At 44.7% G+C, this 143191-nt stretch overlaps 6 protein-coding genes across 7 annotated transcripts; 3 read left to right on the plus strand and 3 right to left on the minus strand.

Annotated features, from left to right (window-relative positions):
* Window positions 1–7409: 7409 nt before the first annotated feature.
* On the minus strand, window positions 7410–11589 carry LOC139914946 (spastin-like). The gene is made up of 16 exons (XM_071903383.2): window positions 11272–11589; window positions 11034–11117; window positions 10869–10952; window positions 10544–10710; window positions 10301–10434; window positions 10105–10198; window positions 9924–9998; window positions 9702–9773; window positions 9542–9617; window positions 9312–9403; window positions 9095–9174; window positions 8955–8997; window positions 8729–8808; window positions 8563–8633; window positions 8415–8455; window positions 7410–8296 (listed from the first exon to the last, which is right to left on the minus strand). The coding sequence occupies exons 1-16, from the start codon at window positions 11387–11389 to the stop codon at window positions 8171–8173; spliced, it is 1437 nt and encodes a 478-aa protein (XP_071759484.2). The 5' UTR covers window positions 11390–11589; the 3' UTR covers window positions 7410–8170.
* A 913-nt stretch (window positions 11590–12502) lies between these two features.
* memo1 (mediator of cell motility 1) lies at window positions 12503–20734 on the plus strand. 2 transcript variants are annotated; one of them, XM_071903376.2, is made up of 9 exons: window positions 12503–12956; window positions 14704–14785; window positions 14896–14964; window positions 15129–15241; window positions 15824–15935; window positions 16493–16635; window positions 16788–16864; window positions 17517–17621; window positions 17855–20734. In XM_071903376.2, the coding sequence occupies exons 1-9, from the start codon at window positions 12896–12898 to the stop codon at window positions 17984–17986; spliced, it is 894 nt and encodes a 297-aa protein (XP_071759477.1). In that variant the 5' UTR covers window positions 12503–12895; the 3' UTR covers window positions 17987–20734. The 2 variants fall into 2 exon arrangements, with proteins under 2 accessions (XP_071759477.1, XP_071759478.1); XM_071903377.2 differs by lacking the exon at window positions 12503–12956 and adding an exon at window positions 14490–14567.
* A 3003-nt stretch (window positions 20735–23737) lies between these two features.
* On the plus strand, window positions 23738–26456 carry srd5a2b (steroid-5-alpha-reductase, alpha polypeptide 2b). The gene is made up of 5 exons (XM_071903413.2): window positions 23738–24012; window positions 24928–25091; window positions 25271–25372; window positions 25455–25605; window positions 25777–26456. Exons 1-5 carry the CDS (start codon window positions 23738–23740, stop codon window positions 25841–25843), a joined length of 759 nt encoding a protein of 252 aa, XP_071759514.2. The 3' UTR covers window positions 25844–26456.
* Window positions 26457–26785: 329 nt separating this feature from the next.
* mkks (MKKS centrosomal shuttling protein) lies at window positions 26786–29350 on the minus strand. The gene is made up of 4 exons (XM_071903415.2): window positions 28366–29350; window positions 28021–28202; window positions 27605–27715; window positions 26786–27278 (listed from the first exon to the last, which is right to left on the minus strand). The coding sequence occupies exons 1-4, from the start codon at window positions 29348–29350 to the stop codon at window positions 26850–26852; spliced, it is 1707 nt and encodes a 568-aa protein (XP_071759516.2). The 3' UTR covers window positions 26786–26849.
* A 740-nt stretch (window positions 29351–30090) lies between these two features.
* slx4ip (SLX4 interacting protein) lies at window positions 30091–61475 on the plus strand. The gene is made up of 8 exons (XM_078288596.1): window positions 30091–30125; window positions 30972–31017; window positions 38160–38249; window positions 38692–38818; window positions 49613–49690; window positions 50832–50920; window positions 59932–60038; window positions 60134–61475. The coding sequence occupies exons 2-8, from the start codon at window positions 30991–30993 to the stop codon at window positions 60963–60965; spliced, it is 1350 nt and encodes a 449-aa protein (XP_078144722.1). The 5' UTR covers window positions 30091–30125; window positions 30972–30990; the 3' UTR covers window positions 60966–61475.
* A 483-nt stretch (window positions 61476–61958) lies between these two features.
* On the minus strand, window positions 61959–91531 carry jag1b (jagged canonical Notch ligand 1b). The gene is made up of 26 exons (XM_071903375.2): window positions 91222–91531; window positions 90585–90890; window positions 83154–83205; window positions 80249–80506; window positions 79665–79725; window positions 77199–77329; window positions 76966–77085; window positions 75114–75227; window positions 74909–75022; window positions 74694–74807; window positions 74176–74222; window positions 73488–73661; window positions 72898–73048; window positions 71932–72096; window positions 71682–71795; window positions 71403–71516; window positions 71109–71222; window positions 70547–70663; window positions 69693–69720; window positions 69085–69170; window positions 68347–68460; window positions 68131–68240; window positions 66650–66889; window positions 65860–65991; window positions 65423–65573; window positions 61959–64791 (listed from the first exon to the last, which is right to left on the minus strand). The coding sequence occupies exons 1-26, from the start codon at window positions 91276–91278 to the stop codon at window positions 64313–64315; spliced, it is 3663 nt and encodes a 1220-aa protein (XP_071759476.1). The 5' UTR covers window positions 91279–91531; the 3' UTR covers window positions 61959–64312.
* Between the last annotated feature and the right edge of the window lie 51660 nt (window positions 91532–143191).

Below are 143191 nucleotides of genomic sequence, written 5' to 3' on the forward strand. Positions count from 1 at the left end.
CCATGCCACAAAATCCAGGTTTCTCAGAGAATTATCATTAAAAATGCAGTAACAGATTTGGAAAACAACATCCTCAGAGTGACCCCGTTCCCCTGTCCCATCCCCCAGTAGACTGCACCTCGTGGTCTGATGCTCTGGATAACGAGACCTCTGTTTAACAGGTCATGTGATAGGGGTCAAGGTCTACTCCTTGACTGTGCGCTGCTAGACAACAGGAGAAGGGAGAAACAGGTCCTGATTGGAGGTACAGGCTCCGTCTCAAAGCTTGATCCAGACCCAGACTCTTGTGTCTCTGCCCTGTTCTGAGATTATGGCAAGTAAAAAGAGTCTTGTCAAATGAGAAGTTTAAGCTTAAAGTGTTAATCTCTGTAAACTTTTTTGCTTTTTCATTTTTTTTTTTTTTTCCACCCCACTCCTTTCTTTGTCTGTTCAGCCATGGTGGTTATCACTGGTAATCCTAACTACAGAGTTATTCTTCTGTTCATTCCAAGCAAACCGCTGTTGTTGTTGTCAAAAATGTAAATCACAACACTTCCTATGCGCCAATGGATATTCCCTAGGTTCGATCACTGTTGTGTTATATTAGCTGGTGATAGAGTGTAGCAAAATTGACATTTATTTATATGAAAAATACACAGATTCTCACTGATCCCCACAAAGTATCAAAAGTGTACCACAACGTACCACAAAGAACCACAAAATACCACAAAGCCTACCACAAAGTACCACAGAGAAGCATAGTGTACTACAAAGTATCACAAACTACCACAAAGAACCACAAAGCACACCATAAAGTATCATAAAATACCACAAAGTACTACAAAGAATCACAAACTACCATAAGGTGTACCACAAAGAAGAGTGTGTGTGTATGTGAGGCTGTATGTGTCTACTGTTCATCCACATGTGTATGGAGTTACTTTTCTCTCTTTTATTTTGAAAGTGGACAAAAAAGATTTGAAAGTGAAAAAAGGTTCTTTGTGGTACATTTGTGGTTCTTTGTGGTACTTTGCAGTACTTTGCAGTACTTTGCAGTACTTTGCGATACTTTGCGGTATTTTGCTTAGTGTTTTTTTGTGGGACTGTTTGATACTTTGTGGTAGGCTTTGCAGTACTTTGGGGTCTCTATGGTACTTTGTGATTCTTTGTGGTCTTTGTGGTACTTTGTGATTCTTTGTGGTCTTTGTGGTGCATTTTGTGGTACTTTATGATACACTTTCTTTGTGCTACTTTGTGGCGATTAATAGGACTAGGATTGAGATATTGCTGTGTGTGTGTGTGTGTTCTGTGTCATGTGGTCATTTCACAGCGGTGCTGTGAGACACAGTGAGATGCTGTAAGACACAGAGAGATGAAAGGGTTCCAGGCCTGTTCCTGGGCACGTGGCCAAGACGGCCTGCTTCCAAACATCCTGATGGAACCCAGCTTCACCATAGGCTTGTTTCACCGTGACGTCTTCTATAGGCTTTGATATCCCGTGCAAACGGGCGCAAACATGTTCGTCTTCACACAGGTTCCCCAAATGCTCCAGAACACATATGTTGCGTGCAACATGATAAAAAGGTAGGCAGTGAGATCCGTGGAGCATGAAATCTGCCGTGACAGAAAATTAATGAATTTCTGGTTGGATTGGTCCACCCAATGCATGCTGGGTAGGCTCCAGCCCCCACCTGGCCCTGAATACGAGTAAGCAGGTATGGAAAATGGATGGATGGATGTCAAAGGTTTAAGCTGAGTAAATCAGTTTTGAATGCAGATTCAAGGCCACTTTTGATCACTGTTATTAATTAATGCTCTTTAACATGATATAATGGGTCATGACTTCAACACCAAGGTAAAATTTGGGTCCAAACACACACAACCAGTTGAGAACCACTGCTTTAAACTACTTTCTGAGTTGAGGCTCTAAAGAAAGGATTTCCAGGGGCTCCAGTCCCAAGGTGAACATTTTGCCTCCAGTGGGAGAAGGATAACTCGTTGGGTTGCTTTGCCAAACATTTTATTCAATCTGAGATCCTGAAGGAGGCTTGTAGTGTACAAGCTGGCAGCACTGCAGGTGGAGCATGCCAACGTGTTCAGATCTGCTAGGCTCTGCAAACAGCTTCAGTCCTTTTGGGTCTATTGTTAATGTCAAACTGGAATGAGTGTTTTCTTTAACTCTCTCAGTACTTGCTAGAAAAAGTCATTTTTAATTGTTTTAATCTTTGTACATATTTATTCTGCACACAAAAGAGTGTTTGGACAAGAACAACAGTGTGTGCTTTGTGATCCAGATTTTGAAGACTAAGAAAGAGGCTTAAGAAATAGTTTTATTAAGATGAAGAACTTAGTTCATTATTGGTAAACCTTTAAGCCAAGAAGACTCGCTGGCATCAGGTCCAGTTTTTTTTTTTCATGACTGACTTTGGTATGATTAGCTGAGGATAAAGCTCCAAACTTCACAATATCAGCCCAGAACTCCTAGTCACTTGATCTGGTCTTTATTTCTGCCTGGAGATGGGTGTCACCCAAGCATGCTGAGGAGATTAGTTACATTGTCTTGTGTGGGTTCCCTAACAGAGCACCTGAAGTTCATCATCACTGTCGTTTGAAGACTACAACATATGATTTCCATCACGTAAAAATTTTGTTTAACACCTGGGAAAAGTCACATATGGGCATTGCTAACGGGGGTTAGTTATGATATATGATATTCCGCTTGGTGAAAAGCGGAAGCAAGAGTTGATGAATGGATCCAGTTCATTAGCTGTCTTTAATCCTGGACCTGGAGGGCAGGGCCCAAGCTGACCAGGCGGTGCGAGATGGGAACGGGGTGGTAGGCTAATTGCGGCACGGTGAACCTGGCCGGGGTCAGAGGTGGAGGTGAACCAGCCGCTCCTGTCCTCACATGAATGACCGGGGGGAGAGGCAACAAAGAGATAAAAGCGGGGAGGACGAGGGGAGAGAGAGAAGCCCAGTGACAGACAGACGGAGCATTACTCTTGTGAAAACACACACTCTTCGCTGCACTTTCACTTTTCATCAAGTGTTTTGGCTGCGCACGGGCTGCAGGAATGCACCGCGGGGCAGCCTGCAGCTCACCCTGACACTGCACCCCTCCCTCCCCGCGTCCCAGCCCACGTCTCGACACGTCCGCCCCGGTCCCATACGCATCCTGAGCATCATCTGGCCGGGATACTTGTCCAAGGAGGGAGGGGACACAAAGGGAAGCCAGCATGATGGGGACGCTCACTTACCCAGCCGCTGTATTGATGATTTTGGCATGAGCATTTAGCTTAAGACATGGTATCCCATTTGATATTTTAACATTAATGGCTTTGACCGGCCTGATGCGACACTGAAAACATTTTTAGCGATTTGTCAGACACAGCTGCACCAGGTCGCGTCAAGTCTGTCTGACACATTGCCACAGTGTCGGTGAAGTCAAAGGCAAAGGGTTTGGCCTCTCATCGCCTCACACAGGTTATTGAGATTAATGCCTGTACAGGTCATGTGTGGGCATGACGGAGAGTTCGCTTCCCCTCTGTCCACTCCAGTCATTTATAGCTTTGTGGCTGCAGGCTGCAGTCAAAGAGAAAACACATGTCAACTTAGCTTGGTGCAGTCCAAGGCATGCAGACATGGAATAGATTCACCCTGAGACCCCTCCTGCGTTGCTTTGTGGGGTTTCTAAAAGCATTTCACACAGCCTCTTATCCAAAATCCCCCGTGGGCAGAAACAATCCCCTCCCTGCCTTGATCAAGCACCTACATACACGCTATAACCCAAAAAAAAAAAGTTGTAAAAGTCTTGTAAAAAGGTGGTTGCTTCCCAAATTAGATAGTGAGGTAGTAAGACCTGCTATTACTGACCTCACCACAGACCTATCACTGCCAGAGTGAAGATGAAGAAATGACACACAGTCAGGTGGTTTGTTTCAACTGATTCCCAAGTGCAAGGCATGTACAAATCAGCCAGCAAAGACAAAACCCCCTCAGGCTCCTGGAGAGCTGGGGATTTAGACCTACATAGCTCTCTTTAAACATATGTGAAATATAGCTGATTGTCATCTGATAGCATGCATGTGTCTCATTTCAGCTTTGTTATGATGAGCTCTTGAACTGAGAGTGGGTGGTATGGTTTCCAAGGTGTTGGCCTAGTTTAATTTCAGTGTGTGGTGTGGCAAAATGAAATACTGTGTCAGTTATCCCCACAAGAAGATTATACTGTCATGTTAAAGTCTGCAATTCCACAGCAAAATCTCATTGTTTCCTGTCTGCCTACTCCTGATGAAACACCCTTATGTGATAGATAGTGTCCAGCTGCATGGCAAGTTGACAGTAGTTTGTATGGGTTATGATATTCCATCCAAATGAAAATGAATACGAATACGAATATGGATATGGATACAAAACTTTATTGTCTACAATGTGGAAATTTGCCTTTGGCTTCACCATAAAAAAAGACATGACATAAAACATTATACATACATACATACATCCCACTTCACCTGTTAGTGTTTTTGTATCATTTAGCTCAATTGAAACCAATTTAAATGCTCATGTTTTGCCATTTGAATTTACAAATACACAGTGTCAGCTCAGCCTAGGTAACTGGTTAGGTAAATAAAAAGTCAATATATAAAAGGTGAAAATCTGGCCCCAAATCATGCCGAACCATGCAGTGCTACTATTATATATTGATATAAAGAGAATTAAATGCATTTTTAGTAATTAAATTCTGCTACTTCCTATATGAAGCTACTGATAATATTTATGACTTTAGTTTTAGAGATCAAAATATTTGAATCTTTTTAAAGTGTAAACTTCACATGTAAGAACTAGATACCCATAACACTTCTAAAAACCTAGGGCTGACAGAAAATATCACAGACCAACCCATGTTCACATATACACATATGTGCATATCCATGTACCAACACCCCATTTTTCCACTCTCACACACACAGAGACACCTATAGACACACACACACACCATAAATAAATAGCGAGTAAGAAAAATAAATTTGCTCATAAAAGACAGATGTTGCCATTGGATACAAGATTAGATTTGGCTTCTTGCCTCCCGTGAGAGAGAAAGATAATACTCCCATGGTAAATGAAGTTATATATTGGTTGTGCAGGCCAGTGGAACAGTAGCAGCCAGTGCTGGAAAGTGGACACACTCAGTCCTGAACGCTCTCCACTGTGTAAGCCCTGAAACACACCTCTAAACCAGGGGTGATAAAAGGGAAGGAAATCCCTTGCCACCAGCTGAACAATTTACAATCAGGCTTTTCTTAAAAATAGTGCAGTTCACAGCCACGCTCTGCACACACTTGGTGTCTTTCTTTTAGCCTCTCAGTGTCTAATGGACTGTACTGTAAGTCCAGGTTATTCACAAATGATGTCAAGTTTGCAATTAATACCTCCACGAACTCAAAGAACGACTCCCCGCAGCTCCAGTAGCCTCAAAGTGAGACGCGGCATAACAAAACCCTCCCATCCACACACTGTTTTGATAACGGGCCACTTGAAGAAACACTCATGCTCTGTTTGCTCAGTTGGTGAGTGGTCCTCACTGTGTTGACTATTATTCTACTCACTACAGGGTGGGCTATTTCAGTGGAGGTGTCAAATGATCACCTATTCTGTTTTCCCCTGAGTGGATGTAGTGGTCAGACCATCAATGAGCCACTGTGGAGGCGGACGGCTCTGACACGCAACTGAAGAGGGAAAGCTGTCAATCACCGGCATGTTTGAATCTACCTCAGTAATGCTTTGTCTTCTGCAGGTTGGGATTTGACGTGTATTCATTTCAAAGCACAAACTGATTATGAGATTGTAATGATAGACCCTCGTTAAAATAATTGCTTGTAAGAAGGTAATTCAGCAAAAAGCCTGGTAAATGCTCCCTAAGCTTACCACCTGTAGGCAGCCCGCTTAGTCTCAGACACGTAAAAAAAAAAAAAAAAGAAAAGCTGGGAGAATGTAGTCAGTAAGGAAATAATGAGGCTTAATCGTTTTGCGACTTGTAATAGTCCGCCATAAAGCCCATTTGTTTCATGTGCAGGATGCTCTCAGCGAAGAGTAAATAAAATAATACAGTGATGACTAATCTACAACCCCTAACACTCTGCACTCCAGCCTGCAGCCATGAAAGAAGCTCTTCAGTCATGACACGCAATAAAAACACCCCATCCAACATCTCTCCCCTGGGGGAAAGAGAGTAGTCCTAGGTGTGGTTGGGACTCTGTGTGTGTGTGTGTGTGTGTGTGTGTGTTGAACACGTCTGACTGTTCATTTGTGTGCTTTTTCATTCCTTCTCACGGGCGGAAGATGACTTTGAGCAGTGCAGAAATGAAGGTCTAAAGACAGATTTCTGAGGTGAAATTAATTGCCAAAAGCAGGTTTGCATTTACTGGACCTGTAAACATCTGCAGGAACAGACAGTGCAGCTGGAAGCCCACAGAAGCCACAGGCAACGCCGCTAGCTGACCAAGGGAAGGGCCTTTGGGAGAGAGGTTAAATTTCGATGGCATTTCCAGTGAAAAAGTTTTGGCGCGGACTGAAACGAAGATTGAGGTCTACGCCTGACCGCAAACCGAGCCAGAGTCGGCTCGCTGCATGTCCTGACAGCTGATGACCCCTCTGCCTGCTCAGTCACTTGGCATGTTATTAGGTGCTGGCTAGTTACGGGGTCTTGGCCACAGAAAGCTGTATAACATGACTTCAGTCATCAACACTGGGGCCTCTCTCTGGAGCACTTGCACCCACATGTATGTGCAAGATCGACTATCTGGCATACTCAAGCCTTCACACTCCATCCAGCGCTTCACTCAGCCTGACAACAAAATCACCACACTAGAAAACATAATTTGTTTTCATGAACAGTGGTTTACTGCATTCCACATATCTGGATTGTGGGCAAATATCATGTTCGGTCTAGATGTGGCTTGAGGCCGCGAAAAGGACAAACGTAGAACTGTGGCGCCATCTATCCAGAAGAGCAAAGCATGTGAACCATCTGTGCAGTTGCTTAAAGCAGTGGTTCTGAACGTGGGGTCTGGGGACCACCAGGGGTCCTTGAGGGGGTTCCAGGGGGTCCCCAGCAAATTGATGATGTGTTAAACTTCACCATTATTTAATTCACAAGAAGTTAACACAATTAGAGAATGTAAAAGAATTATGTTTTGATCATAGTTTCTCTGTTATCTCTCTACCTACAATACAGATAGTCATGGAATTCTGGACAAAATCATATCTAACAATAAAAATATTCTCAGATTTGAGTCTGAGAGACTAAATCTCATCAAATGGGGTCTGTGGCCCTAATGTGTACTAAATTAGGGTCCTTAATATGAAAAAGGTTGTGAATCAGTGGCTTAAAATATCTCTTTTTAAAGAAAAGGGAAAAAAACACTGCAAAGTAACTGCTTAAACATTTGTTTATTGTCGCATAAGGGAAGTGGCAACCATGACACGACTCCTCTCAAAGAAATGCTAATGCTAAATCCACAAAATGTGTCAAAACTCATAGAATGAAAAAAAAAATTCAACAGTTCAACAGAAAAAAAAAGCAGCCCAACCAAATCATTAGGTTTCCTGCTTTCAAACCAAAGTCATGTATTTGTGTCTGTGACTGTGTATGAAAAACTCTCCACAACACTCCCACAATTAATGGTTAGGATGGAAATTTTAAAGGGTTAAATTTGGCAGATCATTTTCCTATGATTATCACTCTGGTCTTGTAATGAGTAGAAGTACACAGCGCACTTACTGATCAATACCATCTACATGTCAATAAATCAGCTAACCAATGAATGATCATCAATAGAAATGTCAGCCATGCTCTGCCTTGTTTTACAGAAATGTGCTGCCCTCCTGAGGCAGCAGACAGACCTGTTCTGGTTTAGGAGTAGTTGAGAATAAATATGTTTTATCTTGCAGCAAGACCGCGTTTGAGGAGTGCATTTACTTAATACTGAAAAGAAACTCATAAAAATCTCAATAATTAGCTAAGCATTCCCATAAAACAGGAAGCTATGCTTGTCGCATGTCTATGTACAAGGATTTTATAAACACATTAAGATTAATTGCATTCCTCAATTTCAATTTGAACCTGCAAGAGCAAAGCAAAACAGAACAATCAGACTGTTTTTCTTTTTTTTGTGAACAACTTTTGTGAAGTTCAAAAAGCTGTTGTATCGCCAAAGTCCTTGTTCCACTGGGTATACAGATCAAGAGTCTGTGGGCTGACACTGGGCTTTATACGCTTCAGGGAATCCTCAAAGTCTTTACACTTGATGTTCCGCATCTGCAAACACACACAAGAGTATATTTACAGGTAAAGGTTATTACAAAATGATTGTTAGAGCCATAAACAAAATATTTAGTAATAGTAATATTTGAAACATGATAAGGTTTTATCTCACCTCGCTAGCAGCCATACTCCTGACCTGTTCTGGTCCCAATTCTGCATGAAAGAGCATTTTCTAATTGAAGAACAAGCTGATCAAGCACATCATGAAAGCCAAAACATGAATACATCAACTTGAGGCTAATGTGAGGAACCAGTCTTACCCCTAATTGGCCCAAGTGCAGCATCTTTGGCTAATGAAGTGAGATCGCTTCCTGAGTATCCTGCGGTCACTCTGCCAAGATACATATCCAGGCATTAATGCAAGTTAAAAAAAAATAATAATATAGTATGATGGATAAATACGGACATGATAAATATGGAACTCACTTTGCTAGACGAGACAAATCCTTTTGGTTCAGTGGGTTCCCATGCTTTCCCAACAGATTTCTGAGCAGCTTCAATCTTGTCTGGGGGTATGAGAGTCACATCATATGACTAACTGAAACCAAACAATCTTGCACCATTCACTTTTCAAAGACACACAGTGTAATAAACTGAGATAATGTGTTTTTTCAATACTATCACAAGACACAAAATGGTCTCCAGTACATACCTCCTCATTTGGCAATGCCACATACACCCTTTTTGCAAAGCGTCTGTAAGATAAAAACAAGAGAAAAATGACAGTCACCTTGCACAAAAACCCCCCCAAAAAAAACAAACACATTGTACCACAGATAGAGCTGCATGTACCTGAGCACTGCTTCATCAAGCTCCTGAGGCCTGTTGGTAGCTCCCATGACCAGCACTCTGTCATCCCCTCGTGACTGCACCTGAAAACAACAAGCGCTCTTGTGAAAATAACATCAACACTCACAGATAGAGATAACAGCGGCTAGAATCGAGTGCTGTAAAGACAGTTCTAGTCAAAGCTTCAAAGGCCTGAGTGTGACCGTGCTGCTGCTCTTACCCCATCGAACTCGATGAGGAACTCCGTTTTCAATCGACGACTGGCATCGTGTTCCCCTTCCCTCCTTTCACAAAGCAGGCTGTCGATTTCATCTGAGTAAGAATGTCAGGTAGAAATAAGAAATAATAGAAACAACTTCAGATAACACAAAGAGACGCTTATCATGGGCTGTTTTGGGCTGAAATGTGTTTGTAGCAGTTCTGTTAGTCTTTATAGAGATGGCTACAAACCTATGAAGATGATAGATGGCTGTAATTCTCTGGAGACTGCGAACAACGCCCGGACAAGCTTCTCGCCCTCTCCCACCTGTGATGGAGATAAGAGGAAAGCTCAAAGAATAATGACCATGGAGTCCAACACCCCAAGAGCGCATGATCAGTGCCCACTTACATATTTAGAGGTCAGACTGGCAGCACTGATGTTGAAGAATGTAGCGTTTGACTCCATGGCGACTGCTTTGGCCTGGTAAGAGGAAATGTAAAGGCGATTCAACTGATGATGACTGAACAAGAGTTTGATATGGATTCACCTAGGGAGAGGCATCACTATTATCATCCATATGCAGACAGTACAGTCAGATCTGCATGAATTATTTACATTTTCTCAACTCACCAACATGGTTTTTCCATTTCCAGGAGGCCCAAATAGAAGCAAACCACGTGCTGGAGATCTCAGGCCAGTGAAGAGCTAAATGGCAAAATGTGAAATAGCATAAACTGTATGAGCCTCAGAATCCGAATGATGGTGAGAGTGAGACAATGACACCGAAAACATTGTTTTTTCAAGTGGTCACCTCTGGTCTTAAGGCAGGAAGGATGACAATCTCTTGAAGTGCTTGCTTGGCCAGATCCTGTCCAGCGATGTCTTCGAAGGATACGGTCGTTCCACTGCAATGAACGCAGAAAGCTACTACAACTGCAGCTTATTTCAATTTGCAGTTCACTGTCAGTGACATCAGTAAGTGTGGTAAGAGCCTCCCTTCTCCATACCTGTCAATGATTTCATTCAGAATCAAGCTGGCCAGTTTGCTGTCCACATTCTTGAAGTTTTTCATATCCCTCTTTTGGGGCAGCTTCGAAGCTGCAGGTTTTCCATTTTGGCCTCTCCCCACCCGCGGGGTAACCTTAGACGGGGAAAAAAACATGCTGAAAACACCAGTCACATTACGAGAAGCAGACAGTTTGAAATGAATGTACAACTACATAACTGATGGCTTTAAAAAAAAAAATTACCTTTACATCGTTGGACCTGGGACCGGGTCTGACAGCGGTGGAGGGCCTGATGAGACTGGACACACCGCCCGCTCCAGACTGGCTTTTGGGAACGGGCTTCAGCTGGGGGAGAACATGATTTGAGGCCTTCGGGGGATCACTTTTCCTCTGAGATGCCAATTTAGCCTCTGTGAAACAAGATCAGTATTGATCGAGTAGTGATACCCTTTCGGTAAACCTACTAAACAAAATCCAGGTCATGACTCAAGGCTATCACATGACAGCCTGGGTCATTTCTTCTTTGAGCCAGACCTAAGGCCATCAGACTAGCAAAATGCACACTTACCTAAAAGTGCAAGCCTGTCTTTTACCATGTTGAGATTAGTGACCATTTTATCTTGAAGTCTCTTTGCCCGGTCATACTGCTCTCCTGAAAACAACAAACAAGGAGTAAGGCCACAGCATGTACACACACAATTATGTACACCTCCTTTGATGAGTCAGGCATCACCTTGTCCTGTGATCTCAACTGCAATACCCCTTTGAAGCTCAACAATGCCTTTCTTGTACCACTGAACTGCCTCCTCCTTTACACCTGCCATCAGAGAAAGAGAGAGACAGAGAGAGAGAGAGAGAGAGAGAGAGAGGGGGGGGGGGGAGAGAGAGAGGGAGAGGGCGTGGGGTGATATAGCAAGCTGCCATACACACCACAACACATGAATAACTCATGAATAACACAATAAGCAAACCTTTATCGTCTTCATCGATCCTTAATGCCAGAGATGTGTATTCAAACGCCTGCTTATGGTGGCCTTTAACAACTTCGGTGTTGTCTTTGCTCTTAGGGACGCTTATTTTGGCCGACATGATTCTGTCGCGTTACTCGCAGTTGTAACGAAACTAAGTTAGTGTTAGCTACTTATGACACATGAAACGGCTAAATGTATCTTTTAAAGCGTATTTATAACCGGGTCAATCCGCAGTCCGGCAGCTCATAGACAAGTTTTTTTGCTAAAAAGATACCAGTGACTCTGAAGCCTCATCTTGACACAAACAGCTCCACGCTAGTTTCCGGTTTGCTGTCGAAGAGTATATAACGCTTGAGAGGAGAATCGCCATAAAGTCGAGCTTACTTCCGTATTTACTCTTTCGCACCAGACCGCCTCTGTATAGTCGATGTCAGTTGTGATGCATTTTTGTTTCAAATGAGAAAGGGCAGTCCGTTTTTGATGTATCTCACGCCCTTGTGTTTATGTGCGCAAGTGCAAAATCATACTTTCTAGCGGAGACGTTTCGGGACGCGTTGGAATAGATGGCTTTAAAATTGGTCATTTTTAACATCTTTGATAACAACGTCACTGGTAGACTGTTTCTCAGCCAATCAAATCGCTCGATCAAGACGACCTGGCCTACTAGACAGTTGTTTTTAGATATTTGTAGCAAGACACTTGACACTTACTACACCCTTTGCACTTTCAATTTTGCCCAGATTTTAACATGGGCTTTTGTTTGATCATGAGTGTTCATATTCATTTGCTTAAAATACATTTTTTTTAATCCTGTAAACGAAAGTAGAGAGAAGAGTGACACTGGACTACACATGAAATAAACTGTGGTGATTGGAAAGTGATCTCTGGTAGTAGGAAGGCACAAGGCCATTGTACTCTTCATATTTCAATTTTTAAATTGACCCCGAGCTAAAGGTATTGTATTTGAAAATACAATATGACATGTTGTATTTCCCCACTCAAACTGCTGCTTTTACACACCGTACCCGCTCAACTGGCGGCCGGGCTGTGCAATCAGGAAAACGAGCGTACATCTTAGTAAATACCACGCCTACACGATTTTTCTACGAATCACTTTACGTTTGGTGATCAAGTAACCAATCAACATACACTTGCGTCATGCTGACAAGCGTTTCAGACACGCCCCTTACCTGCTTCGATAGCCCTACGGACCAGTAATCCACAGATCCTGACTTGTGACAGTTCTTGGTTTTGTTATTGCTTTTCTGGCAGGCTACTACAAACCAGCTAGATCTGCCGTCAATCGTTCGACAGTGAAAGATCAAAGATCTTGTCTTCTGTGCCTCTCTAAAGTTGCTATATATTATTGCTAGACTGGCTAACTAGCTGCTCTCTCCGGCTAACTTGGTATTATACCGGTAACAGCACAACGGCGAGCTGACGGTACAGCAAGCTTGCTAGCCAGCTAGCCCAGCTCTCTGGTTGAACTGCCCTTTGTCTCTACTCAAGAAGCAAGTTAGCAAGCAGGCGTTATTTGCTCTTTGGGTTTAACACCGGTTTTTAAGATTTTATTTTTCGCCTGACAAGAGTTAAGTGAACCAAGATAGGCGGCTTGGGAACCAAGATGTCGAACCGAGTGGTGTGCAGAGAAGCAAGTCACGCCGGCAGCTGGTACTCTGCTTCGGGTAACTGTCAACAGAGCACCGGCAGCGTTAGCACACCATATGCTAGCTAGCTATTGTTTTCTTTTCGCATGGCAGCGTGTTTTGATCGGTTTGTTGGCTTTTCATTTTTCATAACGTTTATTAACTTTAGATCTAACGTTAACAACTGTCGGATTCATGATTTCACAAATCAGAAATCGAAGGGCTGTGATCCAGCTAATGAAAACTAGGCTAGCTAGCTGATATTGACTCTGTCTTATCTCTGTTATCTCAGTCGGTGCATGGTTGTTTTGAGCTTATTCAGCACTTTCTCCCCGGATGGCCGATAGAAATTTTAAAAACAAAGGGACGTCTGCAAGTCTGCTTTTTTTTGTCAAGCAACCTAAGCTAACGTCAGCATCAACTTAAGAATAGCTAACTTGGCTAACATTACAGAACTCCCTGGCCTATACCAGCTAGGTGGCTAGATAAGACATTTTCTCGAGCCAGCCTGCCAGCAACCGTTTAAGCTGCTAGTATTTTATTTTGTGGTCTTGCTGGTTTCTGACCCCGACTCGCTTAAGTTAAGTGCAGAATTGTCCCTGCCTTGGAACAAAGGACTGGGTAGGGCAGGGCAGCAAATTGAAGGTTCATGTTGCACCGACTACCCCCTCCCCCATTTTACAAGCTAGCTGCTAGTTCCCTTTTATTAAGCCCAGCAAGCTTGCTTGTTTATCCCTCTTAAGCCAGTCCTACTGCAATGTTAGTAATACCCCTCCCCCTTTCCTCTGAACATGTAGCTAAACACCCTACACTAGCCTATAGGTACACTACCCTTTGTGTTAACTGCATATGCACAATAAAAGTATCCATAAGCTAGTTGTATAGGCATTAGACCCTCAGACTAGCAAAATTGTCATGATAGGTTCTATACAAAGGAGTCTAGATTTGTCTATTTTCTACACACTTAATTATGTAGTCATTGATTGCTGTTGGATCAGCTGTGGACGCTGGTGAAGATGGTGTCATTTCTAACACCCAGTTATCTCTATGCTTTCCAGTATAGTCAAGCATAGTTAGCAAGTTGATTTGCCATGAAGCTGGTTAAAAATGAAATGGGATTTAGTTAAAAATGTAGATCACTTTTAAGGTTTAGATCAGAACAGTTATAGACTGGTTTGCTCTAGATTGATTGTGAAGGCTGAGTTTCACTCAAAGGTCAGGCATCTGAGAGCTTGGCAAGAGCGGTATTAGGTGACATCAGAGGTGGGATTTTGGCTGTACAGCATTTGGGGAGGATATGTTGAAGCTCATTCTAGTTCATTTGCATACCACACTCAATATAGCATACTCTTACAGAACAGGCTAAATTAATCTCTAAAACAACTTTGATCTTTCTTTGCAAGACCATCACTTGAAGCTTTCATGTGTCCATTGAATCTTATCCGTATTGAACATATTGAACATATCCCTATTGTTTCTTTTTATTGTCATTTGCTAGTGCTGACCCACTATGACATTCTTGGGCATGTAAGTCAGGGACATGGAGAGAGCAGTAACAGTTCATACCTTGTGGATGGAGTGAGTAGCCTGCTCCACTTTATTCCACTGATCAGAGATCAAATTCAGTAATGAGAAGTCCTGAGGTTGCAGGTATTTGCTAATGATGTGCGATAAATTAAAGATGTTGATGTTTTTGTGCTACTTGTGTATGGTTAATTTTGAATTTGAAACAGGCAATGAACACAAAACCTGACATGACATACTCTTTTTGCTTCTGCCTTTCCAGGATCCCAGCTGAATGCACAGCTAGAAGGCTGGCTGTCCCAAGCACAATCCACTATCAGACCTGCTAGAGCCATCATAGCACCGTAAGCACACATTCTGAAATGAATAGACAGAAAAATATAATCTGAACATGTCATATGGTATAATTGATGTGCTGCCATCCCATTCTTATTGGACATGTTTGTGTTTCCAGGCATGCTGGGTATACTTACTGTGGTGCTTGTGCGGCACATGCCTACAAGCAAGTTGATCCTTCTGTTACGTGAGTCATTTTTACACTTTCCTTTTCCTAACCATCATCAGTTTGTAGGAAATGCTTTGTATGGCTACAGAATGAACAGATATTAGTTCAGGTAGCAGTATACAGTATTGGTGGTGAGCCTTTGTTGAACAGAGTGAGTGAGATGAAGTCCTGTTGTCCTTCAGTCGTAGGGTGTTCATCCTGGGACCCTCACACCATGTGCCCCTCTCCCGCTGTGCCCTCTCACCTGCAGAGGTCTATAGAACGCCCCTCTACGACCTGAGGATCGACCAGAAGGGTACTCTCTGTTTTTCCTCATTAAATTGTCACTCTTAGCAATCATTTGCAAATCCACACTATTTTTTGTATTCTTTCCTTGAGCTCACAAGCTCACAGGGGCTTACTTGAAAATGAAAATTTCATTTTCAGGGTGATGTGGACCGCAGTGTAGTTTTGCCTAGTTTCCTGTAGCCGTGTTTTATATCATAAAACAAATGAGATGAAAAAAATTGTTCTCATTTTTGGTCAGTTGAATTGTAGAAAAAACTGAAGCATTGCTGGTAAAAATGGCGGCAAGTTGTGCCCTTCCTTGAGTGTGTCACTTCTAGTCTAGATTGGACACAGTGTTGCGGGTGCCAGCTCCAGTATGCAGACCTGAAGCAGTCTTGGGAAGTGAAATACTTTTAAGCATCCTCTAGGGACCAGACATGTCCCCGACTCTGAGGATAAAGGCTTTCACAGTGATGAGGTTCAGTGCCGCTAAGCACTCACATCAAGATGCCCACTTTAAATGAGTGTTCGGCTCCAAAGATGACTTCATCAGGAGAAATGAACATGATAATACTCACAAATTAAAACAAAAGTCACCTCTGTCTTGCAGTTTATGCTGACCTCTGGAAAACCGGGATGTTTGAGCGGATGAGTCTGCAGACAGATGAAGATGAGCACAGTATTGAAATGCACTTGCCTTACACTGCTAAAGCCATGGAGAGGTAAGACACAAAAGAGAGCTGATAGTATAAACTTTGAAGGAAAACAGTCTCACAGGATGAAAGAGTTTTTGTTAACCATTATTGAAGCATCTGTAACCATTAACAGAACCATAGAAGACAGTATTTTTTTAGTTCTGTGTTTCATGCTTTCCATTGCCTTTCTATACGTAAACCCAAATCACATTGGTGCGGTGACACATGGGACGTGTTGACATGCATAATTGATACAGCCTTCTGTTAGGTTGGCAGGAGTCAAAGGCAGTCTCTCGCTTCAGAAAAGCGGAGATCAGGTAGTATGAAGAGAACTGAGCACACTAGCTCAACGTGTTCCATCCAACCATGTTTACCCAAAAACTAAAAATAGGTATCGCATAGAGGGGTTAAGGGCAGTCAGCTGGCCAGATCTGTTTACAGTGTGTGGAGGTTTCTAATTAGTTTTCACTGATGGATGCTCTGTTTTGTTTCCGCCCATGTTCCTCAAACTGAATTTTTGCAGCGAGACGCTGTTATTGCATCCAGGTTGTTTAATCCAGTCATTTGATTTGTTCCATTTGCAGCCACAAAGACGAGTTTAGCATCGTCCCAGTGCTGGTGGGCGCCCTGAGCGAGTCCAAGGAACAGGAGTATGGGAAGCTGCTCAGCAAGTACCTGGCAGACCCTTCCAACCTCTTCATCATCTCATCCGACTTCTGCCACTGGGGTACGTATTGACAAATAACTTGGCATTCAAATTGCCATTCATTCTCTGGAAATAACCTTACTATAAAAGTCACGGGATAGTTTCATCCTCAGGGCCTAAAGTGTCATGACTCTCTATCCAGCTTTGTACTGATGCTCATTTCTTCTTGGAAGGTCAACGGTTCCGCTACACGTACTACGATGAATCTCAAGGGGAGATCTACAGATCTATTGAGCACCTTGATAAAATGGTAAAGCCATAACCATATCTATCTCTCAACTGACACATGTTTGTTTAAAATGCAAGTTCTACAACTTGCAGATTTTAAGTATGTAAAGAAATAATGTTCTTACACTCAGCTGCACTGCACAACTGAAAGAGTAGCCGAGCACGTACTAAAGGGACATTAAGTAATTTATGACTTTAACCTTTTGACCTCCATCAGCCACTAAGGAATTGCAACAACATCGTCTGGCACAGCTTACGGTGGCTTGTAATTGACATAAATAATAAAGTCACAATAAAGAGCGAGCTATCTAATTAGATCAGAGATCCATCAGAAACGTCTAGTGAAGAGGTAATATATCACGATGCATGATAATGCTGCTTTGTCATTTGCTTTTCTGGCTTGAGAACAATATGTTCCGACGCCGCTCACTCGCTCGTAGCACCGTCTTCCATCATAGAGCAGTTGAAAATAAAGAGAGGGGGGGTTTCCAAAATGGAAAACAGGCCAGAAAGTGAGAGAAATCTCAGCACCTGAGGGAGTATCGTTGAGTCGTTGGTATTGATCAACAACCCTATCAGCCTCCCACAGATATATTATGGCCATTTGTGCTATAGGACAGTGAAAACCGTGCTTAAGTTTCGTCATCGCTGCCTGTTTCTCTCTGCTTGTGAAGGGGATGGGCATTATAGAGCAGCTGGATCCCATGTCCTTCACCAACTACTTGAAGAAGTACCACAACACCATCTGTGGGCGTCACCCGATTGGAGTGCTGCTAAATGTGAGTATCACAGTCAGCGTTCTATAGGAGGGTTGATGGTGGTTGGGTCGGCAGTGAGGGACAACTTAAAAAAAACTTGCTCGATGACAAATATACCTCAGTTGAATTGCCTGACAAGAGGGAGAGAGACACTCCACCCTTATTGCGTGTGTGTGTGTGTGTGTGTGTGTATACACCGGTGCATATGCGGCATGTCGTGACCGAGTGACTGAGTGCGTCTCGTTGTCTTGCAGGCTGTGGCTGAGCTGAGGAAGAGCGGGATAGAAATGAACTTCTCTTTCCTGAACTATGCCCAGTCGAGTGAGTGCAGGAACTGGCAGGACAGCTCCGTGAGTTACGCCGCCGGGGCGCTCATCGTTCATTGAGGTCGACTTTCCCAGGGGGCCGCCGCAGCGCCGCCCCGCCCCCGCCCTTACTATCTATCGCCATAACCCGACCCAGACACCTACCCCCCCCCACCCACCCCCACCCCAATTACACCCACTATCTGCAGGAAGGACCTAGACACTCAAAAGCCAATACAGTCTCCTTTCTCTCTCTCTCTCCCCCTCAGCCCTCCTGCCTTTCTCCACCCCTCCTCTCAGTTTGAAGTGTGTCTCGGAGCTTTTGGTTGAAACATTTTTGCTTGAAGTGCAGTTTTGAGATTATGTAGGAGCGAATGGTTAGAGGAGATAGGAGGAGTGCTTATTATTTTGGCTTGGAGTAAAGCCCGGGGAGGGGGGAAAGTCTTATTTGGGATCTTGCAAGGACTGTAGTCGTCCTCTTCGTCCCTTTTGTTTTCCCTGACAAAAAGATGGATTTGAGTTGTGACAATGTAATCTTTACATTTGCACTCTTGGCGATCTGTGCTCATGTAATTTGCCTCAGAAAAGGAATGATAATAAAACTGCAGATATAAATGGAAATCAAGAATATTATATATATGTTGCCAGATGAATATGAAATGAGTGTTTTGACTGACTGCTTCAAGCTATATGCGACTTAAACTTTGAAAATAGCATCATAGGTAGCTACTACCGCCGCTCTTCAACATATGTTGTAGTTGCTAACAAAGGGCTGCACCCAACAAAGTTCACTAACCCCCTGCTGTACAAAACCAAAAACATTTATTATTATTACTCTCATATTAGTCTATTAAATATTATCTTCTTTTATTCATCTTTTGTTCCCTTTATTTCTCCCTTTTTTTTTGTAGTTTTATTAGACTCAGTATTTACCAGTCATGTGGCGGTATATTTGAACAAAAGCAGTGTTGTCATTTATGCTCCAAAGCCATCAACGTGGTTTGCCCAATAACTTGGTGAGAGCAACACTGCACCCAGATTCTAATGAGATTCTAGTAGCATTGAAAATATGTTTTGGCGGTGTCAGACTGCAGCTGTGGGTGCTTCAGAAATGTAATCAAACTGCATATTGAGTAAATTACTCATAACCTCTGACGCATTTAGTCTTTGTTTACACTGCCACCTTGAATCTTCTCAGCATAGGAGACCTGAGCGAGGATTTTTAGGTCAACATTTCATCAGTCAGAAACAATTCTAGATCAAATCTGGATTCTTTTAAAATATACATTTAATTCAAAGTATTTGGAGAGCAGCAGACATTTTTTTGTCTTGGTCTTAATACTCTCAATAAGCAAAAGGCTGAAGAGCAGATGGTCTGCTGAAATTTTAAGGGATTTTCAGTCTTATCTGTTGAACAATTAGAAAACTACAGCTCGTTTTGTGACTAGGTTTTGATTAATGGATGCCAAAAGTAGTTGGGTGGATTACGTTTTTATTCAATAAGGTATTGAAGTCAGTGATGTCAGTCATTTTTAGTATGTAAACACTACTGTGCAGTGACTTCCAGAAGTCTGAAATCCATAAACACCACCTGAGTCTTTATCTTTAGTTTCAGGTTTGCTCTCCAGCCTTTTTCCATTTCAGTGTATGTGTATGATAATTTAGCTGTGATTACACTTCAGAATTACTCCATGGATAGATGGGGTTAATGAAAACAAGTAAACAAGAGTCTGAGTTATCAAAACAGCATTGAGTCACCATGCTCCTGCCAGCGAGCTTAAAGACTGACACAGATAACTGACTGCTGTTACTCCCTACTGTTTTCTCCTTACTCATTTTCTCACTGAACTCTGTCCCCCTCCTCTTCCCCTAATGTTTTCATAGCTTGAACAAAATGCACTCATGAAGCCCGACAGGGAAACCAAAGTGGATTCAAGGTGACAGTGTAAATGCAGGCTTTTTTCTGGACATGCTTAATTTGAGGTGTGCAGTACACAACGTCTGCCATCCCATCTTTTGACCTTTTGATTATCGGTTGTCACTGACGGATGCTTTTGCTGCCGAAGTCGAGCATTTCCCCCGTTCTAGACGATGCAGTCCTCTCATCTCTATCCCTCCCTCTCGGCCCATGCAGGGAAAAACCTCGGTTGCTGTTTTTGCAGCACAACACCGTGAGCGGCGTCGCTCTTAACATTAAGCTACCTGGTTGAACCAAGAGGGCACAGAACTGACAGATGAATCCCCAGACTCACTTGACCTCTGAAGTTCATTTAAGGGAAACTAGTAAAGCATGACACACTGTGCTATTGTGCCTTGGATCACTGTTGCACATATATACATTTAAAGCGTATTTTTCACTTTGAGTCTTATTTTAGAATGTGTATCTTGAGTTTTTTTTGTTGTTGTTCCACCTCCTCTTGCCTAGTGCCCGACAATGTCTCCCAACTCGCCCAGCACTCCAGGGGTGTGTGTGACCCCCCGTCCCCCATCTGTTGGTCTAAAATGGCACCAACTGTTATCTCCTTTCTCCAGCAGGGAGTGGTGTTCTGTTTTTCTCCACCTCACCTCATTCCTGTAGAGAGACAAAGGCTGAACCTCAACACTGTTCATTTTCTGTTTATGGATCTTTGTTTAACTGTTAGAAATGGTTTTTTGTATTATTTTTCTTGCTTAGAGAGTGGGAAATTACACGTCACAAACCTAAAGTATACTACTTAAATACTCCCTAAAAGGAGTTTTTTTGATCTCAGGTTCCACTGACAAAGCATCCCAAAATGCTCTCCAGATAAGGCCGAGGATTCATGTTACAAAAAAAAGTAAAATCTACTGAAAAGCATGTGTTCTCTGGTGTCTTATTCTTTAAGTATTTGCAATCACGTTAATGACTGAATGCATTAATGACTTGGAACTATGAATTTCATTTTTGAATCACAGGTTTTTAATTTATATGTTGTCTGTTCTTGCAAAACTGCAGTAGAAGAATGTCCTGATGTATTTTCAGTGCCGCTGCAGACGGAGCGTCAAATATTAGTTAAGTCCTAAACTGTTTGTGTTTTTTGGGGAAGAAAAACTGTTTCACCCCTTGTCGTTTCTAACTAACATTTAGCCAAATGTGGCCAGCAGAGGGAGCCTGGTGAATTGGCCATGCCAAGAGCTAGCAATACCTACCATTAGGTAATATTGTACATTGATCCAATTGGATGACATGAAGTAGTGCGTCCTTTGTACTGTGATACCCCCAACTCGTTCACTGAGGAAACCTGCCGCGGCTTGCTGCTGTGGCTGCTGAGGCGTCTTTAACCTTTCTGGTTCATGGGAATACGCCTGCCTCTGACTTTGCAACAGTGCATCAAGAAAACGCTTGATTAAGCGTTCGCCTGGCTGGTCATAAACTGGTGGTTATAGAAACTGATGAGGGCAGTTCATATACTGTAGGTGTTTTCTAATGTAGAGTCCAGACCACTCAGTCTTTTGGTAATCATAAATCACACTGATTAATGGTTAATGGTATTTAAATCGCTCAATGGTTAACAGTCAAATTGCCAAGAAGTCTTGAAACAAAGGTTATATTTTTCCTGTAACATTATGCATTATGTCTTGTTTGCTCACTGTGATCATCATCCAAATTGTGAGACATCTTAGTGTATGATCTACTACACACTTCAACAAACACTGTGAAAGAACTTCTAATACACACTCTGAAACAGAAGCTAAATGTTTTCACCTGTACGTATACAGTGCATCCCTATATTTGACCTAAAAGAATGACCAAGGAATAATTTGTTTGCATTTCAAAATGTGTATTTGCTGTCTGTATTTGGCAGACCTGTTGTCTTTTTTTCTTTATAAAGGGTGATGTCAGGTCAGCACAATGTGTGATTATATGTCATCTTTAACAGCAGCTAAGCCTGTCTGGAAGTGTAAGCTGTGTTGACGCAAGTTCTTAAAGCCCCAGTTGAATGTTTTTTGAGTACATCAATCAAAACACACACACACACACACACACACACACACACACATACACACTTTTAGCTTTCACATACTAAGGCCTTCTATCAAGATTCCAAAAGCCAAAAGCCATGACAGTTAATTTACTTTTCTTACTTAAATGAATTAGGGGAAAATGTCTCCGGCCCCGTATTTAGTTTTCCTGTCCTTCAGTTAAACCTCAGTGGATTGTGCGTCTGAATCACAAATGACTGCTATCGATGATTAGGCTACAGACTATTCACACAAAGTTGCCACTCCCTGAATTTGACCTATTTCATTTCCTACATCTCTACCAATTCTTATTTTCATTCTAACCACCAACAACTTAAAATGACATACAGGATCATTTACTTTGTTTAACTTGGTGAGAAAATAGCTACGTGTGCCACAACTGCCTCTTGATTAATGAATTTGGACGGGTTTTGGGGGCAACGGGGCCGGTAAGTGCTCGGGGCCAGGCGGACGTGTGCCATACGGCGAGGCCACCCAAATGCCGCTGCCCACCAGATGTTGTCCTCCTCTGCCTCCAGTTTCCAGACAAGCAGGAACAGCTGGAGGGAGGAGGCTTTCCTTGGCACCGGCTGGTAAAGTACGAGCCCAAAGGTGTCAAACGCTAGCCGTTGACCCGTCGGAGAAAGCCATTTCATATCCAACAGCAGCTCCGTCCATAATGCAAAATCATTACTTCTTACTGTATGTGTTAATCAGTAATGAGGGAAGTCAGAAGAACAGGGTGGCATGAAAGATAGTCTGGCTTTCTCTGGCGTTGAAGTGAATTTACTGTGATCTTGTGGAGGAAAGTGGTGAGTTATGATGAGAAACAGGATGTGTTAGGAGGAGACCACATCTACATGCACCCTGCCTTGTCTATGTGTGTGTTTTTGCCACATTTTCCCCTGTCCTATTTAGGCTGGTGTCACTGGGTTGGAAGGTGAGGACTGTTGTGTCTGTCCTCTTCAAATACAGCAGCCTTGTTTCCTAGGCCTAGAGAAAGTCTAATTCTAAACAAAAAGACAAATCTAAAACAAATTAATTTGCTAAATGCAGTTGTAGTGGCTATACAGCACATATATATGGTCATGATTTGGGGAACTGTTCTCAAGTCAAAAGTGTTAAAAGCATTTTTGGCTGCATCTGGACCGTGTTGTGATATTGTGGTGGGACCGGTCAGCCCTCCTGTTCAAGTGTCCTGGCAGACCTCTAAACCTCTCACTTATTCCACCCACTCTTCTCTCCGGTACTGAAAAGGGTTGGAAAAGCTCCGAATCTGTCATCAGCGCTCAATTTGTGGGCTGTTGTGACCATCAGCCTATCCAGGAGGCTGACTACTTTGCACAGTTTGGGATAAAAACAGAACAGAGCCCGTGAAAAAGTCAATATTATGTTCATTTGAAGGCTGAAATCATACTTCATTTTAATGGGGCATGTTCTACACTTTTTTTTTACTGCTTAGCTATATAATTTGGGTTTGGTGCAGATGTTGCCTTGTAGCGGTAAACAGGATAAACAGAACAGGACAGACAGACAGACAGACGAGGCTCCCGGCAAGGGATTTCGTTAAGACATTTGACTTGAAACCAAGCAGAATTCCAGCAGCTGGTCGACATATTTAATTTCATGCTGATTACCATATTCCGTGCAATTCTGTCATAACCTTAGGATATTGTGCAACTAGTGTCAGCACTTACATTCAAACACTGTACTCCACAGATAAGTGCTGCTGCTTGGCTGACTCACCTCTCTGTGTGTTGGGGAGGAGTCAGTGTGAGTTTCTCTCTCCTGAGCCTTACACAGATGCTTCAGATAAGTCTATGAGAGGAATAGGTTGCTGAGACCTGCGAGATGCACTGCTGCGGGGACTTGATCAACTGTCTCAGCTGTGGGATGATCCTGGCAGCTCTGGGGTACTTGGTCTGGCACAGCAAATGCCAGGCTTCCTATGGGCGCCACATGGGACCCTCTCCTCTGGTTAGGACGGTGCCGGCCAGACTAGCCTGGTTCCTCCAGGAGATGCCAGCTCTCCTGGTGCCCCTACTGTTGTTGCTCACCCCGCACAAACCCTCCAGCATGGGGAGGCACCTGCTGCTCGGCTCTTTTTGCACGCACTACTTTCAAAGGTAAAAGTACATGATAAGGCGTTGATAGAGGCTGTTGATTTAGTCAAAGTGTAGTGGTGCTGGAGTTGTACGCAGCAGGTAAACACACAGTCATTCATTTATGAAGATACAAGCAACTAGACAAGGTTAAACTCTGTCAACAGGACTATGTGGACTTGGGGTCACTATAATTTTATGATCCGCTATTGTTTTATGTGAACATTATTTTCAGATTTGACGTCAAAAGTGATTGATTCCATTTCAGTTTAGTTTCAGTTAGTGTTCAGACTGCTTTTGTGAGGTTTAGTGTTGTTTTACTGAGCTTAGTCTTTCAATGATCATGCCTGAGGGATGTGTTGGTACGGCCTGTTTAGTGTTTAAACTGTCAGAAAATGCGTCTTTATATGGGCACACTGTGATTCTCTATCCATGTTGTTTTATTATAACACTAATCCAAACACAGAGAGAAACATGAACCAAATTTGATAAAAACTAAGCTGAATGCAAGTTTTCATTCAAAAGCTTGCAACTAACATCCTTAATAGAGTAATGTTTGTATTCTCCAATACCTCAGGACATTGGCAAATGACAAAAAAAAAAAAATCAGATTTTCTCAATGCACCTGCTCCAGCTTGTTTTCAGCAACTTTGTGCAACAGATTTTCAGATGGAGACATTGAAAAGGGAACTTTGGAAACGAGGAGACTTCCTGCTGTGATAATCCCATGGCCAAAAACACCATGAGGAATGCACTGGTGACCTGCCATAAAGAATGGGCCCTAATGGCACCTCCTTTGACAAGGCTCACATGCTGGATCTATGCTAGAGACCCCTCAGCCCGGTTTTGAAATATGATTTTTGCATGTTCCCAGCATGGATGAAATGCAATTTTCCCCGTCTTTTCATCTACTGTATTATATTTCTTCGACAACAATAGGACATTTGTTTATTCCCTACTGACCCGTGGACAGCCTGTCCCACTGTCCGTGATGGTGGCAGCGGGTTTTTTCTGCTCCGTGAATGGCTTCCTGCAGGGACACTACCTGCTGCACTGTGCCCAGTTTGATGATGGCTGGTCAGCTGACTACCGCTTTAAATCTGGTAGGAGCAAGATTTCATTTTCATTGACAAGCAAGACATTTATTTTGAAATTACTTAGGCCTTATCAATTGCTTCAACCTGTTTATCCAGTTTCATCCATTGTGAAACTTGTTGAAACAATGTTGATGTGATTTTTTAAGAGGCAATATTGCAACCTCATAACTAGGCATTTCTTCTAGGTTTAGTATTGTTTTACCTTGGAATGGCCATCAATGTACACAGCGACTATATTCTACGCAACCTGAGAAAACCAGGAGAAGTAGTTTACAATATTCCTACAGGTAAAGATTAAAGATCACACTTGGATTACTTTTCTTCTGTTCTGTAATTTTGGTGACTCGTGGTCTTCTAAATCTCCTGCAGGAGGTCTGTTTGAATATGTGTCCAGTGCCAACTACTTAGGAGAGATTGTGGAGTGGTTTGGCTATGCCATAGCCACCTGGTCCCTTCCAGCACTCTCCTTTGCTATGTTTAGCCTGTGTTTCATTGGACCAAGAGCGTATCACCATCACAGGTGCCTGAGACACTAATGAACAGCTACAGCTAAACACTGAGACTGTAAAACACTCCAGGAGAGTAATTCACCCATTCAGACTTAGAATTGAGAAGTGTTGCATTCCAAGCATAGCCATAACCATGAGCAATTCGTGGGTGATAACTGTTATCTTTTGCTCCATTGTTACAGGTTTTACCATGAGAAATTCAAAGACTATCCCAGATTACGAAAGGCTTTGATTCCATTCATCTTTTGAGAAAAGAGGCCCGGCCCTCTTATAGGAGCAGACTATGACTAAGCACCTCTTGGAATCAGCAGGAAGACACGCACAGGAATTTCTGCACTTTTGACATATTGTATTCTTTAATGTGAAATTGCACTCATTTTACTGCACAAGAATCATTTTGTCTTTGTCTTTTACTTGTACACAACCACAGTAATTACTGCATAGCATCCTGACATACAGTACATCAGACTGATTTACTCCTCTCTCATCATACCATAGATTTAAATGTATATGACTGTGCTGTCTTCAATTGTTCCCCAATAGTTGCTGAATGCTTTTCATTCCTTAAGTTTGTATATTCTAACAGACATTTCTAACCATCCATCCCTTGGAGGTCCTATTAAAAATCTATGTCTAATTGGCTGGTAAAGTAGTGAAATTGGCCAGTGAGTGGGGAAATTTACCAGCAACCGTGGACTGCATATAGAAAAGTTTGTTTGCTGCCAGCTCTGACAACAAATATTATGGTAGCTCATACTTACACATTTCACACATGCAAGCCAAGTACAAAGATGGGAAATGATTGTGTTATAATAATGTACTAGAAATGGAGATTGCACAGCAATATCTAATAAACCAGTTTACACCCTATATAGATGTGGTTTCCTTGTGTGCATTTAATCACATATGGCTCAATGTTTTCCACATTACACCTTAATCAGTCAAATCTATGGTATCAAATTCTGCAAAGAAATATTGTAACATAAAGTCATATTACTGACCAGTAATAAGTAAATAAATAAATAAGCAAACAAAATGTTTAATGATAACAATTTCAAAAGACCATAGTAATAGAATGAATGCAAGACAATCCCACTGACTGATTCATGGATCTATTGTCAGTGAACAGACTAGCCAATACTAACATCTAGTGTCTGAAATGAACACTGCATTTGAAAAAAATATAGCAAGACAACATTCACTCCTTATTTTCATCATCACAAATCAGAATTCTACACAAAAAAACCCTATTCAGCTAGTTCACATCTTGAATTATATATCGAACATCCAGCACAAGATTCGCAGTTTCCACAGCGACCTGCAATGCATTGATCTTGGCCGTGAAGGAGTCCAGCACACGTGGCTGCACAGCAGCCTTTCTAGACAGGGGTTCAGCACAGAACTCTGAGTATTTCGAGTTTAGAAAGGTCCACTTCTCACCGGGCCGACTCTCCAGCAGCCCACAGCCACAGGAGCCCAGGGCGTCCTCCCTCTGGGCTTCCACCACATCCGCAGGCAGAGTCCAGTGGTGAGCGTGGGTCAGATCCATCAGAGAATTCCCACCGTTGTGCTCCAGCGCCTCGGCCACAGACTCCAGAGAGCGGCAGAAAGCCTGCATGCCGAGCAGGTACTCTCTCTGTGAGCAGCCAAGTAGCGACGCTGCCTCTGGCACTTTATTCATACTCTAGGATGAAAATATGACATAATCAGGACATGCTATTACTCAAAACATACCACCTGTGACAGTGAATGTAAAAGGCAAGTCAAGTCAAGTTTATTTGTATAGCTCTTAATCACTGTTACAGTCTCAGCGGGATTCACAACGCCCACACTGTGAAAACAATATATGAAAGCGACAGGTCAAGCGTGCAATGGGTGCTGAGAGTGAGCAAACAAAGATGAGTTATCTGTTACCTGTTCTACCTGCTTACTCTTTGCTGCTGATTTGTGAAATCAAAAAGAAGAGTTACTGCGCTGCTAACTGGTTTAAAACTCGACAGTGGGTCTGACCTTGTTTCTGATGTAAGCAGCTAAGTGGGTCTCAGTGCACCCCCCTCCGAGCAGGGCAGATGGCTCCCTCAGGGTGAGCCTCAACACATGTTCTGTCTTCTGGCACACCACCTGAAACAGACAGACAGGGAATTTAAAACATCAACTCATCTTGTACATTTTCTCATTAATGGACATTCCAGTCTGACGTCTGTGTGATGTGAAACCAGTTTTACGATTGTTTTCAAAAATGCATATGTCATTTGGTGGATGACCCCAGCGGGAATTGAATCTCTAACCCTGGCAGTCTTGGTGTCATGCTCTACCCACTGAGCTATACAGGCCATTTCTGCTTCATTATATAATGTAGAGCAGAGACAAGAAATTTGGGAGACAGGGAATGAGATATTTTGAAGGGAGATGGAAATTGAGCTTACCTTCAACTCACTTAACATAGTCTCGTTCCTATGGCAGAGGATCATAGTGCAGATCGCTGGCTCTCCAGGAGGATATAGATGCAGCATTGTCTTGGATCCAAACTGCCTCATACTGAGATCCTTCACCTGCCCATAGGCCTTGGCTGGGATTGTGGTCTGCAATGTGGCCACAGGTTGAGCACCTGGTATGTAAAGGGGGACAGAAATGAAACAGGAGCTCAGATACAGTGCAAAGGAGCAGTGCAAGATATACTGTGGACAGTAGACTATACGTATGTACGTTCAGGTCTATGAAAGCTTTTAGCCTAAACACAGCACCCATTCCAACTATCCTAACAGACCAACCTGTCAGCTGAGAAAGTGGCTCCATGAGAGCGATTCCCAGTCTCTCTATCACCACTACGCCGTGACGCCTCAGGTATTGCTGCAGGACAGGGTGGATGACCTTCTGACACACAAAGAGCTTCACCTCATCTTTTACCACCCGCTCCCCGAGCTCCAGGAGCTGATCCAGGATCTGCAAGTCCGTGTCCGCACCCTGGTGCGCCTCAAGAGTCCCGTCTCCCAGTTCAAACAGGTCCCCAGAGAGAGACACACTGAACAACACCATTCGCAGTGGATTAGAGTGGAGATTCTCCACATCGCTGAGGCAGAAGACATCAGGCGTGTCCACCAGCAACCCTGAAAACACTGCAGAGTCCAGAACAGGATGGCCTTCAACAGACACAGTCACTATCTTGCCAAGACTGACTTTACCTGGACTGTCACAGGGAACAGTCAGTACAAAAGCTTGCACAGCCAGTTTACTGATGTGCAGCGTTTCCAGCTCTGTTAGCACACAGGCGGGCTTGCTGGAGATAACACTCCGAGCCAATGTGATCAAGTCCTGGCTGCTGCAGAAGTCGAGCTTCACTTTGCAACCACAGTCCTCTTGATGAAGGTAACTGGTGCACATACCCAATAAATGCTTGTTCACGCTGATAGCCACATTTCCCCTGAGGCCAGACTGCTTTGCTTGGTCAATAACAGCCAAACACAGAATGGCAGTAAACAAACCACAGTCACTGAAACGAGACACATGGTTGAGAACAGAGGTTGTTATGAGTTTGATCAAAGGCTGTGAAGATGAAATGGGCTGAAGGAGAACTGAGGAGGTTGAGGTAGTTATAACGTGCCCCCCAATGTTGTTATGGACTTGCTTCAGCCTGCCAGACGGCCCAAAACAGGATTTGAGAAGCTGCCGTAGAACATTAAACTTATGACAAATATCAGGGTTGTCAAGTGGTAAATCCGTGCACAGAGATGGCGATTTCTTGGTGAGTCGAGACATGACTAAAAGAGTATTTTCTCAAAGCAGGTTCAGGTTAACGTGAGGAAAGCCCTAACTTTCGGTCGATGATAGCCCGCTAAAGAAGCTTTGCTAGCATAGATAGCTAATGAGCTAACTTGCTGGCTGACGGTAGTAAAATAAGCGACGAACACATATTTTTCTCCTTTTTGACAGTCTGTATGGCCAAGTCAGATGGACAACACGTACAGGTAAACACTGACACGATCTGGATAGTGAGGATTAAGGCGATGCCTGATCTTAATAAAACTGATTTTTAGAATTACAGATGATTATGCTATGTTTAAATACATTAAAATATATGTAATTGGTGAAAGGGTAGGTTTTGTGGAGAAAAGTTAAAATATAGATACATCTCGATGAAGTATAATTTCAAGATTAATACAGGCTTTTTAGGTCCGCCAGTCGTTTCCATGGTGTCGGTCATAGCGTTGGGTCCTCTGGGGTCCTACACCTTATGGCTAGAAGAGATCCGTGATTCGACAAAACATTCGTTTTCTCTCGCGAGTCTTTATAATCAACACACCAAAACACCATAAACCTACTTGCAAATAAAGATGGTTAATTAGTTCGCTCGCTAGCTTAGATGCTAAAATATGTCTCCAAGTTTAACTACTTTACTTTTTGCAAAAAACTATCCGCTCATAGCTCCGACTCACACTTCCTGGTTATTCAACTGCGGGAGTATGACGTCATTTTTACTAACTGTAGATCTCCTCTAGCCTCTACCTTTGACAACCATTCAAAACTATTGGCGGTAGGACATTGAGCGTTATATTTATACATATATCGCAATATATTAATGTTTATGTAACCGCATTGCTTGTAATGTAATCTATTTGGCCAATGATGGATTGGATCTCTGCTGTTTCTTGACAATACTGTGTATGCTGCTGTTGAGATTACAGCCCAAACTGGTAGCTATAGGCTACTTGAAAACCTAAACAATTTAACATTAATTATAACCAAGATTTGAAGAAGCCACATGGAGTCAGTCTATGGTAGTCTGTGCATAACTTGAATTTATGAATGAAGGCCACAGAATATATAGGCTAGTAATTCATATCAGTCAGACGTTACACTGTCAAAAAGACGCTTAGCTAGCTAAAATGTAAGTAAGTAAGTAAGTGGATTGCAGTAATCCTATTATAAAATGTAAGAGGATATTATATAAATATCACTGTAAAATTTTAAATACTATGTAACTACTATCAGTCAAAAAATACCACCTCAGATCCTATCGTAACACCATCATAGATGAATATCAACTACGATATGGTCGCTATAAACTCACTGTACTACCATAGACACACTATAAGTGCCTGTAGTACTATCGTAGTGTTTTTTGTTAGGAAAATGGTAATAAAATAAGGTCTCTATAAACACTAAGACAACCACAGACACACTATAATTATAGTGTGTGTCTGTGTGCCTATAAGTGCCTATTGTAATATTACAGTGTTTTGTTTTTTTGTATGGAAGGTGGTAACAAAACAGCCCACCAGTACAAAATGGTGTCTAATTTATATTTGTTGATATGTGATCATTGGAGACTCTGAGGGCAAAGTACCATGTGTGATGCTTGAGCTTGCACTTGTTTCAGATGAAATTGACTGACTGCAATGGCTCCTCGCAAATTTGTCATTAAGGTGAGTGCAAGTGAAATATATGCTTTCATAATAACACACTATTCTATATCATAACCAGATGACATCATAGCCAGGACTGGTTTTATTTGCATTACATTACATTACAAGGGCTACTAGTATGACAAAGCAAATACATTATGCACCATCATATAGACAAACACATTCCCATTATTTAATTCCATGTGAAATTTTCCCATTAAATGCAGAATGAATTAAGTTTGTATCCCACAACTTATAAATGCATAATGTTTCTAATGATGCAACCTATTTCAGTTCACAGTTGTTTACGTTTGTATCATCATTCATTTATTCAGGTTTGGGCATGTGCAGCCAGTAATAGTTTGAAATGTCAGGCATACCATGGAGTACAAATGTTTTTTGTTTTTTTTTGTCATTAAAATAATTGTTCACTATTCAAATGCAACAGCTACAAATCATTTTAGAGGGTTTTAGGCTATAGCTATTTGTTTTTTTATTTATTTTATGTCAGAAAACCTCCTCCAGTTCTAACCTGATAAAGGAAAAAAAAAGATCATCTGAAGTGGGCTATTTGGGGTATGCTTGACATAATTTATCAATCATTTGAATAAACTAGAAACTGAATGACAAAACGCAAAATAAAAAGTTATAAATATTTTAGATTTTTGAGTTTGATTTGATATTGCCCAAACCTCCTCAGAACAGCAAGCACCATTCTGTTATTTTCATGTTACCTTCTAAAACATAAATTTATATTCTGTGTATTTACTGCACTGGCTGTTCGGCAGTTGGGGAAATAACAAAAATACTGGTCACATGATGCACAGTGATATAATCTTGCTACTGTAACAATTACCGGCTAAACATCTGAACTTCATGTTGCAATGTCTGTGTTGCCTGTTGCCTGTTTCTTCCCGCTCTACCGGTCACCCATTCTTCAGCCACTAGAGGGAAGTATAGATACACATTTCAACTGTCTTGCCTTTGACATATTGACATTGCTGTAGTTCCCTCCTATGGAGTAAGTTATTCAGTGTTTCAAGTCACCTTTTGCAAATCTTAAGCCTGACTGTCTCTTTGAAAGGCTTTTGTTAATGGCCACAGCGATGCGGGGCAGAGGAAACTCAGTCTATTAAACAAGCTGAGCCGTCCATCCTCGTCTAAAGCTCTGTCAGGAATAATGCGCATCAGATGTTTTTGTTAAGTGCAGGGAAAGCCGCTGGTCTCTCCTGTTGTTGATGTTTCATTTATTGAGAGTTTTGGATGAGGGCCGTGGACATTTGCACTGATCTCTCACATCCTCCATAATGCCATGTGTGCCTAGTTGACCAGATATTGCATTCACTCCCTTTATTCGTTTCATATGCATGCCTGCGTACAGGCTACCCCACCGCCCCCTCAGTCGGTTGTGGGAGAGTAAAGCCCTGGAGGTTCACGAAAGGTTCCTTCCCAGTGGGCACATAATGATACTGTTGTGTTACTCTGCCTGAGAAAATGCAGAGAGCCTCTACCATTCTTAACCAACTAACCACAAACAAGCATGCTAGAAGGGATCAGTCCAAACAATAGCATTTAAGGCGCAACCCTGAGCTCCTCTTTCACAAAACAAACAGCACTACCGCCATGTTTTTTAATGAGCGAATGACTTCTCTGGATATGAAAGGACGTAGAGACACTGTGTTCAGGAAGGGCTGTTGCAAACTTGTTTACCAGAATGCCTCGAGTGCAAGGATAACCCGAGGAATTCTAAATAATGTTCTTGGATTCAGCTTGCGGTGTTTAGGTGGGCTGTACGGCAGTGTGTTTTATGATGCTGTCTCCTCAAATGTTTTCCAAGCAGCTCTCTGCCTGGTCTGGGGAGCTGCAGGAGGTGCTGGTATGCTCCTACTTAAATAGGCTTAGACTATAGTGACCTGCCACTTTTCAGACCTCCCCAAAAGGGCCTGCAGGCTAAAACGCTGATCCACTGAACCGCTTGCTGTCTGCCAGGACATTACTGCTCCAGAGCCCCGCAATCTGCCTTCTATTAGCGTTATGTACTGCTGACTTTCTAACCATCTAATGTAGTGGGATGACAGGGAGACCAAATTGTTTTTGAGTATAAAACGTTTGAGGTATTGCAGCCCAGTTTAATGTCAGAGGTTTATGTGCTGTTTAGTGTTGTTGTCACTCTGTAGATGAGCTCATATCAGACCACACATCGGGCTTCTGTACAAAGTCATTGCAATCTGATCAGAAGCATTTTGACACATCCCAACTTGGGGGAACCTTTCAGGAGGGTAAAGAGAGTGCTCTTTCACCCCCGCGCTGCCCCATACTGCCCTATGGAATTCGCGTGTCCTAATGAGGCCAAGCACTTCTCAGCTGCACTGCTTAGGTCTATCTACCAATTCTCAGGGATGTGTCTACTTGAGTTTTGTTTGCCGAGTGTTACCTGGAGATATTCCTGTCTGTTCTTGCTGCTGGAATTCCGCTCCTGGGTTGTGTCCCTTTTTATCATCAAATAAAGAGGGCTCAGGTGTGCTAACATTCACCTGAATGAAAGGAGCTTTGCACACAAAGCACTTCCGCAAACTTGTCAGTAAATAACATTTCGCTTCGGTGATAATCACATTCGTGCTCTCAAGTCTCTCACAGCCCAGTATCTGGCACAGTTTGAAATATTGGCATAGAGACTTGTCTTTTTTTTTTCTTTTTTTTTTTTTCTGAGGGGAAACCCAGGTGACTCACAGAGAGCAACAGAGAGCTGGGAATGAGGCGAATAAAGCCTAAAGAGCAAGGTTGTCACACCCACAGATCTGAAGAGCTCCCCTGGGCTCTTTGCAGACTGCAGAGAGAGAGAGAGAGAGAGAGACAGACAGAAAGAGAGAGAGAGAGAGATGCAAGTTTTATTGAGTGAGACCGCATCTGCTGCCCCTTCTCTCCCAATGTAAACATCTGCGGCTGGTTAGTGTTAGCCTCTGAGCTAAGTGCGGGCCGAGGAGGTCTGGTTCTTATACGGCGCGATAGCAGTGGCAAAGGGCAGCGAGGTGGGGAGGCGGGTAGAACTGCTCACAGAGTTTGGGCCCCGTGCCCAACGTGGAGCAGAGCAGGCGGGAGGATGGAGAGCGGGGTCTGGGAGAGAGATAAGGGAAGGTAGAGAGTGTCTTGGGAACTGAGAGTGATGTAGACCAGAGCCCCGCAGACCAGAAAAGGGAAAGGAGCCGTCAGTGGGATTGATTCACTATTTGTTTATTTACTGATTACGGACAGAAAATCGAACGACTTTGTCTCCAAGCTGAGCTGTGGACTTCTGGGCAGTTTAGGTTTCGAATGTTTCTAATGTTTTTGTCTGGTTTTTTTTTGCGGGTCATGCTTATCAGATTGGCAGCGGGGAGAATTAGGATAGAGAAGTTGAGCTTAGCCTGCAGGAAGACTCGGTCCTATTCATTCACTGTGTGACGGCACACAAAAGATGGCACAATAAAGGATTTGGTATTAAGTAGCACTCTTAGCCGCTTCTCATTCAGCCTTCAACCTCTGTTCATAACTCTAAAAAGCCTGTGCAAGGCAGAGAACAAAGCAGTACTGGCCCACTTTAGTATGTATGAAAAGAGTAACTTCCTCTAGAACTTGGCCCTTTATCCAACCGTTCTTTCCAACAACAGCGGCTCAGTATATTGCCTTAAATGTGTCAAAGCAAAGTAAATATATTAGGATATCTTATGCATTTGGTAAATAAATATGTCAGATTACTAAAATCCTTTAGAACCATTTTACTGCAGACATGGTATTAAAGAGAGAGGCACATGTGCAGTATTTGCTGTGCGGGACCCTTTGAAATAGCTCTATTTTGCTATTTTTGGTGTTCACTCTTTGAAGGAGCATACTGGATTTCGTAGTTTTTTTTCAGATCTCCTCTTTGCTCAGGGAGGATAAGGTTCTTGTGGTTTCTATTACTGCATCCACAAAGGATTAGGCCGCTTGTGGAGATCTCACTAAACAGAGGCCATAGCTGGGCTTGAGGAGGGGGCCTCATCACATGGAGGTCATAGGTCATGGCAGGGTTCACCTTTAGAGACCCACTGGTCACTCTTTGTGCTCAGAGATGACAAATTTGGATCACATGATCTGATTGTAGTCAGAGCCTTTGTGTAAAATTAGATTCTGCCCCTTTTTTTTTTGGCTCTCTTCTTCCAGTCTGTCACCATCCACCACACTCAGCACGAAAAGCCTTTTCTAAAACCTCAGATTGCTGTGCCTAAACAGTGCAGCAGGGACTAATAGATTCACGCACTAGAGGGAAATTAGTGCCTCCACTAAATCACCAATTATGCTAGGCAAATTAATCGTTTTCCCATTAGTGCGATTGCGTTAGTTTGCATTCCTGGCAAATTCCCCCTTTTCCGAGAGGCCCAGGGAATCACATGCTGTTTTTGCGTGAGGGACAGACCAATGTTTATCATTAATGTCCAGTTCCCAGTCTTGTCTTGTCTGCTGCTCTAATGTGATAAAAGGGAGCTAGTCTAAGGCTAGCTAGTTGTCTGGCTTTCTGCCCAAAACACAAACTCAATCAGAAGCTCAGAAACCACTTTAGGGGATTCACCCAGCTGTGCCTCTCCACAAGGGCTGCACTCTGAGACCTAACTGCTCTCTCCAGTCCAAGATATTGATCACATTATCCTTGTGTTGCTCCTAAGACCTCGCATTAGGTTGCGTAATTCTAAGCCACGTAGCCTAGCGGAGTGATCCCGTGTTTCTTGCTAGGATTTTATTTATTTTTTTTTTATCACAGATTTATTCTCTCCTTTAGGTATTGACTCACTCAGTAATAACACTCCTTATGATTAACAACATATTTTCCAAGTCTAATCCTTCAAAATGTAGCATAGTTGATACTGACTGTGACATATGCATATTAGCATATACATATTATCATATAACATTCCTATGCTTATCTGTAATGGCATTCTGAGGTCTCAAACGGCAAAAACTGAAGGCAGGATCTCAAAGCCAGTCCAGCGTCTGTCATGTCCAGCCCAAGAAGCCACTGTGGGACTGAGCCGCCAGTCGGTCCCTCTCTGTGTGATTGACAGGGCCTGGCCCTCCGCTGCTAGGCTTTCCCACGCACTGGTAATTGTTGGAACCAGTCAGCTGAAGCCACCGGTCATCCGTAGACCGCCATGAGACAAAGGGCAGAGGACGGGGAGAATGCAGATCTGTAGGGAAGAGCTGGCCCTACACTGACACTGACAGACACACATGCACACATTTTATACATGGAGGAGCTTGCACATAAGGAGAGCTCTGTTCTGGCCCGTGGCTTTTATGTCTTTGTGAGAGCGTATTGGGTTTTTTTTTTTTAAAGGAAAACAACTAAACTTGTGTTTATTTCCTTCAAGCTAAGCTGTGCAAAAGTCCTATTATGTTTTGTATAGACTATTTAGTATTTAGCAATCACATATGTTTCATGATATGTATGGATAGAGTCAGGGGATCATTGTTTACTGAGCCACCTTGACAGACTCAGAATCACATTCATTTCCCATTAGAATAAGTACTAACAGACCTTCACGAATTTGTTTTGGTGACATTGGTGCAGAGACATATTGACAGTACATACTGACACCCACAGTACCTAACATTCTGCAAAAGCACGGTGCAAGACATAGACAATACTAGAAACATTCAGTGATCAGCCATATGGGGGCGCCCTCTCCACTAGTTGACCTGCGAGGAGCAGCAAGGAACCAGCTCCACTTCCATTATTGTTTACAGAGAGACAATTAGAAAGAAAAATGCTCTCATGTGAAAAAAGAAAATATTTGGCCGCTTAATTTGCCCAGAACCATCCTTTCACTGATTTAGCCTTTTAATCCCACTAGACGAAAGGTTCTCAGCCCAACTGTCATTTTTATGATCAAAGTGAATTAGATTCTCTCTCTCTTTCTTTCTCTCTGAGGAGCTGGCCTAACTGCTTCTAGTAAAGGAGAGGAGGAGGCAGCAGGAGGGGAAATGCAGGCTTGTGTCCAGACTTGGGACCTAAGTAGCAGGGGCCTTCCCCTACACACACCCTGTTAATTCTCTCTCCCGCGTCATCCTGAGAGCAGGGCCGCAGGAACACCCCTCCAGTCTGGGTTCGTAACTCCGCCGGTGGAGTTTAGCCATCATGTCTGTGAGACCAGCCCAGGGGACGGGCCTGGCTGGGGCTGATCGAAACAAAGCTGCTGTCTCAGGCAGGGCCTGCTATGTGGAGTTACTCTCTTTGCGTGCTTATACACTCACTATTGCTAAATGACTACCATTATCATCTCTTTTCTCTGTCCACAATCTATTCCAGTTCTGCATTTCTGAGCCTGAACTCTCCTGTATGTCTGGTTTTGTCTTTATATGTCCCATTCAGGTCGGTGCCTCGGGTGCATTATCAGTCTGGGCTCCAGGGCTGTGCTTGTTGCTCCTCTGTGTCGTGTTGCGGGTGGTCTCAGTCCATCCATCACTTCCTTGTCCAGGGAGAGGCGAGGTTCACACGAGACCCACATCCATTCGCTCTCCGCAGCGGGCAGCTTTTGCACTCATGTGTAAACCATAATCAGGCTAGCTTGAGAAAGATGTAACGGCAACTTAACCAGCCGCGGCGTTTCTGGCCCCTCTGTCCCATGTGGCTTATTGTCGATGACACGATGACGTAGTGCCTCAGGAATCCACTCTGCAGCCCTCCACTCAGCTTTCTACAGCACTCGCAATTTGCAGCTCAGAAGTACAGAAACACTGAATGCTTTAGGGTGGATGTTGTGTGGTGTTTCTTCACCGCTCTGCTAAAACGTAGGATAATGCGCATTTACAAAGCACATCTTTAGGCTGTTTGGTGCAGCCTAATCTGGCCTGAAATAGTGACTATATGGCAGAGGTGATAGAACAGGCAAACCCTTTTTATGCTGAGAAAGGGAAACACGAGGAGACAGAGGTTAGGCCGTGCTTTTTTGTGAAGAGATCGGTAGAGAGATGGCTAGACAGAGAAACAGGAGGGAAGGCACTGTTGCGAGAGGCCTGGGGTGATGTTTGAGGACGTAGGGGGTCGTTGTGGTTTGTCTCGCTGTCAATCACCCACACTCTGATTTCCTTTGTTGTCTGTGAGCCTATTGCCCCTCAGCAACCTGTGGCTGTCCTGCCTCTTTGTGTTACAGTGTGGGAACTTTGCTGTGCTGGTGGATCTCCACGTTTTGCCCCTGGGCGGCCAAGAGGATGCCAGCTGGTTTACTACGGAGCACATCGAGGTACAGACACAGGAAGAAGGGCGTGCGTGTGAACAAGTGTGTGTGTGTGTGAATGTATAGCTTATGTTCTGGTGGGGGCCTTTTCAAAAGAAAGCAACAGCGTGGAATCTAAAATGACTTTGAGCCTTCTCTTTTTTCCTTCCTAGGGATTTTCATTGTTGCAAAATGCAAACTGCTCCCCCTCTCCCCACCCAGCCACTCTTGGTGTTGCCTCTCTGGCCTTGCACTCGAGACTTCTGCTGACCTGTGCGACTGTGCTCCTCATTAGTTTAATCTTTACTTTAAATGCTATGCTTTGCATCGTATCTTCCACCAGTTTTTGCTTCCAAGTCGCCATTGGAAGATACTGTATCATGCACTTCTACCAAATTGCAACCTATGTCAATTTCCTCAGCATTTCACAATATGTTGCTCTATTGAATTATCTGCACACCGTTTGTAGGAAGTTACAGCTCTGGTTCAAGATGCTGTGGACCAGAGAGTTAAGCAGTACACAGAGTCTCTCCACAATAGACGACAGCCCAAACAGAAGAAGGAGCTGGCACCTGCTGCAGCTCTTTCTGTGAAAGGTAACAACACATCACATCCTGCAACACTCATTCTCTCACACACTGCACTAGAGCCAAATAGTCCACATATTAATTGTCATGTATTATAGACCAGTCCTCCTCCAAAATGCTGTAGAATCCATTATTAAAAGTACAACATTAGCTCCTTCGTTTGTTTACTTGGGAGCATTCATTTTAATTGTTATAATATGATAATGAGAGCTTAAGTTATTTATTACTTCTGTTTTGGTTTCAAGTCTTTGCTCATTCCTTTGGCATCAAGTCATTTTTGTCTTCCCTCGCCCTGTCTTAGGTGTGTCTATCATCAGCTTGAATAAGTGAAATGGTTTATTTTGGCCATGAACTCAAAACCATTATTTATTCACTTGGACTTCAATAAGCAGATATGACTCTCTGCATGCAGGCAGGGCAGGTTACGAAGCTCTGTAAGCAGGGTGGGAATAGAGTTGCAAAACATTCTAAAAAGTATGTCATGGCTACCTTTTTGAGGAGAGTGTGGGTGGAGAGAAAACAGAACTAGTCGGGACACGGTGGCTTTCGACGCCCAGGGTGTGACCCGTGGAGGCGAGAGCTGATAGGAGGAGTTTTTATATTGTGCTGCACTGTTTAACTTGGCACGTCTCAGTCACATTTGTACATGCAATATGTAAGTCCATTAAAATGGCTGATGTTTGTTACCTTTGTGTTCAATGTGGTGTTGGCACACCTATGTTGATGTGGACTTCTTATGGTTAACTGGATGCCAGCAAAAACAGTTGCCCTGACACCTAACCATACACACAATACACAAAGAGAAAGATCAATATACTCCCAGCCCACGTGAAGCAGCCAATTCAAACCATCCCCGTCTATGCAATCTACGGACATTCCCCCAGCCACCCACACACATGCCTTTGAAGCACTGTAAGCCCAGCTTCACAGGAACCCCCAGCTGTGTGGTGGAAGGCAGACAGGTTTGTCACAGGTAGCAGTTAAGGGCAGTTAAACCGGGCTCACTCAGCGGGGCAGGCCTACTGTGAGAGTGGGATTACAGGGCAGCCGGCCCCATAAAGTTTCTCCTGTGGCTGCAGCGCTGCCTCTCACGCTACTCCCCACCAGTTTAGTCTTCCCCTCCACTACATCTGTGTACCCGTGCGTGCATGTGTGCATACATTCATGCATGCATTGTGTGCTCATGCATGTATACATGTATACAAGTGTACATGTTAAACCCGCCTGTGGCATTTTCTTGGTATACGGAAATGTGTGCAAGCGTACTGGCTGAGGTGTGTGTGTGTGTAGCGTGCGTGCACACACACGCATGCACACACGTCAGGACCAGTGAGAATCAGAGGGAGCGACAGTGTGTTGGAGAGATATATCCTCCCCCTGGGCTAGGTGTGAACAGGCTGACAGTGTAAGGTTACTGAAAAGCCTGACTCATATTCCCCGTGACAGACTGAGGAGAGACAGACATCTCTAATGATGGAGATCACAGACCGAGACTCCACACACACACTTACGCGCACATACACACTCCACTGTGTGAACAAGGGGACGATCGGTATTTCCACAGTGAAATATGCATGTAAAAATGATTAAGCTCCTCGCAGCTTTGCCAAAAAGAACGTAACCAATGGAACATGACTCCATGCCATATCAGAGTGTTTTCCCCTCTCAGAACATGAAACGGGGTAGCGCCTCAACAGGCCTACACAGTTCATGCGCTCCAGTCCTATTAAAGGTCTTAAGTGAGTGTAATGACATTCTTGGTCTCTCTGTTGTCCCATGTGAGGGAGGCGGCAGAGCAGTAAAGGTGGAGACTGTGAGTGTGAGAAGCGAGCAGGCAGGCAGGAGCCATAAAAAGGGGAGGACAGACTATAGGCTTAGGGAGGGAAGCCCAGCAAACCTCAGGGTGGGTATTAAGTATTGGGGTCATCTATTCTGCAGGCAGGTCAAACGCTAACCTGCTAATCCTCACAGAACTTTCAAACTGTCCATAGCAGGGGGAATGGAAGCTGGGTTTCTGTGTGTATCTGCTTCGGTGTGGGAGCTATTTGTATCTATGTGTTTGTGTGCAGCATTATGTTATTTGAGAGAAGAATTAAGTAGGCTATCCCATAGTGAGGTGTGTGTGTGTGAGGACATACGTGTCTGTGTGTGGGAGCACGTGCACACGCATGTGTTGCATATAGATAAAGGTGTCGGGTGGGGTAGTATTGATGTCTGGGCCAAGAATAGGAGGATGGAGCGTGGTGCGTGGTGCTATGTCTGGGCTGATATAGGAGGGGTATTCTGGGTCTCATATGAGGCGGCGTTTGCGCTGGTGCCAGTGTGGAATCACAGGGGCTTCCGCCAACACCCAGCAGTAAGAACAGCGTAACAGCCTCAGCTGTTGGCACTTCAAATGAGCCATCAACAGCTTTTAACATTCCAAGGCCCTCCAGTGCAAGTGTTTGTATCCGATTATCTCCACGGGTTATTATATTTATGTATGAATGCTGCGTTGTGTGCATGTGTGTGTGTGCAGTATGTATAGCACCCAGTGAATATGTCAGCTTGTCCCATGTCTCCCGCCAACATAAATCCAAACCATTACTCTAAATCTCAGCTGCAGAGGCCAATTTCCAAATGTCAGTCCCCCCCGTTTTTTTTTAAGCAGGCTACTTGAGAATTCATGATTAGCTCATAGTGATGTGATTTATTTATGTTTTTGGAGAGCTGAACAGAGGGAACTTTTCCCACCAAACATCTTGGCTCTGGACATGCAGAATGGACATGCCGGACTTTAGAAGCCCAGGGAAGGGGAGCTTGGGAGAGGCTTGTTGCATTCTCCCTGGTAGACTGCGTTGAAACACACCCACATTTCTCAGAGGGTAATTACAGATTGAAAAATGAGTGGATAATAGGTTCTCTGTGTTTTGAGGAATACATTTTTTGTCACTTGATATGACAGATATTTGAGGAAAGAAGCTGGCGGTTATGCTGTGTGAAAGCAAGAGTGTCACAGTTGTCTTTATGAAGATGCCACTGATCTGCCCCTGCACTGATGAGCGGGAAACCCCTTCATGTCAGACGTGGCCCTCTTGGATAACTCGCAGTATATCCAACCCCTTGTTATGCTGTACAGACCGATTGTTCGCAGGACTTTACCAGTGTGCTTTTACTTTTTATATTAGATTAGCTCTTGTTTACTTACAATGCTGGTTGTGTGCTATCTCAACTGGGACACTATTTTTGCATACTATTTTTGACTCAAGTAAATGTTGATTTTGTATTTCTGAGTGGTGCGTGTATTTGTGCAAGTTTGTGTGTGCTGGGCTCCTTAGAGTGTAAACCGAGAAGGTCCCCTTTTTACACGGATTTAGTTAACATGCCATTTCAAACTGCCAAAGCACATTAGCAGATGTCTTATTTCTATGGTTAGTATTGATTCAGCCGCATTGATCTCTCCATAGCAGGGTTCCTCTTCTGTGTACTTAACGGCTAGAGACAGAGATTCTGCGGCCAATCACAGTAGTCAGAGAAGCCCTGGCAAAGGCTTCTACTGGTACCTAGCGTTCTTTTCAGCCCATGGGCAGAGCTGGGTCCCTCTTCCTCTCCCTGCACAGGTGCCAGGGCTTAGGGGGAGGGAACACCTGCCAGCCTGTTTCCCCATGGCCACGGCAGGCTGGAGAGGCATTTTCCCAGGCTCCCCAGATGAATGGTCACTAATAGCCGTGGGAGAGGGCTTTGCGAGCACTGCACAGTGTACCACTGACTCCTCTTGGCAGCCCTATGAAGGGGGCTTAAGGCAGCCTGGCCACGGCCGTTGCGGAAAAAGCACAAGTGTTGCTGGATAGCTTTACTGTTGGAGAATGTGTTTACGAATGGCCATCTCCCTCCCGATGAAGAATGCGGAGGATGTGTTGAGATTGAAAGGGAGAAAAGAGGAGTAATGTTAATTTTCGCTCCTCTGGGCCTTTGAAGGCCTGCAGCCCCACATTTGAAAAACAGTTTTTCAAATGTGGCAGAGCTCATCGGTCAAACTGTCAGCAAGACCTTTCATGAGCATAATGCATGAACATAATGAAACACTCCCTCCTCTATAAACTGTTACCTGCGTGCTGGGTTGCCTCCCCTAGGGAGAAGCCATAGACTCCAGCCATGCAGCCTGCTACTGGGTCTGTTCAAAGCAGCTCTCTGAAGACTCGCAAGTAATTTTGTATTAACAACCTGCAATATTCTGCCTTGTTTCTTCTCAATCCTACCACAGCTATTACTATTTATGTGTGTGGCTGTTGTGCTGTGCATATCCAGGCCAGTGAGGGACTGGTCTGTAAATAGAGAGGCATGCCTGCGGCAGAGTTACCTGCCCTGCTCTGTGTTACTGGGCGTGAGGCAGGCTGGGATTAAGGCGAGGGGGAAACGGAGACCTGTGACAGGAACAAAGGAATTCCAAGGCCCAGGCTGGAAATGGATCCTGATCAGAGTAGCCGCCCCAGCCTGCCTGCCCCTCTCCCCGCCGCCCCTCCCTCCCCCGGCCCCTGCTGGGCAACCCCCTTCCCCCTGGTGCTTTGTGGTGTTGCTGCGGCTCTGTAAATCCTTCCTGTAAGCCCCCGGCCTTACTCAGCAGCAACACATAGGACAGTCTGACTCCAATGTTAACCCCCTCCCCATTATTGCACACACACACTTTCTCTCTTTTTCTCTCTGTCTCTGTTCTTGTGTTTCCCATTATCACACATACAGACAAACATTCTCTTCTCTTCTCTTCTCTTCTCTTCTCTTCTCTTCTCTTCTCTTCTCTTCTCTTCTCTTCTCTTCTCTTCTCTCTTTGTGTCCTCTCACTTTCTCTCCCTTTCCCTCTCCACAGGGTCAGCTGCAGTCTCTTAGGACACGACCGCAACCCCAGCCATAGCTGTCACACCACACTCTTTCCCATATAATTAGGGCCGTGGAATGGTAGCCTGAGCACGGATCACATTCATGTGACTGTTCCCCTTTACCACAATCTGGTCGGGGAGACGGCACACACTCTCCTGAACTCAGGCTAACAATTCGGCCCGACCGAAAGGCCTTGTTTTAGGAATTAGTGAAACATTTCAGAGGATCTCCGTGTTTTTCTCTCTTCTTTTGTTTCACTTTGAGTAATATCCCGGGCCTGTGTCATGTGCTCTTGTGAGCTGTGTGTTTTTCCTGGGAACAGGTGTCATGGCAGTGCAGTGTGCCAAACTGGCCTTGTGTTGTCATTAAAAGGCCTGCCTAGGATGGCTTTATGAAAGCAGCACTCACTGCACTGCACTGCAGTGTAACTGTAGACATTAATGCTTTCCAGGCCTTGAAGGTATGAGGTCAGTACATTACAACACTTAAACTTTTTTTTCTTTTAAAGTTTAAAGAAAAACTTTGAAACTTTAAAATTAATCCAACACTTTTTTTCTCCTCGCTGTGGCCTTACTTGTCTGTTGTCGTTAGACACTGGTAGCGAAACATTGATAGAATCTCCATGTGTTCCCTGGGCCTGTTTCATCTATCGAGATTTATAAACACACAGGCTAGCAGATTTACAGGGGGAACCAGCAAGCAGAAGCGGCCTGCTTCCAATGAGACCTTGATCGGAGATTTAAAGGGCTAGCGCAGTGCATAACTCAAGTCCTCAAACTGCTCCGCACAACATTAATCCAAAGGAGCTTAAAACAAAATAAGCAGTTTCCATCTCTTCCATTTTGAATATCTTTTTTTTTGTATAAACAATGGCGCAGGCCTACTGTACTTTGAGAGATCTCCGGCTGCCTGGGCTAATTAAGATATAAGATATAATGATGATTGAATGTGACATTTTGTATTGTGACTGCACTTCTTTCATCAGATTATGTTTCTGAGAAATAGATTTTTTCCCCATGATAATTCTTCTGTCCTCCCAACTGCTCCCCACCACTCTAGTCACATGCTGCATTATGGGCTGGCCTGCGCTACCATGCTGCGGCGTATTTCGTAACCGCGATGAAGGGGTCACCCAAATGTTAAATTGAACACTCATGTGCAAATATTGTTTCAGGTGGACGTTGAGCGGGATGATAAGGCACAGCGCTCCGCTACGGCTGCAGTTACAGTTACACACAGAGAGTGATGTCCTTCCAGGAAAGCCCCCACTTACATGTGGGTAACTTCCTTCATGCTCTCTCAAGTACACCCCCCCCCCCATCCCTCCCTCGCCCCAACCCCCCAACTCTCCATCCCGCTCTTGAGGACAGAGGGAGGCGGTCGACATCAAAGCGGAGATGTCAAAGGAGCAGGATTCTCAGGCACTGATGTCTGACTGTCCTGCTGATTCAACTCCTGTTCATAAAGGGCTTGCGTGGGAAATGCAGCTCTCCTGTCATACAGTGAAGACATACAGTGAAGCAGTCCTCCTTACTGGCCCCTGACCCACTGCGGTCCGGCTAATGCATGGCAGAGACCCGCCAGGAGCCCCCGAAAAAGCCTCCGTGTCGGCGCAGAAATGCGTACGGATTGCTGTGTGAGTCACAACAACACGGGCCGCCAGGAATGCGGATGGCGAGAAAGAAGTAGGCTATGTTTTCTATGGCTGTTTTAATGATCTCCTCAGGATATGACTGGAGTTAATGAAGTCTGTTCCATGGGGGCTTACCTTTGACCCTGGTCTGAATGCCTCTCACCCCTGCCTGTTCCATTTTACAGTCCTAGTCACTCTGGATGCCTCTCGGTTTGTTGACTTTTCTTTCCTCTCATTGTTTTCCCAGGAAGCGGTGAAAGCTGCAGGGATGTGTGTGTGTTTGTGTGTGTGTGTGTGTGACTGAGTCGCATAAGTACAGTATTCTAGCCTTGGCACCAGCCCTGTGGAGCCTGTGTCTTGTTCAGCAGTTGTCTTGCGGTATATTACAAGATGGTAAAAGTCTCTCCCTACAAGTGGTTACAATATTATCTACCACATTTCTGAAAACATGGCGTGCTGGCTTGTTTACTGTTTGATTTGACCTGTCATAATATTGTTGTGCATCGGGTTTCAAAACAATTAAGCAAGGCCTTCCTCCCTCGAAGGAAGTAGAAATCAACCCCTTTAAGGTCTCTACTCTGCAGATTCGGGGTGTTGCACCACTGTGGGCTACAGTTGCCACAGAAAGGGGCCACTCATTCCCCAAGGAGGCACCAGCAAACTGTTTGTGAGAGAGAAACATGAATGTAAGCTTAGCACGAGAGAGCCCGGGCAGAGGGCCAAGAGCAACTCCGCGCTGTGCAGGACGTTATAAAGTTGGAGCAACAGCTGATGTCTCGAGTCATGCCGTTTCACTGGTTCCCAACTCTGCGACCAGACGTCCCTGTCAGGCTTGTCCTGGGAATTGGCAAGCTCAACCCACCAGGGAAGGCAATGAGAATAGTTGTAGAGCTACACATGAGGCTAAAGAGTCTAATGGACTAAATCAAAGCTTTTAAAAACACACAAACCCATCCATGTGCAATGAAAGATGCTTGCTTCCTGGTCCCTCCTGAACCCAGAATGGGCAGAGAAAACAAAGCAGAGATACCGATCTGCATTCCTCTCTGTGTAGCCATCCAGAATGGTCAACAGATGACCAATGGGTTGCTATTTAAAGAACAACAGAATATTGGACTTTTTTCCCCATAAAGAAATGCTGCTATTCATGTTGTAGACAGTCAAGGTGCCATACAGTGTATTGAAGCCTGGCTGATATGATTGCATATGTTGTTTGTGTGCACCCCTTATTTGAGGAATGGACTTCTGAGGACCCCAAGTCTTTAGATAATTAAGTGTGTGAGGTACCAGAACAGCATGTGGTGCTCATAAATGTGATATTAAACATGTTCTTACTCTCCTGGCTCAACAAGATGTCCATTCCATCAGTCTCCATATTCATACACATAGGCTACCTGAGCCCTGGGTTAGCAAACAAGTTGTAAAATGACTCTTATAAATCCCCATTTATCATCTATCTAAAGCTGTCACATGGCCTGCCTCTTGCTGCAAGAGTCCCACCCAGAGGGAATGGGCCTGAGGCAATCTTGACTGCTGTTCTGCATGGTGCTGCTGTCATATGAGAACTCAATTCCCAGATGGGGGGAAACTTACCTTAAAAAAGGATTTACATATGTTATTCTCATGATCTTTGAGAACACAAACTACTCCATTCCAAAGCTACAATCTTGAGAATTACAGCTCTGTTCTGTCATGTTATCAAGCGACACTTTCTGAAGCCTCTGCACTGACAATATATGGGTTCAGGTCTCATTTTTTTTACACACAAACAAGGTTTGTTTTGCAGTAGCGCTAATATTTCTCAAACAAAAAATGTAAGCATATTCCTGGTAAATCGGCCTTCTTGAAGTTTCTACAAAGACAATCTCCTGTTCATTGCCAAAAATACAGATTAGAGATTAGTTTTGTTTCTAGCTTTGGGAGATTTTTTTTTTTTGCTTTGTTCACAAACCTTGACTAAGCTGTCCCAACATCATACACTGTGAGAGAACAAGGTACAGAGTTATACCTTCAAAAGGGTACAGCCCTGTAACAAAAGTCCCAGCTCTGTACCTTGTTTTCTCACAGTGTAGGAATAAATTGTGGGTATTCTGCTTTAGGCAGAATTTCTACTTTAAAGCTTTGGAGGGTCATAAATATTCCCAAAGGAGCCAGACTGGCACTTCTTGCAGCCTGTCACCTAGATAATAGCTTCACCCTATTATCCTGTAAAAAATATTGATCGTAATTATGTAGTACCATAGTAACAATCTCTGGGTGTTTCATATTTCGAAACCCACATTCCTTTCTCTGATTTGTTGCGCATCATTTCCTCAGCTCATGCTAATGTTGAATGGAGCTTAATATTGCGAGCATTTAGTTAACAGACTACTGATATCACAGGCTGAGTTTGTTTGAAGTAGATTTGAAGTAAAATAGGTCGATGGCAGAATAATATAACGTTACTACTATTAATTCTCCTCACTGAAGTGTTCACCATGGTGGCCAAATCATCCACAAGCAAAGAGAAGAAGAAAGCAGAGGTGGTGCCATTAATCATTGACCAGTGGACATAACTGTTTACCTGTGGCAGTTTTGTGGCAAGCTGTCTCTGTAATTGCATGCCATTACCTACAGAATCACAACATGGCTCTTTTTGAAGACCATAATTAGATGCTTTGAGCTGGAGCTGGGATGACATCAGCTAACAGAGAAAGGGGAAATGTTCACACAGGCCCCTACTCACTTCTGTGTGGCCTCACGCTGTCAACATGCTGTCTATTTGGTATGTTGTATGTTCATGTACTGAGTGTTTGTAGTTTAAGCTTTTGTAAGAGAGTGTACTATGTAGGCTGTCAGTATTGATTGTCCAAGTTATTTCTGACTGTAGGGCCTACAGTCAGAGTGGTGCGTGACTGTCAACATTGTCGCTATTGGGTGACAACCTCCAAAAATCTCCAAAATGTCCATCTTTCAGGAACTAAGACAAACAGCCTTGTTTTTAGCTTGATCACAATGCATTTTTGGCATTATCCAACGGGTTTTGAAAGGGTTTCATGAGCGGAAGAGGTCAGAGAATTTTCTCAGCCCGTAGAAGACCATGTAATCCTTCAATTGTATCCTTCAAAAGTAAAAACCAAATCAACAAAGTAGGAGTTAAAGAGGTTTTCACACGACAACAGCAATATGAGAAACTGAGAATAAGAAGAAATTAAGAGCTGGTGATAAGGTCATGGTTTTACAATCCCTCTATGAGCTATAGCGGAGAACCGCAAAGGTAGACTGGGACTCTCTCGCTAGACTGTGCGAGGCTGAAGCGAGGGGTGAGCAGGCTCCGTCAGCCTCCCAGGACTGTTGTCTTGTTTACAAAGAACAACTGGATAGCGTGTTAGCCAGACCCCCGCTTTTAGTCAACAAATTCCTACCAGATTAGCCAACAGGCCTCTGTCTTTGCCCAGCGCATCTTACATTCCGCGGATAATGACAAACAGAGCGGAGGCCAAGGACACGGTTTCCCTGCTCCCGCCAGGCTGGACGGTCAGCTAAATGAAAACAGAATGAAGACTTTCTCACTCCATGAATGGATGAGCTCATCTCATATGCCAGAATGAGCCCCAGATTAAGACCGCTGTACAGTGGGGAATGAATAGGCCGTGTTATCTAGGACAAAGTGGATGTTTATAGACAAGAGAAGGTCATCCGGACTGGCCTCGACCTTTGGCACGCAGAACCAACAGTATGAATGGACATCGTTTTTATGTATTGATGAAACAGACTTGTTGCAACCTTGCAAGTTTGGATGTTCTCATCGCATCAAAGGTCTCTGTGTCCGTGGGCGTCATCCAGGACAGATCCGAGCGCAGAGATGAAAACAGATAAGGCGTTCTTCCTTGACAGTCCTGTATTCACTTTAATTGTTGCTTCATGGTTTTCGCCTCAGCAGTCTGTCTCCAATCAGTAAGCCTAGTCTGCGTCTATGTTCTTGAAGCGGTGCCAGTTGTGGAACGCGTCACCCACAGGGCTTTTCGTCGGAACAGAAATATTTGCATTGAGTGTCCTTTCATTAACCACTTTAGCTGTCTTGATAGCGAATAGATTTGAATACCAACAGTGGCCATTGAGTAAATGGTATCAGTCTATCACTCTCTGAGAACAGTGCCAGTACACACCATCCAAAAAGTGCAACCCACTGGCGACAGTAATTAATTTTTCCAGTCTGAAATGACAATTTTCCAGCCTTGTAAATGGTTTCAGAGGGAGAGGATGATTTTTGGTGTCTAGTCTTGTATCTGCCTGTTTTACTGTTAACTTGTTTTTTCTTTTTCGTTTTTCTATAGGGAAAAACTTCAACCTTGTGGCCAGTTTTCTGAAGCGGCATTTCAACCTCCGATGTGTTGTCAAACAGCTCTATGGGGGTAGGTAACCTAGAAAGTTTCAGTAAATTAGTTCTCTCAGTTAAATGAATCAGAAATAGCCATCTCAGCCACTCATACCCGGCCAAATTTCCCACAGAAAAGAGCAAGTCATCTCATGTGGTCCGCATGTTGATTTTTCTCCCCCTCACTTGTTTTTATGTCCTGTCCCTACCTGCTCTGGGTGTTGTGGAGCGCAGGCAGCCATTAAGTGGTTCCCTTGAGAGGCTACTGAGAGTGGGAGAGAAAGACTGGAGGGCTGTCTGTGGAGGGCAGTGAGAATCTATCTCCATGGCCCATCTAGCGCCTGTGACCCACAGCCACCTTTTCATGGGACCAACATGGCCCTCTTCCTGTCAGTAAAGTTAATATCTGCACCCCAGGGACCGGGATGTTAAGGTAGCACTGACCTGCTGCAGGCTGAGATGACGGCTTCTCTCAGCAGGCCCGTTGCACATCAAATTAGACCTAGTCACCCAGGGGTCAAAGGTAGTGTAATTTGGTCCACTGCGTTAGCTGTGCATTGTGGTCAGGTCGGTTAAATTTGAAATAAACTATAAAATGTCTCTGACAACTGTTGTAGTTACAGCCTGAGAAAAAAATATCTGTGTATCAGTTTATTATTCAGGCTGTGTCCAGAAGCTATAAAAGAATGAACAGGAATAAATGAGATGGTGTGGTTTGTTTATGTGCAAGAAAGTCACAGTCCCTCTGAAGCCTCAGTCAGATACTGGCCAGCTAGGCGACTCTTGTCCAGTTGAAGTGGTTATATGAGGTCAGTTCTTTTGGAATACTAATGGACTGCTAGGCAGCATAATAATATAATAAATGTAATATAAAGTATTGTTGTTCTTGTAAATGGTCATTACCCCTGAAGCAGATAAAACATTCAGATTGCTCCCTGAGAGCCGTTGTTAATGTAAAATTTCCTAATATTTCATGCTGTTCACGTGGCTCATAAAGACCGGCAATCGTCTGTAAACTGCCATTTTCTCTTTGGTTTGAGGGCTAGTAAATACTTGGAGCTTGTTGATGGCCTTACGAACCTCCACCACAATTCCCTCTGCCTGACTTTGACTCCTAGCCAGAATTGAGCCCACATTATTAACTAGCACGGTCTCTGTTGTTTCTCCGCCTGCCCCAGAGTTGCGTGTGTTTCCTGAACGCTATGTTGTGTGTGTGAGCTGTCCAGAGGATGCCTCAGCGCACCATGGAAACCTGAGCCTGGCCGCGGTGAGTGCTGTTTATACTCCCCTATTTCCTCTTCCAGTCGCCTGGCAAAAACTCCTGCATGGGTCTGTGTGTTATTATAGCGGTGCGTTGCCAAGTTGTGCTCTCACTGTATATATGCCGGTCCTGTTTACATAGGGTGGCCTCTGAACCTGCAGGGCCTGTTTCGGAGCCGGGCCCCGGACCTAGTGATGGGAAAGAGAGCGGTGGGGGTGTTGGGGGTGCCCAAAGCTGCTGGGTCACCCCCTCTTAGAACCAAGGTCCAGAGACTTGAACGAATCCCCGGGGAACCTCCTTTGTCAGCATGCACTCCTCGTTGCCTCATTGGTGTTGCTGCATCAGATTGTGGCATTTAAAAAAGCAGAATTAGTTTAATAAGCTGGCATAAGTAAAACCTAAGGAGGGGCATTGGGGGACAGGTCTCCCCAAGGTAAATTTGAAAATGTAATGAGTATATCAATCGTATCTCCATCAATTTTAATGCTTGAATGAAGTGATATATTGCCTGAAGTCTAGATTCTTATCTGCTGATTGATCCCCCCATAAAGTAAACACAACCAATACTATTTCTCTGAAGAGATGAAGTCTACTCTTCATTTCAAATTTGTCTACCTGGCCATTTCTTAATGACACAGTTCGTATCCTAAGATTTCAGGAAAGGTTTTAACAACCATACTATAATATTGTATAGCATACCCATAGCCACAGGTTAGATATGCCTTTTGTGGTCATGAAATCCATAGAAGTGATTATTTTTCCAAGACTGACATATTGTCAACATACAGTAGATAGCTTGTAGGCGGGTAAAGAGGGCATCATTTTTCTCAGAGGGAAATGTTGTAATCATTTCCCCTCATCTCTTCTCAAAGACAATTTTGTAGAGTTGTCTCTTTAAAACTTAACATCCATTTTAGTCCTAGACAAACCCAAGCAAACTTAATGCCATAGAGACCAATGTTTGACAGCACAAAGATTCGATTCTGGTGTAATGGAACATATTTTTAAAATGGCAGTGTCTTTTGGCTTTACAGAATTAGATACTGAATATAGCTGACAGGTTGTCTAGAAACAATAGACTTATCTAGTTCAGGACCTTGTGTTTAAACGTCTTAACCATTGAATACAACTTTAAAAATGGTGGAATTTCTCCTTACATATGTTTCCAATCACAGTATTGATATCAGTCAATCATGTGTTGATATCAGTCATTAACAATTTTATACCAAGACTACACTATGAAACACATTCCCTCCCTAGGTGCCTGTCTGCCACCTTCCATGAACTTAAAATTGATATGTAGCTTTACAGACTTACAAGGAATAGTTGACAGGTTTAACAGACAGATGTATCTAAAATTACATTAAATGTGCACAATTTTCTTTTGTGGAGCCCACCCCCGACTTTGCTCCCTCCTAATGTGGGAGATACTGTTACACCCTTGCAGAGCGACACATCCTGCCAAGTCAGCCCAGCTGCACAGTTTTAGTTCATTTTCGTCAACTCAAAGACGGGGCAGTTGTAAACGTCGGAATTATTGGGAAGTCACAGGATGATTATACCAAAACTAATTCTGCAAATTGCATGTCCTGAGAAAGTCTAGTTTTGTCCTAGAAAGAATGATGAGTAGAAGTTTGACAGATTCAATATCTGGTTTGGAAAAGTGTGGCAGAGGACAGCAAAAAGTTGAAATCTCTCTACTTTTATCGCAGCTCACTCTGCCATTGCAGTCAGTGTAGACATTGTAGACATACAGTATATCATCATCTGATATAAAGATCCAGTGTTTCTGTCTACCCTTCACCACCTCAGTCTAAGTGCAAACACTTTATTTTCACGAGCGTAACTTCTCCAGTACAGATCTTTCATGCTGCCCTGTTAAGAGTTTATGGAATTACAACAACACCTCTTCATCTTTCTGTTACATGCACATTGTCTGGGTTGTTCAGGCAGGATTCAGTTGACACGATTGTCTGCCGTCAGATGTCATGTGCCTTGATTGATTGGACTCAGATGGAGTTGGGGGCAGCGGGTATTTCCCTTTAAGAGTCCATGCTGTGTATATCGTGTTGCACTCATGCCCATGTCATAAGACCTAACACTCTGGTTCTTTTTTGTCCATTCGTATTACAGGCAAGCATCCTTCGGCCAGTGTTCATTTGAACCCAAACTCCCCAGAGTATTCTGGGAAATTGTGGTGGAGCCTCTCACCTTGGCACTGACATCAAGGACAGACATCTCTCCCATCACATCCCATGATCAGTGGCCCGCTGTTTTTCTATGGGGTTTTTGCTATTGTTTCCCTTTGAAATGTCTCTGCACTCTCCGCAGTTTGGCTCCCAATGAAAGCAGCGATTGTAATATTTTTAGTGGAGCAGCACAGTCGTCAGTGAAAAGTTCAGATTGTGTAACCAATTTTCCAGTTCAAGGAGGCATTGCTGTCGATTGCGTTCCTCTCCTCAGGATGTGGTTCTCTGGGCTCATACAGTACAAGCGGAGGGAATTGGAGGGTGGGAGTCCTGCGGTGGAGCTCTCACTAGCCCAACCTCGAGCGTGGTTAGTAAGGGAAAGATACCAGACGGCAAGGCTGAAGTTTTTCACATGACAAAAACAATTATTTGTTTACCTCCTTCGCTCGGTTCTAATTCGTCAGAGAGGGAGTTTTTGCAGATTTAATGGTGCCAGGAAAGTCCTGAATCTAAATGAAAAAAATGTGTTTTTTTTGCACAATGAGTCACAATTGATGCAAATGCATAATGTTGCCATCTAAAAAGTAACGGTGTCGTTGGAATTGCACGTCAGAGGTAGACGTATGTTTACGAGGGGGTCTTTTAGCCCGCAACTCTTAAAAAAAAATGCCACGTTTCCCAGCACTCTGGGATGTTATGGACTCTATTGTTTGGATTCAGTGTGTGTAATTTGTTGTACAAAAGTCCTCGACCACAGTGGAAATATAGTCTCATCAAATTAGCACTTCTCATAAGGTCAGGGGGTTATGTTGTGAGGGAACTAAGGTGACATCATGTTTGGCCTTTTAATGTCCACTGAAAGCCAGCATCACACTCCCACCCTCGTGCTGTACAGTGTGTCTCTCGCACAGTGTGTTCACTGATTAGTCATATCCTGAGCTGTGGTTCGCCGAAAAAAAGCGCATGGAGAGCTTCAGTCATGTCCAATACTGTAGAAGAGACCAATATTGATTTTTAAAGGCCGATACCATTTTTGGAATGAAGCTGACGATAGCCAATATTTTCGTGCCGATATTCAGTATTTATTAAATTTTAGCATTTTTCATGACGAAAAAACCCCCCCAAATATTACAAGGATTCAGTGTTTCCCCCCAGGTTTTTATTCTTGTCAGGGTGGAAAAGCCTCTGAAAGAGCATTTAGACCATCATAAGACACTAAAACTCAGTTGAAACCCAGACTAATGAATTTTTTAAGTGGGTTAGCAGCTCCTTAAGGCAGAGCAAAGCAGGTTTCATTACAGGTTTTACATACGGCCCCCCCCCCCCGAAGCTGGGAGTAAAATCAAACCTTAGAAATTGACTGGCTGTCTGATACCCGATCTTTATTAAAAGGACAATATCGGCCCGAAATATCAGCAAACCGATGCATCGGTCTAACTGTAGAAGGGACTGTTGCCCTGCAGAGGTAGGGCCTTGAAACTCAATGCCTGAGAAGTTTGCACGAGAGTGTGGGAATCGGCAACAAAAGGCATCTCTCAAGACCACATAGCCTTTTTTTTTCCCTTGACATTTCAGGATTACGAGTTGCTTATAAAAAAAGATGCTCCCCTTATGAGTCAGCACCAACAGTGAGCAGGGCAGCATGGGAAGGAAGAGCCAGTGTTTTGTGATTGCGGCCGTTGTTTTCTAGTCAGGCATAGAGTGGGCAGCTGAGGTGAGTGGCGTGCTGGGCTGCAGAAGGTTGGATCAAAGGCAGAGCAGATGTGTTTCCAGCCCCCCCTCTTTCTCTCTTTCTCTCTCTCTCTCTCTCTCTCACTGGAAGAGCCTGTGTGTTTACTCATGACCTCAGCACGCCTCTGTTCTTCACAGCTCTCAACAGCCAGCAGCGGCTCTTTCCCAATGGCCGGAGTAATGGCGTCCTGCGTCAACTGCGTGGCTATAGTGTGTTACAGTACATGATCATGCCGCCTCATTGCACCCCGTCAGAAGCTGGTTTCACTGAGATGCTGTATGTTATACCGTACACAGACTGACCTACCTACCTGAAAAGGAGGCCGTCCAAACAGTTAATGGCTCGCCTTGATCCTTGCAGATGGGTGGATCCAGAAACTTTCTCATTGTGAGGGATAACAACTGTCCTCCTTTTTATAGAAGTATGTGCCCATGCATGTTTGTTGACTTTGTTGCATGGAAGATGTGGTGAGCTTAGACAAACAGGGCATGCTTCCTCTGTGGGAGCCAGGCGAGTGGGGAGTGAGGTTTGTGAGTGTTTTGAGGGAAAGCGGAGACAGTGGAAGTTGTAGACTTGCTCGGTTTCACGCATGTCTCCACGGGAGCTATTCTACCATGACACTGTTCAATAGTGTTGCTGTTGTTTGTTGGTGCCAGTGTGAGGATTTTGTGGACTTAAGTCTTACCACTAGAAAGCCGTTCAAAGGTCCTTCAGTGGAAAGAATAATTGTGTTATTATATATCTAATACTTTGAGTGATTCAAGCGTATCAAAGTAGTATGAATCAAATGGTGTGACAGTGCTGTGACTAACTGGCTTCGTATCAAGACATCTCATCAGTTTTGTGTGGGCTAGGTAAGATGCCAAGACAACAAGGAAATCCAAAAACAAACAACCTGGCTCCCAATGCGGCCCTATGAGATCACAAGCCATGATGAATTGATGGTTGATTGCAGCAACTGTAGCTTTCCTATGCAGACCTGTGCAGAAGATGGCCTATTGTCAATGTCGGGTGAAAACCTCACAAATCCAATTTAGGTGATTTTCTTGTTTTAACTTTAATTGAAGGATTACATGATCCTCTGTGGGTTGAGAAACTTCTACGAATCCTTGGGCTTATGAAACCCTTTCAAAACCCATTGGAGGAACTGAAATTGCATAGTCGTCAAGCTACAAACAAGTCTGTTTTTCTTAGTTCTTGAAAAGCTGGCATGTTCGAGATGCAAGGTTTTCACCTGCCAAGAGCGCTATGCTACTGTGCAGATGAATACATTATTAAGACTCATTATATAGGGAATAAATCTACTATATGTCTACATAGTCTAGGCTGCTATATAAATAACGTCTTCAAATACTAAGAGGAAAAGTTTCGTCATCCTCTGCAGAAGTTGAGTATTTCGGAGCTGCACTCAGCGGGACCGCCAGCGAGAGCCTATTAGGCCGTATCAGTCCATTACTTTCAAGTGCAGCTGCATTAAAAGATAACCAACATAATCTTCCTATCTGTGTTTCTACCTTATCTTAGACGGCAGGAGAGAGAGTGTTTTATACAATCTCAGTCGGTTATCTGTTTGAAGTTGTGTCCAGCAGTCATCCAGGCAGCAGAGCAAGAGTCGGGGGCAAGTTGGGAGAATGAGCCTGGCAATGGTGTCCTTTTAAACCTATTGATTTATTTGCTCGCCTCTCCCCGCTCTTTTGCCAGGCTTTACTATGTGTAATCTGACATCCAGATGCGCCGTCTGTCGCAGCTCCTGTGGTGGAACCGTGTTGTTTGGAGGCCAGGCTCCGGAGCCGGGGAGGGTAATGTTAGTCTACTCTACATGTTGCATCACGAGAGCTGTTTTGCAGCTTTGTGTGGGGGCGAGCAGACTGGCTGGCGTTGGGGGGGTTTAAATCCTTGTTGCTGAGGGAGAGGTGGTGGTGGTGGTGGTGGCTGGAGGTTCTTATTTACCACTATCGCTGGCCCCTCCCTCCCTCCCTCCTTCCCTCCCTCCCTCTTTCCCTCCCTCCCTCTCTCCCTCCCTCCCTCTCTTGCTCTTTCCATGGCCGCTCTCCAGCCATTGGGGGTTTGCATCATTCCGTACAAGATTAGGCCACCCTGGTTCCCACACGCTACTTACCGTTTTATCCACATAGCTCGTGATAATTATTCATGCGCCATCTCTCTCTCTCTCGCTCTCTCTCCCCATCTCCCCCCCTTTTCCAGTTGCTGCCCCTTCCTCCCTTCATCCTCTTCCCTCTCCATCCCTCCGTCCTTGTCTTTCGCTCTCGTTGGATCCCTCTACGCCTCGCTCTTTTGATGTTGTGCCGACAGGAACCGAAAGACACGAAGCTTTCCCAGCGAGCCTCCCATTGGCTTCTTGTTGGTTTTTCTTTCAAGTTCATTTTCAAACGGCATTTATTCATATTAAACAGATGAGAATACATATCAAGGCATTACAATGCAAATGATCGCACCCACATCTTTCTCAGAATTGTTGTTGTCGTCCGGGGTGGGTGCGTGCGTGCGTGCGTGGGTGCGTGGGTGCGTGCGTGCATGTGTGTCACTGTCCCAAATCCGAGGCTAGCCATGGTTTGGGGTATGAGAGCGCGTAGAGACAGATCCCCAGCCCACACTCTTAACATGACTCCATCTCCACACAAAGGCCAGCCTGTGGAGGACTTCCTGTGTGAGGATTCTTGTGTTTGTGGGCATGCTGGAGAGACTGCTGAGGTCAGGGGATGTGACTCTGGGGGGGGGTGCCTCCTCTTTTGTTGCGCTCCTCTCTATACTCTCTCTCTCTCTCTCTGTCTCTCTCATTCATTCTGTAGTATCTCGTCCCTCGTTTCTTGTCCTCTCCGCCTACTTCCCTGTTGCTCAACCCACCCCCACTCCCCTCCATCTGGCCTCTTTATGCCGTCCACCGCACCACAGACCATAGTGCAGTGGCTAGGTCTCAACACCCACTGCCAAGCCACAATGCCCCAACTTGCCCTTCGAACTCGGGACGATTACTCCTTTCCTCTTGTGTATCGGGTCTTATATTGTCACTGGTATCTTGAAATCTCAATTTGTGTAGTCAGCGGGACGGGAAAGAAACTTTTTTTTTTTGCTTTCTGGTCACAGTGGCAGCTGGATTCTTACAAAACAGTCACTTTGATTATTTTACCAGCCAGTTTTTGGAATAGTAATAAACCCACAAATAACAATTGTTAGTGGCTGGTAGAGTAAACATTTAGCTTTTGGCTGGTAGTAATTTCCCACTCCAGTAGTCTATAGAGTATAGGGTAGCTGTTAACTCTTTTTCTTTTGGCTCCTTTTATTAGTTATTTCTAAATACACTAACAAGACATGAGACACAGGTAGTGTGTATTTTGCTTCAACTCATCTATACGCTGCTCATTCTGATGAAATGAGTCTACCTAGCTTCCATCTGTAAGCCAGAGCTACTCTGACATTCTCCCACCAATGTTTTTGATGCAATTAGTTTGGGATAAATTGACAGGCTCTGAACCTTTAAGTTCTGCTCAATTTCCCCCCAGCGTCCCTTGTCCTCTCATAAGTTCACGTTCTGTTCTGGCTCAGCCAAGGAAAGGACCCGCGATTAACCTTCATTAGTGGCCTGTTGAAGGCGCACGTTGGTGAGATCCAATCTCTTGCTCTCCCCTCGTTCTGCCTCAGAGGGTGCCTTGCCCATCACCGATATTGCAAAGACTTCAAAGTGCGTGTGTATATTGAACTTTTAACCCTTATTCAACCAGGCAAGTTAACTTAGGACACATTATTTACGACAACGGCCTGGGAGAATAGTGGCAGGGGCAGGGAAGGTTACACACACACACACACATACATACACACACACACTCACGGTCTCATGTCAGTCAGCTACAGTTGCTGCAATCAACCATCAATTCATCATGGCTTGTGATCTCATAGGGCCGCATTGGGAGCCAGGTTGTTTGTTTTTGGATTTCCTTGTTGTCTTGGTATCTTACCTAACCCACACAAAACTGATGAGATGTCTTGATACGAAGCCAGTTAGTCACAGCACTGTCACACCATTTGATTCACACTACTTTGATACGCTTGAGTCACTCAAAGTATTAGATATATAATAACACAATTATTCTTTCCACTGAAGGACCTTTGAACGACTTTCTAGTGATAAGACTTAAGTCCACAAAGTCATACTGTTGGCCACAAAGCAGCTCTCTTTGAATAGTCTGGGATTCAGTGCCTTGCTCAAAGGCAGTGTCAATGGTAGTTGTTAAGGGCGGGGAGAGGGCTCCTATTTCTTTTCTTGTCTATGGATTTGAAGCAGTGAGCCCACCAGTCAAAAAGTTGCTTCACTACCCATGAGACTACTGCCACTAAATTGTTCATTTATTATCCTCTGTCCCCCTAGACATGTATTTTTCTTTTTTTTCTTTTTTGCCTATTTTTGCATTTTTCCATTGCCGTGCTTCAGTTGCATTTTTCCCTTGCCTTGCTCCATCGCCCTATTAATGAGCCTTCTTAAATGGCTGTTTTAACTTGTCAACATGGTTTCGCAGTTTAGTAATTCTGCCTTAGGCTGCAAGTATCACTCCAAGCCTCAGAGTGGAGACTATGAAACGCACGTCACACTATGACGGCCTGGTGATTATTTTCACAAGCCTTTGAAGTGGTTCCTTTGGACAGTGTTAGTCAAGTGGGGGACTAATTCTCTGTGCCAGCTGGGGTGTTACTAAGTGTCTCTGAAGGCATGATAGCAAACATTCTTAATGTACTATATCATAGTTCAATATAACTGTCTGCCTAAGCTCAGACAATGTCTAAGACAGCTAATCAGTGAGAGTATGGAATAGGAGACAGCACTGTCTGGAATTCAGCAGAATCAAAAGGGGATAAATTTATATAAACTCAATGCACAACCCACTTCTTTTTGTATTGCATTTTTAATTATATGAATTATTTTATCATTGTTCCAGCAGGTTAAATCTAGTGGATGTAATCTGCCTTTCTGTAATGTCTGAAAATGCCAGATGATGACAGCAGTCCGCTGTGGAGCCAAACCTTTCCAGAGCATGCCAGGAATAATATTTTTTGTTTACACTGATTCTGTTTGTCCTCTCTAGACTGAGCTGAGTGAACAAAGCAGATCCGAATATTTTTCCAGAGTGGGAGAAACCCAAGAGCCTTTAAACGGCCCCACAAAAACAAAGAAGACCGTGCTTCAAAAGATGTAAGCATGATCTAATGCAGAACTTTCCGACCCCACCAGTCAGAGAGGACGCTCATGTATCTGTTCATATCCTCTTATGCTTTCAACGTTTTCAGGGCCCGACAAGCCAGTGTCCAGCGAGAGCTCTGTGGTTCCAGTGTGGGGGTGCAGCGACCTGACCAGAGAGCCAGTGCTAAAGACCAGAGAGAGGAGCTCAGACCTGGAGAGTCAGAAACGAGCCCTAGAGAGACCGTGTGCAGCCCTGGAGAGAAGGTGCCCCTCCCAGAGGCAGAGCAGCAGCTAAGCTTGCTGCCTTGCCCCGCCGCCCTAGTTGAAATGGCCCAGGTTGAGAGTACAGGAGAGCAAAAGCAGGGCCTGACCCGGGAGCAGCTGACTGAGAACAGACTCCCAGACAGCATCAACCCCAACGGAGACTCAGCAGTTTCCTCCCAGCATAAAATCAATCAGGAGACCGGCAAGAGCAAGAGGTGCAAGCCGAGCGGCGCGAGGGAAGACCCGCGCCCGCAGAGGGCCAAGAGGACGTGCCTTGGAGCGCCTCCAGCCTCCTCAGCCCGTGAGCTCACCATGCGAACGCACCCCGTCGAACGCTCCTCGCAAACATCCAAGTATGACCTCCTTCCTCCGCCGCCCCTTCCTCCAGTCGAAGCCAAAGCCGAGGCAGAGTCCAAGGCTTTCCCAGTCTCAGAGTGCAACAAAACCACACTGGAAGTAGAGCTGCTTACTCCAGGGAAACGGGCCCAGAGGCTCCCCCTCACAAGCAATAACACGGCACAGACAAACCAAAACAGGCTGGCCGCAAGTCTGAGGGGCCTATCTGTCAAGCCTGCATCCTCGGGCTCCTCTATTAGTTCCAGATCCACACTCGCAGAGGAGGGGAGCGAATATGTGCCCAGAACCTCCAGATTACGACGGCTGAAGAGGTCCTGAGGGGGAGAGACAAGCTACAGTAAAGATGCCTGACGCCACGGAGATAGAGATGATATTGTGTCAGGCTAGATGTTTACCCCGTGCAGTCTCCTCCGCAGACTTGCATTTTTAGCTGCGCACACACTCGTACACACTTCACATTTGAATACAATCTCTATTCTTCTCACAGACGCAGATGCAGACACGCACACACACAGATCAAATGCTTAACATATTGTGGCAATTGATACATGAGTGTTTGAGTTATGCTTTGTCAAATAGTTGAAACAGACTTTGCCTCCACCCATAAGTAGTGGTGGTCAAGAGAGGCTCGCAAATGAAAGTCAAAAACCTTTAATTGGAGTTTAGATTTGGTTTTGTGTTAAAGATTGGGGATTTCAGACAGGCAGGAGCCATGCAGTACGTCATGGCTCTCAGTCTGAAACACTGGCTCCTACGTGTCTGAAAACTGTCCAGTTTCCCTGCTGAAGCTCCACTATGTGATTGATTTCCCTTTCCAGATTTATTTCATCACCCTCTTTGTTTTTAAAGTTGTATTTAAACCTCTTTTTATATTGTGGTTAGCATGCATTCACATTCTATTTGCCCAGTACTTAGTTACTGAGCACCTGAGGTTTATTTTTAAAGGGAGTGTATTGTACAACTCCTATTTTGAATTTAACTGTCCAAATATGTGTTGGTACTGCAACAGTGTTGAAATATTTGTGGTTTTATGTGGCAATAGCCAGACTTCTTGAGTATCAGAGGTTTAGGTGTAGGCTGCTGCTGTCTTCTCCTCTGCAGAGGCACTCTCTACCAAGTCAGGATCCACAGAGGGAGCCCAGGGGCCACTTGGGGGGGCAGAGGTGCCCCCTATCACCCCACAGGCCCCGAGAGAGCGTGGGGCAACTATGGGCCAACAGTCACACGTACCCCAGTACTGGCATGGTGCCCCCATTTAAGGCCCAAGATGTTCCACTAGATGACTCATAAAGTTGCCTGAACATGTTACTCTTGATTAATCACTTTTATTTTCATGGAAACACATTTTATGGTTTCAATAAAGATGTTTTTTTCCCAGGAAAAGCAGTCCCTGCGTCTTTGTGGAAATATGCAAATAGGTCTGAAGATTCATGGGGAGCAACCAGCATGAAATACCTTGTTGATCCTTGTTGTCTTGCTCTCACACATGACAGACCGGCTGATGCTGGTGTTGTCAGCCAACATGACTTCTAACAGATGATCATGGCAGTTTGACAGTGTCCTGTCCAACATAACTGATACATGAGCCACTGCTCCTCTGTTCCTCTCCCCCTTCAATTACTTAGTGCCGGGTGTAATCTGAGCCGGGACCATCCCAGTCGCTAAGCAGAGGCCTCTTGATCCAATTCTGTCCTTATCAAGGCACAGACAAGATGGTGGATTAGTGAAAGTGACCCCGGTGTTTCAGATCGTTCTGGAGAGGTGTTGCTAATCTGCTGCCTTAGCTTTAATCCTTTTAAACAGATTCTGCAGAAGACTGGGTCTTAAGCTCAGTTCAACTCTACACCACAACGTAGGCCTGGTAGATTGAAAGGGTTTCGTTAAGTCCGTTAGTTCAACCCGTCCCAACAAGGGCAACATTGTCTGAGGATCATGAGGAGCTTGGGTATTTTTGTCACAATGTCTGTCTTCAGGATTGACTTGATTAATGCGAGGCGCGCTCGCTACAACGCAATTAGTTGTAAACACATTTGGACAGAGACCTTGCTCTCGTCTATGATGTGTCTTCAGTTCCCACGCTAAGCTCTCTGAGAAGCCCTTCATACGCTCTGACATGTTTGGCTCGATGCATCAGAGACAGACTCTTTTCACTCGCTCTCCAGAACAAAGACAACTTTAATTCTCTTTTCATACAAAATATTTAATAAATATGACTTTCAAAAATATATTGCCAGATCAACACAAATAATTCTCAAGTTCATAACACAAGTCAAAAAAAAAAAAAAAAAAGGACACAAAATGTTGCCATGATCTCAAAGGGTTAACAAATGAGATAAAACATGTTTGTCTTTTAAGAGCCTCATTTAAAAAGAAACAAATGTGCACAGAGAGAAAGCGGACTCCTGCAGAGCAAGGCAGTGTGTTTTATCTGATTCTACAGTGTTCCCATTGCCCCCCTACTGTTCAAGTACTCATGGTCTAGCTTATGATATTATGCTGACTAAAGCAGATGGGAATTCTGGCGTGTCGTATTGATGTGATTTGCCTTACAAGCTGCTGGATTTTGACAGCCTTTGAATGTCAATGGGTTCAATTTTGGAAGCTGCTAAAGGATTTTGTTCCCTTAAGTGTTTATCCATTAGTGGCAAGCAATATGTCTGCCACTATGTGCATCCCTCAACGCAGCCGGTCTCTTCTGTTGTCCTAACCTCACTTGCCTTCAATCAAGGTCCTGGCAAAAATGAATCCAATACAATGAAATGTCAAATGTGTGAAATAAAAAAAAGAAAGAAAATTCTTTCAGGCCAAAAGTGCCCATCCTTTGTCTTCTTTGAAATTTGGCATTTATAGAATGAGTAAAAAAAAAAAATTAAGTCATTGAAAGAAACGGTAAGCTCCGCAGCTATCAAAACCTTCAAACTCTAGACAGAACATATAAATAAAAAGGAATGATATCTTAAGGCTCTTGATTATTAAGTTAATAAATCAAATATACACAATGATTAATAAAAAAATGTACATATCTACATGTTCTAAATCGACACATAAATTCTTCATATTGGCAGCAACTGCTGACATTGATCCCGCCCTCCCCACCCCACCCGCCCAAAAGAAAACATAAAAATAAATAATAAAGTTGATCTTTTTTTTCTCATTTTTGACAGTTGCTGAGGTCTAAAGCTGAAAAGGCACTTTCTCCAAACAGAACTATTTGTTCGTCACCTAGGGAGAATTCAAACACGTACTAAAACAATTAGCTCTAGTGTTGAATGTGTTGGGTACTTTTAGTCATTGTACAACAATTACTACTAAAGAAAATTTTAAATAATGCTGGAAAAAAAAATAAAAAAATGAGAGGAGCGGGAGCCCCTTCGCTGTGTCCACCAAATAAACGGGAAATGAAATGCATTGGAGGACACTTTCAGTTCTGCAGTGAAATGTATACCAGTGCCGAGCATTTCCAGCCAACCAAAGCAACCGTCACTGCCAGTGTAAGCCAGCTTGTCAAAACTTAAATTAACACGGGGAATATCTGAAAATACTAACTGCGGGGTCAAAGATTTGACGCGACAGTTTAGGAACTACACATCCCGAAGCTTCCCCGTTCCACCCGCCACCGGGGTCTGAGGGCGTAGGGCTTGGTTGCACAGCAACGCAGCTGTCTGCTATACAATGTAGTCCATCCTGTTTATGCTGTTTGCTGTCTCCAAGTCTCTGTTGTCCTGTTTATTAGTCCAGTTCGGGTGTTTGCTGGATGTGGAGTTGGGGTTGGAGATGGGCGTCTTCTCGTCCCTCTCCACCAGTGTGTATGCTGGCTGTTTGGCGAAGCGGCCCTTCTGTAAGTGCCTCTCCTTGTCGTCCTCATCCCCCTCCGGATGATTTGTCCTTATTTTGGCAATGATGGAGTTCTTGTCCTCGTAGTCTTTGATGGCCACCGTGAGGCCCACGTGCTTCTCTATAGGGTTCTTGATCTGGTTCAGCTGCTCCCGCACGTTGTTGGTGGTGTTGTCCTCCGAGCCGGTGGCCGACGCGTTGCCGTGGTTGCCCTGTTTCCGCCGGCGCCGCATGCACCACAGGAAGATGGAGACCAGCACGAGGACCCAGATGACGATGAAGACGGAGCTGAGGAGGGGCACCAGGTAGTCTGACAACACAGAACGGACAGTCAGGGTCACACACTAGTTACACAATACACATCCATCTAAAAGAATGAAATCCCCCGAACAAATAACTAATATCCAATACTTTTTTATTATATATTTGCACTAAATCAAGGCTTCTACCATCACTAACATGCTCCCGCTAGTGCAACCTGACCTCTGAGCCCCTAACAGGGGAGGAGGCGAGGCTTCTGTCTGGCCGTGGCAGAAGTCTGCTGTCACCGTGTTGATGAATGGCGGACACACACATGCGGGAGACTTTCTACGTCTCCAGACAGTCACGCTATGAGCCAATCTAGAGCCAGCATAGCCAAGCGGCTCCGGTCTTTCCATAGAAATCCTGGCTCATGAGAAGGCAGAACTGGGCAGTCTGAGCAGTGTGGGAGGATCGGGAATTACTTTTCATGTATGTGTGTGTTTTGTTTTTGTTTGCTCAGGAGTGCTGTCATGTTCAAGGCTAGGCTCTCTATCTCATCTATCTCATCTATTTCTCTCTCTCTGGGAAAAAAAAACAAAAAGCTCCCGTCCCTCTTTAGACATGCAAGTGTGTGCAAGTCTAGGACACTTCACAAACGGTCTAAGCAGCAATCAGCAGAGTGAGGAGGCGGTTCATACCAGTTTTGCTGGGGCTTGGCACGCGCACCTCTGCGATGGCGGTGATGATGGTGTTGATGGTGTTGTTCCCGTTGCGCTTGCTAACCAGGTCGATTATCCTGTCTGTGATCTCTTTAATGGGGCTCCTGTCCAACCGGTGGTCCTCAGTGGACTAGAAACACCAAGGAGAGAGTGAGGTTTGAGTCGGTCGGTGAGGGTTTGTGTTTTCTGCTGTGTTTACGTGTCAGCTGTTCACACAACTCCCAAACAAAGCTAAATCCAGCACATATCCCTTAAGAGCATGACTAAACGCTCCTAAGAAAGCATGCTGCAGGCTATCAATCTAAGATAAATCATTCAGCAGCAGGTTAGCTCATAGAGGTTTTTTTTTTTTTTGAGTATGATGGAGTCGGACAAACATATGGAGGAGGCGGACGACAGCGGGAGGAGGTACTTACGATGCAGACGTGGATCTCGTTGCTGGCCGAGAACGAGGGGTCGCAGGTTATGGACACGGAATGCTCCAAGGAGAGATTCTTCACCACATACAAGTGCCTCAGCTCCTTGCACACATGCTCCACAGTCAGGCCCTGGACACGACACGGGGGAGACAAACGAAGCAAAAGTTAAGGCACACGGAAAATGGAGAAAATAAAGAGGGGAACTGAAAAGCAAGGAGGAGTTATGCCTGTATTTTGGCAACATGTCCAACACTCTATCTGGTTGGGATCCACCTCATTTAGATTAAAGACCACAGGCTCATATGCTTGTCACTATCTGCTGTCATGCTTGTTAAACAACTGGCGAGTGATGATCCCATGTGGTGACAGAGTCGCCAGTGGTCCCTGTTTTAGCTCAAATCCATATGATCCTGAAATTAATCTCGCAGTGCGGTCAGGTTAAGAGCGGATTGGCATTAGTCATGAAGTCCTGAATGCTTTAGTTCTGAGGAACACCGAAAAACTTGGATGCAGGCAACAACACAGGGAAAGGAGAGCGAAATCCCCCCATTTTTTCTTCCTGGAACACACCGATATACATGACTGAACACTTCGCGAGAGAGACTTGGACTGGAAACTTTTTTCCCCGGGAGGGATGGCTGAGCACTTCTGAAAACCTGATCTTTCACAGTTTGCTGCTCCCATTGAATTAAGAGGGGTGGTGGAAATGTAGGGTGGAGGGAGAGGCATGAAAAATGACCCAAAAACCTTTAATTCAATCTGTCTCTCTGGTGCCTAGGTAACTCACTCGAGGCATGGTCTCCTTGTTGAAGGTGAAGGTGATGTTGGCGCAGCTGTTGTCCTGGTAACTGGAGCTGGGGTGGCATTTGGTGGGGGGCGGCGGGGGGTTGGAGCGCCAGCACTCTCCGAGGCCGAGACAGGGCCTCACGAAGCAGTGGCCCTCCCTGATAGGGACGCAGCTCTGGCCCGAAGGACACCCGCTGCGACCTTTGGCACCCAGCTGGCATGACTTGGGGCCGCACCACATCTGGACAAAATACGACAAAAGAAGCCACATTCGTTCAGTAAAACCTAATGTATACTTATGCCTAAAAAGCTATTTATGTACCATGGGAATGAAACAGCACTGTAAACAGGGTATGGGCAAAATAATGGAAACACTAACACTAATTTTCCCCACAGTCAAGGATAGTGGCGGCTCTGTAATGGTACATTTCCTCACATGGTTTTCAGCCAACTAGCCCTTAGACGTCAAGGCTAATACTTAACTGGACTGAAGTGCAGATTTATTGGGATCCCTTTGGGTGCTATGGCCAAAATTTCACTGCATTTTAATATATTTTTTTAAGTTGTTTTTGACTGTGTAATTGTATTTCATGGCATTTGTTCCTTCCTTTCCCCCCACTATAAACTAAACAGTGATGCCTTTTTGGTCAAAACTATGATGTTACTTTAATTATAGTCTATTCTCATCACAAATTACATGTAATAATGCTAATATTGCTGCAATGCACATTTAAAATATACTTAAAAAATAAACTATTGTAGGCAGAAGTAGTATAAAAACATCTACCTTTTTGTATTCATACTAGAATATGTTTAAATACGGTGTACCTCCCAGCCCCAGATCACTTTCATCCCATGATGCATTTCTTTCCCGAGGGGAGCAGAGTCAACGAGGCACAATTGTTCACCCAGTGGTTAGACGAGCATGATAATGATAGCAATACCACGGCCTTCTAAATCACAAAATCTGAACCCCATGAGCTTATGGGAAATTCTGAAATGGCATTTGACACCTATTTTTAACAACGCCATTGTGTTTCTCTTCAAAGCGAACTGCATCATCTCTGTATAGAATTCGCCACTCCACCCCAAGCAAACTCCGCCCCATGACACAATCTGTTGTGTTTCAGCTCTCTATAAAAGCAGTGCAGTCTCCAATGCCATAACAATAATTTCTTAGTTGATACTCAATTAGGTTTATATGGTGATAATAAGACCATTGTCATGCTTTTCAAATACTTGTGCAACCATCTAAACCTTGTGGATTAAAGCCTTTAAACATTTATTTCATGGTATTTGTGCATGGCCCTTCTCCCATCAGTAAACAAAGACATTATGTGTTGAATGTGATCTTTCATGGGAAGATAGGAGGATCAAAAGCATGTGGAGAAAATGCACTTCACAGTAGAGCCACCAGAAATCCATTTTACATCATTTTCTCTATATTCAGTGTATATACAATAATAGTGTGTGAAGACCTACCCTTGTACACACAACCTTCCCATTGGAACAGTGGCAAGTGTTGCAGTCTTCGTCCCATTTGGATCCATCAGGGGTGACGTGTCCATTAACAGAGCAAGGTCTTCTTGTCACTGTGTCAAGTGCAACAAAAGCGTTAAAAATACAACATCAGAAATAGCATGTGTGATTGTGTGTGTGTGTGTGTCTGCTCCTGTTTGTTCTGAGGGAGATAAGTACCTTCCTGACAGTGGGGTCCGGTCCTGTCTGGTGGACACAGGCAGCGGTATCCGTTGATCTCATCCACACAGGTGGAACCGAGGACGCAGGGAGAGGACTGGCACTCATTAATATCTGCCACAGAGGAAAGAGCTAGAGGTAAGAAATGGCTCCACCGCAGCTAGACAGCACACAAACACTGGATTAGCAGTCAGCGCACAAATCTAATTCCTAGGCCAAATTCACTGAAGTCACATGTGTCATTTGAACCATATGTATACATACACACCAGTTAATAAAAGACAAGCAAACATGCTTTAAATCAGCCTTTGGACTATTTGCCCCGTGCAGCTCGATATTAAAAGCAGCATCATTAGCAGGTATGCAGGAGCTAAAGGCTGGACTTAGCAGAACAAAGGGTTCCCAATGGGAAAGAATGTGGCCATCTGAAAGCCTTTAAGAGGGAAAACAATCTGTGTAATCAGTGTCAGAGAGCATGGCTGATTAGCTGTTGGCCTGGTAAGCCCGTTTCCCCCGGGGCCGGCAGCGGGGCCGAGAGCAGGGCCCCGGCGGAGTGACACCGACATGGCTGGGCCTGGCCCGCAGCCCACTGCGCAGATAATTGGCCGGCTAGACCTTCCATTTGGAGCGACCATGACAGTCCCTCGGCCCGGGCCCGCTCCAACCCGCGGCTCAGCCAGGGATCAGGGAGGAGGGGGTGTGTGGGGGGGGGGGGGGGGCGGCGGAGTTAATACTCACTGATCCGACAGTCTGGTCCCGCGAAGCCCGGGGCGCACTCGCATCGGTACCAGTTATCTCCATCGACGCACGTTCCGCTGTTGTAGCTGCACAAAAAAGGTCAGTGTCAATTCATCATGGAGATCTCTGCCCCTCTGGGCTTTCTTTTACAGACTGACACTGATGCACGCTCCCTATACCCTTAACACTTCACATGAAAAGATTTCAGGCTGGTGTTTTCCCCTGCAATCACCATATAATAACCATTTCTGAAAGGCAATTAAGGCAATCAGGCTTGTTCTTTTTAATGGACAAGTATGCATGGGTTTGGGAGTGAGCTCCAGTGGTGTGTGGTTAACTACAGTCGCGCCTGGGAGCTCACAATAGAGGGTTAGCTGATTGCACCCCAGGAATGACAGGGAAGGGCGTGTGCCTGTTTCTCAGCAGAGAGACAGACAGAGAGACAGACAGAGACAGAGAGAGAGAGAGAGAGAGAGAGAGAGAGAGAGAGAGAGAGAGAGAGAGAGAGAGAGAGAGAGAGAGAGCCTGCAGGTGAGAAACTACTGTGCAGGAGGAGCACCCTGTTTACGTGTCTCTAACTCTACAGGAAATGTTTGGCTTCCACTTACCATGGGTGGGGACTGCAGTCGTTGGTATCTGAAAGAGAAAGAAAGAAAGAAAGGGAGTGAGGGAGAGGGGAGGGAGGGAGAGAGACAGAAAGGAGTGAGAGTGTGTTGTTTTTTTTCCCACACACATGAGTGTTTAGGGCAGATCACGGCAAAGAGCACGTCTGAGCTTGCGTGTGCAGAGGCGTGTTGGGCCGGTCGGGCCCGGGCTCCGCGCTGCCTGATTACTCTGCCTTATTAACTACACAGAGCAAACAATGCAGTCGACTCTCACCCTCAAAATGAGTTCCAGCTTTGCCAGCACCCACCCCCCCTCCCCCCTCCCCCCCACACCCCGCACCCTCCACACCCCAACTGCTTCTCCCTCCCGTTATAAATGTAGGGGGAATTTATGTTTTGGAGTACATGCACAGGGATCCCAGGGAAGCCAGGGAAATGGAGGAGGGCTGCAGAACAAGCCGACATGTCACTGTTTGGACAGGAATGCACAACGAGAGAGAGGGAGAGAGGGGTGTGTGTTGGAGGAGAGGAGGGTGGGGGGGGGGGGAAACATCTGTCTCCACTTTCCTAAGTTTGAACCCCTTTCTCCTGCCCCCCCCCCCTTCTCCTCTCATGGCCAGCAACAGCCTGCAGCCAGAGAGTGAGGGAGAGACAGAGGGAGCGCAGGGAGGAAAGAGATTAAAAAGAAAAGAGGTAAGGATCAAGAGGGGATGGGAGAGGAAAGCATGGGGGAATGAGGAAAGGTATGCATAGGGCTGCACCTCTTCACTAGGCGGGGGGGGGGGGGGTTTATGATCATTTAATAATAGTTGTCCCCAGCCTAACCCCAACTTCTCCCCCCTGTAAGGAGAACTTACTCTGGGTGCAGGTGGGGCCCTCCCAGCCCTCCTTGCAGACGCAGGTAAAGGACTCTCCGCTCACCACACAGGTGCCGCCGTTCTCACAGGGGTTTGGAAGGCAGCTGGAGTTCTTGGCTGAGAGAGAAAGGAGAGGTTCAGTTTTTGTCAGTGTAAATTACAGAGCGTTCCACTACTTTGACGCGGATTATCGGCGCAATCAGCGTTCATAGAAGTTACCAGACATACAAGGCTGGATGTTGGTTAGGGGTTTTTTTTTTTGGTGAGGTTTTTATTTTCTCTAAGGGGGAATCTGCGTTCCCGAACTTTGAAGTGTATTATCAGTGCAATCGGGGATTTTAAGCAGATATCTGTCAACGCACACAGGAGAAGGAAAATGGGCGAGGAAGGTGGGAAGGGAGGGAGCGTTGACAGAGTGAGGGGATAAAAACTGTTTGTGGACCTCACGGATCTGACAGATCTGATTAAAATCTAAGACAAGGCTGAGCTCTCCCACAGAGCAATCTTCTTGTGTATAAATATATATATAGCTCTAACAAACTGCCCCTACTGCGTGACTCACCTATGTTACAAGTCGTCCCCTCCCACCCTGGGGAACACTTGCACTGGAACGTGTCTCCCTCGTCATGGCAGGTGCCTCCGTTGTTGCATGTGGCCTCATCACACTGGCTTTCACCTGGAGGGAGCATTTAAGATCTTAGGGTTGCTTAAGCTGTGCAGAGTTTGCATACACACACACTTGTACGGTACACACACGTATAGAAGATGGGGTAATTACATACAGCCATAAGCGCATACCATGAGCCTGCACAGGCAGACAACATGGGCGTGGAAGAAAGAAAAAAGGGGCTCTTACGGGAGTGGCACGTCTTTCCCTTCCAGCCATTCTTGCACTCGCAGAAGAAATCAGTCACCAGGTCTCGACATGTCCCTCCATTGTGACAGGGGCTGGTGCTGCAGTCATCAATGTCTGGTAGAAACATCGACAGTGGGAATGTGATTCATACATCATATACGATCATATGCAAAGCACCTAACAGCCAACTTTATGCACTGAAACCAGGTGCCGATGTTTTGAAGAGGTACACGCGAGGCATGCATCGGATCATTGTGCGCACAAAGGAATCCTACTCACTGATCTCGCAGTGTTCCCCTTCCCAGCCGTCGCCGCAGATGCATTGGTACACACTGACTTTGTCAATGCAGGTGCCTCCATTACGGCATGGGTTACTCTCACAGTCGTTGATGTCTAAGAAAGGGGTGAAGAGACAAACACACTTTAAGATGGGGAAGTTGATGTTTTTGGAGAGGCCGGGCTAATTTTTCATGAATGCACTGTATTGTGGTCTGTTGTTGGTGTGTATGTGTGTGTAAACATGTCTTACTCTCGTGGCAGTAGGTGCCTCTGAAGCCCTCCTGGCACTCGCAGCTGAACTGGCCCCCGGCTTGGCTCCGGCAGCGGCCGTGAGGTCCGCACACGTTGGACGAAATGTAGCGCTCTCCTCCTGGTGTGCTGTTGGACGCCACGGCAACCGTGCAACTGTCAATCACTGCGAACAGGAGAGACAGGGACACCCACCGGTTAAGAGGACTATAGGAAACAACTCAGGTCAACGCAATGCGTTTCAATGAGCGCCCACTCCAAAACATAAAATGCGGTTTGTATTGCTGACTGAAAATCAGTCTCTGCAAGCATGTGATGGAACAATTGTACGATAGAGGCAATAGCGATAAGCTGTTATGCTTTCATAAGCAATTCAGAGTGATCTTTTTCATTCTACACTGAAATCCCTCCCTTTCCCCCTGTCTGATCCAGTTAGGAGAGGGGGGCGAATTTGCTCCCCCGTAATCACTCAATTCTTGCCAACAGCAGAGAGAATCTCACAGTCTATGGTATCTGGCTCCGTGGTTGGTCCACACACACACCCATGAACATACACGCACAGACACACACACACAAAATGTGCACACTCACTGAGGGAAGAAAAAGAGGTAGCCCACCAAGTCATTACCAAGAACACACACAGTGCTATCAGCCTTTTGCCAGATTTTCAGGGAACTCAGAGGAGGGGAGAGTCATTGGAAAAGCTTTACTGAGGAGATGGGGGGGCATTCATCAAGGGAGCTGCACTCAAAAACAGCCCACCTTGGCCAAGGAACTTCAGTGTATGAAACTGAAACTTAGGTATTGCTCCCATGGGAAACGTGTGGGCAAAGTGTTCAGGCAAATGGCGAAGACCTAGCCTTACTCAGCATTTGACTACAGCACGCAATACAGATCGCCTTACAGAAAAGTTCTGGAAAAAGACAAAGACAGAAGAGATGGTGGTTACTGGAGGCGGGAGACGTACCTTTGCATGTGGTGGTGCGACAGTGGTCTTTGAGGTGAGAGCAGTTTTTGCCCTCGTAGTCCTCCGAGCAAGCGCAGTAGTAGTCTGTGGCCAGGTTGAAGCAGGGCGCTCCGTTCTGACACGGGTTGGGCAGGCAGTAATCGATATCCAGCTAAGGCAGAAAGGTATTGAATAGAGAGCGGTGAACCTGATAGCTGACATAGTTTCTGCTACACTAAACAGAGCACAACCCACAGCATCCTCCCTACAGGCTGTGCCAGGAAACAACACACGCACAGCACTCTTGAGGAAGGGAAAAATAAGGCAGAGACATAGGAGCCGTCCTCTGAGTCTGGGCTTCAGCGCTGAGGAATGTATCCCACTGTAGCCAGGAGCAGCTTCAACAAAGCACTCCCTTTTAAAAAGGAGGATTGTGGAACAACAGCCATTTAAGAGGGTGGGGCAGGAAAACTTTACAACGAACCCAAAGATACAGCAATGCTGGCAGAGGGGGGGGGGGGCAAGGGCTTGAGATGCTAAATGATAGCTGGGTGGATTGTACATGTTTATTTGTGCGGGATGGTGGTGGGAATTGTTTGACTTTGTCTCACCTGGCAGAGGTTTCCTGAGAAGCCAGCCAGACAGAGGCACTGGAATCCATTCACCTCGTCCTGACAGCGGCCGCCGTTCAGACAGGGAGCGCTCGCACACTCGTCGGTGTCCCTCTCGCAGTGCTCCCCGGCAAAGCCAGGTGGACACACGCAGCGATAGCCGTTTACCAAGTCCTGGGAGATGGAAACCAAAACCCGGGGTTAACCTCACGCAGCCGCGAATTTGGCAACTGCTTTGACAGGGTGGGGTTCAAACAATAACTGTCAAACCCGGGAAGAGAATGAAGAGCAGAGACCGAGGGGGTGGGGGGGGGGCTGGGGGTGGCCGAGACAAGTTTGAAGGAACATTATCACAGCTCCGCAATTATTTCAACACATTTTCCTGGCACCGGCTCAACGCAATAATGTTTATGGTAATTCAATCTAGTGTGGTCAAAGAACTTGTGTGTCCCTCCCTTAGAAACCCCTCTGAACCCGCTCCCCTCAGATTTGATTTCAGAGAGGAATTCCACAACAATTCCACTGTCGGTTTGGAGGGAACGGTTTACAGCAGCTATTTATAAAACCACGGTAAACGACTGGGGCTTCGACATGAAACGGGAACAAAGGGCTAAGTAAATAAACAAGCTGGCAAACAAAGTGGTGATACCAGATAAAAAACGGAGGATGGCTTTGACACAACACGTACCTTGCAAGTTCCTCCATTCTGGCACTGGTCCTTGCAGTCGTTTATATCTGAGCAGGAAAACAAATCTCAGGATTAATTATGAACAGCTTGGCTACATAGTCTGTCTGCGAAACCGACTCTGTGCCTCATGTTTCCCATGCTAGGGCCCTTTGAAAACTCTGCAAGGGCTAGAGAGCACCCCGCAGGAGCCGGATAATATGGCTGCGGAATCAATGCAACACAGACTATTGAGCAATACTGTCTGCTGCCAAGTGAAACTAGCCCTGGGACTGTTTTGAGCCACCGCTAATCACCATAGCCTTGGCCAATACTTCGGCCAATAATGATAGAGCAGGGTCATTTACACTGTAAGAGAAGGCTACTCTTGTCCAACTGTTAGCTCTCTGCCTTCATATTATAGCTACAAATTAGCCTGTGGTGAATGGATAGAAAGAAAGACAGAGAGAGAGACAGGGAGAGGAGGCAGACGCTAGACAGGTGTCCCATTCCACAGCTGCAGCTGACAGCCATCAACTCACTGGTGTCGCAGTTCTGCCCCGTCCAACCAGGGACGCACTCGCAGAAGTATCCGCCAATCAGGTTGCGGCAGGAGTTGGCATTGATACAAGGCTTGCTATCACATTCGTTGGCATCTGGAGAGCGAAGGGGAGGGGGCATGGTTAGTGGCGTGTGTGTGTGTGTGTGTGTGTGTGTGCAGTTGAAAGGCGTGAGGTGGAGACAGAGCGAGGCTCACCTATCAGACACGTCTTGCCTGTCCACTGTGCAGGACAGAGGCACTTGTAGCCGTTGACCAGATCCTGGCAGGTGCCTCCGTGGTTACAGGGGTTCAGAGCGCATTCGTCAACGTCTGGGCGGGAGAGGTCAATTCAAGTTATTGGACTTCAGATTTTGTATGAGGACGGTGATATTTTATGCGCGCACACTGTGTTTGGTCTTACTGATGGTGCAGGAGGGGCCGCTCCACCCTGGCGCACACTGGCACTCGTAGCCTTGACTGGTCTCTGCACAGCTCCCTCCGTTAGAGCATGGGTTGGACAGACAGGCATGTTCTGCTGTAAAGAGGGACACACAGTTTTGGAAACAGGCCTACACCTTTACACACACATTTATGAGTATAAACCTTTGGATACTGTTCAGTGCATTCCAAGAGTTATTTTGTCATGAAGTGCTGCACCCATTTTCCCTCAAAACTGCGTCATCCACTTTCCTACATTTCCCAGAATGTCTTTCAACTACACCCAGAGAACGTGTCTGAACTCGAACTTTATGAGCAATAGCGATAGCAGAGTGAAAGTTTTTCCAGTCAGAAAAAGTTTATTGAGGCTACTGTTGGTAAAGAAATTGGTATCTCTTCACCTTCCACGATGGATTTCTCCCTGTATGGTTGCTGAACATCGGCGCAGAAAGGTGAGTCTAGAAAGAAGCCCTTGGTCTTTGATTCTGAGGCGCTGACACCAAAACCTGACGTTTACCATTGAGGTTTTAAATTGCAGAAAAATAATTCTCCTATGAGACTCCGTAGCTGTGCCGGAAATATCGCAGTGACCTCATGTCATCTATGTTTGGCCAGTTGTCCAGAGGAATAAGAAAGAAATTGCCAATAGTCATTATTTAAGCCTCTGCCTCTCATCCTTCCAGGACCACCCTAATTGTCAGCAGAGCAAACCCAGGAGTGGACTCCCTCCCACCGTCATCACCTAACCCCCCCACCCCTCCCCTGACCGCCCCAATAGCCCGCTCAAATCCCCATCTCACTCTCATTACCCGCCCGGCAGACCACACCGCCAGGAAATCATCTTTCATGCTAAGTTGACCCGACCAATGCACTGTGACTTCCCTCTGACTCCCCGCCATTCTTCTTCTGAGAGGCGGCACAAGATGAGAGAGTGGCGGGACGGTGGGGGGGGGGGGGGGGGGGAGAGGGGAGAGGGGAGGCTCGGGCCTGGAGTTTGTCCCTTTGTGGTCGAGTTAAGGATGAGCGGGTCCCAAATGAATCAAAAATGAATGATTCACTCGGGGAAGAACTGGGCAGTTGGAGGTGACCAGCGGACAGCTCTTGGTATGCCGGAGAAAAGGAGGGGAGAGGAGGGGAGAGGATGCAGAGCTGCACCCGGGGGCCTCTCCGCTACAATAGCCCGGCGTATCCCTGGTCTGCGGACCTCCTGTTACGAAGGGCACGGTTTCCTGACATCTCCGCAGTTAAGCTGTCAGCACCCCGCGAGTCTCAGATTTAATGAGGAAAAAACCATCATCTCCATGGTAAGTGTTCCCAGCAGCTGAACTTTAGCACCACACCCATCTGTCTTGAGCGTCTGAGGAGCTGAGGGATGACCAGCCCCTGCAGATCAAACCGGTGGATTACCTGACGTGGGGCCACTCAAGCCGGGGTGGAAACAGATTAGGGCCAAGCGACCACCTCCTCTGATTACAAACTCCAGTCACCCCTGACCTCTCCTCTGTCAGCTCGCCAAGCCCAGAATCCTTTCCTTCCCTACGTATTATCACTGCAAGCATGACTTTGAATCCTCTAACGAGCAAATCTTTTATTTTGCATCTTCTACATCATATAAATGAAATCTGGGAGTTGCCATGCTTCGTTTTGTCTTTATTAATTGTGAAAAATAAGCAGAGGTGTGGAGGCTTTTGCTGCATGTTGAAAGAATTTCTTGAATCAAAAACATAACTTTTGGTTCGCTTTCATGTCATAACTAGCAAGAATATGGCAAAGAAATAAAATGAAAACTACATTTTATCCTAGGAGTGTAATCCGTCAAGCATCGGCACACTCACCTCTCTCACAGTTGGCTCCGGAGTAGCCCTCAGCGCAGGAACACTGGTACTTGTCAGGTCCTGTGTTGATACACGTCCCTCCGTTCAGGCATGGCTGGTGAGTGCCACAGAAGTTCAGATCTGGGAGGAGGGCATTTCACACAGCTTTAGTTTGTTATGACACAACACGATAGAAAGCCGCGTGAACCGCTTTGAGGCTGCGGCTGCAACTGAAACGAGAGAAGGAAATGAACCTTTATCACAAAGATGGCCGCCCCAGTTGGTGTCGCACAAGCATTGCCACGGCTCCACGCAGGTGCCGTGCACACAGCCGGGGTGGGGGATGCACTTGTCGCAGTACTGGCCCTGCCAGCCATAGAGACACCTGCAAGACACACGAGAGCCATGCTGTCAGACGTTCAGCCTCAGGAAATGGAACATAAAATTAAAATCAGCACGCACACACTTGACCAACATACACAGACCACACACACACTGGAGAAACACGCCACAGCGACCCACAGAGGACATTCAGGCAAATTCAAAACAATCCTATCCAGGTTAAATAATCCCTGTGGCATCTGAAAACGCTAATATCCTAATCGTTTAGTTAATTAAAATTCCTTTGTAAGCAACCAAGTGATAATCTGAACTTAATGAACTACACATTAGCATATACAGCATGGAGCTGTACAAATGAAACAAACAAAGAGGCAGTATTCTTGCCCTCACAACTGGGCGACGTCTTAACAGACCACAAATGAATCTTAAGTAGCAGGCATGTTTATGCAACAGCTTTTCAACAATACTTGGGGACAAGAAAACAGAGGAGTATTTAGCTTTGTACCAAACAAAAAAACAAAACACTAAATTACGGTTCCAATGGGACCTTTAGCACGGCTAACATTAGCATGCGGCCAGACGCTCTCTGTAACAACACTGTGCCTGTGGCTTGGCAGTAGCAGCAGCCTTGCAGAGGGGGAGTGCTCAGCCTCCTCTCTGTTACTGACAATACAGCAGGGCTCCTCCAAGCCGCTCAGCCTGGTTCCCATGAGTCAGGAGTCAGGCTTGCGCCCCAGGGCCGGGGAGGGGGACAGAGCTTGCTGACCACAGAGCTGTCCGGGTCCGTAATTACACTGATAAAGTCGACCTTCTCTTCCTGGGCTCAATAATTAAGAAGGCAATCCAGCCCTTGGCCCTAACTGATAAGTCCGCTCTTTAAAAGGTGGCGAAGTGGCGATACGGTTGCTGCCCTGGAGCCTAGCGACAGGAAACCCAGCGTCCCTCGGGGGGGAACGGCGCGCTGATTAGCCCCGAGAAACGGACGGACTGTAAAAATAAACGCGGTGGTTAAGTAAACCTCAGTCTGTGATTAAAGAGGCTATTCTTAAAAGCGTGCTAATCCTCTCCATGAGAAGCGGAGCAGGATTCCCCAGCGGGATCCCAGATAGTCTCCAGTTATTACACAGCCAAATTACTGGGGAACGGGACATTACATTGTGCAGCACTAGCGATGCTCATAAAGTTTTAAGTTCTGGACACAAAACAGAGCTGTTTTTACAGAAGTAATCGGTATTTGTGGCTGTGTAGCTAATGTTCTTGTAACTAGTGGCGATCTTGTTCGGGTAAATGCACTGTTATTACTATATTAGTGCTGAGTAACTATGAAACTGGGGGAAACATTAAATAATCTAGGCTGAAATGCCCCAGGGAGTGCTATTGGCTGTGACTGTGCTGACATAAAGTTAGTTACAAGGAGACTGCCCTAGCCTGCAGCCAGTGTGCTGTGTATTGCTGTTGTGCAACACTGTAATACAGCCCTATGATGGGAAAATTTCTCACTGACAGTCACAGCAGTTGGCAGAGTGCATCTAAACAGACTTGAACCCAGATCTTGAAATGTGGCCACACCTGTGCAGAGACTAAGGCAGTTCAAGCTCCAGTTCTGCCAATGGCCACACCAGCATTTACAAGAAACCTGATGATGTCGAGAGCTTGGGAAAACAACAAAGCCGCTGCAGAGAAAGAACAAACCTGATCGTCCATGTGCTTGATTTATGGCCAACTCAGACAACCAAAAACTACCAATCCCTGAGTGCTAGGGAGAGTGTGGTAGTGTAGGGCCTCCTCCAGGATGAGGATATGATTGCTTTTGGTTTAACAAGAAGTGCACACAATGCCCCTGCTCTGATATCCATCTGCGCCTGGCTTCCCCTGTGGCTGTGTGCATAAACAGCATTAGGAAACCATTAGCTGCACAAACAGTACACTTTAAGGCTCATCCAAGAGTTACACATGATTTGACTGATAACGCTTGCCTCATTAGAGTGAACACATAGCCTACATTTCCAACATGGACTCTTGGCGGTTCAGCCTCTCCGTTCCCCAGACAGCTCCAGTCCATAGCTCCGCAATTTCTGAACAGCTCAGAGTGCATCTCTGTTAAAGCCCTGCTTCTGATAGTCTCTTGGCCAGAAAACAAGCACGTACAATAAACTATCCATGATAGAACTGGTGCTTGGACATGATCCCTACACGACTGAACGCTCAGCACCGCAGGCTTCTGGCACGGGCCCCTATAATAAGTGAAGGCACTTGAACAAACCACTTCCAATTCTAAACGGAGGCCCTATGACATTTCACATGATAAAACTTTGTTTGTCAAGTCATTAATAATACAGAGATCAAAGAGGGGAGCAGAAGAAGCCTTGATAACTTACTTGCAGCCACCTGGCTCTTTGCACGATCCGTGCTCAGTGCTGCAGCCTTGTCGGCATATAGCTAGAGGAGGAAGAGGAAAAACAATTTACTTGCCTGGTAACCAGATTCAAACTTAGCACCAATTCTGGCACATTGTAATTATAGCATAGAATTATATAATTACTAAGCTCTATAACTTTTCAGTCTGCGAGAATGAACATTTACTACCGTCTCATCTAGACAGAAACAAGAGGGCTTGTCATGCATCTTATGCTATAATGCACAGTTCCATGTCTAACAACAAAAATTTGACTGGGACAGTGTCCAGGCTGACTTTCTGGGTATATGTCCTGGTCAGAAGTCACAGCAGTACCACAATGAAAAGCTCATTCGTATGGGAAAAGGTAAGAAAAACATAGTTCATAAAGAAAGTTTCCCATTCATGCCAAAGTTGCAGCTCCAGACAATGTGTCAGCATGACATCACAGATTAGAGTCTGGCTTCTAGTGTTAGAAGAGAGTCATTTATATTCAGAACTACTATCCTGACTGTCTTAAAGGTGCTGTCTTGAGCAATATTCCCATTTTACATGCCGTCATCTTACCTGTGTTGCAGTCAGGTCCGGACCAGCCTTCCAGGCAGGTCTTGTTGCCGTTGTAGTCACAGGTGTAGTGTCCAAAGAACTCGTCCCTGGGCCGGCAGAACTTGTTGCAGCCAAAGCCGTAGTAGTGCTCATCGCAGCTGACCCGGATCTGGTACTCAAACTGGGCTATGGGGCCGTTGTGGGTCAGCTTCTGCCAATGGGGGCTGGGGTTGATCATGCCGGAATGAGAGGCTTTCTCTATCATCTGCCCATCTGCACCTAAACACCAGTTTCAACACTATCAACATTGACTGCAACTGCATCTATGGATGACATTCCAAGATATTCATAAAAAAAAAAATTAAAAAAAAAAGGGAAAAAATATCCATGGCTAGATCAGCGTTCATTGAATGTTTCAGTCAGGGAAAGAATAATAACACAATACAAGATCCTATGCTGTGTACGTGGGAGTTGCAACGTTAGACGTGATCATACAGTGGGAACCCAAAAATGTCCCAACAATTCTGACACAAATTGCAGAAGATCTCTTAGATGGCAGATGCTATGTAATTAAAGCAACTGTGTGTGCTAGAGAGGAAGAAAAGTGCAAGGAGGAAATGCAGAAAAATGAAAAGCCTGCCTGTAATGAGTACTGTTAACTGCTTTTTTTCTCACGCTCCCTCTCCCTGTCTCCCGGGTTGGTTTCTGTCTCTCAGGTTTACAGCTTTAGGATATTACTGGCCTCGGATGCTGCCCTCTCCATCTGCTCAAGTGAGGACAGAACCACAGCCACCATAAATTACAGCATGAGGACACCAATGCCACAGTCACTGCTGGGAAGCCTGCCAGTGCGCCATCAGCACTTTTTCCCTCCCTCGCTGCCTTTCTCACATACATTCATGTACAAACACCAGTCAAAAGGTCTTGACTCAAGACTTTTTTTACACACTTACAAGTACTGTCTGCACTTCAGATGGGGAGCAGAGGCACAGCCTACGTTGTGACCGTGCAATCCTTGAGGGGACCACAAACACACACGGACCTCTCCTCCCTTGTGTTTTTTTCCTAGCCATGTCAAACAAGACGAGGTCATGGGTCCGTCAGACGGGCAAGGACCGGCCTGGGAGCCAAGGCTGTAATGAGCTTCACACACCGAGCAAACAGACTCGTACTGAGCAAACACACAGTAGCTCAGCCCGACCCCTAGTCCCTCTGCACTGTACACACACACACACACGCGCATACGTACAAGACACAAGACTTGCGCATTAACACCACACACACACTCGCTCACAAATGTAGTACTCGCTACTCGATATCTAAATCTTCACTTGGGAGAGAATGAAAAATGTGTCAGACGAGTTATTTACTGTGCTGGGACGAGGTGAGGTGGCTGACCGTTGGGTGAGTCGCTCCTCTGTTAAGTATGATGCAATGCAACAGACCGGAGGAGGGCCGCTGTCGTTTATTTACTGCCCTTGTACGGGGGGGGACGGGGGGCCATGCTGAAATCACAGTGCCCGGTAACATTTCACAGTGGTCTGGAATCCAGAGCTCAGCTGTGTGGCATTTCTCTACCGGCCGCTGGCCTGCAGTGTCAGGAGTGGCACATCCTTACTACCTGCTGCCTGGCTCAGAGCTGAACATAAATCAGACAAGCTTCATAAAGGCCAAGGACACTAAATTGATCTTATACAGAGAGAAAATGAGCTTTGTTGAACTGTGAAAAGCAGTTTTCTCAGATACCGATGAGATAGATATAAAAGAAAGTGCTCTAGAGTTTGAAAAACATTTGTATTTTAATATGCTTGCACAGCTACATTATGAGTATATAAAACTAAAATGTAGGGTATTTTTTTTTTTATTATTTTAAACAGGAATGAGTCGACTTTAAAATATCAGTTAGGCTGGTGATGGTGGGTCAAGCTAACAGAGCCGTGGGCTAGCCTAGCGGAGCTCAGAGGGGCTTAACCAGCATTGAGTGTGTACATTCAGGGGGCTTTTCACACCAATGCCCTAATAGCTCTCTGGGGAGCGGCAAATACAGCAGAAAAGACCGAAACCTCGTTGACCTCAAACGGACCTGCATAAACAAGCATGGGATAAGGCAGAGAGAGGCGCGGCCCACCCTCAGCTGGAATCGCCACACCGTTGCCAATCTAACCACCGACCAGCAGGAATCTCAGTCAGGACTATAAAACGGCAGAAACCAAACCCAACGACCGGAATACAGATGGAGCTCGCTACCGCAGTGAAACTACTCGGCGAGTCTCTAATATGAGCCGCGTTCGCAGAGAGAAATAACACCGACCCCCCAAAAGCCCTGCGACGCACGTGTCCGACAGCTCTGAGCTCCGTCTGCGGCCCACCTGTGCCAGAGGTTAACTTTAACCTACGGGACAGCATAGCTCAAAGGCCTGCGCCTCGCATCGTGACCGGAGCCAGGCCGCCGTGCCGGGCTGGGCGGCCGGATGAACTCTGTGTTTCACGCCTCAGTGACAGTGAGACAGTGTGACCCTGACCCCGGCTGGCAGCACCTGCCATCAGTCATCAGCCAAATGAAAACATTTTCATAGGGGGGGCAGCGTGGCCCCGTTCAGTACGACACCCACCCCGCCTCCCCTCCTCTACCTCACCACACTTCCGTCTTTCTGTCTGCAGCCCCCCTCCTCCCTCCCCCCTCCCGCTTCCCTGTCCTGCCCTCCCTTGTTACAGGCACCTGTCAACACACTTTCTTAACACAGACACACACATACACCCAATGGACCATGTGGAAGAGAGGGGGGGGGGGGGGGGTTCAGGAAGAATAAACTTCCTTTTCTGACCTTCAACACACCTCCTCCCAGAAGTTACCTTGTGGGAGGGGGAGAGAGAGAAAGGGAGAGGGAGAGAGAGATGGAGATGCCAGAGAAGGACGAATACTCACCACTGGTTTCATTGTTGAAGTCCAAGGCTTCCACTATCAAAGTGTAGGACCTCTGAGGAAGACAGAGATACAAGTAGTGTCAGCCAACAACAAAAACAATACATCAAAGAGCAGGATCATCAAGCAATGACCGGATCTTCATGAAATAATGGTTAAGGTTAACATTCATGGATGAATAGCTAAGTGAACCAGCCAAGTGCAGACCTGTGGCCCTATATTTGTTACAGTGCAACTCCAACTAATGCAGGGTTCCGGCACATTCTCTGCACTAACACGTTAATCTCATGACTTGGTGCAACATGGCCCAGGTTTTGTTGCTATATAAACTTATTACTTTGGACTTGTGTACTCAGGAGAAATTTTATTTGGGCTATTATTCCTTCAGAAAAAGGTGAACAGCTCTACCAGCAGCCAAGTTTGATGTTAAAGACTTAATGAAAAAAAACTTGTCACTGACTTTTACAAGACAGTGACATTTACATTTGCAAGCCTGGAAAATAACAAATTCCATTTCCATGACTTTTCCAGGTTTCCCATGACCTTAGGAGCCCTGCTAATGAAGCTTCATCTCCCTCTCATTGAGTTAACTTACAATGAGGCCTACTACAGAAGCTGGTAACTGTTAACTTATAACAATGGTCCCGTTGATCTGATTAAGAGGGGATAAGCTCGCGGTTGTTCGGAGGTCTCCGCGTCGCACAGATTAGGATGACAGACACATCGGCAGTGTGGTCTGGTCTAGCTGGACACCCACCCAGCAGGAGGGCGTCTGAAGCGCCAAAACCAGCGTGGTACAGCAGGGCAGCACAGGACAGCGTGCCAGTTTAATAACGATTAGAATAAGACACACAGAAAAGGCTATCTCTGGACCTAATACCAAAAATATGTCTTCACCTCGGCTAGGCTAACTTTGCTCACTTGGATCAGCTTCAGCAACAGTTCCCCCCCCCCCCCACCCCCAAATACAGTTTTTCCACATATTTGTATAATGTGGCAAGACAGGTCAGTGAATGATTTCCAATCCTTTGGGAAAACACACAGTCAAGTCATTTGTTTTGCACTGCAGACAGGATTTTCAATTTCATGCCGAATTATTAGACATCCAACTGAGTGCTATTTTGCTGTGAATGATCCAGACTAAAGTGCTTAAGGACACTGTTTTTTGGCGAAGTCAGGACAGGCAGAAAAAAATGAGGAGACAAAGTCGACTAGGAGAGAAAAAAGTTGTGTGTGTGTGTGTGTGGGGTGCAGAAAAAGAAAAGAGACAGAGAGAGAGAGACAGAAAGAGAGAGAGAGAGACTGAGACTGAGTGTTACACTCTGGAGGGCCTGTCTTGATTTCAGCACTCCTGAAACGCTTTGTCTGATTCAGGGTCAGTAGCGCTCACACCAATATCAGCTTACACATCCACATTGCCCTGTGCCACAGTCATGGGGGAATGGACAGCAATGTGTGTGTGTGTGTGTGTGTGTGTGTGTGTGTGTGTGTGTGTGCGAGAGAGAGAATGAGAGAGAGAGTGAGAGAGCATGCGATTGTGAGAAAGTGTAATCCACTTACAGTGCTTGTGCATCCACTAGAAACACCTACTTGTTACATTCGCACACACACTTCTCCCTGACAGCGCTGCTCAGAGGCATTTCTGAAATTCTACATTGCCACTATTGCCGTCTTTACTGCGATGACCTCATGGTAATCAGACCTGCTGGAGGGAAAGGCCAACCTCCTGTTCACTTTACATCGAAAGAAAAGGGTATGACTCACTCCTGAATCTTTTTCATGGCTTCACCTTGTTTTGTCAGCTACTCAACATCTCTTCTTTCCAAGAGACATCTGTCTGATCCTATGCCAGTATTCCACAATAATTAGAGCAGCTATCTTTGAAATGCAGTGCTGATGAACAGCACAGCCCTTAAGGTGCATTCTGACTCAAATTATCCCAATCACTTGACATAGAACACTGGTAGGTGATATGTGATACCTAATCATCTACCACTACCCACCCTACAACTATCTGTATTGAAGCAAAGAACATGAGTCCTCCAGCTCCTCTTCATGCATTAGGCAGTATGTGTTACCGCTTTGCTGTCCACTTCATGGGTTCACACTTCAATACATAAAATGATCAATAAATACTAACATTTATGTAGAGCCAAGCGTCTCAGCGCCAAGCAACAACTAGCTGAAAATAGTAGATTCGAGAAGCCTATGATGTTGGTGAGCTCATCCAAAAAACGGGAACTCAACTGCAACGTCATTGGACACACATGACCAGGACACATCTTCTGTCTCTCTCAGACTCTAATATTACTCACCATTGCAACACTGAATTGGTGTGGTCATGATGAGTAACGTGAGTAAGCCTATATTCATAAAGTATGAAAAAAGAACAACCAAAAAAAACAGTCTCGCATTTGAGTGTGTTTTTACACTTAAGTTAAAAGTTGCCCTCCAGTGACCTCTCAAACAAACTGAACATTTTCAAACAGGCTTTGCAAGCATGTTATTGTTTTACAGCGGGGTAGGGGGCTTAAATTAGGAGCAACAACCGACTCCTGCCAATAAGAACAATGCTGAACATCCCCGCCCCGATTCACTTGTTACAAACCTGAACCTCATATTTTGATCGAGACTGACTGGTGAGGACAATCAGGAATCATTTTGAGATGGACTGTTGACAGACGGGCTTAGAAATTTGAATGGGTTAATGAGGTCACTGGCAGACGCCTTTAAAAAAGGCAGGATCTGCAACAACATGGGAAAATGCACCGATCTCTTGCGCACTCTAGACTTGCCTCGACATGGAAACTATTGCAGCATCATCATCGTCATCCTTGGCTGATCCTTTTATTAGTCCTCCTACATTAGCATGATATGGCCCACACCACAAACAGGGTTGAACAGTTTGGTTAACACTAGCTTACATCTAAAAAGGAGCAGCCTCGGACAATAATGTGTACTATTCAACTACTTAGCAAGAAGAGTTAACTGGGTCCACGAATTCTAATTTTGCTCTGTTGTTGAGTTCAAGTCTTAAACTGAGGCTGGAAATCAATAGGCTTTGTATTCTGTAACAATAATGCCATAGTGCTGAGCAATGTCTTGGTCAAACATTAAGTGAACTCTATTGGGAGGCCCAGACCTAATAATTGCTTCCAAAAAGTGAGATACTGCATGCCTCCTCGTTCACTAACACTCCATAACTCCTAGGCGGTTATCAGCTAGGAATTGTCTGCCACTGCCAGGTTCACTTTTCCCAGGCTCTCAGCTGACTCACAACTTCTCTTTGAACTGCACAAGACACACACACACACACACACACACACACACACACACACACACACACACACACACACACACACACACACACACACACGTCCAAGTCAAATAAGTGTGACCATATGTCTGCTTATCTGTCCTGGCCATCCAGACACTGTCCAACAAACGGACAACATAAGTGATAAAGATCATCCCAGTTCGAATCACATTGACTTGCCAAAGAACACTACTGAATTCACTCTCTAGGGGAATTTACCAAACACACAAAGAGACAGCTCTCTCTCATTCTGCACTCGATTGGACATGGAGCCAATTGATGTACCCTTCCTAAGTATTCCAACGCAATAAAAAGAGAGGAATGTCTCCCTGACTAATGGGCAAAAGCAACAGCCAAAGGTCTAAATAAAGGCTAGGCAAAACAGATTAGAGTTAGGTAGCCTGGGCCTACACTCTGCAGAGAGGGAATGTAAACAATGTAGTCAAAGGGATGTTGACCTTCTGTATCAGTTTTCCTGAGTCAATCACTTAAACAGTATCAACCCTAGATCTGGCCAATGATTGTGCCTGTTAAGCAACACGCCCTGTTTGCCATAAAGCTCAGGCTCAGTCATGAAAAGACAACTCTCATAATCACCTTCAAAGCCAGTGCACTGATGGGCTGGAAGGAAGGAATACATCGTTTGCCAAGAGAACTTCATCAAAACACGAGTTGGAGATAGGAGGTTCTACAATCAAAGACCTATTAATTCGTCCCTAAAGCATAACCTTTCCCCGACAAAAGAACCTCATCGTGTGCCAACCGACACCAAGGCATACAAACAGATTTTGGATGTCTTACCAGTCAAACAAGATCAAAACTCAAACCCACGACGACAAGTATAAAAATCACATCAACCGCTTACAAAACAGCCAATCATCTATATATTGAAAGGGCCATTAACCATTTAAGAAGGCGAATCAGGCGCTGCTGCCGAAGCAAAAACTAAAAGCGGAACAAGTGATATTTTCAGTACACATCATGCTTCCATATAGCTTTAGATAACTCCAATTAGCAATAACAGTTCGAGTCCTTACGTAACGCCACACTGACAGAACACCACAAGCACATTTAAAAAGTACTTGTTAAATTGGAGGACTGGATGAGGTGGGGGAAAAAAAAGAAAGAACACATTTTTTTTTCCTCTTTCACTTGAGTAATTTGCACTTAACTGCCACATCAGAGCCGACTATATAAAGCAAACATGTCATTACTCCCACAGCTGCCGGCAGCGCTTACCCTCAAGGCTGAGCTGACTATTGTTCAACAACTCACCTGACCCCCAATTCTCAGACCGCTCCGACTAGTCATCAATCACTCTGATGCCGACACATCCCAGGTCTGAAGAGACATGCCAGCTTTGTGTTAAATGAAAGATTGGGGAAAATAAAGGCATGATGTATAGGCATGATAAAATCAAATTGGAGTGCAATTGGACTGCCAGAACAGCCAGGACGTGGTGTGAGGTAAGAGGTTGCTCAAGAGAACTAGCAAAAACTAGTCTTTTTATGCAAGAAAGCAGGCAGACAGAAGCCTAGAGCAGTCGGATCGACTCAACCCAATTGAGAAAGGTCTACTCTTTGAATGTAATGTCTATTGTCGCGGGCCAACATGCTGAGGTGGCCATAGAGACGAGTAAGGTCACAGTTTGTCTGGGAGCCAACTTCATCACTGCTGAGTCTACTACAACTGCTTCCTGTTGCTTGCCCTGCGCTGGCATTATATCTGCACCGCCTCCATTATGCTCTGTAATCCTCACTGTAGTCACTGAGGGCACACCATTGTCCCTGCTTGATACACTGTGAAGGCCTGCTTCAGACTGGGTGGCTGGGCCCACACTTCTCTGTGGACTAAAAGCATAAAAGTGGCTGTAGTGGCGTGCTGTTGAGCAGAAGCTGGCGGATCCATATAGAGGACTCTGAAGCAAAGCAGCAACGTATTCACGCTAAAGACGTCCCGGCTGAAACATTCAGCTGGATGCCTGGCTCTTGCCCTACCTGATCTAAGCACATGTGTGTAGCCTCATTAAGTGCAGCAGTTACTGTGGGTGGCAAGGTTAAAGCGATGAAATGCCTGGGGTCCAACCGAGCGTGACTTAAACAAAGCCCTAGGCCCGGACAAGAGGCCAACTTCATGCAGCTCACAAGAGAGGATGAAGGGGGGAAGAAAAAAAAAATCTTCATGAACTCGAAGTACCCAACAACCCAATTGCCCCGCACTGCCATCTGTCCACAACAGCCAATCAACTCATGAAAAGGACAAAGAGTGATATCATACCTAACCTGACAATTGTTAATGTGCACTGAAGTAAAGCACTTGAAGTGAAGGATGGGAGAATCAAACGAGGGGCTCTGTTGCTCTCTACTCTCTGCCAATGTGCCTGGAACTCCTCTTTTCTACAGTATAATTACATTTAAATCTCATTTACCTGAAGCTGAGATTTCCAAACTGATCCACTAACCAGACAGGCATAAAAAACAAAATATCTAGTAATACAATTATATTATTTGATAATTTTGCACACTTTTTGGAGTCTCATTGGTGATATACACACATTGACCTGGTATTTCCAAGCATTCAGTCATCCTAACATGTTGCTAATTTGAACGCCCTCTTCAGAGAAAAGGTATCACTACTACTGATATCTCAGACAAGCGATTGAGCAAAACTGGGAGAATCCTGTAACTGTAAATTAGTGCATGAGTTTCATTTCCATGTCCACTGGTGCTGTTTTCCAGTAGGAAGCTGGTAAGACGAAACTTTCATTTGGCACCGGTGTCTGAGGTTTGATGCCGACTTAGTGTTGCCATAGAGTGAACATAAACAGCAACCTTTGTGTTTTAAAAGGTGTGAGGCGCCAGTGTCTAAGAGGAGAGCAAATAAAAAATATAGACCATATCAAATTGCATGGTACCCTGTTAAGAACATTGTTTCACTGGCTATCGAATTATAGTGGGGGGGGGGGAAACAATCTTTAAATAATATAGTCTTCACTGCATAACAATCGGGTGGAAAAAAAACTTTAAAAAAATGTATAACATGGCAGGAAATCACACGTGAGCTCAGGCTATCCAGTTCTTTCACTTATTCTGGCTGCTCCAGATGATCAATGCACACAAGACTTGAAATCTCGACAAGAACCTCCATCCAGATTGCGATAAAAATAGCCTTTATGTAATTGGACACATGCATACCAATGGACTGTGCCTTTCACCCATCAGGCACAGAGGAGAACTTTGTGGGCCAAGCTATGGGGCCAGTCAGTCTGTGCAGAGCCCCACTTTTTCATTACTTCTGAAATCTGCTCCAGCATGGCAAATCATCTCTCACAGACCTACAACACTCCCACAGGCCTGTCAACCCCATTTATTTACTCTATGAAGAAGAGCTGACACTTGGGAAGACAGAAAGTGGGCTTTCACTTGGAGTTGGGCTTATGTTACTGTACTGTGCAACCTTGTGACCAGCTGCCAGGGACGCAGAGGAGGGAAAAACCCACCGAAATGCAGTTTACTCAACTTTTGATCTGACGAAAATAATTTACCAATGGTTTTAGGCTGGAATAAATCTTTATGAGGTACAATGATAGTATACATTTTAGAAAGTAATGTCCAAATGGTCTTTTGGGGGAAAAAAAGCATTAATTGATAATTCTCTGAAAATATATAGGATTTTTGTTTATATTGGTGGTTGTTTGCCTGATGATGATCACCGAGTGGAGGTCATAGTTTACCCACTTTATTTACCACTACATCACTGAAAACACAGTTGAGGTTGATGACCTATTACACAAAGTTTTAAAACAAATATTTTCTGTATATCCTCATATTGGATGCAGACAAAAAGAATAGGGCAATAGACCTGATAGAGAGAAAAAAATGCCTGCACCTGGTTAATTGGCCCAGATAATGAGGAGACCAGGGGGTCTTTCCTCAAAAGGACAATTCATAGAGGGTTAACTATCAAAAGAGAGATTCATTCTTTGTTTGTTTTCTCTCTCAGGGGTTGGGGGTGACTGACTGACTGACGGACAGTAATTGCGCAGAATTGCCCTACAAGCCGATATTTTCCCAAGCTCGCGCGTCGGGAAGCAGAATGTTTTTCAGTCTCCAACTTACCGGCCAGGCAAAACTGAAGGGCAAAACTATCCTGGATCTCTCATTCCTGACAGTGCTCTTGAAAGAAAATGTATTCCCTCCCAGGACAGGCGTAGATCCCGTTCCGAAGCTGCAGGGCCCTGCAGCGGAGACTCTAGACTGGTATTCCTTCAGGCAAACTTTGAAAAAGGTATCGCACTCATCCCTTGTGCATTTTCGATCCGCCGTGTTCCTAGAGCCATCACAACACAGGCCGCTCAGCAACTCTCCGTTCACATTATGCATCGATAAGATTTGCAACTCGAATTGTCCCGATCCCTCTGACACCTGTTGAAGACAGAAAAGTGAATGCAACGGAAAACTTTGACGTTAATATTTGAAAAAGGAAGACAAAAAAAAAACATCGCAGAAGTTACAATACTGTGTCCGTAAGCCTAGGCCAAACACTACACCGACTGCTTTGCCTTTGGGTTAACATTATTTGCACTTGCAGCAGGCTAACTGTGGAACCCGACGCAATTTTGCATGTGAGGCATGGTTACATGTAACGTTAGCATAGCCGTGCATATAAGGCTAGATAAGACATGCAAGTAAAGTGCATCCATACAGTTGCATTGACTGAGCTTATTCCACTGTTTTCCTTAAGTAATCCACATACCTTCGCAAGAAAGCAGAGTAAAAAGGCAGCAACGACTGAGCCCCGTCTCAAAATCATGCCTCCGCACTGCTGTTGCCACTCGTTTGTACTAGTCGTCTGGCCGACACACGGCACGAGAGTACTCCTCTGATTTAAACATGCACGAGTGGGAAACAACAACTTTTATCAACAGAGCACAGGTTTCCAATTCATAGAAGACCTCGTCCTAGTATTTCCTCAACCTTACGAAGCGTTTGTTCTTCTTGTTGTGAGTATCCGACAGCTTCCACTTGTAAATGAAGAAAGTCTACACAGTAGCCATGCGGCAGCCGAGCCCACTGCTGACTGCTGGTCCGGACTGGAACTGGCTGCACAAGTTCAACAGGAGGGAGTGGCCGCGGAGCCATGGAGCTCCATATTCATGAGCTGAGGAGGAGTGACCCCGCCCCTCTGGACATTATGAGGATAATAATCAACTCAAGATCGCTTATTAGGACTATTAGGCCGTGATATAGTGGAAAATAAAAGTGGAAAGTAAAGTATGACCTCTAGTCGGTGATTATCATAAGGCATCAACCACAAATGCAAACATAAACCGATTATATTTTCAGGAAAAAGCATTCATTTATGCCCCCCCCCCTCCTTAAAAGACCTCATCCTCATACATCATACATCAGTTCATACTTCTTACTACAATTTCTGCTATAACTTTACCTCATAAAGATTTATGTCAGCTTAAAAGGTGGGTAAACTGAGTTTAGCTGGGTTTACCCTCCTCTGCATCCCTGCCATTAGGCAACACAATAAATCATCTGGATTGCAAAATGAGCTTGCATCAAGGCCAGCAGCTGAGTCAAGGGCATTTCAGTGAATGTGTGGTATGTTAGATAGCTTTTCTTGTGTAAGGCACGCATCTGAAAATAACCATGAAATTCCGATGTAAAATATTTCAACATCAGCATATTTTTAGCGCATTTTCTTGGTCAAGAAGTCAGTAAATTTAATCAAATGCTGAATATGACAGCAAACACCATGGTGGTATCAGGGTGCACCCAACAGTGCCCCAGGGTGGCGGCCCTGCAGGCTTTATGTCTGTCTGGAGTATGTGACACATTTTAGATAACATTTATGGTTTCCAATCCAAGGCTTTATACCACAATCAACCTCTAATTTATGGCCAGACATAATGCCAGGATAGATAGCAGACTGAATGCAACCCTAGCTGACCAGAGTTATAGCTTAAACATTGAATTCATTGAAGTGGTAAAGAGAACAGTGACTGATTGCTGAAAGATATTATTGCCCCAATATCTTTTTCTGCCCTCTAGTGTCGAAGGGCAATTGCGCCCAGGTGTATCTCCGGAAGAAGGTAATGGGTGAAGTGGATCAGTGACTAGGCTTACACACACACACACACACACACACACACACACATTCATATGAGAGGATGGGAACCCCTCTGCCCCTGTAGTTAGTGATTTGTGTGGACCAATTACACAGGTCATTCAATGGGTCACAATCAAGGAAACACAGTTGGGAACTCTCACATTGCAGAGAAAGGCCATATCAATCAGTAACTATGTAATGTTTCACCATCACACTTTATAGCCGTTTATGAGGGTGTCACACATGTCTCAATTGTATAAGTTCCTACCTGATAAGCAGAAAGGCCTGACATTTTAACACTATTTTAGTGAGAAACCTTACCAGTGACAGAGGCCCGGTTCACTGTTTTCTCTGAAGAGGCGAAGCAAACTCCTTATCTTATCTTTGGTTTGGATGCCTCAGTGACGCGGAGATGGTGTACAGTAGCTTCTGCAGAAATACCTTTTTTATGTCCATATTGTCATCTTTGCAAGGAACACATTCTACCCAGTATTTACAAGTATTATAGATTTAATTTGTGTCAGATATCCAAAGTGGGAGACTTGTTGCTGTGGCCACCGCCCTAAATCACTGCTGTCAATATGCAGATGTGATGTTTCCTGTGGTTGAACTTCAAGATGAAAGGTATGGCTTCCTCCTTGCCCGCCTCAGTCATTCAACCCGTAGACATCTCAGGTTACGGACCTCATTGAAATGCTCTTTCTCTGGGTAATTAGGGTTAATTGGAGAACTTTTTAACCCTAGGGAGACTACCATTTTTTCCTTGATGGCTTAGCCAAAATTGAGTCTAGGCGATCTCACAGAGATCGCAGAGGGTTTGGGGGATGTGCTGGGATCCCCTCCGCCGTGCCCCCATGACCTGCCCAGAGGTGATGCTAGTGTTGGAATGACGGAGGTGGGGGGAGGGTGGCGGTAGTGAGCCTCAATCAAAAGAGTCTTAGTGGCAATGTGCAGATGATCCCATAGAGCTATCATATTAACCAGCGAGAGAACAGATCATTTTGTCTATTTGTCTTGTAAAAAAAATGTCTGACATGGCCATAAAATTCAGCACAACTGTGAATTTGAGCCTCAAAATAGAAATAATGTTTCACTCGTCTGCCGCTTCTATCACACGTTTACACAAGCTGGACATGTCTGTTTGCCTCTCTGTCATATAGCTAACAGGCATCTAAACAGCGTGCTCACTGTTCCCCGAGCATGGTCTGCAGTCGTCACGGAGCAGCGTTTCTCCTCTGAGGCCATGGTGCTAATCTCCTGCAGCCTTAATGTGATTATGGTAATGATCACACAAATGACCCCTGGGCTTTTGGGGATCCGTGATTCACACATCCCAACACAGGCCGCACAGGCACTGTGACTCCACTGGCCTGCACACTAGACCACCAGACTGAGCCGGGCCCCGGTGGCCTGCTCCTGTTCTTCTGTCCTTGCTGAGCTTGGAAGAGTAGAGTGAATGACCAAATAAATTCCAGCCAGCAACAAAAGAGCTGAGCGGCCGCGAGAGAGATGGATATCTTTTGTTGTCTGACACTCAATGCCGTATTCCAATCCAATTACCTCAGCCTTTTGCAACCCCTCCTATCACACCGCATGGCATTGAAGCTTGTCTGAATTCAGACTCGGACCCCTAACAAGAATGCGGTGGATTATGTGCTTAATGAGCATTCCCTTCCCCCTGCTTTTTTTTTTTTTTTTTTACTCAAATCTGGTGAGCACTCTCTCCTAAAAAGATTTAGTGCTGCCGGGTTTCTATTCCAAATTCAATCCTATTTATTTGCGGTGCCGTCATTGTCTGTCTTTCAAAGAAATAAAAGGGAACTATGTCTGCTGGCAATGTCTTATGGGTAAAAGTGACATGCCAGTGTTGCTTCAACAAAAGGGCTCCTTTTGTGGACAGTCAACACACCGAAGAGCGAGGAAGCAGCACTATAGAGTCAGAAGACGTGCGTGCATAAAGATACATGGTGAATTAGTGAATTTACTGAAGTCGGCCTGTCTATGTGTGAGTGAAAGATGTGCTGTGTGAAGGAGCACATCTGAGCGAGGGAGGAGAAGATGAGTGTCCCTGCACTGCTGATCCTGGCCAGAGCACTTTCTATAAACCCATCGCTGTTTTGGGGGGTTTGAGTGAGAGAGAGCAACAGGGAGGACCGCTGCAGTTCAGCCTTCGGCCCATTTAAAAGTCTCACAGTGTTTACACGGTGTGTTTATGAGAGCCGCTTTTACAGAATGTGTTACAGATGGTATCGACGATCCGCTCTCGGATAAATATTATTTTCCACTGTAAAGGTGGCCGCTTTGTTATTTTCAACATTTATTCAAAGGCTAGTTCTGTGAGGTGATGGGTAGTTTGATGTCTGAGTGTGTATGAGGTAAGCCCCTCAATGCGGTTAGCGCAAAGGGGGTCCAGCTGCTATGTGGGGGCTAAGAAGAAGAAACTGGATTATGGAGGGTTAGGTGGAGAGCTTAGGTTTTGGTTTTCACTGGTTCATACTGTGCTTATTTGCTGTGGGTGCCTCCTTTATGTCCTGCTGACTTTCAGGTTCTTGCTGTGTTGTTTTCCCCCCATAGAGTTGCTGTGTATTACCGGACGCTAATGACACTGGGAGACTACAGGGGCTAAGAGGGTTACTCTTTAGCGTGTACGTCAACACCGTCATTAGAGGTGACTGGATCAGCACTGTGTGTGGGTGTACGCTCAGCACGCATGTGTCTGTGTGAATGGATCATCAGCCTGTGTGTGTGTCCTCACACCTCTCACACCTCCTAATGCTTGGGAGGTGTTTGATCCTGTGAGGGGAAGGGAGGTGAGGCCAGAGGGCTGCAGTCAGTGAAACAAATCAGATTATCCCTGTAGGCTAGTAGCCTACTACTCAGCAGCGTAGCATTTCCACCTGGCTAACAATACTCAGCCTCATACTAGCTGACCCTTGTGATCATGTGATTAAGCGATTTGTGTGTCTGTGCGTGTGTGTGTGAGTGCGTAATATGTGATAGCACAGTTGTTTCACTGTGGAGAGTAAATATGCGTTTGATTAGATTTGTCTCTGCTGTGGAACGGACGACTCGGGAATGAGCCGGAATGCGAAGGAATGTTTTACGGCTTAAATCATTGATCGATGTGACAATGCATCAGGTGGGTGGACGCAAAACTATTCAGGCAGGAAGATTAGATCCTTTGCACATCACACCATCCAAGGTGGTCCCCCTAGAGTGAGGAAGGCCTGTGTGTGCCGCCTTCAGGATCAGCGAGTCAGAACAGTGCTCTCTTCAAACAGGATATTGGCCCTTGCGTGAGGCGAGCGAGGCTAATTACCTGAACTTCCTATCTGGAGGAGGTGACGCTGATAAAACTCTTCCTCTCTTTTGTCCCTGTCAGTCGATCACATTACACTTTGGATCATGTAAGTATGTGTGTGTTTGAGTGAGAGAGAGAGAGACAGAGAGAGAGAGAGAGAGAGAGTTAGTTATTCTTTCCTCAGACACAGGCTTGCAAACTCTCGGAAGAATGATCTGCAGACTTGTAGAGAGGAACTTGAACATGTAGTCCTGGTCAAAATGACAGCCATTGCCAGCATTGAATGAAAATATTGATGCTGGCAAAGTCTTTACGTCCCTAGCAGCATGACGTAGCGGTTTTTCCATGACACATTTGATGATTGCTTCCAAATGGGCCTGTCAGTTTTAATAAAGGCGACCCCGGCATTTCACTTTCCTCTAAAGTAAACAAAATCCACCGGCTCTCCCAGACACATACAGAACCTATGATCACACACCAGGACCGGTCTTGAGGTAGAACAGGCAATCGTGAGCTGATGTATGTTTTCATGTTCAATCTTCTCACTCTTCGAGGACTGGGTGAGGCAGTTGGCGGTTTCAATTGATATTGTTTTCTTAAGTTTGCAGATTGAAAGCCATAATGTTATTTGAGGAAACTGGATGTGAACCGATGATATGACATTAAAGAATTAGCATGTAGCTTTAGGAAGTCAAAACATGCGACCAATAAGACTTATGTTAATTCGATACAGGATGGCTGTCAGTACATGTACTTTTTTACTTTTCTTCACAGTAATGAATTAAAATATTGTTCAACCATGTTCTATTAATCCTATACAACAATATTTCTTGTATTATTTAATGCTGGGCTTTGACCCAATATCAACATTTAGTGAGTCAATGTGCTGAAAATTAGATTATACAGTGTTAACTAACAAGGAGAGGACAATATAAAGATTGTATATAGAACTGTGTATGACTGTACTGTAGGAAAAGTGGAGCAGCCATAGAGAACATAAAAATATGTGGGAACAACTCTCGCTTACAAGTAACACGCCAAAGTAGAATATTGGAAAGGTCATTGGAGCATGTCAACTACCTGTTAATGTTAAACTAATGAGCCTACTTTCCCCTCTCATTGTGATTGTGCTGCTCTTTTTAAAGCTCTGACACTTGATGTAAATTGCTATGTACAAGTGTAATGGTATAACAAGCAAGGCTGTGGCTGTATGTGTTGGCTCACCTCAGTATCCTTTGTCATGTCTTCTGTGTTCTGTGTACACTCAAACACTCATCCATCATAACTTTAATCGAGTTGGATTAACTAATGGCTTGTTGGAGGAGCCATCTCATCTCCTCTTTAGTGTGTGTGTGTGTGTGTGTATGTGTGTGTGAGATCTCTGGTTTAAGAGCGTGTGAGCACATACCTCCAGGACACAGTGACCACAAAGTGCCAAGGCCATGATAAATCTGTTTATTCAGATGGACTATTTAAAATATGATCTGGTCTTGATATAGCTCTGACAGATAAAACAAACTGACTTATGATATACCGACCAATAAGGAAACACTCCTTCATTTTAATCTAAATTGTGTCTGTAGTCAGGAGTGAGCTTTTAAACAAATTTACAAGAATAATAGAATAAAGAGGAGCCACGGCCAAGCTTTTGGAAGTTGCAATAGGCTACTAACGTCTGACTGAATGTTTACTGACTTGAATTGATAGACTGAAAATTATATGTCATATCATGTTGTGTTTTGTAGAAAAACAGATCTGTTTCAAAAAGTTTGTAAAGAAAACAAAATGTCAAGCTTCTGCACAATTTGTACAGTATATTCTCAGAAGAGGAGCTGATATATGATGGTAAACCTCAGTATGGTTCACGATGGTAGGAGGGTTTTACTGCAGTTTCTTTCTTGGCCATGATTCGCAGATGCTGTGTGAAGTCGTCATAAAGCTGTCAGTAGGAGCAATATTTTCCATAGAGCATGATGATGACAAATAGCGTGCAGGCAATACATGCATGGGTGTCATACAGAAAACACAACCACACTGGTAATATACCTAAATAAGATACATAACACTCATACTATGCAGCAATTATATCAGTTGCAGTGTTGATGTACAGTCTATCACCTCGTATCACCTGCCAGGAAACAGTGGCATCATCAGGGAGACTGGAGTTTTAGTTGACAGAGCTGCTCTGGAGGCAGAAATAATCTCATTGGTTGAGTTAAACCTCAGTGGGCGGAGCCAAAGAATCACAGTTTTTCTGGCTAAGTAACATTTGAAGCCCAGTGAAAAAGAAAGGTAAGAGAGAAGGAAACTAATATTATGAAGTCTAGCACTCTTGCTACTAAAAGCAGTATATGCTAATCTATCTAGGTTAGCTAGTTAACCTAAGCTAGCCATAGGCCTACTAGCCTATAGCAATATAGGTTAAGTTAGTTAGGTAGCCTGCTGACCTTCCAAGATCATGAATACCATGGTCATGAATGAACAAAAAAATCATTGCCATTTCTATTTTCATGTATATTTTGACCAGAGTTCCTTCTTTGCCATTCAAGTCTGCCAGTTAGCTAACATGCTCTCCAAAAAACTGTTTCTCTGGCTCTGGCTCCAGGAATGTACAGTGGCACTGCCAGGCAGGCAGGTGGATACCATGCAAAACACCCAATCAGCTTGATTTGGAGGCCGAGTCTTGCCTTTTGAACCGAGGTCAGAAAGAGGATACCCCTGCATGGTCTCGGCAGACACATGGCCCTTTGAAGAGGTGTCGGCTTGCAATAAACTGGCATCTCTGCCTGGTTCTGTTCTCTTGTGGTTACACTGCACTAAATGGTCCAAAACACCACTGTGAAGTGAAGTGTTCCCGTTAAGAGGGAACAAAAATCATATCTAAATCTCGGCAAGAGGCAAAGAGTAAGCAAAGGCAATACTGTATAAGGCCAGACTGAGCACATGTTGACAGAATGACTCAAAATTTTTAAATGCATGAATGCTACTGATAAGTGAAGGTATTCTTTGGAGAGTGGAGGGTGAGGTTAGCCTGGGGCTGTAGATGTAGGGAAGACAGTGCAGGAGGAAATTCACAAAACATTGAGCAGTATAAATGTTTAAAATGCTGACTAGGCTGGACTGCTCTGTTGCCTTACAGTTGTGAGACATGCTGCTCTTTTTATCCCTCTATTACATGTTTTGAGATATCAGGCTGGCAGAGACAGACAGTGTTTTGACATGAGGGTGCCTGTCTGTCACTGGCCAAGAAGACTTGTGCTGAAAGAGAGAGAACCGCTGGCAAGTCTCACAGAGTTTCTGAATCGAGGCCTGCGCAGGAAAAGGGGCCCACTGTTTTCTTAATTCACTGACAGACACAGCTAATTCTGTTTATGATGATGACTAAACAAAAACAGTCTGGAAACCATAGAACCTCAACCTTGTTTTAATTATTTTTATTTGATAATGCTTTTCATTCTGACCTAATCACATTCCCTTAATCCATTTTTATGTGGTGTGCAAAAGCATGAGTGCCTCGTCTCCCTCGATGCAGTATGCTTTATGTAAATCAAGGAGAAAAAGCATGGAAGATCATTTGTGTCAGCACAATTGACATTCCTTTGTGTTAAGTAAAGGACTTGTCTTGTGGAATGATGCTTCACCGCTATTGTGGAGAAGTGGTTTGTGTGGGTTCATTATTAGGAGGTTAGATCATAGGGTTTAAAAGTGTGAGGTTCTGCTCATTAGCAGGCTAAGAATGTGGCCCAGTCTGTCTAATCTTAACATTCATCCTTTATTCAGAGGCACAATAATGTCTTCTATGGAAAAAAAAAATAAGCCGATGAAGGAAAACCACCTTTAGTTATTAGACAATACTAACAAGTTTTCCCTTGCCAACTTAAAAAAAAACACACGCTCAAAACTTCATATTAATTCTGGCTCAATTAATACAGAGCGCATTCACGTTAACCAGCAATCATTACGCTCCAGTGATCTAAAGGCCATTGTCACACAGGCACTTGAAGAACTCTTTTGTGTAACAGAAGAATGGCGAAGTGACCCCCGGCGGCGCAGAGCAAGGCCAGGGAGACGTGTGTTTCTTTAGCCCCACCGCCCGCTCCACTCAGCAGCCTGGAGTAAAATTTCAGGGTCCGAGTGACCATGAGTGCCGCTGAGTGATAGGGAGAGAGAGGGAACCCTAAACCCAATAGCTTTGATGATTGAAACAAAACACAGAGTCCCCCCCAGATACTAGCCTGCAGCTCTGTGACTAAGTGCACTGTAATGCGTGCATGAGGGTTGCAGCCCCTTCAGTTTGAGTGTCCGTGCCTCTCTCCTCCTTGCTGTGTTTGTGTTTGTGTTTAGTCTAGATTTGTATACATTAACAACTCTCCCAGAAAGCTAGAAACGAAATAGCCAAGGCTCTAATGTAGAGTATGCTGTCATCAGTCAACACTTTCTGGAGCTGCTTCATTGATGGCAGGAGGCTGACTTTGCGGACACTGACAATGATTTTCTGAGGTCAAAGGTGCATTTTCTGGGTTAGAATTGTTTGACCTACTATGAAATAAAAGCTCATTTCCATAAGTCCACAATATCCACCCCCTCCTCCATTCATTGTCAGTGGAGCACATCCAAAATGTGTTGCTTGAAGACATCGCAGATTAGAGGCTTGGTGCTTTAGATTCTAGCTCTGTGAGAGGGTTGCCGTACATATTGAGAGTTATTAAATGACCAATGTTCGAGATCAAAGGGATAAATAAATGGGAATCTGTTTGAGGGTGGATTTCTCTCAGCCTTTCAACTCTGCTGCACGCTTCACATCTTCAGGATGTATGAGAGAGAGAAAACACCGGATTGTAAAACAAACTTTTAGCTTCGTGTGATGTGTTAAAATTCGGTCTTGCTCAGCAGAGCAGATAGCAGTTCCTTCTCATCTTACTACCCACTAGAAACATGCTCAAAGTATAATTATGCTATCAAACTGGGAGAGGGAGGGAGTTGCTCAGACAGCTGAACAAAGGCAATGCAAACAGCTGTGCCAGTGCAAACAGCAGTCAGATTATTTGCAAGTGCAAAGTTAGACAGGCCTCTCTAACATAATACCTGCCATCAAATCATAACAGCCAGAGCGCTTTTCAGCTGTGTCTGTTTGTAGATGTGACATTTTGCTGTTATTGTTTTTTTTTAGAACATTTTCCTACAGTAAACTATTATAGTAAAATGCAGTGCGATGCAGTGCGAGTCGTATACAGCGAATTGTAGTCAAAACCTGGTTAGTTTAAGGTTCCAGTCAAGTAATGGAGAACTGCCTTGCCTTGTCACTGATCAACTGCACTCAGAGGACGGTTCTCAGACTACATGGTTTCTCAGTTGAGGTGGCTGGCTGCAGTAGGAGGACCAGTGTTGATACAGCTGATCTCTGTTGTTCCAAGTGAAATATATGGCCCTGTTTGTTTTCAGAGATAGACCCAACGCTTTGCTTCAAGTTCATATTTATCTATTGAGGGAAATATGTCAGTACTGATCCAGTTTGCACTTTTACACACTCTTTTCCTCCCCATACTGCTACTGCAGAGAAATTAACCTGCATGCTGTTGTGGTGGATGGAAAGATTAGTTATGGTTCTGGCTGCCTCACAGGCCTATTACCATCTTTATTGTACATCTTGTAGGCTAAGAGAGCAGAATGATCAAATTACATGAAGACACAAAACATTCTTAAGGTTTTGTTTGGTGTCAAATTTCTTAATTTAGGGATTACATGTCAAATTCTTCAGCGTCAACTCTTCAACTCGTCAAATTTGATATGCCCACTGTGACCTCTGATCGCTTGCTTTATGCTGTTTAATGTAAATGGAGCATAAAAGAACCGCGCTTGCTTACGATTACGCCTCTCTGAACTGCATATGATTAGAGGTGTTAGATTTTAAAAGCCATGTTCCAACAGATTTGAACATTGTTACCCATACTGTTCTGACACTCCTTAACACCCTCAAGGTGTGGGAATAGTGCCAGTGACTTCAGCCCTGTGGATAGCGGTAATTTCAGAGTTGCGTGCAAGAGACAATACCTCGTGGAACTGCTGCACACCCATGTGATGGATTTCCCCTCAAGAAGGTTTGATTGGTATCTATTAGGGGGGAAAAAACATAAAAATGACTAAAAGCATTGTTCAATACTCTTGGCAGGAGTCAATGTAATGCGCGCTGCTGGAGAACTCTCAAAAGACTGATATTACAACCAGAGACGGCTTTGTTACCTTGTACCGTGAGATTTTTTCACATGCTGCAATGATCCAAGAATTGTGCTTATGTTATTGCTTTCATAGGACAAATTCCTCCTTGCACACATTCTCCCACAGAACTGGGTTCCACTGTACACATGATATTCAGGTTAGACTTCACATTATTTCAAACTTGGTTGAAGTAATGATATTACCTCAGTGGTGTATGAGGCAATACAGTGTTCCTCTACGTCTTTGGAGGGAAGGGGAAGTCCCCGCGTCTGTGTGCTGTTTGACTGGACGGTTGAGTAATGCAGCCTGGGACTAGGTGGAGCAGGCTCACAGCAGCAAACCCTCCCTCACATCGATCTGTCTGGACCCACACAAGCGAACGACTGGATCAGGACCACAGCTGGCCTACATCCTTCCACTGTGTGAGACGACGCACATTCTAGTCTTAAAGCTGCAACACGCAACTTTTTCTGACATTAAAATCACTATAAATAAATGGATAAATGAATAACCAGAATAGCACTCAGAGAGACGCTGCACCCGCGCTGCTTGCATGTAATGTTATTTAATGGTCGTGAAGGAAGGTGTTACACATAGAAGTCATGTTTTACAAAGTGAAAAGGGGCTGGTTGAGTCTGACCTGCATATTTTGATTATAGTGCAAGTCTGTGAAAGGTTTTGTAGTGTAAGTAGCCTATGGCCTTCTAGTAAAATGGATCCGTCTCCTGCCAAATGCTTCCTCAGTGGGGTACAGTGATCTCACGCCGCCTTGCTCCGTCCACAAACAAATATGATTTCTCCCATCATAAAATGATCGGATGACAATCGTATTCGGAAAAACACAACATCTGTACCGGATCGTTGTAGTCGTTTTTGTCTGTCTGTTTACAAGCCTGTGAGAGTCTGTTTCAGAGTCTGTTTCCACGACTACAGACATTTGTTCCTCATTGGGAGTGGGGAGTTTTATCAGAAGTTGACACACCAATGCAACGGGTCGGCAGCCCACACAAAACAACAATGTAACACACATAACCCCCGCTTGCACTTTGCACAGTGCGGGTGTGAGTGGGATATTTTATACATTATGAGTCTGTGTCGGCCTGTGACCCTGTGTGTAACTTGCCGAAATCTCCTGTTTGCCTTGAACTGGATTTCAATGATGTTCTGGATGTTTTGGGGAGTAAACTATTTGCTGTGGGTGTGTCTGTTTCTTATGGGCGTGGCCAGCAGTGAGCTGGGTCAAGGTGAGGCTAGTGGCCACAGTTTGCCTCTTCAACACCTGTGGTAGCAAGGTAGAAAGCTCATCAAGAGGAGTGACAAGTGTTGAACAGTTGGAACTTGAGGAACTGAGGGGGAGGAGGGCGGAGCTAACAATACGCCTCGCTGACTCAAGGGGAAAAGTTGCATATTCTGGCTTTGAGCATCTGGTTCAGTCTTCTTTAAATTGCTTCCTACACACACAAATAGTTGGTATTGTAAGGTAGCAAAAACACACAAAAAACAGCTACCAGTTAATGTAGTTATTTTAATAGAGAACCATGCAAGTTTTTCTGGACTGACTTCACAGACATCAGACTCACCATATCAAATCTAATATTGAGTGGAGCACAAATTTGGTTTGATTGAATTACAGCGCTTCAATGTAATAAAGCAACAGAATACATATATCAGTGGCAGAAAAACAACTCACTGTAATATATGTCATCGTTAAATCATCAGAGAGAGTTTGAGGGTGGCAGTTTAAAGGAATAATGAAAACATGAATAATGGGGTAATGTGACAGACGGAGACTTCTCCAATGGGCAGAATCCATTCATATTAGCGGTTACACAGGCTGCCAATCTAAAAACACTGCTCCCTGAGCGCTGACAGACAGCCACAAATAAAAAACAACCCTCCCTGAGCCATCGTCATTTCTATCTTTCCACAGCAACAGTTTAATGGAAAATCAATCAAAATTTAAAGCCACAACTGCGTATACAAAGAAATGTGTTTGCCTAATTAGGAAAAGATATGGTGATTAAACTATGAGACAGAAGAGAGAACTATGCAGAGCTGCTTTATAGTTTTATTGTTAAAATGCTATTAGAACTTGTTAGGCATTATTCATGAAAACATGTAAATATGCAATCTTGTTTTTTTTTTTTTTTTTTTTTCAATTTTGAAACCATGTTACCTGGTAGGTAGCGGGTTACCAGTTGTTGTGGAGGCTGAACTGAAGGAAGTGCAGCTACTCCTGGCAGCCACTAACACTGCACCAATCAGCTGTATGTAACAGGATGGAAATTGGCTGTATATTATCAAAAGATTACAATCTAAGCAGTGCGGTGTGTGCATGTAATTCATCCCATATCCTGTGAGGGCCCGGGGTTAAACAGCCAGACTTAGTCTGCATGTACAAGACTTCAATCACTGTGAGGCCCCAATAGGATAAAGAGGGGAATTTGCTGCGGGCAGTTTATCGTGAATGACTTTAGTTTAGACGGAAGCTAAACAATAATTATTGAGAAAAAACTCTCACTTATTTAAGATTTTATGGGTGAGAGGTATTTTGCTTGAGAAATCACATTTGCATGCAGCACACAAGAGTAATGCATTTTAGATAAAAATAGATAAATGTCAGGATGAATTAAAATTTGAGAAAATGGGGAAAAGAGTAAATTAAACACAAGGAATCTGTGAGAGCAGGAGTTTGAAGGTCTAGGTGATGGATAGGGTGTGTGTGTGGGTGTGTGTGTGTGTGGGGGGTGGCTAACAGCACACAGCTGGTTTCTGTGTTTCTCCTGAGGCAGCGGTGGTAGCCTCTCTGGGGCGTCCTGGCAGAGCTCGACTGGGCTCCCACACCCAGGCCCAGCCTCGGGCCCAGCATGCACCGGTGCGGAGTGACAGATTGTAACACTGAGCGAAGTGTTTAACCCCCGGCGCCCCTCCAATTAGCCACCTTGTGTCCCATTTCCTAAACGAGCTGGAGAACATATTTATTGGAGAAGGGCTTTATTTGTGTATGAAAGCGTGAGATCTTCCCGAAGTGTGGTCCTCGCGCCGAACAGTCAGCGTTTCTATGCCTTGAATATGAAAAACAGCTTTTGTGTGAAACTTAATACTGGCGCACATGTAAGAGAAAGATAAGCGAGCGCTGTTGCGTGTCACAGCCCTGAGCTGGGTGGTTTGGCTCGGCGGAGGAAGGCCTCTGTTTAGTCTTCAGGTTTGTGTTAGTGGGAGTCGGACTCCGAATTATTTACAAACAGGCATCGGCGAAGGGATTTCAGGGACAACGTACAAACACCAAGTGACAGATGCGCCTTCGCTCAGGTTATGCTGAGCCAAGGAGGATAAACATGAAACCAGATCTTTGAGCCGATCCCACCGCCGCCACGGAGAACAATAAGGAGGAAACGGCAGGGATGGTGTTCAGGGATAATGACCCTTCTCTCTACAGGCCTTCCAACCCGTCCAGCCTCTTAAAGGCTCCCATGCTGCCAATCAACACCTGATTAACACCAAAGGCCTCAGCCCCCTTTCCCCTCCCCGCTTTCATCTCTATAGTGATCTGCCCTCTGAATGAAATGGAGACTGCGGACTTGTCAAAACCAGGTCTGTGGACAGTCTGTGTCTTGTTATTAGCACCTCAACAGGTTTTACTTAAGCCAAGAAGGAGCAAATTGAAAACTTGGACGTGCTTTTTCCTCAAAGTTTTTTGTTTCTCAAAGCTTGGAGCAGCAAGGAAATTATCATTATGCTTCATCATAACCCCATCGTGGTTCTTTTGAAATCCGTTCAAACCGACTCTCAGACTCGGCTATTTTCTTGAACCATTGTACCCACTCGACATGATTGCTTTCAACTTGAATGTCAGAAAAGGCGAAATTCAATCTGACCCACTCAAATGCTTTTCACAGAAAACCGGAGAAAATCTTCTCAGGTTAACGACAGGTCAGCGCTGAATGGGGGATTTAGGCCTATACACTTACTGAGTCCTGAGAGAGGGACTATCTGATGGTCCATCTGGTGAGCAGGTATAATCAGAGTAGGTCACAGGTGAGACACAGATGGTAGATGCATGTTTATGTCTATGTGTGTATATATATCAGTGCATCTAGATCTTAATCGCAACTTCTGCCTCTGTAGTCATAAAAAATCTGAATAAATCCCCTTCCAAAACGGCAATAAAATGATCCCAAGAGCTAAGAAACAATATACCAGAGACATTAAATGCAAATTTCACATGCCCAATATTAATTACAGGTTTGTTTATATAGCCCCATGGTCCCATGTGGGCTTCAAAAGTCGAATACTTAGAAATTTTGGAAGCGCTTCAGAAAGAAATTAGCTGGTATGAAACCGCTGCCTCGCTCCTTTATCTTGTCCACATTGGAGACATACAGTGTTTCCACATCTGACTTCTACTATGTGAAAACCTCTTCAAAGTATGTGCAGGGATGCATTGACACACACGCACACACACACACACACACACACACACAAACACACACAAACTGAAGGAGTGATATTTCTGACGACAAGGCACTTTCTGTAGGTTTACCACAGTTGGGTCTATTAGGAGCATGTTTATTCGAGTCCGGCTCAACAACACATGCATATAGTATTTTATTACTAAAGCATCGCCATTGGACTTTCAGGGGAGATTTGGGGTGTGCTTTCAGGAAAACACAACCACTTATTAAAGTCTAGACGCAACATAAAACCATCAGAAGTCCTGGAGTAAGCACTCACAGACTCTCATGGACAGCGCTGTCAGTGTCTACTCAACCACCCTGGTTTTCCACCGCTGTCTGTGCAGCGTTAGGGGAGACTTAGCGCACGCATCAATACATCCCTTCTAATCGCCGGCGACGGAGCAAAGGAAGTCACTTAACCAAATGTATCATACCAGAACAACGAGAGCACAAACAAAAACCCAAACCAAATACGGCTTCTCAGGGTCACTTGACTGGTCTACCAGATTGAACAATATGAGCTGTGGTGCTAAACATGCTGTCTGCAGAGGCCCTACACTCCGGGGATTTGGAGACAGACAATAGAAAATCTGGCAACTCTTCCGTTTTACATCCAATGCAAGGAAGTCTTCGGCATTGCGAGCGTAGAATAAGAAGAGTCTCCCATTTCCTTTTTTTTCCATATTACCCATGTGTCTTGCAAAATTTACAACTCAAGGAGATAGTCTCTTTTTACTGATTCCAGTGCCAAGACATGCCTCAATGTCCAGAGGTCCCCCACCTGCAATATCGTGAAGATATCCAAGTTAGATTTACAGGCTCCGAAGCTATATTCTGGTGGCTGGGACTGCATGCGGAAGAAAAAAAAAACACACATAGGGACAGGCTCAAGAGAGTAAGAAACTTTTGCTTTTAAAAGAATTTCCTGTCCGACGATCTCCTGTAGCTAGGACACAGAGAGAGGCCAGACTCTCCCGTAAAAGATCAACCCATGATTTTAAACGGATCTTCCTAATATCGTTAGAATTAGGCCGGAAAACAGCGACCTATTTTGGAGCCTCAGCAGAGAGGTGCAGTCGTTAATTTGTGGGCTACTTACGTAACCGAAACACTCAAGTGTCCTCTTTGGCGATGCTCGCACATTGCAGCCAAAAGTAAATCCTCCGAAAGAGCAAGGGCATTAGACGGCGAGTAAAGTTTTTATGTGGTGCTTCTGACTTTGTATATATAGTTTACAGTGCAGCGCTGATCTGGAGAACAAGTTCAGATCTTATCGTTTGTTGTTCACCATGACTTTGTGACCTTTGTAACGGAGGAGCGGGCGAGAGGCTTTGCGGGCTGTTTGTCTCGGCGGCACAGACAGTATCTTGACATTCAAAGAGAAATCATGTGCACGTTTGGAATGATAGCACTTCTCTAATCTGTTAGCAGACACTGAGATAGGGAACATAGCAAGGTGAAAGGAATGGGGCTGCTCATTTCTGTGCGCAGGAACAGGTCTCAGGAGTCCGGAGGTCTGGCCCGCTCTTCAAATGGCACAGTGTTTGTTGGGGAATGTGCAATTATGGAGGCCAGGCCTTTGATCCAGGTTTTCCATCAGGGCTAAATTGTCCTCACATTGAGCACTGCAGTGTATCCTTGGGCACTCCTTTATATTCTGCTGCTCTTTCATGTGCACCCCTCTGGAACTCAAAGCATCCCCTCTTGAAAAGTGAGCTTTGGCCTGTCCATGCTCCAATGCAGGGGAAAAAACTGGCCAGTATGTCTGCGTGTGTGTGTGTGTGTGTGTGTGTGTGTGTGTATATGACGATATGTAGAGAGTAATGTTAAATGCATTGAGTTTGTGCGTGAGTAAAGGGAGTTTCTTATCAAATGTGTGTGGTAGAATAGGAAATAAAAGTGGTTGTGTATACGAACATGTTTGGATGTGTTTAATTTCATATTGTGTGTGTGTAAGTGTGCGGAAGAAGTGTTTCTGACAGGAAGTTTGTATGCCTGCACTTGCGTGTGTTTGAGTCTGTGATTGTGATTCTTTCCACATGCTCCCATGTGTTATCTGTCCTCCTCATAATAACTACCGCCTCTGTCAGATTAACCCGAGGGACTTTCTTTCTTTCTTTCTTTCTTTCTTTCTTTCTTTCTTTCTGTCTACTAGATGATAGATAGATGAAAACAATGGTGCACACCTCAGTCTCTCCCTTTTCCAACGTCAAGGTTGAATGCTTCCCATGTTCTCTAAATGATTCCTTCATACAGTTAAGTCAGTATGTCAGTATGGCTCCCTAAAAAGACGGAGATTAGGTGCTGTCCTTACTGTATGTCCTCAACTGACTCAATCCTCTGACATGATACTACAAGTAAGCCTCTATAATAATCAACTGCAAAGTGAGACCAGATGTTTTATAAGCAAGTAAAATTACACCGCTGTCACAGGAATGTTTCATTTGAAGCCTCCACATGAGTTTTCAGTGTTGTGTGTTGTGTGTATTCATCATTTCGATGATTTGTAATATTTATTGCCTTTATAATTGTATGCACATTGGATTACTATCTCTGTCTGAAGTCTACATGCAAGAATATCTTCTGCATGGAGGAATAAAAACCTTTCTTGAGACCTCATCAAGCCATGAGAATTGGAGCATTAGTGTCTTTATTGGTCTTTATTGCACAAAAGCAATTCAGAAGAATGAATTAGTGCTAGAGGAAACCTTCTCGCCAAAAGTAATAGCTTCAGAGGCTGAATCTGAAAGTTTCCTCTCTCCTTCATCTTCATCACAGCCAAAGCACATAAACCAATCATTGCAAAATCTGTACGACATGGTATTACTGGGCTCAGCGTTCAACTTATTAATTTTTTTCTTTGTTCTATTACTCCGCTATAGAATAGGAAACAATAAGCTCCTTGTCAATAAGATCTGAAATGGGCTGCAATGATAAGCGTGAGACCGTAGGCACCTGTTTGGCTAAATGATGCAACAAAAACACACGCTTCATTAACCATTCCCACACATCTCACCTCTTCATAATGCAGCGCTGAACACCATGTGCCTGTAAAAGCAACTGCTCGTTAATCATGATGTGCTTCTATAAGTGCCTCTATCTGAATGGCTGCGAGGTGTGTTCGCAGGGAACAAAACGTGACAGGATCCAACCCGTCAGTGTAATGTGGGGGCTTCTACTTCTCATGGACATAAAAGTTTTATGCTACCAGCTAGATTGCTTACATGTGCAGTTTTGAGGGTGAGCCAACGCGAGCGAGTTTAGTTTGGGATAAGTCTGTATGAATCCCTTCCTCTCATCCCGCTCTCTAATTCTCTACCAATTTATTCTCGTCCGATGAAGCCTTGCCAACCTTTTAGTATTATGATGACGCAGTGAAAACCCACGGTGACTAGAAAGTGAAGACTGGAGATAAGGATTTAGGAAACAGAAGATCTGTGCATCAACACGCAGTTCAACTGGAGGTTTGGTGAACCGACTGAGTTTCATATTTCATGTTCTTCCTGTGGTTAAGGTAATAGGTTTATCCCACAGCCCCCCACGCTATATCACCCCTCTGCACCCCGACCCAACCCCTCCAACCGCTCTCAGAGTTTGGTAGACCTCAGCTGTTGGGCTGTGTTGAGCGGCTGTGTTAAATAGCTGCAGGAATGTGTTTTAAGTGGTCTCTGCGTTTTTGGATGAGGCGAGGCCGGGCTCCGCACTTAAAACCCCCTCTTCCCTCTCTCCGCTGGCGCCGCGCCAGGCTCCGCTGCCTGCTGCTGCTGCTGCAGGGTGGTAGGTCCCCTCTGAAGGTGATGGTGTGTGAGCGTGCGGGGAGTGTGGGAGTGTCTGTGTGTTACGAGCATGTTGCCGGGTGTGTGTGTGTGTGTGTGTGTGTGTGTGTGAGGGGAGGTTGAGGCAGTCTTCGTTAGCGGCTCCCACTGTGGTGAGGAGAGCTGTGACGTGACGTCTCCCGTCTCTGATGTCTGCAGGCTTTGCCCTGTGTTCCCTGTCACTCAACTCCAAAATAAACATGTATCCTCCGCACACCCACAGACCACGGGTAACCTGCACCACATCTCAGAATATCCACGTGCCCCTTTAATAGACCTTTACTGCGTTTCATCCGCGGCCAGCTGCTCATTACATTCCCTCCGACTGAAGAAGCCCAGACAGTGTATACTGTAACAGAGGAGTCAGGACAAGAGGATTTAGCGTTTCATCTCTTTGGGGGAACAAGCCACCATGAGTATTAAGTATCAATTAAATGAGTTGGACATCCCTTTGTCACACAACAGGCTCTCGCTCTGTGATGGCACATGATTAATGGCTCTTCGGATGATTGTGAGACAGCCTCATCTTGTTTGGATTTACCGACGCGGCCGCACAGTCGCAGACCAAAAGAGATCCTGGATGTCTTTGCTGCTGCACTGAAGGCTTCAGGAAGCATGAGTGGAAAGAGATATTTCAATCCTGTGAAGCACATTCCCTTCTGATAAAAATGTATTACCACAGACAAAGGGAGGCGCTTGTAGAATTAGACCGGACTGGGACTGGTGCCGACGAGAGCTTGGCTGGCTGCCCTGGAAAGCCACACATGAGCGTATTTAATTGCCAGACAGACCAGAATAATTCTGCCATAATCTGAATTTATACAGTCACTTGAGTGGGGCCATAACATGCTGACAGTGTGTGTTGGATATCAAGACAGAGTGCCTGGTGCACATCAGTAGAGGCAGAGAGAGAAGGATAATGTGGGTATTGTGAGCCGAAGGGCCCCATCGCTGTACCAGCGACTGTAATAGCCGTGAACAAGCGTTCCTTCAGAGAGGACCTTCCATGTCTGCCTCGGTTAGCGGCGGGGAGACACAGAAACGGCCCTCAGCCCTTTGACAGAGCGCACTTGTCTGGAGTCGGCTTTTCAATCGGGTTATCTTGTGAAACGCGGACGTGCGAGGGCCCCTCTGTGCCCTGCAGTACCCCAAGAGTCAGTGGTAGGAGTGAAAGCGACCTCGCTTCCTCTCAAGGGTCTTCTGAGTACCACGCTCATTAGAAGTCTCATGTTGTGTGTGTGTGTGTGCATGATTTTTGTGTGCATGTTCGGGCATGTGTATGTGTTCTCTAAGTGTGTGTGTGTGTGTGTGTGTGGTAAGGTGCCAACATCTCCAGTGAATGATAGATACCTCCAGTAAGGTCAGCGCTCCCCCCCTCTCGAAGCGTCCCTGTGTTTTTCCTTGACCCCTCCCAAGGGTCGCCTTGCCTTGTTGCATCTGTCCCACTCTGGAGACACTCAAGGAGACCGAGTGCTTTTTAAAAGGCCGGGTGCAAGGCTAAGGCTTCTCCTCCAGTTGTAGATCTTTCATGCCTGGCTCCGTCCTTGAGAAGCCTTGAAGGACTACTCTGTGTGGTCCCGGCTTCGCCTGATGACATGTCTGTCATTGGTGCGTTTCCTCTAGGTTCCTTGTCTTGTATCGACAGGAGTTTCTTGGGGCAAAACTTTTTAAATCAAAAACTAGTGGTTGGCTGAAAGTGCTTATATGTTCTTCATTTAGACTAGATGATATTCAGTGATAGTCAAAGTCCTGCCTGCTGGCACTTTCCATCCCAAAAGACTTCAGAGTGGGCCTTAGAAACATTCTTAACTTATTTCCTTACAGTTTCAATTACATATAACTTGCAGACAGAGCAGCAGGAGGGCATTCATGACTAAAAATAATTTAATCCCTAGCTGTAGTTTGTCATGAATATTACATTTGCTTTTAACAAGCTGAAAGCACAGTATGATGCTATAAAAATGACAAAGATTACTGTGGTAGGGGTAGGATGTTTCAGAATTACTGAATGGTCACATGTTTTATTTCCCTTTCCCCTACACTTTGCCTTCATGCATCTTAGTGTTTTTTCCATTTATACAGTAGTATCAACTAGACTCTGGCCACAGACTATTATTTGATTATCTTTGGTCTAGATTAATCAGTAATATTTGATATCAATTGTCTGTAATGTTCTAAATCAAATTTCATTGGACATATATTACATTACAATGTAATTGAGAGTTTTATATCTGTGGGTTAATCTTGTCATCTGGAAAGTACATAATTCAGACAGCAACTGCAAGTCCATCTGCTATCTACATCCACTCCATGCACGACATTAGATATTATCTTCCGGATGAGGTGGATGTGTTTTGTGTTTGGAAGCAATCTGATGATTTTTTGACTTACTGAATGTGTTCTCTCCTTGACCAGGGGGTATGTTTTCACCCATTCCTCTTTTCTCTGCTTCACTTGTGATGAATGGCTGGGCCCCAAGTGAGCAGTAAGTACTTTTCATAGCTGAAGGCGGTATACAGTACCTACAGCCCAACATACTGTAGCTCTCATATTCTGTTGTCTGAATGTTGAACAGCATTGAACCGATTGAACCTGCGCACTCAAATCAAAGATTAAACATGAATAAATACCCACCCCATGTGTTTTCAATGCTAATCTGCCCCCTGAGTATCAGTCCTGATCAAGACTTCAGTACCTCAGCTGGCCCATCATCAACCTAATCCTCTTCTAATTGCCACTGGGTCACCAGAGGGGACGTGACGCTCAACTTCACCAAGAGGAATGAATTCAGCACCACATCAAGCAATTGTGTAAACAGAAAAATAACCTTGCCCCCTCAATAACAAGTTTGATTGCATGCTTGCCCAAATTTCCACCTCCTGCACTCTTTAGAATATGATAACACCACAAGGAAGAGATTACATCGAATATTCTTGTTGTTATTCTATTATAGTGGTTAGCCATGAAGTTTCAAACTGTGAATGTTCCAGAGTTACACAAGTACAAGATACATGTGGCTTAGCCATAGCACGGCCCTCGGAAACTTCCTTGCAACATGGAGCAGTTGAGGAAACTTGAGGCTTCAGGGTTGAAGTGATGGGCTGGACGCTGCAGAGGAACCCCCTGCTTGGAAGCAATTTAGGCTGAAGAGATGCGCTGTAAATCACGTCTCTGTGGTCTGCAACAGCAAGAGAAGAACAGAATCAGCATTAGAAATGATAGCCTTTCAGAATATTAACCTCCAGTCTCTGTAGAAATGTAATTGTGACTTTCTGATTTTAACGAATAATAACACATGGAGAACAATACCATGCGGCACTTACCTCTTTCTCTCATGTACGTGTGTGGTATGTGTCTTCATTGACTTGTAATACAATTTAAGATCATAAGGCTGTGTGTATATGGCTGTGCAAGTACTTAAACATATGCTGGTCTCATCCCTCTACAATGAGACTCCATCATAGCTTCTGTTTGATTTGTAGAATTGAAAGAGAGCCGGGACAAGAAACAACAGCACATAAAGGAAGAAATAACACATAAAGGATTGTGGAATCTTTTAATTACAGTAATTTGAATGAGGAATTACATGTGGCTATTGCGTTCTGGGTGAATGTATTGTATGTACTCTACGCCTAGGCTATCATTAGTGAATGTGTGGGAGGACGTTCACAGCAAGAAGCTGACCTCACACTGTAATCAAATGGATCCATAGTTAATATTCACTGCTGGGAGCAAAACAAAGGCTGTTTGCGAGCTTCTAAAGCCACTTCTAAATCCCAACTGTGTCATTATGGAAACCATTTGGGCCTTGTTTGCTGTAATAGCTTTGCAGGAGTCTTTTACAACGCTGAGGGGTAGTATGTGAAAGTGTCAAAGTTTAGCGTCGGCCACAGGATGTCGGATTGTGAGAAAGTTGTGTGTGACAGAATCCATGAAAGCGAAGCGGGCAGTTGTGGTCCACGAAAACGACGCATTGTGATAGAGATTGAGAGAATGAGGACACGAGCAAGGAAATGGGAGAAAGGAGGGGAGAGAGTTCAAGAGTGAGAGCGTTAGTGGGGAAGAGGGAAGGGGGGTTGTGGGGGGGTGGGGGGAGGGGGGCAGAGGGAGGGATAAAAGCAGGAGGCCCAGGCAGGCTAGAACAAGAAAGCAAAGAAAAATATCTAATTGGAATCAAGTGTCCTGACAGTGCGTGGGCGACCGAATTCCGCAAAGCGTGCTGCTTTTCCACTTGCAAAAAAAAAAAAAAAAGGACGAGAGTGCAAGAGTGAAAGAAGAAAAAATAATTGAAATCCCCTTGCATTTGAGTAGTTTTATTTCTGGGCGGGTTTGGTTTAGACAAATGACAGAAGGGTGTGGAGGAAGGCCACAACAGCATTTCCATTTCAAACTCCTTTTCTACACGCAGGCCTTAGACACCACACTGCCATTAAAGCCCTGAGTTAAGTGTGCGGTTGGCTGACAGACTGAGGAAATGGCACCCGATGACAAACTCAAACCACTAATTAAATTTCCAATTTCTAATGAATCCTAATTGCCAATGAGTGCAAGAGGTGTGTGCCTGCATGTGTTTTGAAGTGTGTGTGTCTGTGTGTGTCCAGAAGTGTGTGTCCCTGTGCCGGGATGGAAAGGGGTCAAAGGGCACCTCTTCCTTTTAAGGGGTCAGTCTCTCTATACTCCTGGATAAAGGCAGATGTGTGATTTGTACGGTTTATCTTCCGATCGCCTTCATAACTGCAAGTGAAGAAGACATTTGATTGATGACTAAGAAAGAAGCACTTTAGCAGGACTTTGGGACTGAGCCATCATTTCTTGGACACTAAACCAGTGAGTTATTGAGCACAAGTCAAGATGACTCGGGAGAAATAAAGGTAATTTCGTTGATGAGGCCAGTATTTCAAAGATAAGTGCCTTTGTGACTATACAGCCTCACTTTTGACCCTTCATATAAAATATGAGCTCTAGCCTGCAAGTCGTGAGTGTGTGTACAGCAGATGGCCATTGCTGAGTGTATGTACAATCATTGTACTTCAAACTCTCCTTTGCGTTGTTAAAAGCAGATCGAGGCTTCGGTCCGCAGTATGGAAATGCTATCTTCGCCTAGAGGAAGCCCATTGGTTGACCTTTGGTTGTCCAAGATAGAATATGCAGTTTCCCGTCAAAACCTGGACACCGGTCCTTGGAGCCCACACAGACCCTCTGCCTGACCAGTAGGCAGGACCACAGGATATAGCTTTACACATGGCACATCGCAAAGGAAATTGGCCTGATTTAAACATGATATGCATGTCAGTGTTTTTCATTTTTCTGGGTTTTGGTTATAACTGATAAAAATCAATCTGTGTATATTTTCCCGTCATGCTGCACTGTGGTTCCCGCTGTGTGGGCTTCCCCCTCCGAGTCCTCTGGTGGAACACCGTGCTTCTCTGGTTTGGGAATCCAGACACAATGCTCTTTCTCTCTCTCTGTCTTTCTCTCTCTAGCTCTCTGAGAACAGGAGCTTTGTGTTCTACTTTGGTGGCTTATCCCCCCCACACCCCAAATAACACATGTAATACAGATGAATGTGGGGAGAGGGCTGGGTGGGACTCAGATATTGTGTACCCCAAGACCCCCCAAAGCAATATGGGGCCACCCGGCAAATGCCAACCACAAGGTGACAGACACTGACAGAAAGTGGCTTTGGGTTCCAGTTTAGCTGACATCATTGGAGAACTATTGGAACAGAAATTTCATAAAGTTAGTTACACAGTTAGACACAGTTTTTTTTTGTTTGATGATACTATTCAAGGTTTCTTTTCAGTGTCGGATCATAGTGAATCATCATTATGAAATTGTAGCGTCACTCTTTGCACAGAATGCTGTATATATAACGTGTGAAGTGCAGTGATGCCGGCCAACTGGATTCTTTGGTTATGCTTATGTGATTCAATTAGTCCCACTTCTGATAAGGGGCTTAGCTGATGCTAATTTGTGGGTGAAAGAGGGGAGACATCGTTAGTTTTGAGTGACTCTGGCGCAGTAGGAGCCACATCTGTCATGCACTGTCTGTAACCATAAAACACTCCAAACACATAGGGCTCAGAGCGACTTTTTCCCACATATTTTTTAAATGGAACACCAAGTTTGCCCCTCCACACACATCCCACCACCTGTGTCAGGGGGAGCGATCGGGGACCACTTTGTGAGCGTAATTGAAAACCAAAGGCCCTTTCTGCGGTGGACACGCCATTTGAGACTCACGGGGCACAGAGGGAAACTTGACTCCAGTTATTGTTCACTGTATAACCATAATCAAGGGAACACCCTTTCTCACTATAAAGTCAAAAATAGTGGTACAGAGCGAGAGCCTTGCGCTGATAAAATGCATTATGTGCAATATAGAGTTATTTGGGGACGTTGTGGTTGGTCGGGGGGAAAAAAAGAGGAATGGAAATCTAGTGCATTAAAGCAGCTCTGTGGGGCCACTTCCACTCCAGACTCAGACAAGAAGACATTTTTCATTAGAGCTAGTGTTGTTGCTTCATTGTTCTCCAGTGTATCTACACTTGGCACCAGCATTCAACTCTAGCCTTGAGGCAGGGTGTACCTCCCTTTCTCTCAGAGAATCTCAGTCATACACTCTTATCCTGACACACCCCTCCAAACATAAACATTAGGGGATTCCAGTCTGATAGCTAGACACTTCTTCTCTGTAAAGGCCATCCTTCACAAGCCATACATTCTGTTTTGAAGTCAAAGGTCATGGCCTTCCATTGGAGTGAACTGTTTTCTTGGACATAAACAGATTATGGAACACTCTCACTTGATAATCCTCTGAAGTATGCAATGATACAATGATTTGTGTTTAACGGGCAATCTTTATTTAGATTGCCCCAGCTACTGCTGGAAGCTCAGCTCTGTTTTTATGTAAAGGTTCTGCTGTTCATAGCTTTTTTAAACCCTTTTCTATTTCTCCATATATGCATGTTTTTGTCCAACCTGTTAGACAGACATGTAACACCTCCTGGAAGGTTATTACCCAGGCTGTATTCATTATGCCACGGCACATAAATAAGCATCGTGTTTGCTTTCTGATCTCCGAGGAGAACTCATGCTGTCTGTTACTGTAAGTAATGGCACAGAACTCGTGATGCCTTGCCCCTAACCCTGTCCAGATGGGACGTCTGAACATTGGTTTGGAAAAGTTAAAAATAGTCCGCAAAGTAACACTTCATCTTTCACTCTCAGCCCTATGGCAACCAGCTGAAAGAGAAAAAACCACCTCACTTTTTCTCAACAATGAAGGAGAGGCTGGAACAGCTTTGACATTTACTGAGATGTTGTTTTCATTTTTGCGGAGTAAAGAAGAATAATTCCTCAAACGTTTCTATTCAGACTGTCCTTCTTTTAAAATGTCAGATTCAAGCATGCAGAACATGGCAATATTTCTCATGCACAGTGCAGCGGACTAATTCATTAAAGCCAACATGAAACTGGAATTATTTACTTTGCTGTTAACACTAACAGCTCGCGGGGTAAACCACCGCTGCCGAGCCGATTATATTTAAGTAACTGTTAAATGACATTATATTCTAAAAAAGGAAAGCGAATGAGGCCGTTTTTTCTTTGTCACTGGTAGCAAGATGACTCAGGCCGAGCTTTGTGAACACAGAAGTTTCGGAGCGGTTGTGTTTTAGGTACATGCTGTTACGGTGATACATGCCTCCAGGCCCAGAGGTATGCCTTTTTTTTCAGCGGTGTGCATGTCATAACATATTTTTGGTGCAAGCTCCTTGGCTGGTTGGTTTTACATGCAAAAAGGCTGTTGCAGGTGTGTTTGTGTGTGTGTGTGTTCCATGTGTGGGTGTGTTTCATGTGAAAAAGCTTGTCCTGAACACAGGTATCTGTTATCTTGCGTGGGAGAAGAAGGGCGGGAGAGAAAAAGGGAAGTGAGAGCAAGAGGGAGAGAGAGAGGAGAGAGGGGAAAAGAGTGAGTCTGATAGCGCTCTGCACGGTTCGCCACAGATGGTTATTGTTTAGAATTCCAGGGTCATGATCTCATGCTGCGCTCTCCATTCTATCACACAGATCCTGTAGGCTATGAATTAATCAAACGAAACACAAGCCTTGATATTGTAAGTACTCTCCTATCAGATTACCGACTACGCTGCCTGTCACCAGAAATCGGATTACTTCAGCAATAGGCAGAGACACTCGTGATTATAGTTGTAGCCAGCGGCGCTCAGTATCCTTTTGAGAAGAGCGCCGACCCTGCCAAAGTTCAGGGGGAACTAATCTTTTATACATCTAAGGACATCTGCAAGCGTCCCACCTTGAGCCTGTGTGACAGAGCTGGACTTCCTCCTCTCTCTTCTCTTTCTACTGTGTTTACTTTGCTGCTCACCAAGGGGGGATATCCTGTCGCTGCATGCTCTCTCTCTCTCTCTCTCTCTCTCTCTCTCTCTCTCTCTCTCTCTGTCTCTCTCTGTCTCCTCGGTGGAGCAGCCAATGGCAGGATCACAGTCCCAGGCCCAGTCAGGATGTCAGCAGGAGAAGCCTCTGACAGATAACGCTCCAATAAAGCCTCTTTGTTTGCTGATTGCACAAGAAGAGCCAGCGAAGCCTTTGATGGGATGAAGCGTCCCGCCTGTCACCCACCGCCTCACACCTCCCATTATCTCCCGTCTCCTCCTCCCTGCGCACGGTGATGTGGGACTGAAGCATTTAGCGGCTGTCAGTCAGCGGGAACAGGGGTGTGGAAGAGGACATAGAAGATCTGTCTTGGCTGACTGCTGGCAAACGAGCCACAGAGGCCCCATTACTTTCCCTGCTTGTCAGGAAGGAGTTAACCCCATGGGGAGGGATGGGGGGGGAGGCCAAACATTAGGCTCGATGGTAACTGAGTGTGTAATTAATGCCGCAATGTGTCCAGTCCCCAGGACCTTCTCAACCCCAGGACCCCCTTCTCAGCCTCTGGTAGAGAGAGAGAGGTCAGCAGGAGGGGAGGGGGCATCCGGCCCCCCTTTCGGCCACTGCATCTGTCCAGAGAGGGGATATAGTCTCCGTAGAGGCCTCAGGCAAATGACCTTTGTCAGCCGTGAAGTTATGGGAGACAACAGATTAGTCTCCAATGACGGATGTGTGGAAGGAGAGGGCATTTCACAGTCCCATGATTTACATTTACTTAAACCAAAAACGATTGATGTTTGGCAAAGAGGGATTAATCGTTAAACTAAGGCGTAATTGACTCTATTAAATCATTTTGGTAATTGTTTTCTTGTTGATGCTTGTGAAATACTGTGAAACGATTTTCAAATTCCAGTTGGCTTATTATTTATGCCAATGTTTACTTGGTGAACTCTGTTCCAAAAGGCTATTTAAGGAACAAGGATACATTTGAGAATGTCCAGTTACGGTATGAATAATGGATCCGTACAAATATTTTGGCACATTTGGTTTGGGTAACAAATTGCTTTGGCTTATCTCTCTAGACTTCTGGCAAAAGAAATCTTTATCTTCAGATATTGATCATAACATAACAGACGATCCAACCACTGCAGCATTCATTCCCATGGCAGAAAGGGGCTAAAGAGGAATGTTTTTTCTCTGTGACAGTCAGCTGTATGGATGGTATTGGGAAGCCATTATAAAATTGGTTCTGTTAAACATCAATTTAAAAGACATCATAATCATTGTTAGCATTGTCTGGCTTGGTCAGTTTGATAGAATAGATGGGTTTGGACAAGTTAAAGCGTTATAGCATGGGAGGTATTGTGAATTAATGTCCTGTCCAATGAGATTAAAGCATCAGGCCAGCAGACAACAGATGACTGGTGGGCATTATGAGTCTATGGGTGCGGTTGGTCTAGCTTAGCCGGTTCTGGATTCAAATGTCTGATTGATTCAATCCCTGACAGCAATGACTGATCTTATCATAGTTCATGTTTTGTTTGGCATTGCCCTCAGATTCCTCACTTTCCTCACTTGTTCATTTTTTGCCCACATCCTACACTTTGGGGCCAAGAAAGCTATGTCGGAGTTAATTTTGGCCTCATGGAGACTGTGAGAGCATTTCTGAGTGGCATAAATAAATATGGAAAGACATTCGAAGAATTGCTCTTGATCTGGGAAATGTTCCTGTCGACGTTGTCATTCCATGTTTGTTTCAGATGCTTGTAACTGGTGATTAAGTGCATTTTTGGCTCTGGCCGACATCAGTCAGCCAGTAAACAATAGTGTGATCGGTTGCTGCGTCAGAATTCGGAGTAAACAAATAACACGCTTTAGTAAGAGACTTGAGCCAGAAAGGAAACTGGCATCGGCAGCCACGGCCTCAAGTCTTCAAGTGAAATGGCCTCCTATGTAGCTCTCCCCACCAGGAATCTTGATGACCAAAAGCCATCTAACTCTCTTGTCAATGGTGGTGAGAGCCGCTGGACCACATGTGAGCATTCCTGGGGCACCACGGCCTCGCCACAAGCTCATATTTATCGTGTGTGGTTGAAGCGCCACAGAGGAGCCCACAGCTAACACATGGCTCAAGAAACACACACACACACACACACACACACACACAGTATACGGTCTTGCATTGCTCTGCTATGGCTGTCCAGCTCTGTCTCTCCTCGCTGTTTTAAAGACAGAATCAGCAATATTGTCAATGTCATTGGTCCAACTCCTGTAAAACAAGTCTGCAAAGATGTGTGGCAGTTAGGGAGACACTAGCAGCCTCCCATCAAGATCAGTGTGTTGTAACTTGCTCACAGGTTGACTAACCAGACTGGTTTAGGGTAATTACTGCTGCCCAAAGTCTTTTGTGTTTTAATTAACCCAAACTTAATGGAGTTTAATCACTAAGACCAAAAATTCCCCTCTCTTTACAATGCATGCAGCGTGTGTTATAGGAGATATAAAGACTGTCAGATCAGTTGTCTCTGACACACACATGCCATTAGCAGCCAGTAAGAAGTGCGGGGAGTCTTTCCTCTGGGCCCTTTGATTGTGAGTGTCTTAGTAGTTTTAGTGGTGCTCGGCTATTATCATCCTCCAAGGTAACATGCAACGGTGCTTTTATGTCTTCCCTGAACTTTGGACCCAGCTGGATGTGTTTAGAACTGTTATAATGTAACAGAGGTTCAAAAGATTTCACTACCTTCCATTTAGCTCTCCTGCCGACAGTGTTGGGCCACTTTAATATGCTTCCACACCGGGTCTGGATCTCATCACGGCCATATGAGGGGAGGGGGGGAAAGGTGGGTGGGTTGACGGACGTGGGGGGCGGGTTTACAGGGGGAATCAATGCGATAAAGTAAAGATCCATTAGCCACAGTGGTTTTGAGGATTGACAGATGTAATTGGCCCGTGGGCTGATAAGCTCAAGTTGAGAAAATTACATTAACGCAGCGATGATTGCCATCAACTGTGACACAATCCTTTGTTTTGGCTGCATTTTGGAGTCGCATGAACTGCTTGATTGTCATCTGCTTTTACAGTGCAATATTTGACTACAGTGACATTTGGGATGGCAGGAGTTGTTTGGAAGGGACATGAAAAGGCTCCGCTGCTACTAAAGCCAGACTTTCATAGCCTCAGTTACCTAACCACCCCCAACTCAACCATACCAGAGAGTCAGCCCAGGCATGAGTACAGAGTATTTTCCTGGGCTATGGCGTCACTTTCCCCTGGCCTCTCTGGAGAGTGTGGTGGGACGCTGTAAAACTTTACAGAGGGGAGTAGTGCGACATGGGAGTGTCTCCGCCTCACCTCCATTAAAGTCCTTGCCAGGCTGCAGTGGCATTAAAGCACTCATAAATAAATAACGGTGAGACCCAAAAACCCATGGAGTTTCCCACTCTGAGGGTCCGACTCGAGGGGAACGGCGAGGGGTACGGTTGGGTGGGAAGGGTCAGCGGAGGCGTGCTGGTCTGATACCAAACTCTCTGGCTCCCAGAACACTTTACGGTAACCACTAATACACAACTGGCCCTCTCTAGCCGCGCTGAGCCTCAGCCAAGCCTCTGCTCCCTGGGAGAACGAGGCCACCAATATAGTCATCATAACCAGGGTGTTTTTCTTATTCTTGTTTTACAGGCGAGGGGTTAAGTCACCAGCATCTGGAGGCCCATGCCGCAATCGAGGCAAGGTCAACACGGGAGCAGGCTTTTTCAATACTGTGAAATGGCTAAATCAAACAGTACTGCTGGAGCGGGTGAGGGCAGCTCACACAATGTAAATCTCCTTCAGGTGTGACATGGATATATCACGCTTTTGGCAGTTTGTGTTTGTGCCAAACTACTCAGAATGCGATGATTGTGCATTGGAGAGCTATGGGTAAATCTACTGGCAGGGTTGCCAGTTGACATAGAGAGTGAGAAAGAGAGAGAGAGAGAGAGAATGAGAATTGGGAGAGAGGGGGGGGAGCGAGCCGTTAGCGGGGCAGGCTGACATCATCAGAGCTGATACAATCAAAGTTATGGCTGTAAACGAGGCTCCCAGTCCAGAGCGGAGGGGCTGGGCTCTGTCAGCCTCCTGAGGTAATGCACATTGCTGTGAGCTGGAGCCCTGCTTGCTCTGCATGAGAAGGGATTTGGGGGGATTTTGGGTGGGCCTTTCGCTGTGGCGTCCCCGGTGTCTAGATGGACAATGCTGGTGAAGTGAGATTGATCTGTGGTTGGAGCCCAGCCCTGTGACCCTGACAGCGAGCAGAATGAGGAATGAAGACAAGCGACGGCCCCTCCAGCAGCCAATGATCTTCATCTGTTATACACAGAGAGAGGGAGAGAGGGAGAGAGAGAGAGAGGGAGAGAGAGAAAGAGAAAGAGAAAGAGAGAGAGAGAGCGAGAGCGCGAACAGGACAAGAGCAAGAGCATAGTGTGTTTACCCAGGTGTGTGTTGTAGCTTGCCAGCTGCTGTGGAACAATATTGAAAGCAGACTGAAAGCTTAGCTGTATGAACAATCCTAAGCAAGAAGAGCTCGTCCTTTACAAAAATGGCTTGGTTTATTATTTTCTGAAGGCAAATCAAGGCTGGGCTCTCCCTCAGAAACATACTTTCCTTACAACCCCTGCTCCACATTCCCATATTCTGTGTGAAAGAGAACTGAAAACATCCTGCAGTTATCTTAGCTGAGGACGTTTTCAGCAAGTTGTAGAGGATTTCGACAACTTAGTGAGGAACTGTGACAGTAAGTTTGTTCTGTATATAGCTGAGCAGATATAGCTGAGTTTAAAATTAGTTAAATTAAGCTGCCTGGGTATTGGTCCACATAGTTCATAATTCATATGTTTCACATTTCAGAAAGAAATTTAGGAAAATTAGTTTGGGCCCTAATTTATTGCTATAATATAACAATAGCCAGGCAAAAAACAAACAAACCCAGTGTTAAATATGCAATAGTGTTATACTCATTCATTTCAGCACAAAATGGACTTACATTTTAATCTTTTGCAGAGCTGAAATTGGACCAGAGTGGAGTGGAGAAAACTGGCTTGCTTGCCTACTTACTGTATATGTGTAACACTGTGGATTCATATTCCCTACTCCAAATTTTCACTCTGCATGAGAGAAGTATTGCAACAGCTATTGGCACAAGAGCTTGACTACAAGCTTTTTTTCTCAGTTCAGTGTATAAAAGTATTAGTATGGTAGTAATGCCAGGAAAAGTAAATCCTCCCGAGCTCTGTGCGTGTGCGTGTGTGTCTCTGTGTGTGTGTGTGTCTGTCTGTCTCTGTGTGCATGTGTGTGTGTGTGTGCGTGTGTGCATGCACTCTTGCACATGCATGAGTGTGTGTTTGTAGATGTGTGTGTGCAGTCAGAGACAAAATCAATCTCATCAATTCAGTGGGGTATTTCCAGCAAGCCCACTGCTTCTAATTACAATAGACCTTGCAGTCATTGTCTATTTTCTCTTTCTTTCATTCGTCTGCCATCAGCTTCATATGGTTGTAGTTTGCATTAATTCATATGTGGCCCACATTTGTGTTTGCAGCCTCAGAAGTTTAATCTCAGCCCAATCACAACAGAAAGGTATGTTCCGGATGCTTCTAAGAGTGATCCCATCCCTGCCCCTGGATATACAAGACTAGCTATATTCTCACATGCCTATGCCATAAACGGCATTGCTCAACACAGCAGAGCATAATCAGCACCCTCCCCCCTGAATACACACACACACACACACACACACACACACACACACACACACACACACACACACACACACACACACACACACACACACACATACATACATACACACACACACACATATCTTGGCCTTACATTTATGCACACACAAAAACATTGTTGTCTTTGCCCTTAAGCAAAACTGAGAGCATCTCAATTTAAAATTGCTCAGTTTAAAACACAAAGATGAGAACTTGAGATGAGAGCGGCGATGGTTTGCCAACTGAAAAACTATCCATATGGCACATGGATAGTTTCTTTATGCTCTAAACCAAACAGTGTATGTTTTGCATTGCAGGAGGTGCAGGGGAAGAGTTTGTGAGAGCTGCAGACATGGAAAGAGGTTGTTTCATTTGCATTCAAAGGAACTTGCAAGTCAGTAGATCAGATTAAACAACAATCATACATCCCCTGCTTCAATTGGTCAAACAAATAAAAAAAACAAATCTTAACATTGTTGCCTGCTGTGTATTCCCTAAAAAAATATTTCTGAAACATATGTAGAGTGAAATGTACAGTGTGTAGTATGTTTTACACTGTCCAGCATGTGAGGTCTTGTTGTCCTTGTACTATGTATGTCAGTATGTTCTGTAAAACTTGAATGTTATCCATATGCCTCTGAACTAATAGCGCCAAGACAAATTCCTGTAGATTTATTTTTCTTGGCAATTAATTTGACTTTGCTCCTTATTCAGAAAGTGGAAGTCATTGCAGTGCAGACCAAAATGGAATTAATCCACTGGCCAACAATTGAATTTGACAATAAAAAGTGAAAAGAAAATGCAATATCTGTATGATTAGAGGGATTGTAGGGAGTCTGTTCATTTTATTGCTCTCATAATAGGGGCAATCAGGGCAATGATGACTGTTACTGGAGCTGGTCTGGTGCCACATACTGCAAATGTGACAAATTGGCTCTCATAGTCAGTGTGGTTTTCCACGGACCTGATCTGACTTGACATTTGAGAGGGTATTCCTCCTTTGGCAGGGCCTGTGGAAGATAATGACTGCCATATTACATCAACATAGTGCCATGCCAACCGTTCAACCGATGATACATCCCATGATGCAAAGCCTTAATGCCCTTCCCGTCAATGGTTGTCATACGGCTCCATCGATATAATTATCTATCTAGCTATGTTGTATGTTCTTAAGGATAGTTACAGAGTGTTGCATGATGTATAACTGTGGCAAAAAAAGGTGATACATGCCCTTAAATGTCTACTTTAAAGCTAAAAATAACAGAAAAGAGCTTGTTTTCCACCTTAAAGCTACACTAACCAGTTTCACACATTGGCAGCTCCAAATAGCAACGAGAGCTTACTGTTTGAATTTTGAGGACTACAATACCCAGAAATCACCAGGGTCTCAATTAGGGGAATGGGCCGCTCGTCTCTGTTGCAGCCCCACTTTGTGGTTTAGACTAAGATGGTGTATTTTTACATAAAAATGTTGCTTTATATCTTAACCACTATGGCCTCCTCCCTCTCTATCTTCTTCTCCTCTTTGGATCTTTAGAATAGGATTGTTCCCTGTAATTTATTTTTATTTTTTTTAAAGAAAGACCAACATCTACCACAAAGTCCATACCAGATAAACACCAAGCAGATATTATGCATTGTAACTGCACTGTTGTAATTCTGGTAAATAGAATCTGTTTTGAAGAAAGTTTATTCAAGGTCCCGTTCCACCCCAGAAGAACTATGCAAAAAGATGATTATTCTATTTACTTGACCACAACAGTTCTCATTGAGCCCTTGTTGGATTTTTCTGCTCCTGGAAACTATCTCGAAAGACTGTCGATCAGCATTTTGCTTCACTCACAAGCCAGACCGCCATAGATTGTTTACAATTGCTAGAGCAAAAATAACCCTAGAACTCTGTGGTAAGTTGATATACAGTAAGCCCGACTTCTCAAGAGTGAGTGAAAATCAAAAAGCAAATCCCCTTCACTTAATGCCGGCCTTTTTATTGGATGTTACTCTGGATTGTCAGGTGTGGGTGGGCTTGGCTGTCCTTCAGCCTATTAGCTTCAAGCCACAGACTCCCACCTTGTCAGTTTACAAGTCACAGTCAGCCAAGACAAGGTGGTGGTCTAGATTTCCAGAAATCAAAGCAGAGTGTTGTAAATCCTGGTCATCATTTCCTTTAGTCATCCAAAGAAAGCATTTTGGAGGTGGTAGGAGATTATTCTACCAGACAAGTCGGTGTAATGTAGTATGTTTGGCTTTACCTATCCATCTGGAACACATTTCGCGACCCAAGGTGCACGCTGCCATGGCAACACGGGCAACATGGTTCCAGCAGGGCGAACCACGGCCAGATCTTCTGGCTTGACGCTCAAACAAAACAACTGATGTCACTCCGCCGGCATCAAGCAGAGATGCCAGATACACTTCGCCACATATACTGCAGGTTAGTGAATGACTGAGCAAATGAATGAGATGACCAACATTTATGCACAGCATTCTCTAACCTATTGCATGTCCTAATAGCTTAAATAAATGCATGAAAGTACCGCACACTTACTTGCATAATATACCCGAGACCACTGGGTGTTTTAGCTCGGTGGCTGTGGTGAGCGGACTCCCTGCTGGGTGCTGTTGGGAAGGGGCCACTCTGTGGTTAATTAGTGGGCAGTGATTTGGCCCCAAGAGGGCCGGGTCGGCCCACCAGTGAGCTCACTTCCCCTCGTCTTCACACTCACATGCACGGCCGCTCCCCAGCTATGAGTCAGCCCATGGAGAGAGAGAGAAGGAGAGAGAGAGAGAGAGAGAGAGACAGGAAGTCATTTTACCCGCACCGGGCCCATCTCCAGTCTCATCGCCTGCCAACTCCGTGAGCAGTGTGATTACAGGCGAAACTGATTAAAACAAAACAACTCAGCCTAGTACCCCCTCCCCTCCACACCACCACCACCACCACGCCACACACGTATACACACGGACACTAACACACACACACAGCCAGCAGAAACAGGAAGTTTGAGCAGGATCCTGGACGTGATCTTTTCAGACTCTAATGGCATCCTGATGGAACACAGGTGCCTCCTGAGAGATGCAGCCGTGGAACAGTTACTCTGAATACACATGAGATGACTCAATGCCCGCTTCCCCTGGTTTAATCATTTAATGATTATTATGTCTTTAGGTATTTCCTCATGCTCATGCTTAGGTACCGCTCAGGAGCTCCAGTCTGGCTTCTTACGGTCGGGGGTTAAAAGAGTTGATAATAAAGTGATGAGAAAGCAGGTCTCTGTGGCCGCCACATAAACGTGCCACTGACTTTTAAAGGATTTTCCCTGAGCCATCGGATGCAGGTGCTCTGCCAAGATCAAAGAGGCCAAGTAAAACCCTGCTTAGTTTGAGCACTCCGAGAGCACTGATTTATTCTGCCAGTCCCACTGTAAAAATGCCCTGTAGTTTGCCTATGATCGAGAAGCTCCAGCTAATGATGTATTCCCTCAGAGCAGTCGGTCAGGAAAATGCATTTTCTTTTGCTGTAATGGGAAATAAAACATCCCATGGTGAATCTGCCAATCATTCAAGTTGGATTTGAAACTATTGTGCTCAATAGATGAGTATTGAATGTACAGTAAGTGATTTGAGGAAGTTGTGATTTAGACAATGAGCATGGATCTGGAATCTGATACCAGTCATGGTTTGTTGTGTCCTACAGTTTCTTCCAATGATACAGTGGTTCGAGACACAGATGGTTCCAATGATAGGCTATGTGGTACTAAGAGCACGCACCAGTATCCTAACTATTTATTACCATACACTCAAGGGTGGGGAATTTTACATTTTGGAAAACAAATGGAATGTATTCAATCAACACAAAAATGTCATACTACATACATACATACAAAAATGTTTTTTTTTTTTTTCACCATGGCCGCAGTGACCCTGCCACACCAACTATGCTGTTTTTAATATAAGATTTTAGCTTACGCTGTAAACCGGAATATTGGGTCAGAAATGGAACCTTTCCAATTCTCATTCACATTTGCTGTTCGCTCATCAAATCCTCCAAACAAGTGAGTCCAACCCAAGGCTGCGAACCACCGAGGGTGAGAGAACCATCCAGCACAACAAATAAGGCTTTCACTGTGCAGCCTCTCCATTGCCATGGGAACTTTGTGTTTTACAGTGCAAATCAAACATAATAAAGCATAATAGAGCAGGATGATACAAGCGTACAGTACTGTAGTAGACCAGAGAGAGCCAGCGGGGTTTGGAGTAGCAGCGCAGGCTCTCGTCAGTCCTGGCATTTGCCTCGTCTGGAGGATGTTAGGTCAGTAACACGGGACACACAGTAACCTCACCCTATCAAGCTGGGGACTCTTAACGTTGAGAACACAATCAGGAGAAGACGATTCCACCAACTCTGTAAACGTATGCATGTTGAACTCGCTGGAGTTGCATCTGTGTTGAAATCACATATTGTGAAATCACCCTGGATTGTGAGCACATTTCTCGAAAGCGCCAACTAATCTTGCACGGTAAGCATAGGTATGAGACTATGTGAATGTCAATCAAAGGACAGCTTGAGGGAATTCGGGAATGTAATATGATGATCATTTATCGTTCAGCCCCACCCCTGCAGTGATATTGGCATGGTATTGACTCTTGTGGAAAAAATTGAAATGGAAAGGTTTTGGACCTGTCAAAACATGCTTGATTTTCCACGGTTTCGATTGGTTTATGATTTCACTCCCTCATGGAGAGCAGGGTGGCAGACACTGAAGCCCAACCAACTAACCCTAACCCTTGTCCTGTAGCTGGCCCTGCACTCTGACCACCTTGTGGCAGGGGACAAGTGAAAAGAGGATTTCCCTGCAAGCATTATTAACATTTCATTACAAATAAACTGTAGTGACAATTTGGATTGTGTTGATTTGTGCTGGCTGGCATGAGATAGACTTTTTGGACCTGTGATACATTCATGATTTTCAACTGAGTCAATATCTGTTCTACATATGCATATAACACTTTCACAGCCTTGTCTTCCATAGCAGAAGCCTCTCTCCACTCACATCCACAGTGTGCAATCATCTTTCTAGTCTCACGCCATCCACAGTAATGAGTTTGACCCAAGGAACTTTGTGAATAGAACAGAATGGAGATCTCTAACATGTCCAAACATTGGAATGCTCATGGATATTATTGCGCTGACTACATATTGTACTCTTTATTCATGCTGAAATCCTTATTTATGCTTTAGTCATTACTGAATGTTTGCAGACTGCTCTTTCACAAACTTGCCGTTTGATGTGAAGCGAGCATTCAGAGTTCCTTCAAAGTCTCCAAACCATGTTTCTCATTCTCAGTAAAAGTAAAATCCTCTCACTATAATGTTAAGCAGCTTTTTGAACTAGGATTTATCCTCTTGGTATGTTTATGCCAAGTGCTTGGACTTGGCTTCCGTGTGTACTGTGTCTGTGTGTGTATCTGTCAGAGTGGCCATAAATAACATTTATTCAGTGCTGAAACAGCCTTTCCTCCTGGAGGCTTCCAACAGGAGATGAATGCATTACACAAACACACAACTCCCATGTTGAAATGATGGCATGTACAAACATATGCACACACACACACACACACACACACACACACCCACAAACACACACATACGTACCTATGCACACCTGTGCGAGCTCCACCCAACACTGTATTTTCACACATCTCACTCAGTGTGCTGAAAAGTCAAGATACACTCCCACCTCTCGTGTCAGTATTCTGGTGATAATCATGCTGGAGTGATTCCAGCCCCTCCTTCAACAATGCCTGATATTATACTCAGCACTATTATAGAGTGCAGTTGTAAAAAAGAGCCTGAGGATCACAGACCTAAACATTGCAAACATATATGAGTCCATATGGAAAGCATGCACCCCATCATCAGGGAGCTTAGGGATCACGGCCTTGGCTTTGTTCCCCTGTCATTGTGTTTAAAAGGTTGGAAATCCCCAAGACCGTGAGTTCCGTCCTCCGACGAGGCCTATCCTCACCTCGAGCACCCAGCCCCGTCCCATCTCACGTCAGGATCGCACGTCTAATGGTCACCCCTCAGTTCAGCCAGGGATGAGTGGATTTTCTGCCTGGTTTGTCTCCAATGCCGCCTCCTGTAACTCCCCGTATCCCCGCTGAGTGAATGTTTTACAGACGTCTTCACAGGGAGTTGACACGGGATGACACCGAGCGCGGCCCGTACTCCAACATGAGCTGCTTTACAAAGAAGGGCAAGCCGGAGGTGAAGCGCAGCTGAAAGCGGTACGGGTAAACAGGGGACACAAAGCGGCAGCGAGCAGTTCAAATATTGCGGTGGAGGGGAGAGGTGGCTCGCAGGATCATTACCTGAGAAAAGGACTGAGCTTCTTGTTTTGACATGTACACAGTGCAGCCATAAGGGCTCTGGAGTGATCGAGTGCATTCATACTGCCCACAGTCACCTGAGTATACAGCGTGAATAGAGTATGTATGCAGTCGTCATGTATAGTTGACTGTCCATTGTATGTCTTGCACTGTGTCCTTGCACTGTATGTCAGGTCCTGGGTTTTCGGTGTAAATTATGTAAATTGACTATGTAAATTGTCAATTTGTAACAATGCCACCGGGACAAATTCCTGTACATAAATTATACTTGGTCAATAAGTAGGGTTATTTTAATTCTGATTCTTCTTCTGATTATGCTGAGTAAACACAGAAATGCATGGCAAACGATATTTGTTCACATGCATAATTCGTCTTAGTTGAAAGAGGAAGAGCAGTGTGAGAAGGGCTTCTTTCAAAATATATACCCTTAAATATGACTTAATGCCTGTTTAAAATTATAATGAGCTACATAATCCACTGGTATATTCAAACTCAGCAATGCAACCTACTAAAATACTGTAATAGATTGCAGTTACCATGTTTTGTAACCAGATTACTGTAATCCTGTCACATGTATTCCTTTAACTCCACAGCCCTGAGGATAAGAAAGGGACGGCATGGATGGCCTGGATGACATTACTTGTAAAGCTGCCTCAAATGGAAAGTAATGACAAACACACAAGTGAAGATCTAGAGTTAGCAGAGTCCAGGCCTCAGAGCCACGGAGGCCGGGCTTGGCTGCGGAGACACTAATTTGTTGTCCAGTGGTCATTACTGACAGAGAGCAGCCTGCCGCGGTGCACTGCTGCTTATCTGGAGGTAATGAGAGGTAACTCTGGACGTAATGAGCGCATATTTGTCTCCGCGTCCAGAACGTCTCCCGACTCTCCCGCTCTCCTTTCTCCCTCTGTCAAATAAATCCTCTGTGGCTGTTTTGTAAAATTCCTCCACCTTTTTCTGCCAAACATTCTTTTCCCGCCTCTCTCCCTCTCTTTCTCTCGTTTCTCATTAAACCCGCGAAGAAGAAAGCAATGTTTAGTGCGAGCCCGGGGGCCCCCCGGCTCAGTTGTGGGAAGGAGCTGTAACGGTTAATGGAGGGAGGTCTCACCCAGGGAGAGAAGACACCCACATTCATCCAGTACAGACGCGCGCACACACACATACACACACACACACACACACACACACACAGATCAGAGAAGAAAAGTGCAATGTTTTCTAGGGATGTTAATGTTAATGTTAATGCAGCGGGACTTGTGATGAGACTCAGGTGACAGAGGCAGAGAGAGAGAGAGAGGGAGAGAGAGAAAGAGAGAGAGAGAGAGGGAGGAATAGCCCAAGGAGACATGGCGCTTGTCTGGCCTGTTTCCCGGCCTCCCGTGTTGGAGCATGAAAAGGAGCAGGTCGTTTACACCCCAGTGAAAAAAGCCACCATAGCCACAGCAGCACCTGGATGTTATTTGGGCTAATGGACTCGGGGCTTACTCAATAGCAATCAACTTGGGGGGGCTTGTCGCTTTGTTTCATGCGCCGCCTCTCTCTCTCTCTCTCTCTCTCTCTCTCTCTCTCGCCGGCACCGCTCTCCAAACCCTCCCCTCCCTTTCCTTCCCTTCCCTTTCTTTTTCTTAACCCACTTTCCTCTCCCTTTCCCACTGTTTCCCTCCCTACCTGCTCTCTCTCCCTCTCTCACTTACTCCCTCGCTGTCCTTATCTCTCTCCACCCTCGCCTTTCTCTCTCTCTCTCTCTCTCTTCCCCCCTCATATGTTTATTTTATTTTTCGGAGAGCTGTGCGCGGAGTGTTATGACAAAAGGCTCCACTCCCCGGATATGTGCAGTCAGTGCTTGTGTCATGCCCTTATGAGGTATGGGGGCCCTCGCAGCTCTGCCAGCCCCACCCGGCCTGCCCTTCCCAGGCTGAGAGGAGTGGGAGGGGTGGGGGTGGGGGTGGGGGGTGGGGGGTGACTCCTGCCCACACCCTGCCCTGTCCTGCCTGCGCTGATGGAAACTTAAGTCCCAGAACACACACACACACACACACACACACACACACACACACACACAACCACACACATGCAGATAGGGGATACATGGATTCATGCAGTAAGATTCTTTTTTTTTTTCTCTTTCTCTTTTGTTCTCATGGACAGTTGAAAATGCTGACATGAGACTTCCTGGCACAGTCCATTTTCCTGTCTCTCTGCTATTACCTCATTCATACACGTTGGAGAACGGTTCAGTATTGTTTACCATCCATCAAGAAAGTCCCGGAGGGCTAAAACCTATAGTGCAGGCTGAAGTCATGTGAAGCTCGATAGTCTCACAGCGTAGTTTATCATGCAGCAGACTCATTTATCCTTTGTTGACTTTTTTTTTTTTTTTTTGTTCGGTTGGAATCACCACAGGGTTATTTTTGAGTGAGAACACACGCCTCCGTTGCGGAGTGTTTTCTATTAAAGCGTTTCACTCTCGATCTCTATCTCTTTCATCCTCTCGAAACAAAAATGACAAACACATTTCTCCGTTCACCATGAAATTCACTTCATTTGTCATATCATGTAAGGATCTCTCACCCCCAGACACAAAGAGCTGAGACAAGAGGGGATTTCTGGTCTACCGATGCCGACGTCTATACACACAGCCTCTTATGAATGGATTCAAACTGAAAGTTGAGATGAAACGATGATACGTTAATCCACGAAAATTTAGTGCTGTAAAAATATTTAGCTGAGAGATTTTGACTCCTTTTCTCACGTCTGATTCACTTTACTGCTAAGACAACTGGTAGAGCTCAAAACCAAAGATGCCACCCAAGACATATCACTTTATGCGGATTTTGAAGAAAGCTGTTTCAGAAAAAACAATTCTACTGTACATGCAAAATAAACCCAGCACGATAAAGTTTGTAGACTCTCTTTCCATCACTCTCACATTCTCTCCCCTTTCTAACAGTTCGAATGTGAAAAAGCCTTCAGCAAAATGTTACATTTCATCATTTTTCCATTCTTTAATTTTCACCACAAAGCCTGACATGTTTTAAGAGGTGCAACCTAATATTGCCTGAACTCCAGGACCTACCACAAAGATCTCTGGGTAAATGGGAGGGAAGGAAGTGCACAGACAGGAGGACGGGCGTGGATGGAAAAGTGCGCAGTAACTTGGCTGCAGTACACCCTTAAGTAACAACACATGGCAGTGGAGGAATTCCACATTCGCGGACACTCTACGTGAGCAAGGAGGGAAAGGCTGTCCGGGCCGCTCGCACCGTTTGGCCGACCGTTCCGAACGGGAAGCTGATAAGGCTCTGCCATACCTAATTCCTTTCCATGTTCTCATCCCGGGGTAGGCATCACAATGGGCATGATTCATGGGGGTAATTCCGCCAGCTACTGACTTGGCTCCTGCCTGCATTTAGGAAGAATGTGACCTCACAATACGCCTCTTTCAGGCCCATCCCTGTCTGACTTCGACCAGCCTCTCCTTGAAGCCCTCTTCTGTTATAGACCGGAGAGTGAGGACAAGGGAATGCAGCAGAAAAGCAAGGAAGAGAGGCTAAGTCGAAGGGGGGGTGGGGGAGAAAGAAAAAAAAGGACTAATGTTTGTGAACGTACCCTCCTTCCCTGTCTTCTCTCTCCGTCAATCTCTCTCCCTCTTCCTTTTCTCCCTCCCGCCCCGGTCTAATAACTAAATGATGTGCAGTAAGGAGCGGAATTTAAAACAATGAACTTGAAAGTCAACCGCCGTGACGACCACAGAGACAAGCCCTGATTGCGCGGGGGGAAGTTGTAGGTGTGATGCCTGTTTTATGTTTCCACATATCAGTCAGAGGGACTACCACAAGTCTAGCCTTAGCGATGATCTGAACAGGAACACATGTCATGCAAAACACATTGTTTTGTTACATGAAACCCTTAAAGCATTCTATATCTACTGCTTAAACAAACTGCAATCACTGTGTGTAATTATTTAGCTGCATTATGCCATTTGAAGCTCAGTTAATTCCTGGTTGCATTCCATCTGTCATAGATACAAAGGCCCTTGTCTTTATCTGCAGTCAGCGCTGACATATAAATTATCCTGTGGAGCGGCTCGGGCAAAAATAAGCCTACAATGGATGGAACATAAAAGTGCATCATCAAACTCATTCGCTATAGTTAAGAGTTAAGAAAACATGTGGTTTAAAAAGGCCTTCAAAGACAATGAGGATATAATACTTATTCTTTAATGCATTCCTCATTTCTAACCACTTCTCCGCGGACCAATAAATTCAGCACTTGCAAGACTCGCAAATCGCTATAAGGTAAAGTTTTATAGTGTTTACCTTTTGCCTTTCAATTAGAGCAAGGCTTGTGGATGTGAGGCAATCATAAGCAGTAGATTGAAATGGGAGCAGGGGTCGGAGGCGGGGCGAGCACATTATCTCTTAAAGGGGGAAAATGTTAGCGGCTAATGCAGAATGTATGTAATTTGCAGAGCACATCAGGCATGACCCTGCCCATCAGTCGGTGAAGGCCTCTTTCTTGGACGCCTTCGCTGGACCTCAGAAATATGAGTTGCTCTGCCCCTTTCGAAGAGTTCAGAGAAAATAGAATAATGCCTCAGCGGTCCAATAAATCTCCTTTTTATTCAGGCAATTCACCCAGACCCCTACCCCACTTAACATGGCTGCAGAGGAAAAAAATTGAAAGTGACTTTACAGACCTGCACCATCATCAAAAGCTGAACACACATGACCATAAACACGTAAAAATCTGGCACGGGCGACGGCACGCACACGCTGGCACACACTTTCGCACCGCACACATATAAAAAGGGCGTTGACACGTACACATTCATAAGTAGTGGTGGTTTTGTCATGACACTCTCCTAACATCCTGCTGCAGTCTCCCTCATAGGAGGAGAAAATATGGTGTGATGTCACCTCTGGCACGGCCCTGGTGTCTGAAAACTTTCATGCGCCGCCCCAATGAATGAGAGGCAGACATTACTCAGAATAAGAGTGGAGACTATCTGTTCTCCACAGTTAAAGCCGGTATTTGTTAGCATGAGCCGGTGCCAGAACTGGCCCCCGCTGTCTGTTGACTGCACATCAACACAATGCGGATCAGATAATTCAGACTCCACAGAATGTCCACAGTGCGTAGCTCCGTCACTCCCAAGTCGTCCCTGTCACTCTCCCTGGCAGGGCAACGCTGCTCCACCAGCCCCACTGGCACTCTTCAAGCGGCCCGGCGGCACCGTCGAGAAACCACCGAGCGGGGTTAGTCATAATAGAGCTTCATCTGGCCATCAATCTTGACGCACTCCCCCCTGTGAGCAGCACGGATTGCGTCTTGTGTTGCAGTTAAAAGCCTTGGCACCGCTCTACCAGGCCTGTGATAAATTGATTGCTCTATGAAGTCTGTGGAGAATGTTTGGAGATCCTGATCCATCCTTGCTGTTTGTCATTGTGCATTAGCAGCGTATGAGGAGATTCCTGAAGCCTGACTCATACGCTCCTTGGGGAAGCACCTCCAAAATAAAATTTGTTGAGGAACAGCCGACTGGAAAGTGTAAATTGCATACCCATTTGGAGCGTTTGTTGTTTTTTCCAACACTTCAGTGAAAAACAAAAGGCAGAGGCATTTTGGGCGAACAATGTGTTGGCAGTTAAAAGAAATAGACTGTTGAAGGACCAATAAAGTAATGGATCTTGGGCATTTTCTCAAATGCACACTCCCTGCTTTTCATCACCAGGAGGACCAAAGGAGCACACTTACTTCAGTCTGCTCAGTTTTCCTGTTTCCGAAATCGGTTTTCTTCCAACTATTGTTCCCTCACCAAGTACAAGAAAACACATCGCTTTTCTGCGCGCCCAAAATAATATCAAAGTCAGTACAAAGGTTTTAACAAGATTGTGTCGACACTATGCTCGCTTCAGTTCTTTGTTTATGCATGCAATTCTTGCCAAAATGGCGATTTTTAAAATTTTTATTGTTGTATGTTGTATAATGTGAAGGCTGACGTTTGTGCATATGTGAACTTCTGCTCTGCTTAAATTATTGCATTTAAAAGGCAATAGTCTTGAACAATCAACAGCACTCTATTATCATCAATAAATATCTATATCTCAGTTCAATGTTCCAACGCTTGTCTTCATATCTAGATTAGATAATCGCTGTTATCTCGCCTGTCCTTATCAGGCATTGCTGTATCGACATTCCTATTGTACTGTGGAGTCGCAGGCCCAATAATAGTGTGGAATGGGGCTTTTTTTCAGAGTCATGAGAAAGTACACTAGTTCTGTTGGTAGGATAGAGTTGACTCTCAGCCAAATTCAATGTTTCTATTTTGGTAGGACGTCTAGACGTAAAAACATTTTACTAGAGGACCCAAAGCCACAGCTGGGTTGTGCAAAGCTGGACTAGACATGGAGCGGCCTAGGCATCAGAGCCAGAACACAGCGGACTAGCCTACATCTTGGGAGCGAGCGAGACTCTCCTATTGATTTACTGCCAAGCACCTTGCAGGCTGTATATTTTAACTCCAGAGATAAAACGTAGTCGATGAAGTCATGCCTTTTGCTTCCTATAATGTCTTTGTGCTGGGGAAAAGATTGTCTGCGGTCATAAAATGTTTATATTAGTGTCTTTTATGAGATGTTTCTTGTATACATAATTGTTCACAGCATCATAAAAAACAAGGCCGACAAAGTGCAAATTAAGGGGTTTGTGGGGGTACTGACCACCTATTCTCACACACAAAGTGACAACATGTGTAAACAAAGCAACTGTGTACACACACCCAAAAAGTGTTGTGACCACAGATGATGTCATTCCGGGGTAATGAGCATTTGGAGTTGAGGAACAAGTTGTACATTCAGTTAAAAATGAGGTCGCTTATTATTTTCATATAAAACTCTTGAAATTTAGCATTGGAAATTTGCTTATTCATTCAGCCTGGCTGGTTAGCAGGCAGAATGAACAAAATATGCCACTATTTTGTGAGACTTTTGGAACTTTCTACTTAATGCTATGCTAAAAGTGACTAGTGTATGTGGAATTTTGGAATGCATGTTTCATACTTTCAATAAAGCTTTTCTCTAACAGCCTCCATTTGTGAGAGATTCATTTGGATTAAATTGTTATAATCTGCTGTTTGTGTATCTAAATCAGAAGCACCTGCGCTCGGCAAAATCGCAATGAGCAGCTAAAATAATTTTTCAAACCATCCAGCCACACATTTACAGAAATAGACTAGCTGCTAATCTCTCAGTAGTTATATTGCATGTTGTGAAGAGCCTTTGTGAATCATCAGTGCGATTATGTCTGCCGCATCACTTCCCCTCTGGGCTTCCCCTGCTTCCTGCCGTCGCTGAGTGAATCTCAGACGTCAGCATCCTCCGGTCTCCTACTGTACACTCCCACACATTTTGGTATGCATACATAAACTGCTCATATTCACACATGATGTGGGCCACAAAGGAAGGGTGGAGCATGGGATACGTATTTTGAGGGTTTTGACGTACTGCAGCGCTTCAAGGCAGAACCAGTGCTATGAATTATCTTAATAAAACAATACAACAGTTCCACATTTCTCAAAATCTGCGCTCCATATTCTATATTCCCCCAAAATGCCAAAAAGTTGCTTTTTTTTTTACCTCATTTACTTCATATATCTTGTTTGTTTCAATGTTCAGTTGCTTTTTTGTCCTAACACGGGGCAGTCTTGCTATAAAGGCCGGCAACCCTTTTTAAAAGTTACATCAAATTCACTCTGCGCTTTGAATTATGTCACTTTTTCCTCCAATAGAAAAGGCTTTATTTTGTTCTAATCTTGAGGAAACATATTGGTCAGCACAACGCTAATCTTTGAAAGGCCTTTCTTGATTAAAAACAGACTAAATTAAGCCAAACTGATACTGTAAATGAGAACAATAAACACAAAGAGAAAGCAGGAAGAAAGGGCCTCCATTAGCCTTCACTGTAGCCACTGATGATTGATATGATAGCCAGCCCATTCAAACTGCAAATTTTACACATGATTGAGGCTCTATTGGATGTAATGAAATGGCCTTCCTGAATATTGCACTTGAGTGACTGCGTGACCACCAGCACAATAGCTGCTATTATAGTTTTGGGCCCTCAACCCATTTTTCATTGTACCAGGTCCACCGTGTTATTACTGCAGGACTCACAGTGAACCCACGGCTTTGGTTTCTTGCTGTTACGGATGTGACCGTTCACTCCACCGGGAGCAATTCACCGAGTGTTAATTGACCACCGCAATCACTCAGCAGATTTATGGAAAGTCTGAAGGGTCACAGGAGACTTCCAGCGGAGGCCATCCAGGGAGCGGGCCGGCCCCAGAGCCGTGGCTGGGGAGTTTCTGGCCTCTGTAACTGTACTGTAGCTTCATAAACTCCTACAATGACCTCAGTGGGAAACATATATAGAATAATGACATATAAGTGGAGATTGATATCATCTGTCGGGTGTGTTTGTGTATCGTCTCGCTATGATTCACTTACAATACCACACTGTAATACTACAATATTGATCATGACTCAGAAATCTGAAAAAAAACCAAAACAACTACTATGATCATCGCTATAATCACAATTTTTCATCTATTATCTCTTAAAAACAGACCTGAATTTGAGTGACCCAGTTTGTGTCCCTCTGTCATCCACTCATACAGATGTGTATGCTTTGCTGGGGGGGGAGGAGCTGTAGCGCAGCCAGACTAGGCGTGAGTGGTGGGGTCCATCTGGCCCACTTTAATCAGCTTTAAACAACAGAGCTACAGACAAGGAAACATGTACAAGGCGCATGTGTCAGAACAGAGATCCCACTGTTGTCTAGCTAGCATCTCTGCGGCTGCCTCACCGCTCTCACGAGTTGCCTTATGGCGATCCAGTGTGCAAATACTAGTATGATATAGTTGGGGGGCAGATATCAGTTGGTTTTGAGTAACGTGATGATGTTTTTGTTTATTGTTTATCCTGTAGTGTAGTGTGTCAGTATGTCGAAGTATTAGCTTGGACCCATCAGCATGTGGCCCTGCATCTGGACACTGTTAATACTATATAATCCCTCTCTGTGGGCCAACCAGCTTTGTCCTCATGCCAATGCACTATCTATGTCACTCTATGTCTCCATACAGAGAAAGTGAGGATCCGGTAGTGTAGACGGTGCCTTCAATTAAACTGTAAATTCACAGGAGACATTGAGGTACAAATGCTCACAGGAGGGCCTCCATGTACTAAGGTAAGACTGAACCTTCTTTTTGACATTTTAATGATACCTTCACCCTTTGTCTCCCCAGTAATCCAGCCTTGAGATCCAGCATTGTTAACAATAGGCTATGTGTAGTTGATCCACTGTACAATTAGGTAAAATAAGAGGGCAAAACAATTTAGCCAGTGTTTTAAAGAGGGGTGAAAGCAGTGCATTTCTCTTTATAGTAAGTTAAAAACACTGGTATGATTCTGAATTTAATGGATCGTTTTTGTGGACAAGATGGTTAGGAAATTGCTCTTATGGTTTTACATCAAGGAGTCGAGAATAATTGCCTCGGGCCTGCCAATAATTTTATAGTGATTATGTGATAAGCTGTATCATTTCTTTTGATGAAATGTGTAACTGCCTTTTGTAAGAGCTGCCCAGACCTGATGATTTATAAGGGCTATGAGTCTCCATTTTGCTGCATGGAGTCTGCGTGGTGCATGGAGCCGGCATGCCATGCTTGCTTACACAGAAACACTGCACTAATGGGTTTGTGTTACATTGCTAAATCAACTCGAGCTGTGAACCGGCTCCCAGCGAACCTTTATGATCCATTAACCACCAGGCATGGTGGCTGCCAGGGCGCCTTTGCCAACTGGCAAAAACTGACATGCCTGTATCATACACAGCCGCGGCCAGTGATAGCTTTACTGGGGTTTGCAGAATTCCCAACTTTCTCTCTAGTTGATTACACACATGTTGTTTTCCCATTAGCCGAGGCTCCTCGTGGTCCTCTCTTGTGGAAATGGTCGATGGAATGAAGGTAAAGTAGGGTGTACAGTATGTTAGACTTGGATGGCTGCAGACAGCTTGGGAAGAGAGAGAAGTCTGTGGAGTGGTTTGAGTTTGGGTGGAGACAGCAGCATTTACTGTAGAACTGCAGACAAATATGCATGGACCCCACCCTAGGCTAGTGATCAACTCCTCTGTCATCAGTGTCTTTATCATGCAGACAGAGATTGATACCCAAGGATCAGATTCCTTGGGATTCCTCTTGCGAAAGAGACTCCCATTTTTCAAACATTTGGAAACAGAGGGAGATTTCTGTAGCCCTGTTTGACTGTTTTATTGTGTTATTCATGAAAGCTGGCAGAGCTCAGCAGTATCTACACACAAATAAGCTGCCGCTTTTCCAAGTTGCCTTCTCTTTTGACAGTTGTCAGTGCATGGCTTATTTCTGAAAATGTACAATGAAATTTTTATGACTTTTTTGTGACCGTGCAGTTATGAGGCTGTTGTTGTTAAACATCGCAATCACATTTTCCATGCTTTTCTCCTGTAGTACACTTGTGTCTAAGTGTTCTGTGGATGATTACGGTAATTGTCTCATGTTTCATGGCTCATGTTTAAGGGGTGAGTAATTGTGAGGAGAAAAGGAATTCAACTACAAAAGGCATGTATAGGATGAATGGAAATAGAGTTGCTTTCAAAATGCATTGTGGGGTATCATTTGTCCGCTTAAATTTTAATTGGTAACATAATCCTTTGGATTACATGTAATCCTGTTGCATGTAATCTGTTATTCCCAAACCCTGCTCCTTCCTGTAAAGTGAACCCGATATATATCTACCCACCCATGGTTCCCTCTGGTTTAAGAACATTACATTTGTTTAATGACTTTGCAGTCCAGTGTAGGGGAATTCCAAGTAGAGTTTTATCAGATTGAAAACACTTCCACAGTGAGTCAGTATGAAGAGTGGCCCAGTTAAATCTACATGTATTCATTGAGTAGACATTGTTATCTAGGACACAGGCTCTGAGATGAGATAGGCAAATCAGATTTTTCCTCTTCCTCTAGAATGCGGCACTTTCACTGAAAAAGGAGCCTTTGGTTGGTCAGATAGTGAGCGCTGTATCAGGAGCAGAGGAGGAGGAGATGGCCACGGTGGGCATGAGCAATAGAATGAAAGAGAGTAACAACAATAGTTCAAAGCCTCTCAGTTTGTATTTGATCCATTGTCCCAACTGGTCTTTGGAGACCACCACCAACAAGGCATCGTCTTACTCAGGTTGAAAGGGTTCGTACAGCTAAGATGCCCTGTGAGATTAGGTTCAGGTGAAGCGCAGGGTTAGAGGAGAGAGGGAGGAAAGGTATTTCCCCATTGTTTTGGGCTCTTTGTGCAAGAACAGGAGACAGCTCAGCGAAACTGTAATTCTTTAAATTATATACATTTTGTCAAGAACCAGTGTACTCATTTGGTTTTTCTCTGTGATAAAAGTTATTATTACATGCATTGTTTGTTGCTCAAAACTCCAAAAAGAAAATCCAGATAAGCAGTTTCTATGGTTTATTTCATCATCTGGTAGGGATTGTCGACCCAATCCAGCCCAAGTGCCCTCACATTAGAGCGTTGAACTGTGCGATGAAAACTTTATCACAATGGCTCATTTTATTCTTCAGCAGTTTTCCCTCCTGTGTAATTACCATTTGCCTCTGTCCGCAGTGGCAAAATTGATGGGTGGAATATCTTGAGAAATATGCAAGTAAAAGCCAAAGAAGGAAACATCTTGCAGGCACACCACAATGAATGAGAATTAGAGGATGCTAATTAAACAATGCCATGATTTACAGGCAATTACAAGACATCCAGGGTCATGCATCACTGTTTCAATCCCAAAGGCTTGGATTCCTGGAGAAAATGTATAATTTAGTCACAGCTCTGTTAACTTCTTCACTAAGTTGACTCATAGCTCTAGTTGTTTTTAGGATTTTCAAGTGATAAATAAGTCAAGACTTCCAATTTCATGAGGCTTGTCTCATGGGGACCTGTATTTATTTGAAAGACAGACCATAATTTAGGAAGTAGGTTGCAGCCTTCCAGGTACACGTTTGCCCTTTCTCCATTAATAATCTTTCTAACCTTAGGCTGTGTAGACATAGATCTAAAAACAATTCAAGGTAAGAAAATCAATCAAAGGGTTTAGACAGCCAGACCAGTTCTAGTAGTGTAGCATTCAAATAGGTGAGTTGATTACAAGTTGACAAGAGGTTTGAAGAATTTTCCGTGATGT

The sequence above is a fragment of the Centroberyx gerrardi genome, chromosome 15 (assembly GCF_048128805.1).
Source record: "Centroberyx gerrardi isolate f3 chromosome 15, fCenGer3.hap1.cur.20231027, whole genome shotgun sequence".
In the NCBI taxonomy this organism is placed as follows: domain Eukaryota; kingdom Metazoa; phylum Chordata; class Actinopteri; order Beryciformes; family Berycidae; genus Centroberyx; species Centroberyx gerrardi.

Coding starts and splice junctions, on each gene's coding strand:
- LOC139914946 (XM_071903383.2), bottom strand. CDS start 11,389: ATGTCGGCCAAAATAAGCGTCCCTAAGAGCAAAGACAACACCGAAGTT. Junction 10,953..11,033: donor AGTTGAGATCACAGGACAAG/GTGATGCCTGAC, acceptor TGTTGTTTTCAG/GAGAGCAGTATGACCGGGCA. Junction 8,809..8,954: donor TGGCATTGCCAAATGAGGAG/GTATGTACTGGA, acceptor TCATACCCCCAG/ACAAGATTGAAGCTGCTCAG.
- memo1 (XM_071903376.2), top strand. CDS start 12,896: ATGTCGAACCGAGTGGTGTGCAGAGAAGCAAGTCACGCCGGCAGCTGG. Junction 14,965..15,128: donor CAAGTTGATCCTTCTGTTAC/GTGAGTCATTTT, acceptor GTTGTCCTTCAG/TCGTAGGGTGTTCATCCTGG. Junction 15,936..16,492: donor ACTGCTAAAGCCATGGAGAG/GTAAGACACAAA, acceptor TTCCATTTGCAG/CCACAAAGACGAGTTTAGCA.
- srd5a2b (XM_071903413.2), top strand. CDS start 23,738: ATGCACTGCTGCGGGGACTTGATCAACTGTCTCAGCTGTGGGATGATC. Junction 25,373..25,454: donor AGTTTACAATATTCCTACAG/GTAAAGATTAAA, acceptor AATCTCCTGCAG/GAGGTCTGTTTGAATATGTG. Junction 25,606..25,776: donor AGAGCGTATCACCATCACAG/GTGCCTGAGACA, acceptor CCATTGTTACAG/GTTTTACCATGAGAAATTCA.
- mkks (XM_071903415.2), bottom strand. CDS start 29,350: ATGTCTCGACTCACCAAGAAATCGCCATCTCTGTGCACGGATTTACCA. Junction 28,203..28,365: donor GCCACTTTCTCAGCTGACAG/GTTGGTCTGTTA, acceptor TTTACATACCAG/GTGCTCAACCTGTGGCCACA. Junction 27,716..28,020: donor CTATGTTAAGTGAGTTGAAG/GTAAGCTCAATT, acceptor TGTCTGTTTCAG/GTGGTGTGCCAGAAGACAGA.
- slx4ip (XM_078288596.1), top strand. CDS start 30,991: ATGGCTCCTCGCAAATTTGTCATTAAG. Junction 31,018..38,159: donor CTCGCAAATTTGTCATTAAG/GTGAGTGCAAGT, acceptor TTTGTGTTACAG/TGTGGGAACTTTGCTGTGCT. Junction 60,039..60,133: donor AAGACCGTGCTTCAAAAGAT/GTAAGCATGATC, acceptor CAACGTTTTCAG/GGCCCGACAAGCCAGTGTCC.
- jag1b (XM_071903375.2), bottom strand. CDS start 91,278: ATGATTTTGAGACGGGGCTCAGTCGTTGCTGCCTTTTTACTCTGCTTT. Junction 70,664..71,108: donor GGGGACGACTTGTAACATAG/GTGAGTCACGCA, acceptor TTTCTCTCTCAG/CCAAGAACTCCAGCTGCCTT. Junction 66,890..68,130: donor GGAAGGTTGTGTGTACAAGG/GTAGGTCTTCAC, acceptor TATTTTGTCCAG/ATGTGGTGCGGCCCCAAGTC.